The 144,179-nt window shown below is 43.7% G+C and overlaps 1 protein-coding gene across 3 annotated transcripts; it reads left to right on the forward strand.

The window, feature by feature from the left end:
• Positions 1–2,020: 2,020 nt before the first annotated feature.
• On the forward strand, positions 2,021–87,245 carry SH3GL2 (SH3 domain containing GRB2 like 2, endophilin A1). Of its 3 annotated transcripts, XM_083719598.1 has the most exons (10): positions 2,021–2,259; positions 60,635–60,703; positions 65,902–65,986; positions 66,434–66,506; positions 74,109–74,252; positions 77,273–77,406; positions 80,267–80,425; positions 81,696–81,799; positions 82,883–83,007; positions 85,542–87,245. In XM_083719598.1, exons 2-10 carry the CDS (start codon positions 60,678–60,680, stop codon positions 85,739–85,741), a joined length of 1,050 nt encoding a protein of 349 aa, XP_083575724.1. In that variant the 5' UTR covers positions 2,021–2,259; positions 60,635–60,677; the 3' UTR covers positions 85,742–87,245. The 3 variants fall into 3 exon arrangements, with proteins under 3 accessions (XP_083575724.1, XP_083575723.1, XP_083575722.1); XM_083719597.1 differs by lacking the exon at positions 65,902–65,986 and having other exon boundaries at positions 2,028–2,259; XM_083719596.1 differs by lacking the exons at positions 2,021–2,259; positions 60,635–60,703 and adding an exon at positions 65,694–65,749.
• The last annotated feature ends 56,934 nt before the right edge of the window (positions 87,246–144,179 follow it).

The raw sequence follows: 144,179 nt of genomic DNA on the forward strand, positions 1-144,179 counted from the left end.
CCCCATGGACCAGAGCACGCCAGGCACTCCTGTCTTCCACTGCCTCCCACAGTTTGGTCAAACTCCTGCTGGTAGCTTCAAGAACACTGTCCAACCATCTCGTCCTCTGTCGTCCCCTTCTCCTTGTGCCCTCCATCTTTCCCAACATCAGGGTCTTTTCCAGGGAGTCTTCTCTTCTCATGAGGTGGCCAAAGTATTGGAGCCTCAGCTTCAGGATCTGTCCTTCCAGTGAGCACTCAGGGCTGATTTCCTTCAGAATGGATAGGTTTGATCATCTTGCAGTCCATGGGACTCTGAAGAGTCTCCTCCAGCACCAGAATTCAAAAGCATCAATTCTTCAGCGATCAGCCTCCTTTATGGTCCAGCTCCCACTTCCATACATCACTACTGAGAAAACCATACCTTTAACTATATGGACCTTTGTCGGCAATGTGATGTTTCTGCTTTTTCAGATGCTGTCTAGGTTTTCCATCGCTTTTCTCCCAAGAAGCAGGAATCTTTTAATTTCATGACTACTGTCACCATCTGCAGTGATCATGGAGCCCAAGAAAGTGAAATCTCTCACTGCCTCCATTTCTTCCCCTTCTATTTGCCAGGAGGTGATAGGCCCAGTGGCCATGATCTTAGTTTTTTTGATGTTGAGCTTCAGACCATATTTTGTGCTCTCCTCTTTCACCCTCATTAAAAGGTTCTTTAATTCCTCCTCACTTTCTGCCATCAAGGTTGTGTCATCTGCATATCTGAGGTTGTTGACAAAGTTGCAAATCTGCAGTCTTGGAAGGGTAGTGGCTAATACAACAAAGGATGTGATAAAGGCTCTCCAAAAAGAGTTGCATAGCCTTAGGTAGGGTAGACTTAGGCAAGCTGGAATGCTGGAGAGCGAGTTATCTTTTATTTCTAGGATGCTGAGCCTGTGCCGGGCAGCACAAGACATTGTATGGATATTTTGGAAGTATCTTTGATGCTTATGTTTTGTTTGTAAAGAATTCTGCCAGTAAAATTTTGAATAATATTTTTATGGGCCTGGACAATGATTTCTTCCAAAAGGAGTCAGTTCTTATGCTTCAGTCACTTCAAACTGCACAATATTAATATCTGCAATCATTGCATCCCAAGGTGGGTTTCTCCTGAGCTGAGGTGAACCTGTGTCTTATGCACCTCAATGTTAGCAGGTAAGTTGGATGCAGTATATCCAAGCGAAAACGCACATGGTCAGACCCTCCAAGCGCCCCTATTTTCCAGGTACAGTCCCAGATTTACAGATGCCATCCCAGTTTCTAATTTGATTCCACAATGTCCCTGCTCTTCCATAGTACGTCCCAATTTTCACTGGAGAAATGTTGGAGGGTATGCAGTTATTCAACCCCTGAGATAAGGAGATAAGTAACTATACAACCTTTAGGTCAGGACATCTGAAGGGAATGTATAGGGAAGTTTTTAAAGGGTTTGTTATGTTGTTATATATGTTGGAAGCTGCCCAGAGTGGCTGAGGCAACACAGTCAGATGGGCAAGGTATAAATAATAAAATTATTGTTATTATCATTATTATTATGGAATAGGACATCCCTATTTTCATCAGAGAAATGTTGGAGGGTATGCTGTCACACATGCAACAAGCAAGGGGGAGGAGGACTGGAGGTCTCTCATATTATGTGGAGCCATTCATGAAGAAGCTGACATGTTTTATTATGTCTGTATATATGTTGGAACCTGCAAGACTGGCTGGGCCAATCCAGTTAGATGGGTGGGGTACAAATAATAAAATTGTTGTTGTTGTTGTTTTGTTGTTGCCATTGTTATGGAATAGGACATCCCTATTTTCACTGGCGAAATGGTATACAGCGTGGGGCTACGAGGCTCGTTGTCATCGGTGACCGGGGCTTAATTCGGAGCAAGCGGGCGCAGGCCAGGAGCGTCCACACGCTGGAGAGAACCGGAGCGCGCCGCTCCCTTCTCGAGAGAGCGCAAGGCGGAGAGGGAAGCGCAGAGCTTTCCCTTTAAGAGGCCGGCTTGCCTCCATTTGACGTCAGGCTGTTTCTGCACCATCGCCGGCACCCGCGAGCCCCCATTCGGGCAGGAGGGGCGAGAGAGGCAGCGAGCGCGGCCGGCCAGGGAGGGTGAAGGAAGCGAAGCCCAGCTCCCCCGGGAAGCGTCCCGCAGCCCCTCCGGCTCGTCCTCAGCATCCTCCCGCGGAAAGCGCGTCTCCTGCAGCCATGTCTGTGGCCGGTTTGAAGAAGCAGTTCCACAAAGCCACTCAGGTGAGGGGGCCGGGGGGCGCGCGCGGAGGAGGCCGAGGAGCCCCGGGCAAGGAGGGAGGCGCGCGGGGGCGGCGGAAAGCGCGGGTCTAACCCTCCGAGTTAGGAACCTCTGGGCGCGCGCGGGAGGGAGCGAGGCGCCGGCGGAGGCCTCCAGGGGGCGCTGCGTTGCGGAGGGGGCGCAGGACAATCGGGAGGACCGGGGGCAGCTGGGAAGCCAACCGGAGAGGGTGGGGGCAGGGGCGAAACTAGGCTTTATTTCACCCAGGTTAAAGACCCAGTTTGGCACCCTTCCCAAAGCGCATTTGCGTGCGCGCACACACACGGGCTGGGAGCCTCTCTGGCGCCCCTCTGGAGGCTTAACCCGGGGCAAAAAAAAAAGCGAGGAGGGGAGAGGGTGGGGTGGGGGGACACATCCGAGATCGACGAGGCTCCCAGCTTGGCCCTATGCCATTGCCAGGTCTTCCCAATTAAGTGGTGTTTTTGCACTAAATAGCGCACCTGCTCTGTGTGACTGCAGCAGAAGCTGGAAAGGGTCCCGGCGGAGGGGCGCTTGGCCGGACCAGGTCTGGCCAATGCAGGGGACGCGATGGGTACCGCATTGTGCTTTCCAGGGAGACGGGGGAGCAGACACCCGGTTTTTTCTCTCCCCCCCCCCGCTTTATTTCTCTGCCCGGCCTCGTTCCGTGCTGGGCGCCCACAACTGGCTCGCCGCAGACGCGGGATCTTGCGCTCCTCTCTCCTCCCGCCCTCCATCTCCGCGCTTCCCCCGCATTGGAGCAGCTCAGCCGCTGCAGAGCCCGGCGAGGATTTGTGGCTGCTTTTATCCGCCGCGCTGCTCCTGCAGCCTTTCTGGGACGCGGCTGGGAGGGGGGGAAGGAGGGGGCACCGGGCGCGGGAGGCTGGGGGAGCTTGCAACGTGTAAGCGGCTGCTGGTGGAGGAGGAGGGCTGGCCAGTTGTACTATTTCCATACCCTTCCAGTGGACTATCCGGCCGGGACTCGGATTATGTAAAAATCCTCCTCCAGTGACCTTGCAGTGATGTAGTTACTGAGCTTTGATTCCCCCACCCCCGCTGCTCCATCACACGGTGTCCCTAACCGTGCGCGCATCCCCTCCCTTCCCTCCGCGCCTTTCCCCGTCTCATCAACGGAAAACCATCCTTTACTTCTATCGGGTTTTCGACTTCATGAATGGAAGTAGATCTATATTAAACTTTAGTCTTTAAAATCCCAATGAATGAGGTGTTTGGGGTTTTTTCGTGTGGGGTATTTTGACGCTCGAGTTGGATATTGCCAAACTGGTTTGTGTTGGTATTTTGTTGGTTAAATCTGTTTGGTGGTAAAGAGCCTTGCCACCACGGCCACCCCTTCATTATAGGAGGGGAAGTTCCTCTAAAATATAATCTAGTATGTCCCTCTGTCAGGATGCAGTGTTTTTTTCAGTTTAATCTTGTGTTGTGACCAGTGGCAATGCGCTTGTGTGTGAGTAACTGATTTGGAGAGTGAAGTCTGATGGTTTAATGGCCTCATGCTGTATTTCTGTAACCAAGGATTAGATTCTGATTCAGTTCAATTCACGCTGGTGCAAACCTGGGACAGGAAGGGGAATCGAATCCCCAATATATGTCGGGTCACAGAAAACATTCTGTCTTCCTTTTTTGAAGGCCACGTGTTATATAATGCCGCCTATGAAGTATCTTCAAGATAACGTCAAGCTGTTTAAAAATATCACCCTAGTGAATCTCCTCTGCAGAATGCAGTGCAGCATCAGACCTTTCGGACCAGCTCTAGCACATTGTCTTATCCTCTAGGAAATGCGGACCTTCCAGAATTAGTAATTCACGATGGAGCAGTTCTACTGGCACATGCCTTCATTCTGATTCCTCCATCATCATTTACTTTAAATTACTTTAATGGCCAAAGTGAGCAATGCAAATACTTTATTAGAGGGAAGCAACACTGTGTTGCAACCGTTCTTCAGTAATTATTATTATTATGTATTATTTATATCCCGCCCATTTGTCTGGGTTTCCCCAGCCACTCTGGGTAGCCTCCAACAGAATATTAAAAACACGATCAAACATTCCAACATAAGATTAAAAACACATTAAAACATCAGTCATTAAAGACTTCCCTAAGTAGGGCTGCCTTCAGATGTCTTCTAAAAGCCAGATAGTTGTTTATTTCCTTGACATCTGGTGGGAGGGCGTTCCACAGGGCGGGTGCCACCACCAAGAAGGCCCTCTGCCTGGTTCCCTGTAACCTCACTTCTCACAGGGAGGGAACCACCAGAAAGCTCTTGGAGCTGGACCTCAGTGTCCGGGCTAAGTAATGAGGGTGGAGACGCTCCTTCAGGTATACTGGACCGAGTAGCTTTGATATGAACATGACATGGCTTATCATCACCATGTCATGGGATCAGTGGGCTTCAGATGTTGCCTTCATCGTCTCAATATTTTAGTTCCTTTCTGTCAGTCTTTGGTCCCATTGAGAATATGGTTGAATCTATTTGGGAGAGTAGCATATAAATGTTGGCATTCTTTTGCTAGTCAGGAACATTTAGGGTTAGAGTAAAATGATCTGGAGAAGATTATCCTATAACCAGCAATAAGAAATTTGAATTTTGTTAGTATTAACAGGAGTGGCAAAAGTCTTCAACTAAGCAGGATTTAAAAATGAGATATATTAGAAAGATGGCCCAACAATATGCACAACAGAGTAAGTCCCATTGAATTTGATTATTAAATAGATTTGGCAGACAGAGGATGACACTTTAGCTGATGTTGCATTTTAAACGCTGGTTTTGATCAATATTTTCAGCATTCTGACTCCCCTTGTAAAAGGTGGCAAAAAATCCTGTGAATGGTTCAACACCCCCCCTTACTATATTCTTATGGGGTTACACTTCTGAAACTTTCATGCCGGTTAAATAAAGTAGGTAGAAATTAAAACTGCATGTGTCATGATTTTAAGGCCTATTTCTGAGCAATAAACTGTGAAATATAGTTCTGAAGGCGAATCACATTTGATATAACTCCTTTTAAAATTTCAGTTTTTAATATTGTGTTGTTGTTATTGGTGTTGTTGTTTTAAAAAAGACTGAATAAGCAGGTAAAACTCAGTGCTGCAGAAATCTCAAAAACCGCTGCCGAAAACTGAATTAAACTTTCTGTTATTAATTGTAGTTTTCTCAGAGATTTGCATTTAAATTAGTTTGGTCTCCATGAATTGTGTATGGCTGGAGTTAAGGAAATGAATTTCGTGCCTCCTTGTCCTCTGCTCACCTTTTTAACCTATTCTGCCTTCCAGTTAGCGTAATACCTACAATTACTTAACACCTGCAAATCCCTTTTAGCCTCCTACTGCACACGGTAAAAATAGGCTGTGCACTCTTTCACATTCCATGTGAATTTTTATTTTATTTTATTAAACCTCTTGAGTCCTTTTCCAACATGGCACCTGTTTCTGGTTTAGCCTTGTGTGTACCTCTGCAAGTTGCTGCTCACTTATTGCACTTTTAGGTGTACATTTAAAGATTGGAATAGTATATTCAAAAATGGAGTGTTTGAGAAAAGAAGTTGGGAGGGGAGGCAAGTGAGGAATCTCAGGGAAGGCTGATAAATAATTGGAATCACTTTCCCTCCCCAGTAGCATTAGCACAAGATAGTTCAGTTGGTTAGAGTGTGGTGCCGATAATGCCAAGGTTGCAGGTTCGATCCCCGTATGGGGCAGCTGCATATTCCTTCATTGCAGGGGGTTGGAGTAGATGTTCATCTGGGTCCTTCCATCTCTATGCTTCTAAGTACAGTGGTACCTCGGGTTACATACACTTCAGGTTACATACACTTCAGGTTACAGACTCTGCTAACCCAGAAATAGTGCTTCAGGTTAAGAACTTTGCTTCAGGATGAGAACAGAAATCATGCTCTGGCGGCGCAGGAGGCCCCATTAGCTAAAATGGTGCTTCAGGTTAAGAACAGTTTCAGGTTAAGAATGGACCTCCAGAATGAATTAAGTACTTAACCCGAGGTACCACTGTATAGGGTAGGTTAGTGACTCAGGGCCCTGAATCCCAGCAGCCTGGCACTATTGCCTTATAGCTCTAGTTCCTGTGGTTTAGAGCTAGATGAACAAAAATCTACTCAGTGTTCCCAAAATCTGTGTTGCTCAGTCTGGAGACAGTGTATGTCTGTCTGTCTGTCTGTCTGTCTCTCTCTCTCTCACTCTCTCTCTCTCTCTCTTACACACACACACACAATATTCTGGGAAGAACTGGAGATGGGTTTTGTGCTAGCTGTGAATTCCAATATTTGTTAAGCTGTTGGATGCTCTGACCTCTTCTTAAAACAAGGATAAGGGACCTCTCCAGATGTTGAACTCCACCTTCCATTAACCACAGCAAATATGGCCAGTGGTTGGGGATAGTGGACTTCAACAATGTTTGGAGGGCCACAAACTTCCCACTTTTGCCTTAGATGAAAGAGTTGAGTGTGTGCAATGAGGACTGGAGGAAATGTTTTTCTTCCAACCTTAATAAATCACCCCCAGGGCTCTTTCAACAGTAAATGGGTTGGGTCTCCTAAAAGTAGATAGCATTCTGACTGTGGATGGGAGAAATTAGGGTCCAATGCACCTTCTCCCCTGACCCACTTCCCAAATGCTATAATAATCAGCTTAGGCTCTATTTGGCAAGTTTCCCCATCATCATCTTCTACCTTGGCACCATCACTACTGATATTTAGGTACCAGGCAAAAACATTTTGTTTGCACCAGGCCTTTGGCCCTTAATTATCTGTAGCCTCATTCAGAGGGTGGAATGTGCCTTTTTACAAATATGAATGTGTTTTTAGATTTTACTCCATTTTAGTTTTATGCTGGTTTTAATATATGCGTTTGGTTTTGTAAGTAGCTTTGAGTTTCATTTTGCATAAAACTAATCAATTAATAATACTAATTGACATTTAACTGTTGAGTATTCTTTATCTCTTTGAGGGCAAACAACTTCCACGGTCTAGCTACTGGGTGTATGGGCATGAATTCGTAAGAATCTATTGAAGCCAAATTGCGTAGTTTTGTGAACCTACTTCAATTTATTCTTTGTATTTATTTATTTATTGCGTAGTAGTGCAAACAAGCCATAGACTACTTCAGGTCAATCACGGGCAATTGTGTAGAGAGGCTTAAAATATCCCCACTGGGAACCCTCCTAATAGCATCCCTGCTGAGTAAAACTGAACGGGCATAAACCAATTTGGCAAGTGTGGAAGTTTACAGTTGGGAAGAAATAGGCATTTGAGCTTTAAAAGGCTTCCAAGTAAGTGCTGCTCTGGAATGGCTTCTGTCGTCTTATGGTGATCGCTGGAGAAAATGGATCAGTTCTGAAAAGAAATCCATGGGGCTAGAAGGCACTCCATAGACCAAGTCCAACCTCTTGTACAGGATTGATCACCTTTTCATCCTAGTAGACTGTATCGTGTAATCCAGACTATATGGTATATCACAAGCAGAGCAAGTAATGGGACACATGGCATGTGCAAGTGAGCCTGCAAAATGCCTGGTTCCAGGTGTTTTCAAGCAATTGGTTTGGCTTATAAGTTGCACCTGGAGAAGGATGGAGGAACTTTCAGAGCTTCAGCTAGACTGACCAGCTGCAACATATCTTCTTGCCCTCCACAAATGATCAGGGAGTCCTTTATAAAATAAAAATGGCAAAGAGACTTGCAGCAGGGTAAAGACCTGAACCTTTGTCAGCAGCTTTCATGGAGTGTCAGTCACTTGATGGGTCTAGAGTAGACTGTAGCCTACAGAAGCTTTTTCCATAATAAAATGCTTAGTTTTTATGGTGCCGCAATATTTGTTAATGTTTGTGCTGCAACAAGCTGACATGGCTGTGTCTCTGGGGATCCCTAAAAAGCTAAACCCAAGCACCTACCTCTGTCCAACCCAACTTCCAGCCTCTTCGAGAGGTGGTTTGGCAAATGCACACAAACGTGGCCTGACGAGTCTTCTGTTCTTTTGATGGGCTAGCCCATGTCATGGGCTAGGAGTCAGCTTTGCCAGCTGAACAGCAGCTTGAAGGGGGGGTGAGGGCAGAGTGACTCCACCTGCGGTAGGTCAGCTTCCACAGAGGAGAAGGCTCTGATGAGAGCCAGCTGGTTCTGGTCTTCTTAAACAGAGCTCTCAGCAGCAGTTAGATGCTGGAAATAACACCTGCAGTTCCTGGCCCTACCTTGCTGCTTCCATGGCACTGAGATGACCTGGATTCCCTGACTTCTGGACTGTCTGACTTCATATGTGGATTCTGCTCTCAGGCAAGGGTTCCTCAGAGACTCCTAGCCCCTGCTTGCTTGATGAAGGGACCTGGATGGGGCTACGGCAGTAAGATATTGCCAGAGCAGTAAACGACGCCCTACCCAGTCCAGTCAAGGACATTTTGGCACTTAAGGCAGGAAACCAAGCACACCTTCCTCCTTCCTAGCAGTAAAAATGCAATAATAATAATAAATGGCTGGTTAGCTATTTAATTTGCTGCCCTTTTACGACACCTTCAGTTTCCCGCCTGAGGCAGCCCTCTCATTCTGTCTAGGGTCACTCTTTTGGGCAGAAAGCAAACAGCAGTCTTCAACACTGCTATTCTAGGCATGTTTCTCCAGAAGCAAATACTGCTGAGCTATCTCCCCACAACTCAAGCTGGAACATCATTTTTTACTAGATTGCATTGTGTTTTCAATGCTTCCTGGCCCAGGAAGCACTGAACCGAAGGGCACAGAAAGCTACAAGTCCCATGAACCCCAGGAGGAAATAACACTCTGGGATTATGTCTTTCATCTATGTTTTGGTAACCTCTAGGTTAGATTACTGCAACGCTTTATATGCGGGGCTGCCTCTGAAGATGGTTCGTAGACTTCAGCTGGTGCATTATTTTATTTTATAATGTAATAATTTGATTTGAAGTTAATTTGTGAAACTTTGGAAAAGTTTAATGAAAATTAAGAAAGGAAGAAACTACACCTGGTGAGCTTCATGGGAGACTTTGGTGGCCAGTAACCACATATTTGTAAACTGAAGCAACCCTAATAAGTATTTTTTGCTGTAATTGCTGAAAGATAATTGTGCTGGTTTTCTTTAATGCTACATGAACCAAAATAAGAGTGAGATGTCAGGGAAGGTAATTGTGGAAATACAGTTATTTGGCTGGAGAGAAGGGAGTTAAATTTAGTATTTTGATCAGTTTAAAATGTTACACAAAGGCCATTAAGCCTAGGGGGAAATACGTCTCAATATTATTGCATTGATAATTAGTTTCCCCTGGCATACATCTAAAAGTCAGCACACAAAGAGGGGTTTCTTACAAAAGCTTTGCTAGAGGAGGAGGAGTCTGGACCTGCTGACACCAACCTAATGAGAGCTGGAGGGTTGGGCTCCATGTCAGAAGCTAATATAGCACCAGCCAAATTAGCTGATGCATAATTTCCTCTGGAGATAAAATTCACCTAATTAATGTGTTTCTGACAATGCAAGTAAATGGAATTCTGCACAGTGATTTCTTCCTATAACAACTGAGAAGCCTAGCAGACTAATGCTATAAATGCGCTTTGGTGAGCCACTCAGCAGAGAGGCAGGGGCTTGGTGCCTTTGCCCAATAACTCATTGGAGAAACTGATTTCCTTATGGGGTGAGCTGGAGCCAACTTGACCTCATCACTAAAATTGGTATGGAGCCAATGGCCAGAGACCTCTCTTTGTCTGTCTCTTTCTCTCTTTTCGTGTGGCCTTATAGTGTACTCTTTCGAGAAACCCCTGCTTAGCGTCTCCTAACTTGGAAGTTGGGATGTGATGGGATTCTGGCAGCAACCTCTCTTTGCAGCATGCCTGAGAGTAGCATTTGCCAAGATCCTGCTGAAGGCTTTGTGTCTAAGCCGGCCTATTCAAGCTAATACTCTTTGGATATTTTAGCCCCCAGTCCCAACCAGCTTGTGCTTTTTGGGACAGATGGGAGTTGTAGCTCAAAATATCTATAAGGCTGCCCCAAACCTCCTCAGATGAACCATTTCCATGCTAGTGTCCATCAGCTTTTGCATGATCCTCTTGTCTTGGAGAAACTTACCGTGTGTGTATCATTTATTATCACACGTACTGTGGTTACTTAACCTTTCTCCTGCTTGCTCAGTCCCAGAGTTAAACTCTGAATGTGAAGCCAATTTCCCTTTCCATTCTTGGGAAAGACAAGCGTCTCAGAAACCCAGCCAACTTCATGAAATTGTACGGGTTTGAGGGTGTTACGAACCACATTATGCTGTACAAAGCCAATGGAAAATGTAAGCATGGCAGAATCTTGCACACATTGACTGTGTCCATGGCTGACATTGATTTTGTATAGTTCTTGGTTACCAAACTGACCCTGCTAACCAGCCTCAATATAAGCTCCTTGTTTGCTCGTCCCCCACAGCTGCTGTATTGACTGCAATATTTACCATGGGGGGGGGGGGGATAATTGGTTCACATCAAAGGGCTGCCATCTCAGCATTCACACCGACCTAAAACTCCATGCTGTTATTTGCCACAGCAAAGCAGTGGGGCGTAACAGCTGGTGGGAAGTGACTGGGATAGACTACCAATTTTATTTTAATTGCCTCATATTATTTTATCCTCAGAAACGATTGCTTTGTTTTTTTAAAAAATATATCTTTATTAATTTAAAATAAATACATTTATGAGAAAACAGATGTACATACAAGTAAACAAACTTAAAATCAAACAAACAGCTAACAGAAAAATCAATCAAACCACCACACTATAAGATATAAGAAGATTAATATAATTATCATTATATACTCCTGATACTGAACACAATTATAAAACTTATAGAGAAGAAATTTAAAACTGACTTCCAACTAATCTCACTGTACTTTGTCTATCCATTACTTTATACTGCACAGTTACATATTTCTTATATACTTTCTTCTTACCTCCCTATGAACTTATATTTATACAATACAGGATCAGTCTAATTCTGCCTAGAAATGATTGTTGTGAGGAAAGATGATCACCGTAAGCCGATAGCTCTGCCATGCTTTCGATCTACAGTTGTGCTTTTAAGGTTTCGTGCAGGTATTATTGGGTTGCCATCTGGCCCCGATTCCAGGACAAAGTGATTCTAATGGAATTGAGACCCTCTGAAGGGTGTTGTAAAACTTCTAAGGTCTTGTTGCTTATGTGTACCTCTTTTGCATAGTGGGAATCCTCCATAATTCCCCTTGCCTGAGATCACATGGGCAGATATCCATCAGGGGAAGCGCTGAAGAGATTTCCCCCCAAAATTGTGAACCTCTATGTTAATAGTCATTGTCTGCCCAGGCTCGCATCATAGAAGGATTACCTGTGGGTGGCACTGTGGTCTAAACCACTGAGCCTCTTGGGCTTGCCAATCAGAAGGTCAGTGGTTTGAATCCCTGTGATGGAGTTAGCTCCCGTTGCTCAGTCCCAGCTCCTGCCAACCTAGCAGTTTGAAAGCCACCAGTGCAAGTAGATAAATAGGTACCACTTCAGCAGGAAGGTAAACGGCATTTCTGTGTGCTCTGGTTTCTGTCACGGTGTCCCGTTGTGCCAGAAGCGGTTTCGTCCTGCTGGCCACATGACCGGGAAAGCTGTCTGTCAACAAACGCTGGCTCCCTCAACTTGAAAGCGAGACGAGCGCCACAACTTCATAGTTGCCTTTGACTGGACTTAACCATCCAGGGATCCTTTACTTTTACCCTTTTTGTTTCATCAATGCTGATGCTTTGTGTAAACTATGTCTGGAACTATGTAAAATTTACTAATCCCCAGGAATGTCACAGCTTGACCTGCCTGAGCCACTGTAACTCCTCCTTATGTGTGATGTAAAGGGGATGTTCTTCCCCTTCATGCCAAAATGCTAACCCTCAAAAAGAGGTGTCTCTCTTTGTTCTGGGTCTCTCACTTCCTTGCAAGGGAACTCTGTTGCAACAGAAAAATAAAGATCTTCCTTGCTTTCCACTGGTTCCACCCATTCTTCTCTGACTGATTATGGACTTAGGGGACTCAGAGTCCCTTGGGGAGTTGGGCAGCAAAAGCCAACCCCAAATTTTCTACATTCATTCTGTTCTCTCTCTCTCTCTCTCTCTCTCTCTCTCTCTCTCTCTCTCTCATTCGTTCATTCATTCAGTATCCTATGTTGCTTCAGGTTTAATGATGACCAAATGGAATCGACAAAGTGAATTGCTAATCTGAAACTATTTTGGGCCTATAGCCCTCCCACTCAAAAACCGTAAGCTTCTGTTCTGCACACTTCACAAAATTTACTCATCTTGGCAATCAATATAATGAAACAAATTACTCTGCTGGATTTGCACGGAACTATTGTGAAGCCAGCTGCCTGCTCTGTGCCAGGTAAATATTTATGGGGAACCTTTTACAAGCTAAGATCCAAATGTAGTGTGCCTTGAATTGACAGACAATAAAAGAGAAGCTATGTGTATAGTCCAGAAGAAAGTTCTAATTAAAAGCTTCCACTGCCAATAAAGAATTAAGCTCATAATGAGGTAGCTCACAGAGCAACCCTATGCCTATTTATTTAAGAATCACATTCTGCTGTGTTCACTAGAGCTTACTCTTAGGTAAGTGTGCATAGGATTGCAGTTTCAGGCCTGGAAATGGTTTCTCACTTGGCGTCCTGTGACAAACATGACTGACCTCTCGGGAACTATTGCACATTGGAAAACCGTTGCTCCTTGGCTTGTGTGCATTAGATGTGCCAAAATTAACTAATACAGTGACTTGCTAGTTAATGACCCTTCTGTGGATTAGTTATTTTCCTGGATGATGATGATTGCAATCCTTTCTGATTTAAAATTTGATCTGGTTTGGGGATTGCAAGTGCCTTAGTTGTCCTGGTTGATTACTTTTGCCTAGAAGTAGGAAAGGAAAGTGAAGCCTTTTTAGTTCTCTTGGAACACTCAGTAGCTTTTGATAACATTGATCCTGGGATGCTTCCAGGGCTCTTAGCTGGGTGCAGTTATGAGTAACTGTTTTGCAATGGCTACAGTTCTGCCTATCGGGTAGGTCTCATGAAGTCATCCTGAGTTGCTCTGTGAGATCCCACAGCAGAAAGAAATGTCAGACACTCATACTCACTCACCTCGGTGCTCTGTTGGTCAAGCATTCTTATTAGAAACAATTAATTAATATTAAGAGGAGAGTCACTTTGTTTCTTGTCTGGACTTCCTCTAGAGCCAGTGTGGGGCATCTCTGACTCTCCAGATATTGCTGAACTACAACTCCCATTAGCCTCGGAAAGCATAGCCAATGATTATGAGAGTTGTAGTTCAGCAATACATAGAGGGTCAAAGGTTCCCACACCTGATTTAGAGACATGGTTAATTTAAAATTAAAAGTGATTGTGTGTTCAGTATTTTTAAAAAAGACTTTAGGTTTTTTTTTAAATGGCTAGTTGGGGCAGAGGGGAAAGACAGAATTCTGTAGGTAAGGAATACATAATTACCAGACACTTTCATCTGTAATAAATCATATCTCTCCCATACCAGTCTCTGCTGCCACACTAGGTGCTGTAATTCTCCAATGGTTTGGCTTAACCCTCGAAGGTGTACTCTCCCGTTGTCTCTCGAGACAGACAGATGCCAACACACATTCTGTAACTACCTGTTTCATTCCACGCTGACCCTTTGGGTATTGCTAGGTTCACGCAGGTGCTTTCCATAGATTCTCATCCATTCGCTGTTTACATATAATAATGTTAATCTTCCTGCTTACAGTAATTGAACAGAACAATGATGTAACACCAATAAGTTGGTAGGGAATTTCCTGTGTCGTTGTTTAGTCTGTAATGATTGTTTAGTTGTGCCCTTTGCCCAGGACTCAGTCATTGGCTGCAACACCTATCTAAGCAAATCAGACAGCTAAGCCAAGTTCTGCTGTTAACTCCCCGCCCCCCAACAAAAACCTCAAAGGGGGAAATTATAGAAAGACTGTGTCATTTTGTTCTATGTAATGTATCAAAGGAGATTTCCATTTTTATGGACACCTGAAGGGCCTCATAGCCACAGCTGGTGCATCTTCCTAACAAGCTAATCACAGTCTCTGTAATCTGTTTTGTCATGTGTTGTATCAGTTTATCTGTAGGTGTCCCAAACAACACAAGCATGTTCCTGGAAGTAGGATATTTGCATTCTCAGCTCCTGTATTTGCATCTTCCCACACCCACTCTTACCTGCCTGCGAAAATGAGTGACAGTTTTCTCTTACTTCATTGCGCTGTTGGCAGAAATCCAACTCTGTCATCACTATGTATAACTGCTGAGTGTGAAGTTGTCTTTTGGGTTATCCATGAAACTTCTTAGCCTGAGCTGACATTCCACGTGTACACGTGTGTGTGTTGATCGTGCCAGCTAGGCAACTTTGAGGCACCCAACTTCCATGTTGACTGTACAGTAGATAATGCATATAGACCATCATTGCATGACTCCCCCCCCATTTTTTTTTTGTGTGTGTATATATATTAAAGGTAAAGGGACCCCTGACCATTAGGTCCAGTCGCAGACGACTCGGGTTGCAGCGCTCATCTCACTTTATTGGCCGAGTGAGCCGGTGCACAGCTTCCGGGTCATGTGGCCAGCATGACTAAGCCACTTCTGGCGAACCAGAGCAGTGCACAGAAACACTGTTTACCTTCCCGCCAGAGTGGTACCTATTTATCTACTTGCACTTTGACGTGCTTCTGAACTGCTAGGTGGGCAGGAGCAGGGACCGAGCAACGGGAGCTCACCCTGTTGTGCGGATTCGAACTGCCAACCTTCTGATCAGCAAGTCCTCGGCTCTGTGGTCTAACCCACAGTGCCATCCACATCCCATGTATGTATATTAGGGCTAGGCAATATCTAGTTTTCAACATTGCAGTACATCACTACCTAAACATCCCAATATAACATGATGTCTGAAATAAAGATGGAGCTATGTAGAGGCACTGGCTGGCTTGACGGTTTTCCCCGTATTGTGGTTTTTGCGGGCACCTTCTCTTGTGATTCACTTTTCCCTACAGGAGACCTGGGAGAGCTGAGCCACAGGGTTACCAGGGGCTGCAGGAATTGAGAGAAGTGTTGGCTGGCTTCACGTTTTTCCCCACACTGTGATTTTTGCACAGCACACATACACATATGTCATGATTTGCGATATATTGCCAGTTCAAAACTTTTGCAGCCGATATCATGATATGGACTTCAAACTAGTTTTGGACCCTATATCAATATATTGGCCAGCCCTAATGCTGAATATTCAGCATGGCTGAAGCCTCTAGACATGGGCAGATGTGCACTCAAGATACAGAAATAGAAATTGGGACCTTCCACATGGAAAAGGTCCACTGCAATCAATACATATGTATATATCTTCCTTCAATTCCTCCAACACTTAGAATGAGCAGAAATGTCAGAATAACTTTACATTAAGCAAAAATGGGTGGCAACTCCTGTCTAAATATCTAATTTGCTTCATTTTATTGCATTTTTATTCTACCTTCTCCTCTAAGGAACTCATAGTGGCTGAGAAACAGTGACAGGCCCAAGGTCACCCAGTGATTTGAACCCTGATCTCCCAGATCCTGGTTGGACACTCTAACCCAGGCATAGGCAACCTCGGCCCTCCAGATGTTTAGGGACTGCAATTCCCATCACCCCCGACCACTGATAGCTAGGGATCATGGGAGTTGTAGTCCCAAAACATCTGGAGGGCTGAGGTTGCCTATTCTTGCTCTAACCACTACACCACACTGGCTTCCCATGTGGTCTAGGAGACCCCTACCATCTTGTGGGTCCTTGTAGCTTACAGCATGCAACTAACAGTCTCCCCTGTACCTTAACGCGGGCTGCGTAATGGTTACAAAATACAAGTACTAGCAGATATAATGCATACATACCAAGTCCCTTCTCTTCTTTGCCCCCATCCCCAATAGCCTGCCTGCATTTGGCCTTGGCTGGCTCAGTGCCATTCTTTGCAGGCACCTTTGATGGATGATGACAGCCCTATCGGAGGCAGGTTAAGCTGGTTACGAAGTCTCGTTTCCATGCCATTTGGAACCAAATAGCTGCTTTGCGGAATCTTTGTTGCCCAGAGGGTCTTTCTGCAGTCTCAGCAGCCTGCTTCTTTCAAAGCGGGTGCTGTGCATGGGAATTCCGGCTGCTTCTCCATCTTGGCAGATGCATAATTACTCCTGTTTGAGTTTTGCATTATAATGCCTCCTTGCAACCAGTGGTCAATTATCAACGCTTGCGCTTCTCTTGAATTAACTCGGTGCCTAAATGTTACGGCTCTGAGGGTTTCCGTCCCCCACGATACGCTTGTGTGTGTGTTTGTGTGTGTTTGCTCTTTCCTCTGCCACTCAGGGCGACTTTCCTTTTCCTCCCATGTGGGTGGAAACAGGCTTTGAATCCCGGAATCCAATTAAGACCTCCCTGCGGGCCGGCAGGCCTCTCGCCTTCTCTGTTTCTCTTTTGTTGCATGCCTGTAGTGTAACAAGCAGCAGAATGGCTGTTCCCACAGCTCAGAATATGATTATTTATTAAGTGCTTCCAGCCAGCAAGATGAATATATTACTCTCCGACAAAGAAGATCGGGTAATTGAAAATGTATATTTTGCCATGATACTGAGTTGCTTTTTTTAATAGCAGACTAACATGGCTGCAGTGGTCCCTCACCATAAACATCAGACCCTAGGAGATTTTATTGCAATGTTCTCAAAGTAAGAATTACCGAAGACGCTAGTATTTGATCAACATAATAGAATTTTAGATCAGTTGAGGCACACAGGGTGGGATTTGCCTAACGATCCTCATCTGAAAGGCTTGCACAGATGGGAAGATTGGAAGAGTGTCATGTTGAACTTCACCCATAGTGTTTTCTTGGCTCATGCAGACTTGTGTGGGTAGTGTTACTGTGCTTATCATATCAATATTCCTTGTAGGTGGGTATGTTGGAAATGTGGCTTATTAGCCCTGTGAATTCCTTACTAGATCCGTAAAGGTCTCTGGGATACCTTTTTCTTAAGAGGGTGATCACCCAACAAGCTAGGCCAGGGGTGGCTAACCTGGCACCTTCTTTCAGATTGTATTTCCCATCACCCTGTGACCATAGGCCATGCTGGCTAGGCCTGATGGGATTTGGAGTCCAACAGCCTTTGGGGGGTACCATGTTGCCTGTCCCTGGCCTAGGCAAAAAAATACTTGGGGGTTGTTCAATATGTGTGCTCATTTCTTGATTATCTCCTAAGATCATGAGTGTCCTGCATATGACAATGAGCCTTCACAAAGCACTGGGTCGCACACACATGTACATTACATGGTGTATGTTAAGGTGCATCAAAGATGACCAGACAGTTTCAGCTACAAGGCTTTTGGTGAAGGGCACCTGACATAATAGAAAGATGATGTCAACCAAATTCTCTTGGTAAAGCAAGTCACAGCAATGGAAAAATCATTATCCTTCCTCCTATTGCTTTTCAATATTTTCAATAAGTGGATATGCAACAAGCCCTCACCTGCTTACATCAAAGGCATCCAACACCTTTTCTCTCTGAAATTGTATGCCCTCTATTCCTTGATAGCATGGGGCTGGGTTCAGAACTCCATTTCTTCCAAAATTGCATGCCTCCACTTCAGGGGCTTTCAGCTCACGATCGCAAGGCAGACGCAATTCCGTTTGATAATTTGCTGGAAGCCCTAACGTCTGGTCGGTTTGCAAAAGACCAGCTCCCATTCTGATATATGGTGTCAAAATAATGGCTGCTATTTCCTGCTCTCGAGTCCCAGCACTTCAGAACTCTATAGAGAACCACGGGACTTGGCACAATTAGCGTTCCAGCTTGTTCCAAGCCGCTGCAGTTTAACTGAACTCCATGAAGCTGACAGCGCAGCCCAGAAGAGTGCATTATTTCTGAAATGTTGGGAAACAACTCTGTTCATAATGTAGGAAGCCGCAGCAGCTGCAGTTGCCAAGAGACTGAAACAAACAAACAAAAAAGAATTGTTTTTACATATGTCCAATTTAGTGTTGACTCTTATAACAAGCAGTAAGACGTCTGAGGAAAAGAGTCTCTAGAGTATCGGCTATTTTTGCAGAGGTGTTGTTTGCTGGTGGTCTCAATTTCTCCCTAAAAATAAAATAAAATTCTGGTACTGGGGCAATTATGTTACTCAGTAAATCCACATAGCTTGAAGCATGCTTAACCTAATGCATGCTTAGTAGTCCCCCCCTTCATTTTGGACAATTGTGTTCAATAGAAAGGGGTTTGGGGCCAGTGAAGCTTCCACATGCAGTAGACCCTCAGGGTCTTTTCCAACTCTACATTTCTCTGATTCTATGAGTGAAGCTAGTTGAATGTTGACTTATTTAATTTGATTATACAGACTGTGCATCCCATTTCTCTATGAGTTTGGGTGTTTCGGGGGGAGTCATTCTGTCTGGAGAAGTGTGTGCAAACTGAGCATGTTGAATTTCAAATTGTTGTGTTCTTGGTGTTGGTTCTCTTGTATTCTTTAAAGTGTTGTGCACATCGATGTTGCTATATAAATAACGAATAAAATAAGACAACAACCATTTCAACAGGAATATTTTGCCCGGTGCGCCACTCCCCAGTGGCAGCTGCTCTGTGCTGCCCAGTTTTGGAAGTGAAGTTGTGGTTGTTGATGATGCATATATGCTTCAGGGCACAGTGTAGACTCTAGAGAGTCAGCCTGGGTGGATCAGCACCATGGACAGTGCTCTCTGCTGTTGCTTCTTCCAGCTTTCCATTTTTGAACTGCAATCTAAAAATGGATTTTGGAAATGGCAATAGGAGCCCGTATCTTTCCCAGAGTGAATGAACTTCTTGGCTGTAATGAGTTAAGCAGTTGCCTAGGATGTTTCTTATTGCCAATGTTTGTGGCCACCCTCCCTTCTTGTGGCAACGGCCACTCGACGATATACAGCAATGCCTTTATACAAAAGTTCATGATGCCTGAATGAATCTTCTTCTTTGGCGATCCCTCGTAGCCGAGTACGATTGTTTTCTATAAACAGGGTTTTAACAATCAGTCCATAAGTGACTGTGGAGGCCAATTCTGGATCCAAACATCCTTCCATAGTGGGGACATTGGTTTCTGGGTGGGAGTTGATCACAGTGAGGGTTTGCCAAGCATGCCTTCCTCTTAGTGCATTTCTCCCTTTTGTCCTGAGTGTTGAGTGTCTTCAAAGTCTATGACACCTTTGGTTAAAGGCTGTTCTCTAATTGGCGCGTACAAGCAAGTGTTTCCCAATTGTTGGTGTTTATACTACATTTTTAAAGATTTGCCTTGAGACAGTCTTTAAACCTCTTTTGTTGACCACCAGCATTATGCTTTCCATTTTTAAGTTCGGAATAGAGTAGTTGCTTTGGAAGACAATCATCAGGCATCTGCACAGCATGATCAGTCCAGTGAAGTTGAGGTTGAAGAATCATTGCTTCGACAGTGGTGATCTTTGCTTCTTTCAGTACACTGATATTAGTTCGCCTGTCTTCCCAAGAGATGTGTAATTTTTTTTTTACACACTGTTGATGGAATCTTTTGAGGATTTGGAGATGACGTTTATAAGTGGTCCGTGTTTCACAAGCATATAGTAAGGTTGGTAGTACAATACCTTTGTAAGCAAGCATTTTGGTTTCCCTGCTAATGTCTCGGTCCTCAATAACTCTGCACTTCAGTCGGGAGAAAGCCGCACTTGCAGAGCTCAGGCGATGCTGGATTTCGGCATCAGTGTCAGCCCTTGTGGAAAGATAACTGCCCAGGTAGGAGAAGTGATTGACATTTTCCAACGTTACACCATTGAGTTGGATTTGTGGTGCTGCAGAGGGGTTATTTTATACTTGTTGGTGCAGCACTTGGGTTTTTTGGATGTTGAGCAATAGGCCAAGCTTTTCATAAGCTTCTCTGAATATATTTTGGATGGTTTGGAGGTCATCCTCTGAGCACTGGGTTGTCATTAGCATACTGAAGCTCTGTGACTGATGCACGAATGAATACACTATATCTGGAGGTGAATGGGAAGACTACATATTATGAATAGTAAAGGAGCTGCTATGGGACTCCTTGCCACAGGGAATTAGATAGCCATACCTAATTGCTCCTCCCATCCACCACCACTTTGTGATTGGCTTTGCTTCCCGTATGTTATGGCTGGTGAGATGTGTTGATTTTTAGCCCCCTCAAGAGGGTCTTATGGGTAGAAAGTTTGATGTAGCCCATTGTGAGCCAGATGGGTCAGTGGTATAAGGCAACATCTGATGTTCCTATGATAAACTTAATGGCAATTTATAAATGCTTTAAAAATGTCTGTGTGCTAGATAAAAGATGTAAATCCCTTACTATTTTTATGGCATCTGAAATACCAAACACTCTTACAATACTGCTGTTTCACAATCTAATTCTGAATGTCTCCATCAGGGGGCCTTTGAGCCTTGCCTCCTTTCCCCAGGCTGCCTGAACCCTAAAATGATACCCATGTCCCTGTGTGCTTGGCTCTGATGATGCTGTGTGTCCTCTGAACCTATTCCTCAGGCACTCAGTTTTCACTCATTGGAGGAGGAGCCCTAATGATTCACTGTGTAATAGCTTGATTTATTGTGACTTCATACGGCTGGGAAGGACATGCATGCAGAATTGCAATCTGTAGAAGAAAAGAAGTACTATTGATTACTTATTTATCATAGGTGTGCTTCTGTTCAGTTTAAGCAATGGTTTATTTTAGCTGTTTGGGTGACAAAAAGCCAGCTGTATGGATTTTTTCCCCTCCCAAGGACTCTGCGTTTGAGTTGCTGACAGCAATTGCATTTCTAGGAGCTGTTTTGCTCTTGATCTGTCTTCCATCTCTTTCTCCTTTGGGCCAGATCTGTGCTGTTTACAGAGAAATTTTAGGAGGAAAAACCCTCCAGCTTGGAATGAGGGGGTGGAACCACAGTATAAGCAAATTAGTACATGTGATAACCTTAAGATGTGTATCTTTGCAGTTGACTATAAGATTGAATGTGGCGCATCACAGCAATCTTTGCTCATTAATAAAGCAGTTATGAAATTAGAGGCAACAGTGATGAAGGATTTTACTTTGCTTTTCCTGTACCTCAACCCTGCAGGCACTGGATAGATAACGGGATTCTCCAAAATGTCACAGACATGGAAAATAGATTGGATGCACCGTCTTGCATAAATGATGCATGATACATGCTGTGACCTGCATGAAGTCCAGTTCTTTAGCTGTTGCAGAAACCATGCATTAACAACACAGGAATGACCCAACCAAAGCTAAGCACGTCACTGATTTCAGTGGAGTAGCTAAACACAAGTTCCAAGCATTCCATTTTGTATATGACTCAGATGCTAAAGTTTGGCTGCACTGAGCCTATTCCATATGGAATTACAAAGATTTGGCTAGGATTTCGTGCTTTGTACCCAAGGCCTTCTCGGTTGTAGTCTATTTACTTTCATCTAGCACAGTTGCTTGTTCCCCCTCCTCCAGTCCCTTCTGCTTAATACAAACAACTTGGTTATATAAATACTCATATAAACTTCATTGCTGTTCTTGAACTTCTTCTTCTTCTTCTTTTACAAATGCATGTACTGTACACTCAGATTCCTAGTCTTCATTTCCAACTTAATCGGCAACAGTGGGTGTGTGAGTTAGAGAACTGGAGAAAAAGAACCGTTTCCAAACAATGGAAGAATTTCGAATGTCTGTCACTTTGTCTGTGTTCCATATTCTATTTTGATAAAGTGCTTATATGGGAGGAACTTAACCGAGCTGGCATTCTCACATACTTTTAAGATATGCGGTGCTTTAATTTGCCCATAGACATGTAGGTGTGTGCATTATGCTATTGTGTGATTTAAAATAGAAGCTTACTTCATTTTCCCATACATGTTCAGTCTTAATACCTATAGACAATGTTACAATACAACACTGCAATAAATGTATTTAGCCAAGAATAGAAGTTCTCAAAAGGGCACTTCCTAGAAATCAAGGGTTTCCATAAACACACCATAAAAATTCTAGGAAGCGCAGGTAATTTTCAAAGTACATTAAGCCTGGATTTCTGTTAAAAATGCTCAAGGCAACTTACAACACAATTAAACATATATTTTAAAAATACCGATAAAACCTAATGCACAGAAAGATGGAGGAACCAAAACTTGCTGTGAGGTTGAAACTCAACAGCTCAACAGTGCAGTTGCCTGGTGATGGTGACAGAAGGTCTTCATATAGCAATAGTATGCCATCAAAGAACTTGTGTGGTTACTGCTATGAGACATGGAGTAAGTCTTTTGCGTTATCTTTGGGCAGAGATGGCCAGTGCCAGGGGTGTTGTTGGACTCCAGTGCCCATCAGCCCAGCCCAAATGGTCAAAGGCCAAGAATAATGGGCACTGTAGGAAGTTGGGAGGGTCATGTTGATGCATGCCCTTTGGAATAAATATTATTCAGTCCAGTTCCAGTAAGAATTCAGGCCTTGGATAGCTTTAGTTCTGATGTATAGCTTTTATTGAGAGAGGGAAAGAGTGAGTGTGAGCGTGTTGATTCTGTTTCGATACCATTGACCATGGCTTTCTCCTGGAGTGGATCAGTGGCATGGGAGTTGCAGGCCCCGTGTTGCTGTGGTTCTGCTCCTATCTGCAGGGAACCAGAGCATTTGGCAATGCTTGGTCAACCCCATGGCTTTTTGACTGTGAGATTCAGGAAGGTTCCAGTGCTGTTCAACAGCTACATTGAAGACATTGGGAGTGGCCATTTGGAGCAAGGCGTCATCAATATGCTGATGACATCTCTCTGTGCCAATTGAGTTACGTGCCGGTTCTGAGCCCAGTGCCTGGATGAAGTGGTGGGCTGAAAGGGAGGCAAAAATTGGAAGCTGAATCCTGGCACAATTGAGATCCTGTGGGTGGGAAGATCTCAAGTTTGTTTTCTGACACATACAAAGCTCGCTGGCAGTGAGAGAGGGTTCTCGGCTAAAAAGTGAGGTTTTTAAAGACAACTTCTTTTGTTTTAGTGGTGCCAGTTACCATCTTGCCGCAAACTTACTGTGAAACCCTTTGTTCAGATTATCCCAAGGCAGTGTTAATCTGAACATTAAAAAAACAGCTTGTGCACAATCTCTAACCTCTCCTTGCTTGACTGAACTGAGATAAATGGCATTGAAACATTGATGCCTCCTTCTTTCTGAGGTATTATCAGTAAAATGCCTGGCTTTTTTCTTCTTCTTCAAAAATAAATTCTATTCTGCATCAGCATTGCAAAACCATGTATACAGCACAAGATTGCTTCTATGTTTCTATACCCAATGGATAAATATTTTGTTTTTTTAAAAATGGGGCCATGGTGTAAGTCAGCTTGCTATCCTGGTTGGCTGAAAGCAGAATTTATTTTCCAAAATGAAGGCCGTCTATTATTTCTTTATCCCATTCTGTTTCTATGCCATTCTAAAGTAATGGCAGCAGGAACGACCATGAACAGCTCAATTGTATGAATTTAGAGAATCTGAAACATTCTAGTAAGACTGTCTGACTAATAAAAAGTTTGAAGAAAAACGAGCTAATAGTATTCCCGACATGTACACTAGAAATTGGGAGCATGCGCATGATCCATATTGGGAATAAATTATGCAGGTTCACCTTCTCCTGGTATTACATGAGACTTCCACATGCCTGAATGTTCAAAGGTGATAGGTTTATCATTTTCTCTTTGCCTATCCTGGGCCTAAAGTTTGCTCTTCTGGTCCAGTTGCATGAATAAGCCGCCTGGGACAGTATTTGAGCTGCAGATGAAAAATGCCGCTTTTGTGAACTTGCATGTGCTGCCTGAGATGAAGGAATAGCAGAGAGTCAGATGCGATGGAAAGAAGGGAGTGACAGCAGATGAATTCAGGAGCCTCTCTACATCTGGGAGGTGTGTGATGCATGTGCATCAGCTACACACAACTTGTGCACCTGTGTAGAGTCCCAAGATGCTACCAACATTATGCCTATGCCAATTCCGCAGCCGTGGCCATTTGTTGTTGCTCATAGAGCTATGCAAATACAGAGTGGTCAAAGCTACACAGGGAGCGTAAACTTGGAAGTTCCACATCACTCTTCCTTTCTTCTTGAATAGCCCTTAAACCTGCGGAACAGATTACAGCGAGAGCTTATCTGTCCCTGTTTTGCAGATCTAGAATCTCCTGAAGAACCAAGGGACCGTTTTCTTCTTTCTTGTGTGTATACATGCTGATGTACAGTGACACACTACATTGTCTTAAGGTTTGGAAACCAGAAATTTCAGCAAGGCAGTTGTGAGTCAAGGACCCTCCCACTGCTTAGGACAAATACGACACAAGACACATGTATTTTAGCTTAATGGGCTAAATAAGGCCACAACTTTATTGCTTACAGCATGTGAGAGGTATTGGCTTAGGCATTGGATCAATAATCAACATATGACCCCACCCCGTGCAGCGGGGAGTCCAGTGGGAGGAGCATGTTGATACAAATACAACTGGAAGCTTCCCCTGATGTCACCGGGGGTCTAGCCACCAGCAGGGCATCGGACAGGATCCACGACCTCCGGACTCCTTTAACGGAATACCCAACAAGGGGAGGGGTAGGGGATGTCTACGACCTGCCCTCCAACACACGACAGATATTACAATGCCTAACCACCAATACCCGAAAAGTTGTGGCGATTTGTTACGAGGTAGGCGAAAAACCAAGAGGCTTGTGCCAATTTGCCAAATGGATAAAAATTCCTACCAGGTCCCCTGGTCAACCAGGGCAACCCACCCTGTTCCATAGCAAGGTCAAAAGGCAAGAATTATGGCCTAGGGAAGGGCGGGTGATCTGAAGGTACCGGGCATCAGAGTGAAGACACAAGGCTGCAGCGTCTGCTTGAATGCAGCTCAACCCTGCCCTATTGGCTGGCCTGATGGGTGGGGTGCAGCAGCCAGGACAGTGATGCAGGGGGCCGACTATGCCCCACTGCTGACGTGGGACTGGTTCCCTCTCACAACACCTCCACTCTGTGAGGAGGAGAGGCCTTGCATACGACACAGTATCAGATTTCTTCTGCCAACACACTCCTCCTCCTCGGTCCTTGCACTCTCTGGGGTCTCTTTGCATATCTTCCATTCACCTGTAGCAGCAGTATCACATCAGCCCCAAAGATGGAACGCCCTCCCATCAGATGTCAAAGAGATAAACAACCAACTGACATGCAGAAAACATCTTAAGGCAGCCCTGTTCAGGGAAGTTTTTAATGTATGACATATTAGTGTATTTTTGGTCTTTGTGGAAGCCGCCCAGAGTGGTTGGGGAAACCCAGCCAGATGGGTGGGGTACAAATAATTTATTATTATTATTATTATTATTATTATTATTATTATTATTATTATTCTGATTGTCTGAGTTTATGTTAATGTGTTATACATTTGATGTTAGCCGCTCTGAGCCTGGCTTTGGCTGGGGAGGGTGCGATATAAATTATTATTATTATTATTATTATTATTATTATTATTATTATTATTATATAAAGGACTGCCTGTTCTTTCTGACTCTCTGGCTTTCCCCAGATTTATAGGGCTGTCAGGAGGATCTGGGTGGGAATTTTAACCCCATCTTTCTTGGCTGTTTGCAGCTACCTTACCTTTGCTGATTGTAAGAGGTGGGTGAGGGGGTTCGCTCCCATTTTGTGCCCTTGCTGGCTCAGCTATGCTATATTTCCTAGAACACACCCATGGAAATGGCACTACCTGGCACACTTTTCTGGGGACATGCCAGGAAGATGCTGTGGGATTGGGAAGAAACCACCTGGCTCTTTTTAAAAGTCCCCGTTGCCTTCATAATCACGACGATTTCAAAATGCCAGCAGGAAAGCTGTTCGAGGTAAATCGTGAGCTGACTCGTCTTGTTTATAAGGATGTCTAGGAAGAAAAATAAGGCATTGCTGTGTAAGAAGATATTGTCTGTCTTGAGTCGAGTTGCTGGGGAAAAGGAAAAGGCTTGAAGAGAGCGCATGAGCGGCTCGCTCAGTTCGCCCTTCTATAAATAATTAAGATACACCAACCTTCCAGAGGGTATAAATAAAACAGTGTCACTGTGTATGTGATCTATGAGACACCCAGGAAAATGGGTCACCAAATCAATGAAATATGACAGACTGTTCTCACTCAATTTGGAAAGCATTCTAGCAGCTCTGCAGCTAATTAGTTGCCGTTATTTTAGTTAATTTCAGTCGCATAAGGACTTCACATGATGCACACGTTCTATAAACGTTGGCCATAAGAGTCAGTCTGTGTACCTTTTAATATTTATAAAATCCAAGTCTGAAAACAGTCTATTCTTCAAGCCCTGCACTTACAAGGTGCACTGCGGCTGGATCTAGACACATCAAAAAAACGTTTCAGGAAAACATGTTGTAAACCTCATCATGGGAAATCATATTGCCCAAAGATGGAACTCCACAGTGCCGTCTGGTGTCACAGTTTTATAACACATTTAAATTGTGTTTTTGTCTTTGTTTTAAAAAACCAATGTAGCTGAGCCCCCAGGTTCAGTGTCTGATCCACCTGAGAAGAAATTTCTGAACTCTTGACGCATTACTGCATTCTGTCCTGCATTTCTGGCTCGCTCTGCTGTACTCTGTGGTTCTGGCTCCATGTTCTTGATTGCTGGCATTTCACGTCTCCTAGTTCCCGACTCCTGTGACCTGACGTGATAATCCAGGCAGGAGATTGATTAAGAGCTCCTAAAATATACATGTAGGTAAACCCTAGGGATTTGAGGGTCAATTTTAATTTCATTTTTTAAAATAAAAATAAAAATTATATTTACAACCTGCTTTTCTTAACTGGAGGTAGCCCCTAAGCAATAAATGCTGCAATGTCAAAAATAAAAGCAGACAATATGTAACAGGACATGATAACCAGGAAGCAATTTAGTGGGTTCACATGTTGCTCATGATGCTAATTTTCTTTCCATGTAGATTTTGCAAAACATTCTTCAGAAATGGAGTGTTCAAACGTGCATTTCTTTTTTCAGTGAGGGAAGAGGAGTCCTGGTAGAAACTTGAAAGAGTCAGTCAGATTCTGTTTCCCTTTTAAAACAATTTCCACCGCTAGGAAGCTTGCAAGCCAAACATATTTTCCTGAAAATATGACAGTGGGTATAGGTTTATTTTGTTTCTGTTTGCACAAGCTGGTTTCCAACTGTGTGCGTTGTCTGTTCCTAAATGCAGTATTATGACCTCTTGATACATAGTGAACTGGTAGCTCAGTGTAAAGATCTAAAGGTCAGAAACAGGTCAGAGTTTTCAAGCTCCTCAACCTCAATCGCATCCGTTTAAGTCCGTGGCTGCCTCTTAAACGCTTGCAGCCATCTCTTCCTGTGCTTAATCTTAGTAGCATGAAATGATTAGAAAGCTATTGTCATTCATTGGAATGCTGCATATACATTGCCATATTGTCCAATATATTAAACTTAGAAAATGTATACTGCACGCAGACATTCAATAGGATTTTGTCCACATTCATATCATTTATGAAGAAAGCTTAATAGCAAAAGACAAACCTTTAAAATGAGGAAGGAGAGGAGCCAGAAAGTTGTGGTTTGAATTTCTCCATCTTAATGTTTGACCATTCACTTTTTAAACAGGTGATGTTTTAGGTAATGTGTTTGACTTGTGGAACAATGCAAGTTTGCTTTTTCTCTCCCTCGCTGATAATGTATGGAGTAAATTCCATTGTCGAGAGCAGCTGTATATTTTGCAGCATAATTTGTGGGCCTGCCCAATTCTCCAAGGCTTCTTTATTTCAGGCTCCCAGACTCAAGTAGATGAGGTTAAGCTGCCCCATGGCACGAGATGGAAATTGGGTTTGCATATTCTCTGAAGCTGCTTTTAGCAATGAAAAGAATTCCCTATTGGGTGCAATGGGGGATTTCCCCTTATTGCACATAGCAACTTTAGATGAAGGGTTTTCCTCAGGATCCATGTTATGGTTAAAGTAACTCACTCACCGCACCACAACCATCAATTCCCACCCTTACCAGATGCTATTTGCATTGTTTAAAACCTGCATGACAAAAGGGAAGGAGCGTTTTAATCTTATATCTTGCTTGTTCTATATACTTTCTGGTTCAGGACTGTAAACCTCCCTTTTGATCCACAATCTCCACATATAAAAGGCTACCAATGAGAATCGTATAGAATTGTTTACAAAATTGCACTTAACTATGGGCGCAGATGACTGAAAGTTCATGTTTTCCTTTCTGGTTCTGTGAGTTACAGTGGAATTAACTCTCCAATAGTGCAAATGATTAACTGGATACAGAAGATACTGCCAGAGAAGTGTGCAAAGCACACTTTATGATTATTTAATTCAACTGAGACACAGATGGTTAGATTTGTTGTGCTGTATACAAAGCACACATAGCTCTTAAAAGGGCTAGCTCATCATCTTCACCATCTCATTTATTCATCATGTAACCACGATCAGAATCACACTCTGCTTCAAAGGACAGCATTCTAGACCTATATCGTCTTCAGCCTTCAGCTGCGTTTATCAGTTGTAATGTCAAGTGCAATAGACTCGAAAGGGTGAGTGTATTTTTAATCAAGCAAAGGCCGCTGATACAGACTTGAAGGAACTGATGCAGATGCTTTAAAAGGACAACAGGGTAGACTACAAAGCAACTTCCCAAGTATAGAAGTACTTGGATATGATTGAAGCCAACCTCTTAACATGCCACAGATCCTTTGATCATTTGTTGTATGGACATTTCCTCCAGTCGAAGTGAGAATAGGACTGTTTGCCTATGTGAATAACCCCAAGGTGAAATTGCTGACCTGCATCACACCAAATTAGCAGTCTCTGAAACCACCTTAGGAGCCCAAGTTATGTATACACAACCTGAGAGGTCTATGACTGATCCACCTGCAGAACAGAAGGAGCCCATCACGTGTGCAGGAGATTTCCCTCAGGACCACTGCAGAAGAGGAAATGGTTGAACTTCCCCTCCAGGCCTTCTGCAGTTGCATGTCTTCTCCCCTCCCCTCTCTGTTTAAAAGCAAAGATGCATGTTAAATGCAGAGAAGCATTTTAATGTTATATCTTGTTTGGCCCTATATATTTATTGTTTCAGGATTTCATGCATCCCTTTTCTAAATTATTAAGCATGTTACCTCCCACAAGAATGCAAACTGTTTTATATTTTGGAAAGTTGTTTGGCCATTCACCTGTTCTCTTTGCATTCAGACATCTCTTAAGATACTGACACAAAATTTGGCACAGAAGTTCCAAAGATTGAGGAGCACGTATGTTTGGGTGCCATTGAATCCCATTAGAATTACAATTTCACACCAGACATTTTTCAAAACTACACTGTTTTGGACACATCTGAAGATATTGCAACTGCTATGCCCCCTCTGGAGGAATCCTCTTCAGTACCTGCTGCTCCACACAGTAAGTGTTATGAAGGAGTGAGTTGCACATGGAGATGGAGAAGGGGATCTGGGATCTCCAGGGATTATGACACCCCTGAAAGAGCACCACCTAACTTCCACTTCTTAATTCCTGTGCATGCTCAGATATAATTTATCACATTGCGGTATTTTGGGATTCGACAAATGGTAGGTTTCTGGGTCCAGCCTTGGTGCAAGTCAATGTAGTATTGCATTTTATGATGAAGAATTTTAGAAGTTCTTACAGCTGGAGTTTGGCATTGGAGAGCACTTGCTAAATGGAACTAAGAATCTTGAAGCTCCTAGAACTAGAATGTGTTTGCATTGCAGTGCCGTCTATTATTCCATAATGAACCATAATGGCAGTGGTCCATGTTCCCATTATATGTTCCTGAGAGCCTCTGAGTTTAGAGTGGTTTGCCAGAGTTCTTTGAAGCTGAGCTTTCAAACTGTTGCAAACAGTTCCAAGAAATGATGGCTTGCTCCTGTCTCCCCTATAGAGCAGTTTCATTAAGTTCTCGCCATTTGACTGTCAGCCATATAAGGAGCATTTTAGGAGCTGTGCTATTCTCATTGCTGCTCAAGATACCCAACCTTTAATCTGTGTCGTTGCTGCTACTCTCTGAGCCACAAATTATTTAGAAGGAATCATTCTGCTGCCAGCCTTTGCTACATCAAGCAGGACTCAGCTCTTTTTAGCATTTTCCACTAGTAAAAATAATAATCCCTGAAGCTTTGGTGATTCACTGTAACTCACTGTTACCTTTAAGATCCAACTGATAATTAGTCTAATAGAAGTGTTCAGACGTGGAGGGATCAGGGATGGGGTCACAAGTGGAATTGCTTGGTAAAGCCTGTGCAGAATGTCAAACCGCCATTGACAATATGAGGAGCAGCTAAAAAAATTAATGAGCAAGAAATGTGTACTAGTGTGATTTATGTTTAGCTAGTGTTGGTCTCCACTTCTCAAATGGTGTCCAGTGAGATGTTCCATAACAACTACCTGTTCATTAGTGAGCTACATGAATTCAGAAAGAGTTGCATGGTCATTTTCCTCTTTTCCAGCCGGTTGCACAGCAGTGATAGCAATGTTTGTTTTGGAATGTAGCATGGGTAGAATAGTTAGTCATGAAGAGAACTATACGCTGCTGCTGCTATGGTGCTTGATTAGATCAGCACCAGCTGCTAATGGACAGCATCCAACATTCGCTTGGGGGATCAGAGCCTGCTATTCTTCTGCAAATGAAGCTCTTTTATTTTTATTGTTTTCTGCTAATGTGTCCTATTGGGAGGGGGAAATGATGTTCCTTCAATATTTAAAGGCTTAGTCCTTTCTCAGAGGCATCAGCCTGGTATATGAAATGGAAATGGGGGATCGCTACAGCTGTTGGCCTCCAACTTTTAGCAGCCCCAGCCTTTTGGCCAGGTTTGCTGATGGCTCTGGATGAGTCTCACTTTTGGCTGTTAGGTGTAAAAGTAGGCAAGAGCTTTACTAAATACAATTAACACAGAGAAAAAGAATAGAGGGTGTGCATACTCCAAAGTGGAATTGCACAGGAAAACCAGCCTGGCTCACTAGCCACAAAGCCCCCTCTCCAATTTCAAGACAGATAATAATTTTATTATTTATACCCTGTTGTTTCCCCAGCCACGCTGGGTGGCCTGCAGCACCTATAAAAACACAGACAGGCTTACCTATAACTCCTCAGCAGCTGGTAGATGAGCAGCAGTGCTGCTATGTGATGCCTGCACAGCAACCTCCCATCAGCCGTGTGACTCCTTGCCCTCTATCTATGTAGGGTTGGAATTCCCAGGTGTTTTCCCAAGCTCCCATGGGAACTTTTCATGCACACCAGCTCTACTCTGTCCCTTCTGTTCCCTTGCAAAGCGCCAGCTTAGCAAGGGGAAAGGATCAAATATATTTCACAACCTGAATCCAACATACCTCCTCCACTAAGAAAATAGGCTGCAGCATTAGCTGAGTGGTGATGGTCCCAAGCCACCAACCTTTAAACCTAATTGAAATTATTATAGGTGTTCCTGGCCCTCTCCTATGCACATTTGGTTTTCAACTCAAGCCGCATGCACCTGGAAGAATCCCACAGTGCTTCAAAAATTGTAATATACCTGCAACCAGCTGAGAACAGTGGCCCAATGTAAAGCCTGGAAAGGAAGCAGATTCCTGCCTCCACAACCAAGGCTGTGCCCCACCTTTACTTCCCTACAGTGGCTTCCATCGCTCCACCTACCCTTCCCAGTCAAGGTAAAGAGACCCCTGACCGATGGGTCCAGTTGCGGATAACTCTGGGGTTGCAGTGCTCATCTTGCTTTATTGGCCGAGGGAGCTGGTGTACAGCTTCCGGGTCATGTGGCCAGCATGACTGAGCCACTTCTGGCAAACCAGAGCAGTGCACGGAAACACCGTTTACCTTCCCACCAGAGTGGTACCTATTTATCTACTTGCACTTTGACGTGCTTTCGAACTGCTACATGGGCAGGAGCTGGGACTGAGCAACGGGAGCTCACCCCATCGCAGGGATTTGAACCGCCGACCTTCTGATCTGTGGTTTAGACCACAGCGCCACCCCAACCCCAAGTCAACCCTGTACAGACCATATAGAGGCTGATTTCTTGCTTGAAATCTTACAGTGCCTACTAAGTTACACTTGCAGTCATGAGAGCCTCAAGCCAGCCTAGCCCTGAGCCCAGAAATGAAGCACCGGAAAGTGCCACCTCCTTCCATCTCCCCCAGTTGCTGCCCAACCTGCAGGCTGGTCAGCAAGGGAGAGGTGTTCCTCTTAGCCAGTGGTTTCTGTGCTTAAACTAGAATTTGCACAATGCTTCTTGCATTGTGCATCATTATCCCATTGACACTCATTTTGGCACCCTATAAATCTGGACTGCTTTGCAATACTGGTGCCAATAGAAAGTACAAGCTCTGGTTGTGCTTTGCTCCCTGTTGAGTTTCCCACATGCTATTCCGGTGGGGGTGATGCTATCTTGATTGTGTGTGGGGACTGCAATAATAATAATAATAATAATAATAATAATAATAATAATAATAATTTATTAATTATACCCTGCCCATCAGGCTGAATTTTCCCCAGCCACTCTTGGCAGCTCCCAATCGAGTGTTAAAAACAATACAGCATTAAATATTAAAAACTTCCCTAAACGGGGCTGCCTTCCCTTCAGATGTCTTTTAAAAATAGTATAGCTGTTTATTTCCTTGATATCTGGTGGGAGGGCGTTCCATAGAGCGGGCGCCACTACTGAGAAGGCCCTCTGTCTGGTTCCCTGTAACCTCACTTCTCGCAATGAGGGAACCACCAGAAGGCCCTCAGAGGAGGACCTCAGTGTCCGGGTAGAACGATGGGGGTGGAGACGATCCTTCAGGAATACTGGGCCGAGGCAGTTCAGGGGCCCTCGCCTGTTTTAATGTTTGCCGGCAATTCTCTTGTGATAGAAATAAATTTTAAACAAGGAAATGCAAGCAACAACTTACATACAAATTCGAATACATTTTTGCATTTGCTCCTACAAAGTAGCTTTTACAGAATCATAGCTCTACTTTGTGGCTTGCATTTTTTTTTTCCAAAAGAAAGAAATAAAGGATTGACTTATCCCGTGTTCAGCTATCTGATTTCCAGTAGCCACTATACTTTTTGTCCAAATATATGTCCCTCCCCCAAGTAGTTAATTACACAGTGGTGCTTTTATGCTTTATAATTTTCTAATGCTGTATAATTGAATTCCCACTGAAGCTTTGCAGAAAGCCAAATTAATTGTTGGCATAATGAAAAATGTGTTAAATATAAAGGAAGGTGCAGTGTACCAAAACATGTTTATTAAATGCCTCTGTTTTGAGCGCTGTGGAAATGCTAAAGGATGATGTGAATCACATGAAAAAAAAGAACAGTAAGAGGGGAATATGTGCAGGTCGAACAATGTATCTCCCCCTGTGTGTTCCTATGTATGGAATCCTGGTATTGCTTGAGCAAGTAATCGATGAATGGAGACAAATATGATTACTACTGCCATATCATAGTGTTGACTTTGTCTTTACTCGTGACTTCCCAGAAAACCTGAAGTTTATTTAACATAAAATAGAAGGGGAAGAAATGGAGGCAGTGAGAGATTTTGCTTTCTTGGGCTCCATGATCACTGCAGATAGTGACAGCAGCCACGAAATTAAAAGACGCCTGCTTCTTGGGAGAAAAGCGATGACAAACCTAGACAGCATCTTAAAAAGCAGACACATCACCTTGCTAACAAAGGTCCATATAGTTCAAGCTATGGTTTCCCCAGTAGTGATGTATGGAAGTGAGAGCTGGACCGTAAAGAAGGCTGATCGCCAAAGAATTGATGCTTTTGAATTCTGGTGCTGGAGGAGACTCTTGAGAGTGCAAGAAGATCAAACCTATCCATTCTTAAGGAAATCAGCCCTGAGTGCTCACTGGAAGGGCAGATCCTGAAGCTGAGGCTCCAATACTTTGGCCACGTCATGAGAAGAGAAAAGTCCCTGGAAAAGACCCTGATGTTGGGAAGGATTGAGGACACAAGGAGAAGGGGACAACAGAGGATGAGATGGTTGGACAGTGTTCTCAAAGCTACCAGCATGAGGTTGAGTTGACCAAACCTCAGGAGGCAGTGGAAGACAGGAGTGCCTGGCGTGCTCTGGTCCATGGGGTCACGAAGAGTCGGACACAACTAAACGACTAAACAACAACAACCTGTACTTCTGCTCTGGTGTCGCAGACCCTGCATGATGACTGCCCTGTAGCTAGCTATCAGAGTGGGACACCCATGTAGGACATCACAGAATTGTGGACTTGGAAGAGACCGTTGAGGAAGGGGGAGCAACAAAGTTGAACCATGATTGACAAAGCTGAAGCATCAGTGGGGACAGGATCTGGGCACCCACCCACGGTATCACTGCTGGTTCAGACAGTCTGGTAGTCCCAAATCAGCATCCTCATTCATTAAATTCCCATTCCTGCAGGTACAAAGAAAAGGGCTAAAACCAGTTCTGCTTATCATGAAATTCCCATGCTAAAACACAGCATGGCAGCTGTGTTTTATGTATTATGGTCACAACGTGCTTAAGTTAAGCCTCCTTCCTTTGGGGCTTAGCTATTGCTTGTTTAGGGATTGTATGATGCTGACAGCCATTTTGTCCTGCAAATGGTGTCAATATATAGGAATTGGTTTTGATTCAAAAGCTGAACAGGCTCGATTGGCCTTGTAAACTGCCTAGAGAGGGGAGTGACGGACAGAGCAACATTTTAGCTGTTGTGTGTGCCCTTTGTAGGAATGAAGTATGACTGTTAAAATAAATAAATACATGACCTATTCAGGTTGAGTTCAAAGGTCAGCCGAGATCAAAACGATCACAGTCACACATAACAGGCCTAGATTTCCTGCATGAAGTAGATTTGTAGGCAGAGAACTAACTTCCATGAAATGAAATCTTACAGATGAATGCTGCCACATAGAACTGACAATCAAAATGAAAAAGGGAGCTTGACCTGCATCACAGTTAACATTTACAACAAATCCAGCATGTTGTTATACAACAGAAGGTTGTATCTGCCAAGCAAATAAAACTGCATATTAACACAACCAGAAAAGAGGTGAGGAGAGGGGAGAGATATCTCTGTTCATGAATTTAATGCAACGGGTTTCTACTATACGAGCTTGGTGGCTAACTGCAATTTGATTTGTTCTCCAATTAAAGATGCACATTCATTAAATATATACAAATAAAACAGTTTATTTGTTTTAATAGATGATGCATGTGACGAGCCTCTTGTGTGTCAATGAGACCAAAGACAGAAGCTTCTTCTAAGATGGTACTAGCAAGGATTTGTATTTTACAACAGAGGCAATATTTTTTTAATTGATCAAAAGGTTTCAAATTAATTTTAATTGACTAAATTTTGCAGCTCTAGTAAAAAAACAAACATTAAAACCCTTTGGTGTTTTCTACTGAAGTGAACCAAGTTACACACCACACTTATGGGATTACTCTGGAATGAATTGGAGTAAAGTGGTTTAAAGATGCAATTATAGAGACAATTAATGATAGGGGCTATCAGGGAGATGGTAGGATATATAAGGCACAGGATGCATTACATAGGGAAACAAGAGTTATATCCTGTTGGGTCCTATACCCAAATTCTTAGGCTGGTGCCGGGCAGCCTGTCTGGCAAACCTTAAAAAGATTATGTCCAAAGTATGGCTGCTTTTAGTGCACACACTACTGCATACATATGGCAGTTTGTCTGTGTTGCAGAGCATTGGACTAGGTGTCCCTTCTAATTCTACAATTCTATGGAAAATGTAGGGTAAGATCTGTTGTCTGTACAGAGCAGGGTAGAAGGCTCTGTTTTTAGGTGGCGGAAGTGAAGCGAACTCCATTTCTGCAACAACTGGATGGTTTCTGCATTGCATGGCAGTTGAGGGGCAGGGTTTGCTGTACAATAATAATAATTTATTATTTATACCACGCCCATCTGGCTGGGGTTCTCCAGACACTCTGGGCGGCTTCCAACAACATATTAAAATACAATAGTGTGTCAAACATTAAAAGCTTCCCTAAACAGGGCTGCCTTCAGATGTCTTCTAAAAGTCTGGTAGTTGCTTTTCTCTTTGACATCTGTTGGGAGGGCAGTCCACAGGGCTGGTGCCACTACCGAGAAGGCCCTCTGCCTGGTTCCCTGTAAACAAATTATTATTATTATTATTATTATTATTATTATTATTATTATTATTATTGAAAATAGGGACATCCTAAGGAAAAACGGGGCATTCTGGGATCAAATCAGAAACCGGGACGGCTTCTGTAAATCCAGGACTGTCCCTGCAAAATAGGGACACTTGGAGGGTCTGGGACACCATGTTGACTGCCCTTGCTCTAAAGGATGTCATCCTGAGCTTCCATCTTTGTAGCATGAATATCTGTACGCCAAATGGCGATTTTTATTTTGGTGTATTGCCTCATTAGGAACAGTTCAGACACAAACACCCAAGGACATTGGACCCTGGATCTCCTGCTTCCTGCTAAAAACAACAACCCCAAAACCTTTCGAAACTGGCTTTCAGGGTTGGTGAGAGATCCCTTGTGATCTATTTTTTTTTAATAAATATTTATTAAGAATTTTTATAAGAAAAAAGCATAAATAACAAACAACATTGCTTATGTCATACACAAAATTTCATAACTCGTTTGGACTTCCTCACGTCTCCCGCTCCCACTTACATTGTTAAAAAGTTTTTCCAAGCAAATTATCATCTTGTTTACAATCTCCTTGTGATCTAGTGGTCACCATGTTGGACTAGAAGCTGGGAGACCAGGACTGAAATCCCCACTGAGCCATGATACTCACGGGGTGCCCTTGGACCTCTTCTCAGGCCAGCCTCCCTCACAGGGTTGTTGTAGGGATATTATGCAGAAAGGAGAAGCCAGTATGACTCCTTGAGCTTCTTGGAGAAAAGATGGCATATACAAGCAGTAATAATAAAACAATACAGTGCTGTGGTGGCAGTAGCAGAAGATGCCTTGCATAACGAATCTCCATATTTATTGCTGCTGCTCCAGGGAGGCTAGCAGGATCTGTGTGGGCGGCACAGCAGTTGTTATGGCAAAACAGCAGCCGTAGCTCCAAACCCCAGTTTGATAAAGGCCTAGAGGCCACATGCCCACATAATGTAAGGCAGCCGAGAGTTTCAAACTGCAGACTCTAGGACCCAGACCTGGGCATCTTGCTCTTTGCAACACTGTCCTCCTAATTGGACCATCTTCGCTTGGTGAATAAGCAATTCCTCACATCTCCAGACTCTCTCAAAGGCAAGCATGGAAAGCAAATTAGCCTACATATCCTCAACGTGTAAAAATACAGTGTTTGTGCAGGGGCGGGGGAGAACGAGGCTGAAAGTGTAGGCTTTGAGAGATGGTTTGTCTTTTTCTGAAAAATCTCTCATGCTTGTGCAGGTGACAGATGCTTTCACAGCATACAGTTTTGCTTGTAAGCAGGGCTTCAGAAATTGTGCACAATTTGTATGGCATGTGAAAGATAAGAGCGAAAGAGATTTATTTTTTCCAAATATATTGTCAGTCAGGTTTATTTAGAGTTCTGAGTGCTGGTTAGCAGGCACGAGAGAACCTTTCCGGCAGCAGTTTGGAAATTTCTTCCTGTGTGTGCTATATAAGTGTTTAACTGGCTATAAGGCTTTTAAAACTTTTCAGGTCATTTGTTATGCTGGCTTGATTAGCATACTTCCAGGGGCATCTTATCCAAGTCTGCATCTGTATTGAACTATATTTATTATTATATTTAATAGTATCATATATTTATTATAATATTTAATAATATATCTTCTATTCTATTTCTACTACTACTACCACTACTACTATATATAACTGTTTTATAGATGGAATTCTTTTTAAATGCTTATATTGTTTTTATATATGGAATTGTTTTCTATATGGAACTTTTTTTAAAAAAAGAAATAGTTTTTACACTTGTTTTATAGTGTCACTATTTCATCAGTTTGAGAATTGTGTGTTTTGCTGTTGCAACTCACACTGGGACTTTCTGGCAAAGGGAGGTTCAGAAATCTAATATAAATAAATGGTTTCAGGGGAAATCTGGCTGCCCCACAAACATGGCAGACTATTAAAAACTTAAGTCCTGTCTCATTTATCCCCCTCCCCAATGGAGGGGGATTGAAAGATTTCACCAGTCCTCCAAGGACTATGGTTTCCTTTTCCTTCTGATCTACTCCCAACCCCGACACAATGTGCCCCCAAGGTTCTGTCGGGAATTTCAGCCCATCCCAGCTTGTGAGCACCCTCTGATTCACTGGGAAGTATAATGCTGGTTCACCAAGTTTCATTCATTCATTCATTGTTGCATTTATATACCACTATCTTCCTCCCATGAATTCAAGGTGGTATACTTGACTCTCCTCACTTAATCCCCACAACAACCCCAAGATGTAGAGACTGGCTCAAGGCCATTCACTAAACTTGAACTTTGCCTAGGGTCAAGTGGGGATATCAACCTGGGTCTCCCAGGTCCTGGCTCTTAATGGCTGTGTATGCCACCTTATTTTCTAGCTCTAACCAACACTGGACAAAACTGAATAGTAACTGGACTTCCAGGAAGAGATTCCTCAGTTTAATTTTTAGACTGCTCACACCTCACTTTTCTTCTGTTTTGTTGCTAGGCAACCTTGACTTTCCTGGTTGTGACAGTGAATACCAACTGCTGTTTTGCTTGATTCTTCCTCTCTTTCTCTCTCTCTCTCTCTCTTCCCTTTTTTAACTGAGGAAGCTGTCTGAGGCATAATGTCAGATGCTCTTTTCCACATATCAAGATTTACAAAGCCAAACCACGCTCAGGAGTTTTGTTCCCCCCAGTTTTTAACAATTGAAATATGCGCTCGTGTGTTTTTTTTTAATAAAGTGTTTGCATTCTTAGTATGTAAAACAGAAATTTCCAGACAGATATTTCAAGATTGGATGACAGGCAATGTGAAAACGATTTTGCGCCTTGGACGCATTCACATTTTGCATTTTTTTTTATGTGTGCACAGGAATATCATGTGGCAGATTACACCCATTGTATGTTGCTGTCAACCTCCTTTCAAAGAAATCCTCTGACAGCAATTCTTTCCCTCATAAATATTGTGTGGCTATTGCCTAATTCTGAATATTTTTGATTTAGTAAAATGTCAAGCCACTGGGTGGAATCCAATGTAGTGCTAAGGCAATTGGCCCATCAATGCCAGGATGTTTGCTTGCACAATGTAACGCTCTCCTCGTGCAACTCTCCTCAACTCTGGGTGACGCCCAGTGTTGGATGAACAGACTATCCCTTCCACTCCTCTGCCTCTCCCTGTATGCCTCCAAAATCTTGTCTGGAGCACATTTTGGGGGGTATGAAGAGGAATGAAAGGAAGGAGAAGTTCAGCTTTGCAAGCAGAAATGGGTCATACAACCCTTTGGGGTAAAAAAGGTTAAAGCAAAGTGTTATGTACTGAAGTTATCACCCTGGGCCAGCAGGGGGATACTGTAGATAGTTATGCAAATGAAGGATTGAAAGTGACGTTCAGTGATTGGATAGTTTGTATGCAAATGAAGGATCGAAAGTGACGTTCAGTGATTGGCTAGTTACAGAAAATGGTTACTGTTGCATTCTAGTGGAGCTCTATATAAGCAAGCTGACTGAGCTCCTCAGTTCAGTTCTGTTCCAGCTTACAAATAAAGAGCTGCTTTGGAAGAATTGCTGTGTCGTCTGATATGTTCGCCCACAACTTAACACAAAGGACCCCTGGATGGTTAAGTTCAGTCAAAGGCGACTATGTGGGTGCAGCGCTCATCTTGCTTTCAGGCCGAGGGAGCCGGTGTTTGTCCACAGACAGCTTTCTGGGTCATGTGACCAGCAAGACTAAACCGCTTCTGGTGCAACAGGATACCGTGACGGAAACCAGAGCGTACGGAAACTGTTGAGAATTCCTTTCCACCTTAAGGAACAGACGTGTGGAATTGTTGCATGTCACATGTCTGTTTACATTCATTCCAGCACAGTATGCTGCGAACTTCTGTTTGTCTATAGCTTTTACTTTTGCTGTTCTCTCCGAGACGACATGAAAGAGAGAGATGACATGTTTCTTTGTTCTGATTTATGTTTAATAAATCTGTAGCTGTAGCATGACTTACACCTCACGCCTACTTCTGTGTGCAAACCACACTCTGCTAATTGCATGCCCTGGCTTTTGAAGTTCGGGTCGCTGATTTATGTTGGCGCACGGTCCAATGGAAGGAGACGTCTGAGCTGGGCTTGCCAGCTGGTCTCCCAGCCCCTCTGCATGTCAATAGAAACACCATTTACCTTCCTGCCACAGCGGTACCTATTTATCTACTTGCAGTTGCGTGCTTTTGAAGTGCTAGGTTGGCAGGAGCTGGGACAGAGCAATTGGAGCTCACTCCGTCACGGGGATTTGAACTGCCAGTGTTCTTAATGGCATGCCCAAGGTGGTTTAGACCACAGAGCCACCCGCATCCCTGTGGGTATTACTGGATAAAGGTAAAGGGTAAAGGGATCTCTGACCATTAGGTCCAGTTGTGACCGACTCTGGGGTTGCGGCGCTCATCTCACTTTATTGGCTGAGGGAGCCAGCATTTGTCCGCAGACAGCTTCCGGGTCATGTGGCCAGCATGACTAAGCCACTTCTGGCAAACCAGAGCAGTGCACGGAAATGCCGTTTACCTTCCCGCCGGAGCGGTACCTATTTATCTACTTGCACTTTGACATGCTTTTGAATTGCTAGGTTGGCAGGAGCAGGGACCGAGCAACGGGAGCTCACCCCGTCGCGGGGATTTGAACCTCCGACCTTCTGATTGGCAAGTCCTAGGCTCTGTGGTTTAACCCACAGCACCACCCGCGTCTCCTTATCACTGGATGACACCCTCTAAATTGCCAAAGAGTGTGCTGTTCCATAAGGGATGCTATGCTTGGTGCGGATGTATAGCATGGCTTTCTTTTGAAGTACTCCAACATCAAAATAGATTGCCTGCATTTTGATGGTGTCCTACATGTTCAGTGGGTCAGTGCGTCTGGCTGCTAACCAGAAGGTTGGTGGTCTAAGGCCATGCAGGGATGGCGAAGGGCAGGGTTCCTGCATTGCAGGAGGTTGGAGTAGATGACCCTTTGGGTCCTTTCCAGTTCTATGATCTGTGATTTTAGGTTGATTAGATAGAGTTTCATGCACCTGGTGGAACCATCTGAAGAAGCCAGGCTGACATCTGATGCTTTGTGACTGCAAGAATTATGCCTGGCTCACTGGGAGAGAGATCATGGCCAAGCCTATTAGAACACATTGTGAGTAAATCTGTCAAGTAATTTGCATTGCATTATCTGGCTTGTAAATAGTTTCCATCTTCTTGACTGTTAGGCTTATATTGAATGAAGAGGACTGGGAGCAAATCCTGATGATGGGCAAGGTATTATGGCATGGATGTTTGTGCAAATATCTTCTGTGTATTTATACAGACTGATTTTTGGCAGACGCCATTCCATTGGGCCCCAATTTACTAAACACTCCGGTGTATAATGATTAATAAGGCAAACAATTATTCACACCATTACTAGCAGCACATGCTAGTACTATGCCGGATTTTTGTGAGGGCCAAAACGTTGCTGCAAAAATTGCTATATTCATGAATCCTTGCTCCTACCTTCCACATTATAATGCATTCTCTTCTCTTTAACCTCTTTACTGCCATTGTTGTCCCACTTTTAGGGAGCAATATTAAAATGCCAATACAATTCAATATTTTCCCCCATTAAGTAAATATTCCTTGGTCAGAGAAGCATTGACTGTTGCCCCCATGAGAACAGTTAAAGATAACCTAAAAATGTGTTTGTGTGGAGTCAGCCTAGAATAACTGAAATCACATTTAAGGATTAATTAATGGCCATGAGCACTACCAGACAACACATTTATAAATCAAGGAATCAATATATCTGTAGACCATGTCTCCTGCATTTTCTGCCCTGGCTGGATTTTCCTTTAGTTCCTAGATTGTATAATCATGACACTGAAAATGTCATAGCAGCCACATTCAAACAGAGTTCTGCACTTCAACACCTGCCCGATCCAGCCCATCTAACTGGATTGAATTGTCTAACTTGAGTTGCAGGATTGTACAGGTGCAAAAGACTCAATTCTCTATTCCTTCCCCACTTTAAGAAGTTCAAATTAATAATTGCACCAGGCCCTTTCGCACAGTGTGCAGAGGCAATCAACAGGCAGTGACAGCCAGTCATGAGATCCTGCTGAGTGTTACAATATGGAACTTTTGTGTTAGTCACACTGTGGGGAGGAAAACCATGGGTGCGCAAAAATTGTCTGTAGGTTAATTAAGTCTTTTCATTTGGTTCAAGAACACTCATGATCAGCCCAGAATAGCTGTAACCACAGAACTGGGTATTATTCTCTCAGATCAGAGCCCCTAGAGTTAGACCCCAAAAAAGGTATGTATCACCTTTCTTTAATCACTGTATGTGCATTGGGACATAATTGGGCTGGAGGTTATTAAAAGTTCCCACTTTTCAATTCTTAGCTCTCAGTGGTGAAAGAACAAGAAGAAAAACCTTACCCATCCAGCGCTTAGTTTCTGTCAGAGGAGTTTGCTTAACAGAGGCTGGTGGCCTTGAGCTCTCTCCGGAGATCTCATAACCGTAACAAGTAACCAGCACATGTTTCAGGAGAGGCAGTTTGCCACGAGAGCTTATTTGTTAGCTTGGGACGTCTGTTTATCAAAATAAAATATATTGTGCTTTGCGGAAAGAGCCGTAGAATTACTACAATTTCATTCTCCCTGACATGTTTTGTGATTACTTTAATATCAAGCAGCAAGCCTATATTTGGAAGGATTAATCCAGAAGAAGCACAAGCAGAACTCGCTTCACTTTGGATCCTGAATTACCTACAGTCTATTTTAATTTTTCTAAGCCTTTGAGAGTGCTTGACAGAAAATCTCTGTTAGGAAATGCAGATTCTGGCCCAGGACACTTTTCTGTCCAGACCAAAAGTGTTGCTTGCTGCTATTCTTAGTGTTGTTATGCCCTAATTAAATATTATGTTGCAAAAATAATAGGGATGGGTGGGTGGAAAGCAGGTGGAGAATGAGAAGAGATAGGAGCTAAAAAGCTCTGGGGGAGGAGAACATTGACATATCCAGAGAAGCTCTAATTTGGCAGTGGCCAGGTAATGCACTCTAGGGCAGCCTTCCTCAACCTGGTGCCCGCCCATGATTCGGACTACAACTCCCATCATTCCTGGCTATTTGCCATCTTGCTTGCGGCTGATGGGAGTTGTAGTCCGAAACATCTGGCAGGTTGGCTACAGCTGCAATGGGGCACAGCTTCTCCCAACAGCTGATAAGTAATTCCCCTATCACACTTGTGTTTCTGCAAGTCTCTTTACTTTTGGAAAGCGGCATTTAAAATTAGCACTAAAATTGCCTGGACATGACTTTGCTATCCTTCCTTGCCTTCCTCTCCCCCCCACCCTAGTATCCTTATGTTTGAGTTGAGAAGGTTGGGATTACTTTGCCATTTTGCTTATCCTTAGAAAAAACATCACACAACCCAACTAATCCTGGATTTTGCTGTGAAGTGATTTCCACCACTGCTTCTTCCTGCACCTTGAAATAGTTACAGCTTCATCTCCATTGAGGCTCAGTGCAGTGGAACTTACATAATGCTCTGACAATATGGCATGCTTTGAGAATTTCAAGTCCACAGGAGCTCAGAGATGTCTCCGCTGCATTTGGCTTTAATTGGACACCAAACCGAAAAGACTCTGAGCTCTCCAGATGTGTGCAGGTTGAAGTTGTCTCGCATGTAAGTCATTTTAAGGAAATGGCACCAACATGTTGTTGGCACTTGTGAGGGCTCCCCTACCCCATGGAGATGGCAACATCGACCCTTAGAGTGAAATGTAACTCCTTGAGTTTGCAAGCTTCACAGAATAACACGCTTTCCAGAACGCAAGTCAGAGAATTGGAGACAATTAACCAAAACAATAATAAATAATAATTTATTATTTATACCCCACTCTTCCCGGTTCAGAAACCGAGCTCAGGGTGGCTAACAACAAATTTAAACAAGCAGCATAAAATACAGTATAAAAACATGAATAACAATAAAATTCAAAGTTCAGAAATCAATTTGGGGAAAATCCATCTAATAAGCACTAGATAGTCACCAGGGCTAGCTGGCTGAATTGGTCCTACTTGGGCCGGTGAGGAGGCCAGGGGAGAATTAGCTGTGGGGTCTCAGAACGGGTGATCTTCATAAAAGGGGAGGGGGAGGGAAGAGAAGGGAAGGGAAATAAAGGTCAGGCTGAATTCAGATTGAAGGCCAGGCAGAATAGCTCTGTCTTACAGGCCTGACGGAAGGAGGTTAAATCCTGAAGGGCCCTGGTCTCATGGGACAGAGCATTCCACCCAGTCGGAGCCATCACTGAGAAGGTCCTGGCCCTGGTGGAGGATAGTCTGACTTCCTTAGGGCCCGGGACCTCTAAACTATGGTTATTCGTGGACCTTAAGCAAGCATTGTGTTTATGTGTTTATTTGTTTTTTTGAAGAAATGCTATGTAATGGTTTAAATGCAAAGCATAGTTATGTTGTTAATTGCAACACACTCCAGCTAGATGACATTAACATGGTAAGCTGATCTCACTCTGGCAAATGTGGACAGCCACTGCATGTGCTACTCTTGAGCTGGGAAGCACAAACTGCTTGCATGTTGTTAGCTTGGTGGCATGCAGTGCCGACCATGAAAAGGAGTAAAGGTATTAGTTTTAAAAAATCACAAAAGAAACATAGGAGGGAATGATCTTCTATATGTGTACGTAAGGCCTAACTTCTTATATGTATTAAATAAAAAATATTGAATGTGTATGGGAAGAGTGAGCAGAAAAAGAACCCACGGTTATCACTGGTCTCTGGTGGGTTGGTTTGCTATCTAGTCCCAGGTATGCAGACAGCTACACATTGTCACAAGAATAATGCTGTAATCCTCCTAGCTAAGTGAGATAATGGCCCACAATGTCCCTGACAGTACAATTCTTTGCATGTTTGCTCTGAAGCAAGCCATCCATGTTCAGTGTAGTAAGTTTGGTTAAAATTAGAAGCAAATCTTATAATTTGTCATTTAAATGTAGCAAGACATTTGTTTTGTTTGTCATTTAAACAAGTGATTTAAAAGCTGCAGCAGATGGCCATGCAAACCACTTGAGACTGACCACACATAAAGATCCATTGGATTCCTGATGGGAGGAGTGCCACTAGCGTCTTAATTCTGCCCTGAATCCAGCAGGCTTCTTTTATTCAAAACTAGCCCCTTCTTCCCACATTTCCAATTTGCTCTCTTTTTTTTTATGGTAATGCCCAGCAGAGCTTTGGTATGATGTCATACTTCCTTAATAGCTTCTGTTCTTTGCATATTTAATCTGGGCTAATTTTAGGAGCTACTTCTCAGCGAAATTCCAGTTTAGAATTGGCTTAATGCAGGAAGTCAGATTAATGAGCCTGAAGTTAGCATATAGCTCTGCCTTCACAGAGAGCTAGTAGAAGCTGTAAGGGTGGATTCATACATAATTTGAAGCCATCAAGGAATGAAATGAACTTTAAGTAGCTTTGTTGGCAAGGTGAACATAATTGCAAACCACATGGCATTATGCAGATTTCTATGTGGTTCTGTGCCCAGGGAGTTCTGCTAGTGGCGTGGTTGCCATAGAAAAGAAAACGTCTGAAGGACTGTTCAGATGGTCTAAACTGGAGGGAGTAGGGCAGGGGATATGGTACAAAACCGCTGTGTCTGATTAACGACACACATCTGTTCTGCATGTAATTTATGGGCACATAGGCTCTGTACATGCTGTTGGGGATGGATTCCCCCACCCTCAATCTTCTGACTGTGCATATGTAATAGCAGGGAAAAGGTAAAGGACACCTGGACGGTTAAGTCCAGTCAAAGGTGACTATGGGGTTGCGGCGCTCATCTCACTTTCAGGCTGAGGGAGCCGGCGTTGGTCTGCAGTCAGTTTTCATGGTCATGTGGCCAGCAGGACTAAACCGCTTCTGGCGCAATGGGACACTGTGACAGAAACCAGAGCACACGGAAACGCTGTTTACCTTCCTGCCCCAGCGGTACCTATTTATCTACTTGGACTTTATATGACCTCCCCCCCCCATAACAGCAAGTTTGTTGTTCGTTCGCTTCTGTTTAGATGATAGCACTGCAGACTACAAATGCCTGGCAGTGATCAGTAACAATGCTGGAGATTCTGTGAGTCACAGTACATCATAAGCCTCCAGTCATCTCTGCAAAGAGTGCCAGAGTTCTGTGAGTAGCAGTGACCTTTACTCCCTGTTATTTGGGGGACCAAAAATTCAGATCAGAAGCAAGAATATAAGAGTGCTTGTGATATGTCTGATCCTAGCCGAGGATATTGAACTGCTGGCAGAAGCTTCAGCTGCATCACTTACTGTCACTGTAACATCTCTCTGGATAAAATATGGAGGAAAGGGAGAAGCACGTATGCCAACTTATAGTATTTGTTGGACAGGTGGGATACACTCTTTTTTCATTTAAGGTACGACTGTACTGCTTAATTATGTTGATCTCTTAGCAGTGTAGAAAAAATATAACTACAATTAAAATAAAAGTCAGAGGGACGCGGGTGGCACTGTGGGTAAAACCTCAGCGCCTAGGACTTGCCGATCGCACGGTCGGCGGTTCGAATCCCCACGGCAGGGTGCGCTCCCGTCGTTTGGTCCCAGCGCCTGCCAACCTAGCAGTTCGAAAGCATCCCCGGGTGCAAGTAGATAAATAGGGACCGCTTACCAGCAGGAAGGTAAACGGCGTTCCGTGCGCTGTGCTGGCTCGCCAGATGCAGCTTGTCACGCTGGCCACGTGACCCGGAAGTGTCTGCGGACAGCGCTGGCTCCCGGCCTATAGAGTGAGATGAGTGCACAACCCTAGAGTCTGGCAAGACTGGCCCGAACGGGCAGGGGTACCTTTACCTTTACCTAAAATAAAAGTCAGGTAAAATTATAAAATCAGAATCCAGTTAAAATTCCTATTTTTTTTTTTTTTAAGGATTCAGTAGGCAATGGAAGTTCAATGGAGAGAGGGCTTGTCTGACCTCAGCTACAAGGGAGTTTCATAAAATTAGGCCCACATTTCTGGTGGTGGGAAAACAGGAAAGACTGGGATGAGGGACGTGTTATAAACAAACCTCAGCAAGAGCCCTGCTGCCCCAAGGGTTGTTGTTGGGGTGAGTTTCCGCTTGGGAGCAAAAGGAGTTCTCCATTTGCTTGCATAGGTAAAGGCACAGATCTAAATGCAAAACAAACCATTTCAATGTCGGTAAGAACATAAGAGTCTTAATCTCAGGGTTCTTGGTTCAAGCCCCACATTGGGCAAAAGGATTCCTCCTCTCCAGAGTTTTCCCCAAGCAATCAGAGACTATGCCTGTGTGAAACTAACATCTCCTCCTCCCTTTTCACACCTCTTCTGGTTCTGGGAGACCAGGGGAGAGGGGAACTAGTCATAGCAGGAGGGCAAGAGATACCCGTGCCACTTCACCAGCCTGACTCAATTCTGTCTCTTGGCCTCCCTCCTCCCCTGCTTCAGCTTCTGCCTCTGATTCTGGATTCTGCCACAGACTCTCCCAGCTCACTAAGCCCTGTTACTTCTTTCCTGGTCTTCTCCCTCTGACCCCTTATTGTTGTCCCACCACCAATCCCTGGGCTCTGAGCCTCCTTCCTTTGGTGGTTCCCCAGCTGGTCCCTGCCACCATTCCTCTGAATCCAGCCAGCCCATGACATCTGGCAATCCATCTCAAAACATAAACAAGGGTATCTAGAGGTCAGCTTTCACAATGCAGAGTCAGTGTGAAAGGAGACATTGGGCACACAATTCTGAACTTTGGGTTAATGCATCTTGTGTTGTGTTTCACACTGCATTGCATATTTTGGCTGAAATGGAATCACAACTGTGCATTAGGCTACTCCAAACACAATATATGCCATCGTTGGCATCGTTTACCAAATTAATTTGCCTTAGAAGCATCAGCCAAATGAATAATGGTCACAGATCAAACATAGCACCAGACATACTGTTTTCCCAGCTGTAATGTTCCAGCTGTAGATATAACTGTTCTAGTCAAGGGTACTGAATTAAGCACGATGCCATTGAGACAGCTAGCTTGCTTAAGAAAAATGAAACCTTTAATTTGTAGAGCTGTGGCTTATTAGGAAAGAAGCATCACACAGAGTTAGTATTAGAAGAAAATTAAATGAACTGTGGGATGCAAACTAGTTTTAATCTATCTTGCAATTTAAAGGATCTCCCAAATGTGGTCATGAAAAAAATTCTCAATCACAGAAGCAATTCTGCAAAGAGTTATCTAACTCCTCGGCTCAGTAGAGCTTTATTCCTTTATAATAGGAATAAAATAAAGATGCTGATTTGTTGATATTAGCAAACAGTATTTAGTTCCCATCTATGTCAGATAAACATGAAATTTCAGAACTGCGGCTGAGAACTGCAGATAAAGAGAACACAGGTTGCGACTCAAGAAATTCATGTGGGATCTCTTTCAGTTGCAGCTGATTGGTTTTTAACCCTGTTGTAGCCAAGCTGTGGAACTCCACATGGGGCTGAACTATAACTCCCACCATTCCTGACCATTGGCCATGCTGGCTGAGACTGATGGGAATTATAGGAAGGCCATAGGATGACAATCTCCATTTTTATGTCTTTATATATTACATCTATATATTACCTTCCTCCCAAGGTATCCAGGGTGGTTTACAATTTTAAATATTTGAAGAAAGGCTATAAAATACTCCCAGACCAATTTCAGGAGCTAATAGCATGAGCTCCCTAGTTTGGGCTTCTCTTAACCAAACAGGTCTAATCAGTGACTTTGGAACAGGAAATACTTGTGGGATTGGCTACTCAGAATATTGTTAGTATCTGGTTAAGAGCATAGCAACATTCATCAAGAAGAAGGGATAAACCAAAATCACAGTGATAATATCACTTAGAGAATATGATGTTTATTTGCACAAACCTTCTCCAACATTGTGCCTATATATTGGGGTTGTTTTCCCCCCTGATGATGATATATGATATTCAGCTAGGTTTTATTTAGAGTAGACCCATTGAAATCAGTGAACATGACCTGCCTGTCATAATGATAGGCATTTCGCTAGCAAATAAATATTGGCCAGAGCACGATGCGTCTTTTCTACTCATGATGGGTAGTGTACTGGTTTGTCAGCAATCCTTCTGGATAGGCTGAGATGTCACATTACAAAAACAAAAAACAAAACCACCCAACATTATGCACATGGAGATGGAATGACTCATGATTTGAGGCGAAGCTGGAATGCTGTGTGTGCTCGGCATAATTCTGATAGCTTAGGGATATTTGAAGGAAGGTGTTTATTGGCTTCCCGTGGTTTGTTGATTGATTGGGATTTAGTGTGTGCAAATAAATAACATTAAACGGCAAGATAAATGAATAAAAATGCATATATTCCATTGGTCTGTCTCCTTGCATTAACTGTTGTAACTTTGAATCTTCTCAGCTGCCTTTGATAGAGACAAACCAAACTTCGTTTAGAATACTGTACTGTGCTGAAATTATTCATATTAATGAGAAGTTCATGCTAGCGATCTCTGCAGCAATACAACAAAGGCACATCACAGTATTGGGGTTGGTGGCGAGGGATTCCTGTGTATTTGTGGTTCGAGGACCCGACCCCCGCAATGTGGAAAGAATACACACGGACACGTGATATAAGGTTAATGGGCAAGGAAAGGCCACAACTTTATTGATTACAGCAGTGAAAAGGTATTGGCTTAGGCATTGGATTTGAACAAGTGGGTTTATTCACCAGGAGGTGGAGCCAGTTGATGCCGATCCAACTATAGGCTCACCCCTAATGTCACCGAGGGTCGTGCCATGGCCTCCCGCCAAGCAGGCATCGGACAGAATACACGACCGCCAGATTCCTTTAACGGAATACCCCTAAAAATTGAAGGCATAGGCGATGGCCACACCTAGCTCTTCGACACAGCACAACACATTATTCCAATGCCTAATCTACCCACCAATACCACAAAAAGTTGTGACGATTGCTACGAGGTAGGCGAAAAAACCAAAAAGGCCTAATGCCAAATGGAAAAACTCCTACCAGGCCCCCTAGACAACCAGGGCGACCAACCTAAGGTCCATAGCAAGGCCAGTGACCAAGCCCTAACTAAAAGGGAGTGGAGGGTGGGTGACTCGTGGTGAGAGGACGAAGAATGAGGCCGGGCGAAGGCTGCCGCCGCAGCAAAAGGCTGCTGAACATGCCCCCCCCTCAGGCACCTGGTTGGATGCCTGCTGAGGGGCGTGGGCGCCAGCCAGGTGAGGTGAAGGCAGGGGGCTAACGCCCCCTGCTAGGGGCGGAGCTCGGGCTCCTGCCCACAACCACTCCCCTCTCTTGCAGGGAGGAGAGTCTTTGCTGCTTATAAACGGTCCATGTGTGTTGATTCTGCAGCTACGTAGGATCTGACAATGGACTTTAAGACTGGAATAAAATCTGTCATTTACCTTAAAGATGTGAAGGCTAGGATCCTAGGACTGGGCTGTTGCAGTAGCTTTAAATATACTAGGAATGGGGGGGGGGGGGATGAGCATCTCTATATTAAGGTAAATGCCAAAGGATTCCTTAGATCCATACCAGGATAGAATAGTCGACTGCAACTACTAACTAAAACAAACAAACAAACAAACAAACAAACAAACAAACAGGCTATTCTTGAACACCTTATGCAATCTGCAATGGCTTCAAGTGCTCTCCTGTTCAGTTCTGCCCTTGAGCCACTTAATCTATTGTATTTCCTAGACATGCTCTCTCCCTGAAGATGCTTGGAGATAATGCACAACCTAATTTTATGTGCCTGTTTTAAAATAAAATACAGCCTCCTTTTTAAACATGTGTACACTCCATGCATTTAAAGCATTTTCCACCTTCCCAGGAATCCAGCTCATCACAGAACTACAATTTCTAGCACCCTTAACAAACTACCATTCCCAAGATTCGGCGCGGGGTGGATAATGATGCTTAAATTCATGATGTGTATGCAACCTAGGTGAGAGCCTAAATGCAGGTGGTAGATCTCAGATATTTAAAAAAGGACAGAGAGAGACAACATTGATGCCACACGTGTATTACTGTGACTGCTTGACTAAATATGTGCATTTTTGTAGCCATCAGTGTCGCATCAAAGCAGAGAGCGTGACAACATTTGAAACTTCAGAAGTGGCTGTGTCTGCTCTTCCTCCTTCCCCTGGAAGCCTGTACAGTGGTACCTCGGGTTAAGAACTTAATTCGTTCTGGAGGTCTGTTCTTAACCTGAAACTGTTCTTAACCTGAAGCACCACTTTAGTTAATGGGGTCTCCCGCTGCTGTGCCGCCGCCGCCACGCGATTTCTGTTCTCATCCTGAAGCAAAGTTCTTAACCCGAGGTAATATTTCTGGGTTAGTGGAATCTGAAACCTGACGTGTCTGTAACCTGAAGCGTCTGTAACCCGAGGTACCACTGTATGTAGAAACCTTCACCTACCTAAATTGCAAACAGCAGCAACAAGAAAGTTCTACATGTTCAGAATGATCTCACCAAGCCTTGTAGCCCTGAAATATAGGTGGAGACGGAGGCTGAGAAACTGCTCATAATTTTCTGTTAGCTTTACCACCTAAGATGACTTGACCAGCCTCCACAGCAGTTCATACCCAGGGAGAGCGTGTTTGCATGCGTGGAATGGTGAGTTCTGGTTAAGTTCAGCTATCAGGATTTCTGCTACCAGCTGGTGAGAGCAAGTGATAACTTGTCAGCCAGATGATCAGGGAAGCTAAAGCCGGCTTTCTGAGCAGAAATTTGGCAGCGGGGGGGGGGGGGGGAGGGACACACACACAAAAACAAAAGCTGCTCCTAAGGTCCGCATAAAACAATTGCACGAATACTTCCATAATGAAAACGAAGCAGCCTTGTTATTCCAAATGTTCCCTTTCTGCGTTATCACTTGAACTGTTGCTGACTTGGCATTATGCTACACTATGCAAATCTCTTCCCCCTGAAATTAGCAACATTGATTTACTTTTAGGATGTGCCGTGTGTCCCTGGCTGACATCATTTGTCCTGCGGCGTTGCTGACCTTGTGCTCTTTCTGTCCTCCCACGCAGACGTTGCCTTTTGGTCCCCGGTGGATGTGTAGCTTTTAGGTGGAATGCAATAGTACTGCAGCAGAGGCTCTGCAGCGAGGGGCTGGAAGAATACGCAGCAGGGCCGTTGCTGCCAAACTAAGTACCAGCTATGGCTCAAATCCTTTGCTCTTGTTCTTTGCTGCCTGAGTCACAGGAATGTACTAGATCCTGCAGCCTTAAACTGCTGAGCAAGGCTAGAAGGAATCTTATTTTAAAAGTTTTTTTTTTAAAAAAAAGAAATCACCACCAGATAAACTAAAATCAAATGCTATTTTCAAACAAGGGGAACTTGGGTCTTCCAAATCAATCAATCAATCAATCAATCAATCAATCAATCAATCAATCTTTATTATGGTTCAGAGACCCAACAAATCGTTACAAAGCAATGCACGATTCATACAGCCTACCTCCAGGTTAAACAAGCCTTTGTTCAGACTTAAAGATAGGGATCATTGGTTCTTGCAACCACCGATAAAAACTTTGCCACTGCTAATGTTCTAGCGTTTGTCCGGTCTTCCAATAGGAACCTGGCAGAGTGAGCCTCTGCTTTTCCTGGGAAAGGTACCAGCAAGGGTAATATCAGTTCAGCCCTGGCTTGCTCATATTTCACACAGTGCAGCAAAGTATGTTTTATAGAATCAATGTCTTGAGCACACGAGCAAAATCTGTCCTGGTAGGGAACTCCTCTCAACCTGCCATCCAACACTGCAGAAGGAAAGATGTGTAATCTGGCTTTGGTGAATAACCTTCGATAATTTGGTACTATCAGGTTTTTAATGTAAGGTGTTAACTTAAAGACATACCCATATTATACTCCTACTGCAAGCGGACTACAGACTGCATGTGATCGAGATCAAGTCACTGTGTGTATTATCCCATAATCTTTGCTTTAACGTCTTTAGGGCACCTTCATAACCCAGGTAATACAGTTGGGGGGGGGGGTGACAGACCAATAGAGGTGGCTTTTCTAGCCATGGTTTTCTGCCATTTGCTGACAAACTCCTCAGTGGTCGGTGTTGGTACAAACCCTTCCCTAGATCAAATACTGAGATCCTGAGCCAATGTTTCAGGGCAGCCCACCATGCTTTAGTTGAAATTGGGCATTCACCAGCTTCTTACAGAAGTATGGAGTTGGGGACACAGTTAGGTACCTTGGGGTCTTCCTGATGTCGCTGAATTACATCAGCCCAGAAGCATGACCACTGGCCAGTGATGGTTAGAGTTGTAATTTGGCAACATCCCGAAGACCAAAAGTTCCCTTCCTACGTGCTGCTTTATCAGACTTGCCCTCTACGTGGTCTAAAAGTGGAAACCTTCACAAGTTAAACAATGGATGTTCTTTATTGCTGGGTGTCCATTGAGACAAACCTTGAATTCCTTGGGGCCAGCGTTAACTTCAGGGGGTCCTGAACCAGAGAAACTTAATGTGTGAGAGTATGGGCAGATCTATACCACATCTTTGAAGCACATCTAAGGCACAGTTTAAAACACGACTTCCTCCTTAGAATCCTGGGAGCTGTAGTTTGTAAAGAATGCTGATAATGATAGAATCACAGATTGTAGAGTTAGAAGGGACCCTGAGGGTCATCTAGTCCAACCCCCGGCAATGCAGGAATCTCAACAAAAGCATCCCTGGCAGATGGCCAAGGAAGGAAGAGTCCACAACTTCCCAAGGGAGACCGTTCCACTGTCTCTTACTGTCAGAAAGTTCTTCCTGAAGTGAAGTTTAGTCGGAATCTCTTTTCTTGTAACTTCAAGCCATTGGTTTGAATCCTGCCCTCCAGAGCAGCTCTGTGAGGGTAGTTCCATGAGAGTGAAACTACAGGATTCTTTGTGGAAAGTGATGTCTTTTTAATTTGCATTGGATCTGCTTTCCATGTTTGGTGTGGATCTGTGCTGGCTGTGGTGGAGGAAAATCACAAGCTCCTCCAGATCTAGAGCAGATAAGAAGTTTTCCATTTCTTTAGTTATTGGTGGTGGTGGGGTACTCAAGTAAGACATTGCGCGGGGGCCTGTTTCCTACATTACTTGATAGCAGTCTTGGAAATGTCGTGGCACTGGGAGCCATAGTCCATCTTGGTTTTCTTTTTTGTTTTTGTTTTTGCGGGTGTACCTGCATGGTGTATGCAGATATTATTGCTGCATTAAAATGTACAAACTATTGTTAGAATGGCATACTAAAGATGAAGAAGTTAAGATGGTTATGATTAAATGGGCTAAAGATTGTGGTTATAATATTCAATTAGAAGTGTGGGAAAGATTATGTACAAAAACTATTAATTTTACTGCATGTATGGCACTTTAAATTTAATGAAGATGATCTATAGGTGGTATTTGACACCGACCAAACTTGCTAAAATGTATAGGACTCAAGATAAGGTTTGCTGGAAATGTAAGGAAAAGGAAGGGAATTTCTATCACATGTGGTGGACTTGTACTAAGATCAAAGTCTACTGGGATATGATATATAATGAATTGAAAATGGTATTTAAAAACACTTTTAGTTAAAAAAAAAACAACAGAGGCTTTTCTATTGGGTATAATAGGAGATGAAATTCCCTCAAAGGACTTAAATATATTTATGTATGCTACCACTGTGGCGAGGACACTTTTAGCCCAGAAATGGCAGCAGCAGGAACTTCCAACTTCGGAAGAATGGCAGACCAAGATGATTGAATATGCAGAATTGGCGAAGCTGACAGGGAAAATCCGAAAGCAGTGTGACGAACTGTTTGAAAAGGACTGGAGTAAATTCTTACAATATAGGAAGGAACATTGTAAACATTTGAAAACGTTTGCAGGATTGATTTAAAATATTTTGTAAGCTAAATAGGCTAATAGAGAAATGCTAAGATGAATGTTAGCATTTATGGAAGCCGGGGAATGGGAGGAGGGAGAGTCGATGCTCTGCTTGAGCAAAGATGTATGTGATGGTAAAATTTTATTTTGATTGTACTTAAAAAGAGAGAAAATTTAATAAATATTATTTAAAAATTACATTTTCAAGGTGCACAGGCAAAAAATTCTGGAATGACAACTTAAAAAAAACGACAGCATTTGAAATGGCTTCAAAAAAGAAGACAGCAAATAAATGTGAGAACCCTGGATTGTTTAAAAGAGAAGATGTGCAGTTAAGAGCTTTACAAAACACAAGGCAGATTTCTGTATTTATTTATTTTTAAAAAGCAACTTGCAATTACGCACTATCCTGGAATTATTAAAAGAAGAAGCATGAAAATGTTCACTTAAACTGCTCTTTGAGGACAGGTACTCACTAGGGTGAGAGGATGATACTGAAACCACGTTATATTTGATCCCCTCTTTTGTCATAGGAGTAGCGATAGATTAGTTACGGTCACCTTCATGTGTTAAAAGTCCTTGGAATGCCATTCCCTTCATCGGTCTCCTCTTTAGTTGCCGAGGTACTTAGACCAACACTGTGTTTTAAAATAAGTAAATAAATGATAAACCACTGAAGTTGTCAAGGATGTTGCTTCAAGCGTTGGTTACTCTGGCTGTGCTCCACGTTTAATAAAGAACATTTAGTTTTCAGGTTATTCTCCTGTATGATACTGCAGGACTCTTCTCTCTCCCTGCCCTCCGATTCTCCCTTCAGTAGATTGCCAACCATTACAATTCTTGCCTGGTTTGTTCTTGGTTAGCATGGGAAAGAGAAGGAACAAGATGCTGGTCAGCTGGGGGTGGCCTGCAGTGGGGCTGGACAGCTATTTTTCTGCCAGTTGGGATGCAAAGATGCTAGGTAGACAACCTCTACACTGTTCTGCCCACAAGAAGCTGCCCTTTCTTCCTCCTGCAGTACTACAGATGACCGTGAGGTTTATAGATTCAGGTAGGTAGCCGCGTTGGCCTGACACAGTCAAAATAAATAAATAAATTGTTCAGTAGCACCTTAGAGACCAACTAAGTTTGCTCTGGGCATAAGCTTTCGTGTGCATGCACACCTCTTCAGATAGACTGAAACAGAAGTCACCAGACCGTTATATGTAGTGGGAGGGTGGGGTGGGGTCTCTAAGTTGGTCTCTAAGGTGTTACTGGACAATTATTTTTATTTTCTTATTTATTTCGTGAGGTTTATGTTTATTCAGACATGGGGCACTCCAGATCCAAACAGCCTTAAATTCATCCCAGGGAAACTGGTGCTGGTATCTAGAACTTCGGAATTCTCCTCTCCATCTGCCACATATTGCTCACCCTTAGCAAGACAGCTCTTCAGGGCTGAAGGAATTGAAAGCACCTTCTTCTTTGCGACAGGCCTTGCCACAGTTGCAGAGAAAAGCGAAGATGTGGATTGGCATTTAATAAAGCCATATTGTAAGAATATCAGGGGGTTACTCGAGAGCAATCAGGCAAATGCCTCCCTGGTCAGCTGTAAAGCCTCGTTATTCTTGCCAAAAACCCTTCACCATGCAGAGTACCACTATTCCGTGGCTGGCTCATTCACTGGCAGAATCTGTGAGTGGGTGGTCCTTAAAGCTTCCCCAGCAGTTTCTTGACGCCTAATCTGCGCCTCCCCTCTCGGCATGGAAGCCTACTGCGCAGGGAGGGCGTGGGGAACGGAGGACCTCTCTCCTCCCCGCTTTGCCCAGGCAAGGTGTCCTGGCACCGCCTCGCCTCCTCCGAGCCCTGAAGCTCCTCTCCACTGGAGGCGTGGTTACTCTCCTCCGCTGAGGAGGTGCTGCTTCCCACGATCTTTGGGGGTTCTCTGTAATCCACCCGGCTTTTCCCCTCTCGCCCCTGAGCCGATGGCAGTTCCCTGACACATATATTTATGCAACTATTATGCTTCACATCAAGCAGCAGCAAGCCAACCCTGACTGTCATAACCCATTCTCACGGCGTCTTAATTCCTCACACTCCGATTTCAAGCAGACCTTTTGTCACCTGGCGGTGGTCTCATTTAGCTTTTCAATTTCAATATGAGAGATAAAGCCCGAGCAATAAGAAATCATTTGTATTCCTTCTAGGTAATTGCGTGGCAAATGTCACCCATTAGCGTAGAGGATTAACACCGTTCTCTCTGTGTGTATTTCTATTTGCAAGAGTGAGAAAAAAACATGATGGGTGCATATGGATATGGGGATGGTACAGGGATGGGAAAACCTTTTGTAGTCAGAAAGACCACAAAGGTGAGTGGAACAATAGAGGAACTCTTACCTTTATACAGTAGGGGTTACACGAACTGTGCAAAAATCAGATGTTTCTACAACAGAGATCTCTCCATCCTCCATTCAGGCCTGTTTCCAGGCACAATTCAAAGCACTGGTTATGACTTATAAAGCCCTTTACAGGTTCAGGTCCAAGCTATCTGAAAGACCATATTCCCCCTTATGAACCTGCCCAGGTTCTGAGATCTTTGTGGGAGACACTTCTCTCACTTCACTACCTTCACAGATACGCTTGGTAGGGATGCAGGACAAGGCCTTCTTGGTAGCTGCTCCCAGACCTTGGAACTCTCTCCCTGGAGAAGCCAGACCGGCTCCCTCCTTGCTGTCCTTCCACTGGCAGGTGAAGACCTTCTTATTCCAACAGACTTTGGGGAACTGGCTGCTTTCCGTGAAAGGGCTGGTGCCATGCTGGTTTTTATTATAATTATTTGTTTGTTTTTGAGGGGGAGAGAGAGAGAGAGATGAGGAGGAGGAGGAGGCAGAGATTTAATAGAATCATTTTTTAAAATCATTGCATTTTTTCTACATTTTTAGCTGTTATTATTTTATCTGTAACCTGCACTGAGTCCATGTCAGGGGACAAGGCTGAGTAGTAGTAGTAGTGATGATGATGATGATGATGATGATAATAGACATCAGGGGAAGGTGTTATGTATATTGTTAAATATAATCCATTTCATTGGCAAAAGGAATAGATTACATGGGAAAGTAGCTGGAATTGACACCCACAGGATTAATTTTTCATTTCTAGCTATTGCAAATAGTTGTTTTGACTGAGATGCATTATAATGATGCTAAATCCTGCTCTTAACCTTGACTTTCAGTTTCCATGTGCAAAACATTCTGCAAACTAAACCGGTAGCAGGAAAGAAAACGTGGGAATAGCCATCATTTTAAGCACTGCAATCTTTCTTAACCAAGAAAAGTTTTAACATTCTCCAATTTTGAATATCCTGTTTTATTGGGGGGGGGTGTCAAAGTTTTGCCTCTTAAGCTGTTTCAAATCATAATAATCAGTTCTAAACATTTTTAGCTGCAATTTAAGGCTTCATAATTCCTGTTGTTCTCTCTGTGTTTTAAGAGAGATGCTTAGGCACAATGTTTCTGACTTGGCAAATAAATCTCTAAGCCAGTAGCCAATTCAGTATGTTTCTGGCAGGACACCTCTCAGATTACTGAAGGAAGTAGCATACCAACTCCAACAAGATTTACCATTGACTGTAACACATCTCACTTTCAGATTAGTACGCCCTGATTCTGCAAATGTTTCTATAACTATTCTGGAAAGAAGAGCTGATAGTGAACACCCTTGATTTATTCCCCTGTGCAGGCAGACTTGAGGTGAATATAGCTGGGCAATAACTGCTAAAAAAACCAAAACTGTCTCCAAAGTAATCTTAGAAGGAAGTTCCATTCAAACTGCTCAAAAGCTTGAAGGTGTCTATTTGGATTAGAAGCATTTAGGATTTAGTTTGGGGGCACCATGGTAGACCACATTCAGTGCCCTCCTGACTGAATTGCTGAATGGGCATAAAGACCATTATTTACGCATTTCAGAATGAACTGATTAAATCTTGTTAGTCATCTGTAATGGTTATATGGGGTTGCTCGTGCGTAAGTTGCCGCCACTCCTGGCTAGGTTGCCTGGTTAAACCTTTTCCTGGCTGGACAGCCCTTCACTTCGTGGCTGTTTCAGTCGCTAGCTGAATCCGTCAGTGGGCGTTTCTTGAACTTCTTCGCTAAATGTCCATAAACTCTTAAGTTAGACCATCATTACTCAGTATTTACCATTTTAAGGTGTGTGGGGGTTGTTGTTTTTTGGAAAAATTCAGCATCAACTTCTTCAGCTAAAATGGTCTGATTCAGATCACCTTGATGCTCTGCTTTTAGAGCCATTCTGGTCCAGCTCCATGTGATCAAGTGATATAATTAGATTGTCTAAAGAAGCCCAGTATACACTATCTCCCTCTTTGGAAGTCTTCCTTGAAATCCATTGTGAGTGTGGATTTCATGCATAGAATGCCTTTTGAAACCTCATGCTTTTTTCCTTGCCTTGCATAAATCCTTTACAGGAAGATATCCTGACTCTGTTGATTATTAAGCCTGATGGTGACAAAAGTGTGTTTCTGGCTTGCAAACAAAGTCACGATGCTTAAGAACAGTCACCGTCACCAATCCTGGCACAACTGAACTGGCTGCCAATTAGTTTCCAGGTGCAATTCAAAGTGCTGGTGTGGACCTATAAAGCCTTACATGGCTCAGGACCTCAATACCTTAAAGTTTGCCTCTCCTCATATGAACTGACCTGGACCTGAACTGACTTGTCACCTGAGGTCCTTCTCTATGTCCCTCCCTCCCAGAGAGCTTTGGAGGGTGGCAACAAGAGAATGGGGCCTTTTCTGCAGTGGCTCTCCAGCTGTGGAATGCTCACCCCAGAGAGGCTCGCCTGGCACCATCATTACATGTCTTTAGGCACCAGGCAAAAACATTCCACTTTACCCAGGCCTATGGCTATTAAATAACCTACAGTCTGTAAAAGTGGGGGTGGGGGGAGGACTGCTGTTATAATAATTACTTTATTATTAGGCTGGCTGTCAGTATGCTTTTTATTATGTTTCTATCATGTTCTGTAATGTGTTTTTAAAGTTGTACACCACCCTTGGACCTTTTGATAAATGGTGGCATATAAATAATAATTTAAAACATCACTCCATCCTTGCTTCCTTCAAGGAAAGGCATTCTACACTGGGAATTAAAGTCTCATATCAAAGCTCCTTCTGGCTTACCAGTTTCACCTGGATTTATCTTGTTTTGCTTTTCTTTGTCTGCAGAAAGTGAGTGAGAAGGTTGGAGGAGCAGAAGGAACCAAGCTAGATGAGGATTTCAAGGAAATGGAAAGGGTAAGTCTGAAAGACTGCTATTACATCTTTCCTATTATTTCAGCAATGCCTGATTTACTTCTCTGTATTTTCAGCCAAGAAATAAAAATAACAGGTGGGCAGATCCTAATTCAATTAATGTAGGATTCTTCATGTATGGCTGGGCAGCGTTTACACATTTGGAGATTTCCCACGACATCTTTTTCTGCCAAGTGTTCTTACTTAACACAAAACAAAAAATGCTGCTAGACAGGCTACTGCTTACAAGACAAGTGTTTGGCCCACCAAGACCATGTGGTTTTGATGCTCTCTTTATAAGTAAGGAGTAATACAGTCATCAAGTAGGACAAACTGCCATTGCAAATCTGTACATGCATTGTGTGAGCTTGAGCATGTGCAAGGAGAAATTAAAATCATTTGGAGAGAGGAAAGGAAATCTGGTTTATGCTTCACCATAAAAGGAATCAAAAGAATTCTCTTGACACGAAAACCAGGAGAGTAAGCTTGCATGGCGATGCTGCAATTCAAAGCTTATCCCGGTTCATGTCTGTTTGAAGTGATGTTTAGGAAGCTCTCTTTATCAACAGGCCTGTGGTTGTAGATCTAACGTAGCCCAAACCATATGCACAGACACTGACATGTTTTACTTGGGGAAAAAATTATTAAAGCACCATTGCAATTAGGGCCAAAATGTATAGTTAATTAATCATTTGGAACAATTGGTTAAAAACCTTTTGAATGTTATTTTAAATATGTGCCTCTGATTAATTGATTGCACGGGCAGCAGATTTCAAGGGGCAGATTTAATTTTTTGAAAAGTTTGTTTTAAGTACAAGCTTTTACAAAGCCACAAATGACAGGCACCATTTTAGCAGGGGAGGGTATCTCTTTTAAGATGGTGCTTGTTGTGATTTGTGCGTGCTCCATCTGGAAACCAACTCTGCTTTGTAATAACAACAACAACAATAACAATAGTAATAATAATATATTATTTGTACCCTGTCCATCTGGCTGGGTTTCCCTAGCCACTTTGGGTGGCTTCCAACAAAGATTAAAAATACATTAAAATGTCACGCATAAAAAACTTCCCTGAAGCCTTCAGATGTCTTATGAATGTTAGGTAGTTATTTATCTCTTTGACATCTGGTGGGAAGGCGTTCCCCAGGATGGGCGCCACTACCGAGAAGGCCCTCTGCCTGGTTCCCTGTAGCTTTGCTTCTTGTAGTGAGGGAACCACCAGAGGCCCTCGGCACTGGACCTCAGTGTCCGGGCAGAACAATGGGGGTAGAGATGCTCCTTCAGGTCTACTGGGCCGAGGCCGTTTAGGGCTTTAAAGGTCAACACCAACACTTTGAATTGTGCTTGGAAACATACTGGGAACCAATGATAGTTGACTTCATTTTTTTTGTTATTAACATTTATGCACCCCCTCCCCATGTTCTGCCCACCTCCTCACAACAAACCTGTGAGGGAGGTCAGACTGAGAGACTGTGCTTAGTCCAGTGAGCTGCATCGCCGAGTGTGGATTCCAACCATTGCAAGGAGGAAAACCAAGACCTACTTAACCTGGGATTTAACCCCATTGAATTCAAAAAGGACTTAACCTCGGAACAGGCATGCATAGGACTGCATTGCTAGTAATTCAGGCGGCAATCTCGTCGTACCTACCTAGGGATAAGCCCCATTGAAATGAATGGGACATATATAGAGGTTTTAAACCCCTACTACTAATTGACGTTGATGGCTTTAATCAAATGTTGGACCTAGTTATGATAAAACAATTAGCACACTGTGTAGGAAATCAGGTATTCAAATGATACCCAGTTTCTTATTACCGCTGAATTCGGAAGAGACTATTACTTTTATCTTGTCATATGCCGCCATATCACAGGTGAATAAAAGGATTAAGAGAGAAAGCTCCAGTGTCCCAATCTGGCAGGAGAGATTGAATATTTCGCATGGCCTCTGGTCTTTCTTCCATACCCATGGCAGTTGCCAGTATAAATGTGCTTCTAGGTACACATTCCCATTGACAACATGATGCTGATCTGAGCCCCGTTGAAAGGGCTGGATGCTACTTTTGATGTGAACGGACAACGTCTGGATTGGAGCCCAATTTTCAGCAGCTTCAACAACATCCACTTATTTTGCCTTCCAATGAAATTTGTGTTGATCTGCTTTTGCTTTGTGCTTTAAGCCCATGACTCATTAGGGAAAATGGATAAAGGCAGAGAATTGAATGATAACCTAAACGCGGAAGATGGGCAGCCAGACGAAAGCTAGATCCTTGCATACGCTTGTTCTATTTTCTTTGGACATCTACATGCCGTTTTAATGATTGGTGGGCTGTTGAGTGTTCACTGCAGTGAAGGAAGATTACTAGGTCTGTGTTTGCTCTGATGAACACCTGTGCCAGAAACTTGGAAGGGAGGAGGAGTGGCAAAGGCAACAAGACATCTATAAATGCTTCCTCCTGCAAAGGAACAAGCAGGCCAGGTGCGCTCGGGCTGTACCAGTGGGTTGTCCCAATATTCTAGCAGAATGGCACCAACTGTTCCTAATAAAAGGGTTGCTTGTTCATGATCACTAGGAGGCAGGTTTTGCCTGTGTCTTGCAGTGGTGATTTTGGAGACCTGCTTCCAGGGCCTGTCATTAGCCCCATCCAGTCATTCAAAGCATTGTGAGAGGGTGGCATCACAGCAGCAGTGAGGAAATTCTGGTGCAGAAGGCAAGGAAAATATTCCGGGGAGAGGGGTGGAAGAGGAATAATTTCATGTCCCTTGGTGTGATACTGGATCTCCCCATCTAGGTCCCACTTTAAAAAAGAATGAAAATATTCAATAGTTTGTTAAATATATATATATACCTATTTCCTTAAAACTATATAACAGATTAGGGATGTGGGTGGTACTGTGGGTTAAACCACAGAGCCTAGGGCTTGCTGATCAGAAGGTCGGCAGTTCGAATCCCCGCCACGGGGTGAGCTCCCGTTGCTTGGTCCCTGCTCCTGCCAACCTAGCAGTTTGAAAGCAGATCAAAGTGCAAATAGATAAATAGGCACCACTCCGGCGGGAAGGTAAATGGCGTTTCCGTGCGCTGCTCTTGTTTGCCAGAAGTGGCTTAGTCATGCTGGCCACATGACCCAGAAGCTGTACGCCGGCTCTCTCGGCCAGTAAAGCGAGATGAGCGCCACAACCCCAGAGTCGGCCATGACTGGACCTATGGTCAGGGGTCCCTTTACCTTTACCTTTACATAACAGATTTGCATGTATGATAGAGGAGAACAGAGGAGGCTCTGAAAACCCTAAGTTTAACTGCTACTCCAGGCCCAAAGATGTGATGTTAAATGTATGCTTGCATCTCATATGCACGTTTTCAGAATGCAAATAGCAGCTTCAGGTTGGGAGGGACAAATGACTGATAATTGGCAGAATTTCAGCAGGCAGGGAAGAGGAGTTTAACCCTTTCCACCCCTGCTGTGCTCCTGTTGGAAATTGCTCCTTGAATTGGGAGGAAAGGCCCCATTGGGAAGCTTCATATTCATGTTGAAAATGTTGAACTTATTAAATTAAGGGCAGTTCTTGTCCTGATTGAAACGGGTAAGTGGCCAAGAATATGCAGCAAGCCAAAGATTTCTTCCTTGCTCCCATTCATTCTTTGTAGAGCCAATGTGGTGTGGTAGTTAAGAGTATGAGACTGTGAAGACCTTGATTCAATTCTCCACTCAGCCATGAACCTGGGATCAGTTATTGTCTCTCAGCCTAACCCACCTCACCAAATTGTTGTAAGGATAAAATGGGTGAGACAGAACCACATGCAGACCACTCTGAGCTGTGCGGAGGAAGGATAGGATATAATTGCAATAAAGCGATGGAAAGGCGATGGCATTCACGAATCTGCATTTCAGACCTGGTGTTATTAGACCTGCTACTTCCTAGGCTTCCTTCACTGCCTTTATTATTCCAGCCTTTTGATTTTATGTTGCTCTGAGACCTCAATTAGGCCAGTACTTCACTGTGCTAAGCATTGTAATGACACATAATAAACTTTAATTATTCCCCGGCCCTCAAAGTGCTTACTGTCGTATAAACAACAAAGCAGGTGGGTGAACAAATGAAACGAGGGCATGGAAAGGAGATTAACAATATAAGCAGGTATCTGTGTACATAACAATGCAGATGTACGTGAAAAGAATGGGGTAGATATTTGGTCAATGATGGTAGCTGAGCAAGTACAAGAGGACTATTTTCAGGTTTCTGCATAAGCCATTGAAAGTTTGCAGTGTTCTGCTGGGTTTGGGAGCACGGCCGGCCCTACTGTTCTGCAGAGTGATGTGGCCACCTCAGGCAATAGTTAGGCAGAGGTGCTGCAAGACAGAGCTTTGTGTGTGCCACACAACCTGCTCTGCAGCCTCTAAGCCAGCCTGCTACTTTTGGGTGCAGTGGAGGCACTGTCTCATTGCTCGTGCTTCCAGTTAAGATTCCACTGCATGTCTGATGAGCTTCCATTTGTGGAATGGGGAAGGGATGCCATTTTGGCCTCAAGGTGCCACATCTCTTCAATGTATTCACACTTAACCTTATCAGGTATTTTAATACCAGTGAATGGGGCTGAATAATCTCCAGAACTCTCCCCCTGCTTCAAAATGTGACTCAGTTTTCCTGCTATAGCATTGTTTACCATAATGGTTCCATTTTAGGAGATACGCTGTAGAATATTCAGAGTAGAATATTGAGAATATCTAGAGCCCAGAAGACTGGTAATAGCTTATTGCAATGCTTCCCAACCTTGGATCTCCAGCTGTTTTTGGACTACAGTTCCCATCATCCCTCACCACTGGTCTTGCCAGCTAGGGATGATGGGAGTTGTAGTCCAAAAACAGCTGGAGACCCAAGGTTGGGAAACACTGGCTTATTGAGCCTTAGCTTCTCTGAAAGGAAGGCTTGAGTCATATGTTCACCTCTCAATGAGGCATACATAGAAGCCTCCCAGAGCCTGTAGATGACTCTCTGTCTTGACATCTTTGATGCCTGACACTCAAAGTCGGAGATCCCCCTTGTGGTCTTGGTGAGTAAAGGGCTTCAGCTGCTGACTAACCAACTAATAGGTGCCTTGCTTTTATTTTTAAGGATGGAAGTAGACAATTGCTCCCCAGTTTTCCTTTCTTGTCCTGTCTGACAATGGTTGCTTTTCCCTACTCTTCTCCTTCCCAACTGCAGGCAGGAGATGTCAACAAAAGAGAGAACAAGGAAGGAAAACAGTCAGGGAGTGACTTCCTTGATCTTCTCTGCAAGAAAAAGCAAGGTACTGCCAGAGGATGATGAGTAGCAGCTCTCGCCCTCCCAGAAACTGGGACCAGGTGAAATCTGGAAGCGGGCTCACCTGTGCCAGGTGTCTGTAGTGGCTATTGGAACCAGTGGTTTCTATAGGCTCTTGAAGGTTTCTGTCCCTGTTCTGGCTCATTAAGGAGGTTGTTGCATGAGGCAGAGTCTGCAGCATTATAGATTTTCTATCATGGCAGGCATAGGATTTTGCCACATACCCAGTAACATATTAAGGGAGAACAGCAGTGTGTTGGGTCTGTTAATCTGTAGTTGCTATTGACACAACTAGCACATTTGTGTCATCTACCACATATAATGAAGAATGATGGAAGAATAAGTACAGAAAACAAAAAGTATTGGATTATCCATCCTCATTGGGTGTTTCCTCTCTCCCTTTTATATCTTCTTCTTTGTCTTCTAATTGCAGAAAGTAGATGTCACCAGCAGAGCTGTGATGGAAATAATGGCCAGGACAACAGAATACCTTCAACCTAACCCAGGTAATTGTCCTTCTTTGGGAATCAGAGTGTATGTTGATTAAGAGCTCACTCACTTTATTCCAATGCTGCTTCAGATGGGCTGTTAATCGAAAAACAACAGCAGAGTAGGAAATGATGTGTAGGAGAGATATTCTCTGTGCAAAGTATGACGTATATAGATGGTTTTAAGAGCTTTGTCATTACTGATGCATGGACACTGAATCTAAGGTGAGGAATTCACTAGCCTTTGTTGCCATACTTCTTGAATGTACATCAGTGCAAGGAACATCCTAATCTACATAAAAGGCTGTTCTGCTTTCCCCTTTTCAGCAAAGTCTCACTTCCTCATGTTTACCAGAATCTCAACATTCAGGGCTCCTTTGTACAGTGAAAAGAAAAGACACCTGACACTGTCATATCCTGAACCCCCTTTGCCTTAGTTCTTAAAATGCTCTTGTATGAGTGGAAGGTGCTTTAGCTAGGACAAGAGGAGCCTGGTATTTGTCCGTTCTCTCTTCCTCCTTAAGTGGCCTTGTGCCCAGTGCCTTCCTGTTTCCCAAGACTTGGGAATGGATTTTGAGGGCTACAGAGGAGGCGGTAGAGCCCTGCCATTTCAGCAAAATTCTGTTCCATAAAGAGAGTGGATGTTAGGAACCAAGCCATTGCCTTCTCCACCAGGGCCAGGGCCTTCTCAGTGATGGCTCCAACCTGGTGGAATGCTCTGTCCAGGGCCCTGCAGACCAGGGCCCTGCAGAATTGAACTTCCTTCCACAGGGCCCATAAGACAGAGCTATTCCACCTGGCTTTCAATTTGAACTTAGCCTGATCTTTTATTCCCCTTCCTCCCCCCCCCCTTCCCTTTTTATGAAGATTACCTGCTCTGGGATCCCACAGCTAATTCTCTCCTGATCTCCTCACTGGCCCAAATAGGACTAATTTAGCCAGCCAGCCCTGGTAATCATCTAATGTTTATTGGATGGATTTCCCCCCATATTGTTTTTTGAATTCGGAAATTATTGTTATTCACATTTTATACTGTATTTTAAGCTAGTTTTTGTTGCATCAATTAAGTGTTTTAAATTTGTTGAAAGCCACCCTGAGCCCGGTTTTCTGAAGCGGGAAGGGTGGGGTATAAATAAAAAATCATTATTATTTATTATTATTACTCTGATATTATTATTATTATTATTATTTTATTATTATTATTCTAATAATTTATTATTATTATTATTATTACTATTATTACTCTGTCGATCCCTGTCCACCTTCTCAGCATGCCATAAAGACAAAAGAAGAGTCTGCTGGGTCAGGCCAATGTCCAGTCTAGTCCAGCCTCCTGTTCCCACAATGGCAGACGAAATGCATGCAAGCTGGTCATGAGCTCAACAGCACTCTGCCCACCTGCGATTCCCAGAAAATGGGTATTTGGGGCTGCCCTTGAGACTGACACAGAAACTCCAGTGGGTGCAGAATGCCACGGCGAGACTCCTTAAGGGGTCCTCGCTGCAGGATCACATTCACCCGGTGCTATACCAGCTGTACTGGCTCCCGGTGGAGTACAGGATCAGGTTTAAGCTGCTGGTTTTAACCTTTAAAGCACTATACGGCCTAGGACCCTCATACCTACGGGACCGTCCCACGGAGGACCTTACGGTCTTCAAACAAAAACATCTTGGAGATCCTGGGCCACAGGGAGGCTAGGCTGGCTCAACCAGAGCCAGGGCTTTTTTGGCCGTGGCCCTGATCTGGTGGAATGCTCTGTCACAAGAGACTAGGGCCCTGCGGGACTTGACATCTTTCTGCAGGGCCTGCAAGACAGAGCTGTTCCACCAGGCCTTTGGCCAAGGCACAGCCTTGGTAATTCTCTAGCCCAATGGTTGCCATCAATTTGATTTGAACTGATTTTATAATGAATTGGTTTTAGAATGCTGTGTTATTTTACTGTTGTTAGCCGCTCTGAGCCCGGCTTCGGCTGGGGAGGGCGGGATATAAATAAAAGTTTGTTTGTTTGTTTGTTTGTTTGTTTGTTGTTTATTATTATTATTATTATTATTATTATTATTATTATTATTATTATGCATCTGACAGCATCGGTAGAGCATAGCCACTGTGACTAGTAGCCATGGATAAAATGTCAGGGATGGAATCTGGGGTCTTGTGTGTGCTGTTGGTCTGCCTGTATCTCTCACTGCATGTTTATCACTATGTGCAGATGTGCTAGGGAGACAATGCCAAGTCTGGTTTCTTGGTGTGTTTGTGGATTGTACGCTGTGTTCGTACACATGCATTTAGAAGATGGGAAATGCTTCTCATAAATAGGTAATGGTTTTTGTCCTTCATGGTGGAAGAAGTCTGAGAAGGTATGGTCTCACAAGTTATAGTCTGCAGAGTCATTCTGTGCGTAATAGCTGTGCTTACAGGTGAAGCCTAACTCCATCGTGTCCCTAGGCTACTGAATACACCCACTTCTGTTCCAGTCCGTGCTCTTGAATTGTGCCAGCTGCTAAATGAGGCAAGAAGCTCTGACGTCCTGTTGAAAACACTTCAGATTCAAAGGGCAAACCACAGGTTGAAAATCTTAAGCAGCATAGTCTCCTCACATCCTGGTATCGACCCAGAACTCTGATGTGTATTGAATTAAAACATTGCTTATTTGCAAGGTGTTGACATCTGGTTCCATATCAGAGCGTTTGGTAAAAATAGAATGGATGGAAATCAAACTTTGAAATATTTCTTGGCTATGCAAGTGATGTTGGTTCTTTTCATTGTTGTTGTTGTTGTTGAGTCGTTTAGTCGTGTCCGACTCTTCGTGACCCCATGGACCAGAGCACGCCAGGCACTTCTGTCTTCCACTGCCTCCCGCAGTTTGGTCAGACTCATATTTGTAGCTTCGAAGACACTATCCAACCATCGTCCCCTTCTCCTTGTGCCCTCCATCTTTCCCAACATCAGGGTCTTTTCCAGGGAGTCTTCTCTTCTCATGAGGCGGCCAAAGTCTTGGAGCCTCAGCTTCACGATCTGTCCTTCCAGTGAGCACTCATAACAAGTGAGCACTTGTTACTAACATGCATTGAGTTTCAGACAGTGGGGTGTCCGAAAAGGGGATCCTGGGCACATACAGTGTATGCATATAGGCACTTTGTGTATACTGGATCTCTCATGGTGCAGACTTCCAGTCAGATTAAGCACCTGAGGAATGGGGCAGGGGCAATGTCTGGTTTTGGACAAACCTCTTTATGAAAATAGGCACCATTTCCAATCCTGCCTTCATCTGAAGACTGCAAGGGGGTTGTGCAACAGTTTCACTGTTTCGTTGTTCCTCGGCTCAAGGTTTCAAGAGGACTGGAAAGGATTTAGTGAGCCCGGAAAGGATTTGCAGCGGCACAAACAGAATGCAATGGCGCAAACCATTACTTGCCATCCTGCACTCCACCGGTATCATTATAGTGTTCTGTTTCCCACTCTGAGCAACAAAATTCTGATGATTTCCTCTGCCATCTCGTGGGTTTGGTTGTGATATATACGTTATGTGTTATTGAGCAATTTGTGCTGCAGAGGCACCACAGCCAAAACACATTTTCATAGATGAGTCACCGAGATAATAAGGTTTGCTTCCTATGATAGGTTTTGTACTCTGAGACAGCTACAAAATGTATGCGTCATGCATCCACAACGGAGGAATTGTGTGCATGCATAAATTACTCCAGGTCCCTTTACAGTCCATGTGAGTGTGGCTTCATATCTTTCCCGGTTGCAGCTGGTATATATTTTAAGGCGGGGAAACATATATCCATGCACCTCTCATTACTGATGTGATATGAGGATCTTTTGTGCACTCAGAAAGTCTCTTGAGCCACAGTTTCCTTGGAACCATGTAGAAAGAGTGAGTGGGTTAAGCTTATTACGACTGTCTGCTGTCCAGTGTGCTGATAGTTGTAGCGCCAGGCATTGGGGGTGGGAAAGCAAGCAGTCTGCTCACTTGATACAGAGCTTTAGAGGAAAGAAGGAAGCAAACAGTGCTGTCTCTCTTCCCTTCTGCCCAAGGCACCCATGTAGGCAGAAGAATCATAGAAAGAGAACCTTTCTATGATATGAGTTTTTGCTGTTGTTACTGATATTACAATGGTACCTCGGGTTACAGACGCTTCAGGTTACAAACTTTGCTATCCCAGAAATAGTACCTGAGGTTAAGAACTTTGCTTCAGGATGAGAACAGAAATTGTGTGGCGGCAGCAGGAGGCCCCATTAGCTAAAGTGGTACCTCAGCTTAAGAACAGTTTCAGGTTAAGAACGGACCTCCAGAATGAATTAAGTTCTTAACCTGAGGTACCACTGTACTGATAATAACTTTTTGTATCTTTAGTTTTGTGTGGAAGTTGTTCAGTTTGGTTGTGTCGTTCTTAATGTGTTTTATTTGTTTTTATGACTACTTTGGGATGCGGGTGGTGCTGTGGGTTAAAACCACAGAGATTAGGACTTGCTGATCAGAAGGTTGGCGGTTTGAATCCCCACGACGGGGTGAGCTCCCGTTGCTTGGTCCCTGCTCCTGCCAACCTAGCAGTTCGAAAGCACGTCAAAGTGCAAGTAGATAAATAGGTCAAAGGTAAACGGAAGGTAAACGGCGGGAAGGTAAACGGCGTTTCTGTGCGCTGTTCTGGTTCACCAGAAGAGGCTTAGTTATGCTGGCCACATGACCCGGAAGCTGTACGCCGGCTCCCTTGGCCAATAAAGCGAGATGAGCGCCGCAACCCCAGAGTCGGCCACGACTGGACCTAATGGTCAGGGGTCCCTTTACCTTTACCTTATGACTACTTTGCTATGTTTGTGATCATGTAAATCTTTTCATATTGTAAGCCGCCTTGAGCATTGCTTTAACTGTGGAAAGGTGGCATACAAATAAAAAATGATGATCGTGATCATGAACCTACTCAAGTGACGCTGACATAAAACCCCCACATATGCACTAAGTAAAATAACATAAGCTTCACCGTCCCACCACCCCTCTCTCTCCCGCCCCTCCTCTTTTCTTACCAACCCTATACTGCATATGACACCAATGTCTCACAAGAAATGTAACTGATCTGTAGAAAACGCAACCTGAAGAAAGAGACAACGCATGTGCTTTTGTAAATAATAATAATAATAATAATAATTAAAAACATTCTATTTATATCCCGCCCCTGCCCCCCAGCCGAAGCCGGGCTCAGAGCAGCTAACAACAGTAAAAGTAACACAGTTTACATAAAATCACAATCAATTAATTGAAATACATTCTGAAATCAATTCATTCTAAAATCAATTCAGAATCAAATTAATGGCAACCATTGGGCTAGAGTTCAGTGAGGATTACAAAAGGAGGGGGTCAGACTATGCCTTGGCCAAAGGCCAGGTGGAACAGCTCTGTCTTGCAGGCCCTGTGGAAAGATGTCATGTCCCGCAGGGCCCTAGTTTCTTGTGACAGAGCATTCCACCAGATCGGGGCCACAGCCGAAAAAGCCCTGGTTCTGGTTGAGGCCAGCCTAACCTCCCTTGGATCTCCAAGATGTTTTTTGTTTGAAGACCTTAAGGTCCTCCATGGGACATACCAGCAAAGGCGGTCCCGTAGGTACGAGGAAAATCTTTAATAGAAATTTTAAAAAAGAAGAATAATAGAATTGTAGAGTTGGAAGGGACCCCCAGGGTCATCTAGTCTAACTCCATGTAATGCAGGAATCTCCACTGAAGCATCCATGACAGATGACCATCCAACCTCTGCATAAAAACATCCCAGGAAGGAGAGTCCGCCACCTTCTAAAGAAGATTGTTCCATTGTCGAACAGCTCTTACTTTCTTGTAGCTTGAAGTCAATTGGTTCAGGTCCTACCCTCCAGGGCAGGAGAAAACAAGCTTGCTCCATCTTCCATGTGATAAACCTTGAGATATTTGAAGATGGCCATCATATCTCCTCTCACTCTCCTCTTTTCTAGTAGCAACACATGTGGTAGAGCAGAGCTGCCCTCCTGACATTGGCATCACTCCTGTTTACCTGGACAAGGGAGGGGTAGGGTGGGGTGGCAGCGAGGATGAGCCTTTGTGGTGCACCAGCCAATCCAGTCTGTCTGTGGTGCACCCACACTTTCCCACTGCATAAGAACACAAAAAAAGCCATGATGCATCAGCCAGTGGCCCATCAAATTCAACATTCTGCTCTCAAAGTAGCCGGCCAGATCCCTATGGGAAGCTTACAAGCTAGAACTGAGTTCAAGAGCAACTCTCCCCACTTGGAGTGTGGAGATAACACTCTGCATTGCAAAGACAAACCTTGCTCCAGACATGCAACAGTATGTCAAGGAGCATTGCGCCTGCGTTCCCTTCTTGGCTAGAAAACAGGGGTTTCCCCCTGGCCTTTTGTCCTCTCACAATTTGTTTGTTAGACATATCGCTTGGCTGGAGCATGACCAGGGACACAGACATAATCAAGTATCGGGGGGAACATCTGAGGGAAACACCTGCTGACACATGTATTTGCTAATGCTGGAAATGTGCTTAGATGGAAATACGATAAGTTCAGGGTGGTTTCACTACTGTTTCGAATGGTTGACTTCTGCTAATAAAAGGAGCCTTGGCAGAGCTAGCCAGCAGCTTGCTTAGAGCATGCTTGCCAGCGTGCTTCTGCACAGCTCACCTGCATCCAACCTCCTGTCGTCTCCATTATTCCTACATTGGAGTTCCTTGCAACTGCTCTTCAGAGGTATGCTGCCTCAAACAGTGGAGAAAGAACATAACCATTGTGGTTAGTAGCCATTGCTAGCTACCTCACCCGAAAGATGAGGAAATTTACTTAATGGGGCTTTGATTGGCTGCTATGTGTGGGAATGTTCAGGGAGGCAGGAGAAGATATATTCATTCCTAACTTGCGCTAGCAAGTTTCTTTGCTTAGCAGAGTTTACATTCCCCTTTTTACATGCACAGCAGAGAGCTGGTTGCAGGCTTGTGTAGGCCTCTCACTATCATACAATTCAGTATTGAATTGTATGTTCCTGGTAAGTTCCCTTTTATCCCTCTTAAAAGAACAAAGACACGACAATCTCACTTAAAGTCTATAAAAGAAGTTTACTCACATCAGTTCACAGTTGGATCCCTAAAGGCAGACTTAGTTACAAATATGTACATGTGGACCTACCCCATAATGGGGGAATAATCCCAGTGCTTCTGCTAGCTGAGAAGCTAGCAGAGCATTTCCAGCTAAGAAGCTGGTCCAACGAAGAAGGAAGTGAAAAAGAGAGAGTGTGGCAGCATGCCTTGTCCTTTTGTTACCTGGGCAGGTAAGGTCACGCCCACCTCTAGTCACATGCAAAAGGAAGGATGTTCCAGCCCAGGAGGAAACAGAAAGTTTTGACTGGCTGGACCAAACATCCCACTGCATGTCCAACTCTAGGAAAACAAGGAATGTTGTGTTTGACTGTTCCCAGTGGATTACGTCCCACACTATGCATGCTTTTTCAATGGCAAATCTTGGAGGAAATGGAGTTTCACCATGGCTGAAGAACTCACTGGGAGAACTCTTTTTAAAATTATTATTCTGTCTTTGGTCCTGTGTTGTCACCTTCTCTTGGGCTAATTAGCTTGTTTGCTTGCTTGCAGCTTCCAGAGCTAGACTCAACATGCTCAACACTATGTCCAAAATCAGAGGCCAGGAGAAAGGACCAGGTTACCAACAGGCAGAGGCCCTGTTAGCAGATGCGATGCTGAAGTTTGGAAAAGAACTTGGAGACGACTGCAACTTTGGTAATGTGATTTTTTTTTTTGGTCCTCACTGTAAGATACCTCTGGTTGGACCTTCTCGGGGTTAGGCGTCCCAAGGTGACACAAAAATGGCAAAACCTGATTATGCCATATTTTATTTATTTAAACAAATTTATGTCCTGATTTTTGAGAGAGGTTCCCCACAAAGTGGCTTACAACAAGATTTAAAATCACAACATGCCTGTGGTATGATAAGGTCAAAGCGCATAAAGCATTTAAAAACCATATTGTTAGGAAAGCATTGTTTAATGTTTGGATAAGGTACAAGGATTTACTGGAAAATAAAACCCCAAGGTGGCTGTCACTGATGGAAGCGAAAGCTCAGAAAAAGCTCAATATGGAGGCTAAATGGCCGAAATATTGGGAAATTTTGGAACAATATGGAGATAGACTAAAACTGCAGAGTTTTGAGAAACTAAAGAACAAAGTGCGAGATTGGCTCCATTATTATCAGATAATGGAGGCATACAATTTGGACAAGAAAATTGGCTTCCAGGTGGAAAAATCAAAATTAGAAACAGAACTGTTAGAACCTAAAACTAAGAATTTGTCAAGGATGTATAACTTGCTGTTGAAATGGAATACTCAGGATGAAACGGTTAAATCTGCTATGATAAAATGGGCACAAGATGTTGGACATAATATTATGTTCGCTGACTGGGAACAGTTGTGGAACACCGGTATGAAATTCACGGCATGTAATGCCTTAAGAGAGAATATTATGAAAATGATCTACAGGTGGTACATGACCCCAGTCAAGCTTGCAAAAATTTATCATTTGCCCGATAATAAATGTTGGAAATGTAAAGAAAATGAAGGCACATTCTTTCACCTTTGGTGGACGTGCCCAAGGATTAAGGCTTTCTGGGAGACGATATATAATGAATTGAAAAAGGTATTTAAATATACCTTCTTGAAGAAACCAGAGGACTTTCTTCTGGGCATAGTCGACCAATCGGTGTTAAGGAAGGATAGAACTTTCTTTATGTATGCCACAACAGCAGCAAGAATACTTATCGCAAAATATTGGAAGACACAAGATCTACCCACTCTGGAAGAATGGTAGATGAAGGTGATGAACTACATGGAATTGGTGGAAATGACTGGCAGGATCAGAGATCAGGGAGAAGAGTCAGTGGAAGAAGACTGGAAGAAATTTAAAGACTATTTACAGAGACACTGTAAAATTAATGAATTTTAGAATAATGTTGGATTGAAATTAAGTGGTTTCTAGCTGTAATGGGTTAAAGGAATATGAAAAAATGGGTTTATATAAGTAAAAATTTAAGAGTGTAATAAATTTAAGAATAAAGATTTGGGTAGAATAAAGAGGGAAAGAATCTGCTGAGTTAATAAATCGAATTGGAACACAAAAAAGGGAGGTATGAGGAGGTCCGAGAAACAAGTAAATGAAAAATAATGTGATGGAAAGATTGATTGTTTTTAACAATTTTTATTTTGTATTTTGTATTTTTTCTTTTCTTTTCTTTTTTGTAATGCAAAAACCTTAATAAAAATTTTATTTTAAATAAATAAATAAAATCACAACATGCCACACATTTATTCAGGCAGATTTTTCCCATGTGGGAGGGCAAGGACTAAGCACATGCAGAGAACCCTCGTTCAAAATGTGTAGCTGCAGCCACAATTTGCTTTGAATCTCTGCATCTGTTTTGCCAAATTGTTCTTTTATGAATTAAATGTTCATAACTAGACCTTTGTAGAATAGTTTGTATCAGACACAAGCTCCCAGTACAAAAATTCAACAACACACCATATGTAGGATTGCCATTTTTCAAAAAGAAAAAACCAGGACACCCCGTAAGTTTTTGAGCTTTATAAAAGAAAACCCTAAAGTTGTTGAGCCAAAACATGAAATTTTTCAATTGACTTGCCTAAGATCCAGGACAAAGTGGATATTCCTCCCGGATGTCAATTCCGCTTATTTTCTGACAGTTAAACATTTGGGGCTGTTGCACACAAAGGCTAACTATTCAGAATATACACACTGTTGGGCATAGTAGCATCCCTTGGGCTCATGTAATTTTCTCCAGCATGCACAGATAACCTTCAGTCTGAACCAGGGCTTACAGGCATGAGTGCTTTTAGTATCTACTTTTTAATCTACTATCTTGCTTTCATGAGATGTCCACTGAAAAGGGATGCCCTGATCCTATCTACCCACCTAAGCATAGATAGATAGATGTAGACAGACAGACAGACAGACAGACAGATAATAGATAGATAGATAGATAGATAGATAGATAGATAGATAGATAGATAGATAGATGATAGATATAGATGATAGATAGATAGATATAGATGATAGATAGATAGATATAGATGATAGATGATAGATAGATAGATAGATGATAGATAGATAGATAGATGATAGATAGATAGATAGATAGATGATAGATAGATAGATAGATAGATAGATAGATAGATAGATAGATAGATAGATATAGATAGATGATAGATGATAGATATAGGCTTTCTCATATCCTGCCATGCTTATAAGCTTGTGTTTCTAATCTTCTTAGCTGCACTAGAGCCTGATTTCCACACTAGAAGTGTGGGAAACTATTGGTTTTTCACAAATAAACAAATTAATGGCTGGTATTCCCCAGGCTGGGTCTGAATGAGGCCAACATAGCAGACAACCAAAGGTCATCTGGGAGGGAGTTGCATGATTATGTGCCATGATACAGAAGTTCTGTTGCCTAGAATGCCTTTAGTGATATTCAACATTAGTTGTACATTAGAATGATTGAAATCAGTTAATTAAATCCAGCAGTTTCAGTGGGTCTATTTGTGTATGATTAATGTTGGTTTTCACCCCTGTGTTTTTGATTCCTGAGAAATTACTGAGCTTAGGTACCGAGCTTAGAATTTTATTTCTGTAATGAACTTCTCAATACTTGCCCTGCTCTATGCTGATGTGGAAGCACAGTCTTTGTTTCTTCGTCAAGATTAAGTAGACTCTTCTTCCATTTCTTCAGGCCCAGCTCTCGGTGACGTTGGGGAAGCAATGAGGGAACTTTCTGAGGTGAAAGATTCTTTGGACATTGATGTGAAACAGAATTTTATTGACCCCCTTCAAAACCTTCATGACAAAGATCTGAGGGAAATACAGGTAATTTGCTGAGAAATTAACTGGCCGTTGCAAGATACACAGCAGAACCATTGCTCTATAGCTCCTCCTTTCTCTTTCACATAATACAGGGTGCCAGGATAGAGAAGCCGAGGGGTGAGGTCAGTGCGGTGCACATGTACTGGCGGGAGCACCTGATGGGATCTCTTGGTGTACTTGCACTGTATCCACCTTGTCTCTGCCTTGCTCCATATCTGTAATTTAATTGTGTGTATGTGTACGTACGTACACACACACACAATATTTTCTATCTATCCTATGTATCTATCTATCATCTATCATGTATCATCTACGGCCTAGGACCCTCGTACCTACGGGACCGCCTCTCCTGGTATGCCCCACGGAGAGCCTCAAGGTCCATAAATAGCAACACCCTAGTGGTCCCGGGCCCTAAGGAAGTTAGATTAGCCTCAACCAGAGCCAGGGCCTTTTCAACACTGTTGGAACGCTCTGCCTCATGGGACCAGGACCCTGCAGGATCTGATTTCTTTCTGCAGGGCCTGTAAGACAGAGTTGTTCCGCCTGGCCTTTGGCTTGGAGTCAATTTGATTCCCTCCTCCTCTTTCTTTTTTCTTTCTCCTCCTGTGATGAGGCTGCATTTTAATATTTTAATGTTTCTATATTTTAATGTTGTATTTTAATCTTGTTTTTAAGTTGTATTCATTCAACTTGTTTTTATTATTGCTTGTAGCCGCCCTGAGCCCGGCCTTGGCTGGGGAGGGCGGGGTATAAATAAAAATTATTATTATTATTATTATTATTATTATTATTATTATTATTATTATTATTATTTCTATCTATCATCTATCTATCATCTATCTATCTATCTATCTATCTATCTATCTATCTATCTATCATCTATCTATCATCTATCATCTATCTATCATCACCTATCTCTATCTTAGAAGGAGTAGTTAAATGGTGGTCATACCAATACATAACATTGCTCAGCTTATTTTAACACTGCAATCCTATGTATGTTTATTCAGAAGTGAATCTTCAACGGGATGACCCCCAGGTAAGTGCATAGCACTGGATCCAACCCTTTATGCAGTGCAGCACAGGGAGAATGTACTTAAAAGTGGAAACAAGGATTCCAAGAATAGAAATCACTCCCAGCGGCAAGTTCCTACTCCAAAGTCAAAACTAAGAGAACATTCCCTGGTGGCTGGTGTTGTGGTCCTCATCAACACAATAGCATCTTCCCCAGCAGCCTGAGAATTGTAGTTCTGTTCAGACACTGGTGTTTGGATACAGGCTCACTCAGAGCTCTAATGGCTTACTGGAGAGCACTTGAAAAAATGTTTTATTTGTAAAATTATTATTTTTATGTAAAATATTCCTAAACTGTCCTTTAATTTAGTGGGCTGTAAGTACACCTTAGGCAAATGAAAGGTTGTTTATATCACAGCTTTCTAAAAACAAAACAAAACAAAAAAACACCAGAACCCCATGCACAGATTAAAAACAAATAAACCCAAAGAGCAATAGGAAAGCAACAGCAGCAGAAGACATCTGTCATGTTACCATCTCTTAACTTTCTGCCAATTTTTTTTTTTTGTAAGGCTAATAAGCTCCCTAGAACTGGGCAGTGAAGTAGCTTGGCACGACTGCCTCCATAATTGTGGCCCATATCCACCATTTTTGCTAGCAGATGGCAGGGTTTAAAGGTTGCGCAGCAAAGAAATTCAATGCAGCAGTTGCGCTAGTGGAAGTTTGTTGTGCAACAGCCAATGTTTATTGTGCAATTTGTTTCACAGCAATGCTTGGTAAAGTACTTATGTTTTCCCTTGTCCAACAATGTTTCGCCAGCGCAACAAGAACATCACTAATCAACTTTAACTTTGTGCTACCTTGGATGCACTCTCAGCTCCCTCTGCAGTGAAGTCTTGTGCAGTACTGCTTTCTTCAAGGACTGCAAATTTGATGGAGTTTCCTGTCAGTATAAACGCCTACTTATTGTTTTAATTGTGGTAGGAGGGTAGCCACTGAAATGCTGTACAATCAACAAAATAAAACAAGGGCGATCTCGGAGTACCACTTTTCCTGATGATCTCTAGAGCCTGGAAAGGCCACATTCTTGTGATAAACATAGTTTCTGATGTAGTTGGTAGTTGTCAAAATTCAAGGAAGCAGTGTGTGGTCCTTGAATAAATAAGGATGTAATTAAGATGCACAGCTGGTCTTGAATTCACTGTGAAGCTTTCCTATCCACTACAGTGTTATGTCTGGAGTTGGGATTCTAGAATAATAGGCAGGGAGGATTCTAGAAGGCAGCATCTGATTGGCAGTGAAGCCGTCCAATCCGGCTCCAGAAGGGAAATTTGAACTAACCTATCAGGTGTGACCTAGGGAGTGGTTACATGATATATAGCCTGGGTCTGGCAGGGACTACAAGCCAGGCTACACCCTGACTGTTTTTATCCGACGACCCTGAAATAAACTGAAGCCTTTCTCTGAGTATATTTCATACAGTGGGACAAAAATCAGGTTGCAAGCTAAAATTGCTTGTTTGGTTTTTTTTTTAAAAAAAAATAAGTTGCATATTTAGGCAAATAATGTTATATTTAAAATATGACTGTGTGGTTCTCCTATTCTGTGTATTTTGGCCTTCACTCGCTCCGATAGGGTAGTTTCACATTTAAACAGCTACCAACTATGACTTCTGCCCTTTATCTGCAATATGAGCAGCATACGGACTTGATTCTACAGCAGAATTTGTGGGTGCTTAGTCAACTCATTCCATATAAGTTTGAATGTATAGTCTTTATTTAGTCCACTGTGTTTGTAAGGCAGAGGCGAGGACTTGCAGAATCTCTCTCCACCCTTTCCCCCTCTTCAGCATCACCTTAAAAAATTGGAGGGCAGACGCCTGGATTTCGATTACAAGAAGAAAAGGCAAGGCAAAATCCCAGATGAAGAACTCCGTGCAGCTCTGGAGAAGTTTGATGAGTCAAAGGAAGTTGCTGAGTTGAGCATGTTTAATCTGCTAGAAATGGATGTGAGCAAATCTCTTATCTCCTTGGAATGTGTTGTATTATTGACATGATTGTTGGCAGTTTAATGACTTTTTAAATGAGTAGAAAAACAAAACAAAACTGAGTTTTGTGTTCATGTTTTCTAGACTCTCTTCCATGAATATGCATCATCGTACAGTGGTGCCTCGCAAGACGAAATTAATTCGTTCCGCAAGTCTTTTCGTCTTGCGAGTTTTTCGTCTTGCGAAGCACGTTTTCCCATAGGAATGCATTGAAAATCAATCAATGCGTTCCTATGGAAACCGCCTTCAGACCAGGTCCGGGGACAGTCTGTCCCCCGACCTCTTCTGAAGGCCGGCGGGGGGCGAAAGTCTTTGCTCCCCCCCGCCTGCCTTCAAAAGCCGTCCGGGAGAGCGGAGAATCGCAGCGCGTTTCTCCGCTCTCCCGGGAAGGCAGGCAGGGGGGAGCAAAGACTTTCGCCCCCCCGCCGGCCTTCAGAAGAGGTTGGGGGACAGACTGTCCCCGGACCTGGTCTGAAGGCGGTTTTTGCTCCCCCCCGTCTGCCTTCAAAAGCCGTCCGGGATAGCGGGAAGTGCTTCCCTGCTATCCCGGACCGCTTTTAAAATGCTGGCGGTGGGGAGCAAAGCCTTTCGGCCCCCGCCGGCCTTCCTGGACCTCTTCTGAAGGCCGGAGGGGGGGGGAAAGGCTTTGCTCCCCACCGCCAGCATTTAAAAGAGGTCCCCGGAGATTTCCCTATGGGCTTTCTTCTTGCGAAGCAAGCCCACAGGGAACATCGTCTAGCGAAGTGACGCAAAAACCGAAAAACCCTTTCGTCTTGCGGGTTTTTCGTCTTGCGAGGCATTCGTCTTGCGGGGCACCACTGTATTTCTTAAAACAACAGAGCAAGCATGCACAATAATAATGTTTTATTTGTGTGCAAGCTAGTCTGTGTATGGACTCTTAACATAAGAAGCACCTTGCTGCCCCAGGCCAATGTCTATCTAGCCCCCATTCCAGAACCCAGCTGGAATCAAATGATTCTTTCTCAGAAAATGCCCAGTACTGATCAACCAGTCTGCCACTGGTATACCAATGGTTCTGCCCATTTCCTGCGGAAGTGAGCTCCTAACACAAGTCTACGTACATTTATGTTCACTTTGGCTCTCCAGTCCAATACAGCTAGTACTTTATTCACTGTTTCTTGCATGTTGGAGTGTTAGTGCCTTTACGAAAGCTCTTTGAATAAGCTGCACGACAATAATCAACACATGTTTTCAATACCTCCCTTTTCAGATTGAGCAAGTGAGCCAGCTATCTGCCCTTGTTCAAGCCCAGCTGGAGTACCACAGGCAAGCCACACAGATCCTCCAGCAAGTTAGTTCCAAGTTGGAAGAGAGGTAGCTAAATATTTCTGATGTTCTTTAAAAAAAGGGGGGGAATCTGAGGCTTAATATATATTTCAATTTGTGTATATTGTCTGTGCAGACTTGTCAGTAGTGCTGAACCAGGCATGAAATTGTATTGTTAATCTGTTCAGTCTTTTAACACATAACTTAAATCCCATTGGTTGCAGCCACCAGGAAGTAAGATACATAAGTGTAACTTAGGGCTGGAGCATGTTATATTATGCAGCAGACACTCAACCAAAAACAACCTCATTGGAATGAGGTCTCTACTACTACCACTACCACCCCCACTACCACCCCTAGCCTTACTAGTATTCGCACAGTTGCTCCCATGCCAGTAAAAGAACAAATACAGATGGATTGAAATGTTACTTCTAAAGACTAGTGGTGGCATTTGCTCCCTTTTTTTCACTCTGAAGTCATGGATACCTATTTCGGGTGTTGCAAAACTTGGAGCTGGCGTCTTTGCTTGTTTTAAATTCTGTATGTTGTGGACAGGAAGATTTTGGAGCTACCTAATGCAGTATGCCTTTACACTTTTACTCAACTATATATAGTCTTTCTACTGTTGACTTTAAGCACCTTGGACAAATCCAGTCTGTTGCATTCTATCAACGGAGAGTTCAATATATTCAGTGAACCGGGGAATCTGTATAGCTTCAGTTCCACTGCAAATGTGACCTCAAACTGCAGAACATGACAGCTTTGCAGAAACACAGCTTTCCTGAGGTCTTTTGCAATCAGACCTTCCAGTAAAAAGTACAAAAGGATCTACTATGAAGAAGGGTTATAATTAGTGCTATTTTTCTAGAAAAAGAGGTACCAGAACTCACAATGAACTTCTCCCTTGTTATCTTAGAATGACAATGGTGCTCACCTGAGAGGTGCCGGAGCTGAGCTCTGGTGAGCTCTGGCTGAAAAAAGCCCTGGTTATAAATATACCAAAACAAAACAAAATATCTAAGAGACTCCAGTTTATTCAGAATGCAAGGAAAACTTTTTGTCTTTCATTAGTCTTGGTGCTTATGATTTGCTGATGAATTGCTTGCTCAGAATTTGCTTATCTTCTGGCAGGATAAAAGATGCCTCAGTTCAGCCCAGAAGAGAGTATCAGCCAAAGCCCCGCATGAGTTTGGACTTCTCTGAAAACAACCAGCACAATGGAGGGCTCTCTAATGCCAGCACTCCCAAGCCCTCAAGTAAGAGAAGGTGGAAAGGAGGGGTGGGGAACATATGATAGTACAGTCTCTCTAGGGGTTGCGCTGAAAATTATACTAAACAAGGACAAATGCTGGCATGAGCGACTCCTGCAATAGCATTTTCAATTTCTGGCTAGGAATGCCCAAAGCTTGAATTCTGTAGAAAGATGCACGGGCAGTATCAGATGTGGGAGCACCTCACATAATTCACCATGGAAGACATGCCCAGACATGCCCTTGGATATGAGACAAGGAGCATTTTAAAGCAGGGGCATCTGTCAGCGTAATTCATTGGTTGATCTGTCATACATTTATATTTTCCCTACTGTTCCTCCAAAAAGACAAAGCTGGCACACATGACATTATCTCCTTTTATTCTCACAGTACGAATGAATGAATGAATGAATGAATGAATGAATGAATGAATATTTATTTGCGCCAGCCATCGGCCATAGCAATAAAACAACAATACAATATACAAAGAATTTAAAAAGTCAATTTTATAAAATACATTTTAGGGTTTTTAATCAAAAGTCAAATAGTGGATCTTATTCCAATTGTCCCAGCTAAAAACCTTGCAGCCTTTGCTGTCACCTGCTCATCTTGATCTGCCAAGGGAAAGGACATTGGGGCAGTGGCTGGGTGACCCGGAATGGACAATAAAAGAGGGGTGATAATCTCATTCCTCAAGTCTTTATAAAGGGTGCAAGCCAGAAGGGCATGTGCCACCGATTCAGTGCTGCCATCTCCACAGGGACATAAGTGTTTTTCATGTGGAATCTGTTGGAATCGTCCTTCAAGTACAGCCAAGGTCAATACATTCAGTCTTGCGAGAGTAAAAGCATGTTTATATTTTAGAATTGCTAGGTTATTTAGATTGTTTAGAGTGCCAGAGAGTCAAGACGGGAAGGTGGGAAATAGTTATACCATGGGCAAAATTTCCTTATTGTGGCCAAGTTGTTCTGATGCTCGATACCATTTAGGCTAAAGCATTCCTCCATGTGTTGCCGATCCAATGCCATTTGTAGATTTACCAACCCAACTGGCAGCAAAGACAGAAAAGGGTGGTGGCTCCTGAAAGAGGGAGGGGCCAATGCTCACCTTCATAATCTGTGTTGACCGAAGACCTCCTGACACCACCCCAGCTCTTTCAGTATAAAATGTGGTCCTGGTACTGGGTGCAAACCGTTGAATATCTCTAGGCTGAAGTATGCAATTCTTGGTCTGAGGACATGATCTAGACCACAGGCCAGTTTCCCATGCTCTTTTTAAATAAATTTTTAAAAATCAAGTGTTCCCATGAAGCAAAAATTAAAGACTCAGTTGACACAGTGTTGGGGTGCATTTGTGCATGCTCCTTGTGAGGTGTGGGTCTCTGTGTGGGTTGCCCCACTTGATTTTGCCTACACCCATTTCTGGTATGGGACCCTCAGAGGGCCACCAAATAAAGTTAGCTACTCCTGGCACAAAGGACGTGGGTGGCGCTGTGGTCTAAACCACAGAGTCTAGGGCTTGCCGATCAGAAGGTTGGCAGTTCAAATCCCTGTGACGGGGTGAGCTCCTGTTGTTCGGTCCCTGCTCCTGCCAACCTAGCAGTTCAAAAGTATGTCAAAGTGCAAGTAGATAAATAGGTACCGCTCTGGCAGAAAGGTAAACGGTGTTTCCATGCGCTGTACTGGTTTGCCAGAAGCGGCTTAGTCATGCTGGCCACATGACCTGGAAGCTGTACGCCGGCTCCCTCGGCCAATAAAGTGAGATGCTACCCCAGAGTCGTCCGCGACTGGACCTATGGTCAGGGGTCCCTTTACCTTTACCTTACTCCTGGCACAAATGCTTCCACACACTGGGAACCCTGCGCTCTCAGGTTTCCTGGTTGTGCTTAGAGAACCTACATGTGTCCACCCCACTGAATGTAGGGGAGTCAAGCGTGTTGCTAGCAGCCACGATGTCCTTGCCATGTGTTCCATCAATGAAAGTTTTGATGGTGAGCAGAAGTCTCCGATTGTATTGTGGACGCCTGTCCTTTTAGTGAGGTTTGTTGAACCCTCCGTGGACTTCTGAGCATCACTCCTGGGCTGCATTCAGCTTAGTGAGTCGAAAGTTGCACAAGGTCCATACTCGAGAATAAAAAAAATGTTGTGCAAATTGTGTATGTGCATGTAAATAGCAGCCAAATTGGGATGGCAGCACAGGGATATGGAGGTTAATATGTCCTCCCATGTCCCAAACATGTGCTATAACCAGACATTTATCGGCTAGTATGGCTACTCTCCTCAGCCAGTCCAAGGGCCCATCTGGTCCAGCATTTTTTTTTTTATGCTGGACCAGATTTATTTATTTTGCCATGTGTAGGGTACCTGGTTCCCTCCAGCTGTCGCTGCCTACAGTGCCCACCATCCCTTGCCATGCTGGCTGGGGCTGATGAGGGCTGGAGGGCACCACGTTGCCTACCCCTGACTTCTGCCAGTATTGAATTCTCTCTCTCTAAGCACCTTTGTTTCTGTTCCCATCTCTTCCCCACTCTTCCTCTGCAGATGTTCCCATGGACCAGCCGTGCTGTCGAGCTCTGTATGACTTCGATCCCGAAAACGAAGGAGAGCTGGGCTTTAAAGAGGGTGATATCATCACCCTCACTAACCAGATTGACGAAAACTGGTATGAAGGGATGCTTCATGGCCAGTCGGGCTTTTTCCCTATTAATTACGTGGATATTCTCGTCGCTTTGCCTCATTAGGAGGGCCGAGTCACCGTGTCTTAATCTCCCCTCCTCCCTCGAGAAATAAATAAAACAGGTCATGTGTCGACACCACTGCTTTTTAAAAACAAAGCAATGAATACATAATATGGCTGCTTACTCCACATCACAAATACAAGCTGCAGTGGTGTTTTTTTCTTAAAACAAAAACAAAAAAACCAGTCATCGGGCCCCCACAGACAATCCTTGGTTTTCGTGTTGTCATGCTACATCGTGGTGATGCGTGTTATCTTCTCCAGGCTGTGTGCCCCGGCACGTGGGATGTTCACGTTCACACACGCATGGTTGCCACAGAGAATGATGGGGGGAGAAAGTGGCGGTAGGCGATTTGAGTCAGTCAAAGTGTTGGGAATGGGGGATGCAGTTGAGTTAGCTGGGAAGAAAAGCCTGTCGCCAGTCTACTGCCATTTTAGTTCTCCCATCGAAAGCGGGGAGCTGGGTAGCGCCCCTGATTGTTCCATCTTTCCCTTCCCAAATGTTGCGGTTTATGCGGGCCTAATATCGCTAACCAGCTTCTCATGTCATTCTTCTCTTTAAAAGGAAAAAATAAAGGGGGAGGGGAAAGACAGAGTCCTGTCCTTGGAGAAACAGCATAGCGTATATTTCAGTTTCTCCGCAGATGAATCGCCACTATTCTATACCCGCTGTTGGCGTAGAACCAGCTTTTATATACGCAATAGTTAAATAGAGGCCTGTGCAGTATCCAGGTTACCTTTTGAAAACATCCAAAGGCCAGGCCAGGAAAGTAAAGTGCCACAAGCCAATGTGGCTTTCCTCAGAAATGTTGGACACAACAACAACAACAACAACAACAACCTAATGCCAGCAGCAAATAGATGATGCTAGAAGAAAAACCTAAAGAAACAAACAAACACAACTCTTTTCACTTTGTGTAAAGTCTAGGCACAGAAAAACAACAACCCCAATATTATTCTACATCTTCACTGAAAAATAATAATGAAAAGCAACTCACGTTATGTAATTTTTATTTTCATCTACCTTGTGTTCTTCGAACATCATTTGTGTATATTCTGCCCTCAGTGAGGACTAAACAAAACAAAACAGAAGAATCTTTGTGCTGAGCAATTAAAGCGACGTGTGGCTATATATGCAAAAACACTCAAGTTGATTTTTCCTCTCCAGAGTCATTCATATATATATATATATATATATATATATATATATATATCCCGTTCCGCGTCCTACATTTTGTGTGTGCATAGTGATGTCTCTAGCTGATTCACTGTTCCTATTTTTGGTAACTGCTGTAAGAGTTTGTTTTAATTTGAGTTGCCCAGAGTTCTATTTATCTATCTACGTACATATATATTTCTATATGTACAGACTCTTCCTGCACTGCTTTGGACGTGCCGCTTCAGTATTGGACCATGTGAAACGACGGCAATCCTCCTGCTTTTAATGTATAAACTTATACCATGGAGAGCATTGTTATTTCAAATAAAAATGCGGATTGACTAGTGAATGAGTGTGTGTGCGCTTTCCCCCACGTATCATTGATTTGCTGTCTCTCTTGTTGTGCCAGCACAATCGCATTCTGTAGGTCAGGGCAGGGGGGCTTGGAGAGGGGGCTTGGGAGAACTCCTAGTAAAAATCTGGGGGATTTGCATGAGATCAACACCTGTTTCTGACTTCCAGTTGTCTAGCTATAGCAACAACTAACAACCCACTCACCCCAGTTTCCTTACCCTCCCAGAATCTTTATTTTATTCGTTTGTTCAAAATACTTATATGCCACCCTTTGCCAAAATTGGCTCCGATGTGGTTTTCACCGTTAAAAATGCCACGGCAATAAGAACACAGAATAAAACAACCACTACATAAAACAGAACCGTTGGCAAATGCCTAACATGGGATAACACAAAATGGTTTTGCCTGGTGCCTGAAAAAAACCAAAACAAAACAAGTGCTGGTCATTTGAGGGCTTTCTATAAATGGGGTGCCACCACCAAAAAAGCCCTGTCTCTGATTGTTGCCTGCTTCACCTTTGACAAGGAAGTAACAGAGGGAGAAGGTCTTTGGCTAACCCAAGATGCAGGCATCAATATGCTATGGGAGGTAAAGGAGCTCAGTCCCAAGCTGTTAAGTCTTCACAAGTCAATATCAGCAGCTTCATCCAATTCTGTTTTATTAAGTTTCAATATTTTTAGCATATGCAGTCAAAACACAATTTCATCTTTTCTCTTATTTTTGTCGACTTCCCTTTTTTCCATGGAGTTGTTGTTTCTCCCCTTCTGATGCTAACTATCTCTCAAATCATAATCATAATACGGTGGTACCTCTAGTTACGAACTTACTTTATTCCGGAGGTCTGTTCTTAACCTGAAACTATTCTTAACTAGAGACGTGCTTTCGCTAATGGGGCCTCTTGCTGCTGCTGCTCCGCCAGCACACAATTTCCGTTCTCATCCTGGGGCAAAGTTCTCAACTCGAGGTAACACTTCCAGGTTTGTGGAGTTTGTAACCTGAAACATTTGTAACCTAAAGCATTTGTAACCTGAAGCGTTTGTAACCTGAGGGGTTTGTAACTCGAGGTACCACTGTAGTATAGTCTAATTACTTCTGTTGCTCATAGCTCAAAACCTGCTTGCAAGTTCATCATACTACAATATTTCTTTAAATAGTCTGAAAAAGGGCAACCTTTCTTGCATAAAACATTCATCATTAGATTCTCTTAATTTTGCCAGTTCTGCAGATTCCATTATCTTACCATTCTTCTTTGGTTGGAGCTTCTTCTTCCTTCTGTTTCCGTGCATATAGAATCCTAGCTGCTGCTGTTACATACATAAAAAACTTTGACATTTTAGAGGGAGGAATTTCTACCCCTATAATCCCTAACAGAAATGCTTAGGGCATACACACACACACACACACACACACACAGAGAGAGAGAGAGAGAGAGAGAGAGAGAGAGAGAGAGAGTCATACCTTAGTTTTTGAACAGCTTAGTTCTCAAACATTTTGGCTCCCGAACGCCGCAAACCCGGAAGAGACTGCTCCAGTTTGCGAACTATTGGGCTGATTGTATGCGTCTCTCGCACCTCATCATTAAAATCTGTCTCATTAGGGCAATGTTCATGTGAGGAAGAGATGCAATGTACTTTTCACATATATACTGTAGTGATGTGAGGTGGAAGCGTGGAGAAATGGCTCTTGTGCAATTGTGTAATTGTGTGAAGGGCACTAATTGTGTCCTTAAAACGAGGCTGCATTTAATCCTGTGGTTGCAGGAATGACCAAGGAAGTATCTTGCAATTACTTCCTTTGCAATTAGTTTGTTAGTTTGTGTGCTTTGAATATATTCCACATAATGATGATTAAAACAAGACAGAAATGTTTACATGAAATTTCACAACTGAACTGAGTTCTAGGCGTGCGCGCGCGCGCACCCCCCCCCAAAATGTGCCCCAGTTTTAAGTTATAATAATAGAAATTTATTATTTATATGCCTCCCATCTGACTGGGTTACCCAAACCCCTCTGGGCGGCTTCTAACAAATTAGGTTTGCTAGCAAGTATCAAATCCCAGGCACTTTGAAACTGCTGTGCCTGTGGGACTACGGCACTGTTAGCTAAGCAAGCCATATATTATCCTTTCTGAAGGGAGGCGATGTTGTGCTGTCATCGACAGGTTATGCTGCCTTCAATCATTTTCGACTCCTCTAAGTTTTTATGCAGCCTTCCAGAACATTTTTAAAATGCAAAACTCTTGCTTAACTGCTATACCACTCAGAAGTAGTTTGATTTATGAATGTTTTCAATCAAGATAAACGAAGTGGGGATGGGGAATCTTAATACTGAAATGTCGACTGGAGACAGATTGCAAACTATTTAATGCTGTTTTCTAACCAAGAGGTACATCAACCCAAAGTGACTTGGCAATCTAAGTGATGCTATTTGGGGCTGACTTTGCATTCTGTATGGAGAATCTTGGAGCAAGCTATGAAAGTGTTTAGAAAAGGGTTTGTGTAGCGCCTTGGTAGAGCACACCTTCGTGCGAATAAGGTACTGCAAAGGATCTCAGGTAACTGGAATGGGGAAAGATCTGAGCAAATTGCTGTCAGCTGCAGACAATCCTGGGAAACATAACGAATGGTTTGATACAATTGAAGACAGTTTCATACAGGTTCCCTCACTGCGAGAAGCCAGGAATCAGGCAGAGGGCCTTCTTGGTGGTGGCGCCTGCCCTGTGGAATGCCCTTCCATCAGATGGCAAGGAAATAAACAACTATCAGACTTTTAGAAGACATCTGATGGCAGCCCTGTTTAGGGAAACTTTTAATATTTGATGAATTATTGTATTTTAATATTTTGCTGGAAGCTGCCCAGAGTGGCTGGGGAAACCCAGCCAGATGGGCAGGGTATAAATATTATTATTATTCATTCCTATGTTACCCTTTAAAATCCTCTTAAGCCTGATGTGGCCTGCTGATTAATGCAGAGCCTTCCAAGTGTGTTTTGTTGCATTTCTTATTTCTAAAAGTTCTCTGTGTAATTTATATTGGGATAAAACAAAACGCTTTAACAATCTTACATTTTTAAAGGGGGAGGAATAGCTGCTTGTAGCTGTATTACTTTTTCTCCAGCAGTCCCCAGGATGGGGCCCCTTGTCATTTGAGCACTGACTTTGTTTTCCTTCTGACTCCACCACACCTGAGTCTCCTCTGGTGGCAGCAGGCAGTATTTCAAGAGGTATGTTGCGTCTGGGTTCACTGTGGCGTCTTTGACAAAAAAGTCCAACTAAATACATTTTGAATTGGTGCAAATCAAGATCGCCTTGATATTTTACATTGCATAATTTTTGTTGCAAATCTGTTGGGGGGGGGAGATTTTTTTTTGTATGATTATTCCTTTTCCACTTCGCCCTCAAGGAGGGAATTTCTCCATAAACTCAATACTTAAATTAAATATTCAGACAGAATGGCTAGGGCCATAAGTTTCTGTAGCTCCTTCTGGCAGTTCCCTCACTGTGAGAAGCCAAGTTACAGGGAACCAGGCAGAGGGCCTTCTCAGTAGTGGCACCTGCCCTGTGGAACACCCTCCTGTCAGATGTCAAAGAGAAAAACAACTACCAGACTTTTAGAAGACATCTGAAGGCAGCCCTGTTTAGGGAAGCTTTTAATGTTTAATAGGTTATGGTATTTTTGTGTTCTGTTGGAAGCCGCCCAGAGTGGCTGGGGAAATAATAATAATAATAATAATAATAATAATAATAATAATAATAATAATAACTCACAGCGGATGCTTTTGCTCAGGCTCTCTAAAGCCTCTATAATAACTGTTCTGGCATTTCCCCCTTATTCCCTCAGAAAAGATAAGACACAACACAGTCTTCTATAAAAGTATAAAAAGAGTTTACTCACTCACATTCTGTTCCCAATCGGATCCCAGAAGGCAGACGTATCACCTGGAAACTATCTCATAATGAGACAGTCCCTTTGTCCTTTCTTGGCTGGAAGCCAAGAGAGCATCTGTGGCTAAGCAGATGTTGCTTCTTCAACGAAAGTAGTCATAGAGAGATGGCTGCCCTGCCCTGTGCTTTTGTCATTACCTGCACAGGTGAGGCCACACCCACCTCTAGTCACATGCAGAGGATGGTTGTCCCAGCCCAGAAGGAAACAAGAAGTTTACCTGCTGACCAGACAAACATTCCTCCTCATGTGTAAACATGTTCACTCTAGGAATGTTGTACTTGACTGCTCTTGTGTTTCCCATACCACAGATGCTACCACCTGAGGAGGTCCTCTCACTTTGCCTCATGGGTGGACCAGTCCCATGCTATCCATTTGGAAGTTGCAAGAGATGTTTAGGAAGAAAAACCAAAGGAGGCAGCCCCTGCGGTGGCTTGTCTTTAAATAACAGAACCTCTGCAGCTTTGTTACGGTGGCAATGAATGGATCGTAGGATTTGGGGAAGGCAGGAGCTCAGTGACAGAGAATCTTCCTTGCATGCCCCAGGTTCAGTCCCCAGTGTCTCCCTGCAAAACGTTCTCGCTGCCAGCACAGAGCTGAATGATCACTGCCTATGGCAAACAGCATGGCAAGCTAGCTGTCCGATGCAAACTACAAGGGACTTATCCTTCTGCCTATTGAGTTCATGAATGGCTGTGGCTTGTAAGATCCTTTCTTTGCACACCCATCTGTTCCTTGTTTGCAGAGGTGGGCAAGCCAGCTGCGCTCCGGTCCAGAGTCTGACTGACAGGAGTCTGGCAGTGCATGTGCCTATGCAAGGGAAAGTCTAGGAGATTATTTCAGTGTTATTGTCTGGCATTTGCAGAAATGTCTCAAAACCTCCACGCGTTAATAATAAAGCAGCATTTAGGTGGCTTGTTGGTTTGCTGCCTGGGTTTCCTTTGGCTCTGCCATGCGCTGAAGAAATTATGGTTTGCCCAGTTTCATTTTTTAGCTTCCTGGGTTTTGTGTTGCTGTGGGAAGCATGTTCGTTCCATTGAGGAAATTAAAATAAGGGAGAGGCTTTTGGAGGGGGAAAAAGGATGCTTATAACCTGAGGCTTCAAGAACTAAAATTTCATCCTGGCCACAATTCCAAAAAGTCAGTGGGAGCTGAAGGATCAGTTACAGGATGATGCTTTTATTTTATGCTTTTATTTTATTTTATTTATGCATATGAAGAGCCTTCTATTCTGTCTTTCTGGTGCATGCACACCAGAAACTTCCTTATTTATTCATTAAAACATTTCCATTCCACTCTTTTGGTGCAAAGGAGCTGCCTGGGGCAGCTATCATTTGAAAACTATAATGGCATAAAAGCAATAAATACCAAGCAATGAACCCATGAGGCAGGATCAGCAATAAAATACATGCATAAGAACATTACCTGCTGCATATAACGAAAGTCTTGCAGAATAAAAAGGTCTTTAGCAACCAGCAAGGGATGGAGTTACATACGTCATGGAACAGCCTAGATGCAGCCAATGAGAAATTTGCTGAATTTTCTTCAAAGTTCATTGCAATTTTAGCAAAGGACTTGCATGCAGTCGTCTGGTTCACACAACCCTGTGACAGTGCTGCCATACAGTTCTTTCGTGCCATTTTCATGAGAGAACTATGGGAGAACAGAACCATGACACCACATCCAAATATGTCCACTGTAGTAAAAAAAAAAAAAAAAAAAAAGGTAAAGGAGGTGCTCATCTCGCTTTCAGGCCAAGGGAGCCAGCGTTTGTCCACAGACAGCTTTCCGGGTCATGTGGCCAGCAGGACTAAACCGCTTCTGGCGCAACGGGACACTGTGACGGAAACCAGAGCACACAGAAACATTGTTTACCTTCCCGCGGGAGTGGTACCTGTTTATCTATTTGGGCCAGCGTTATAACCAGGAAAACTAATACAATAAACCCCGTGTCTGAAAGCATCCTGAGCGTTACATGTGAATGGGGCTAATGCGTAAGCATAAATGCTCCTCTTTAATTAAACCCAACCCTTCACCACCACAATTCCCCTTCTTTCCATTCTTAATCAAAACAATCTTTAATAATAATAATAATAATAATAATAATAATAATAATAATAATAATCTGTATGTGGATGGTGAATCAAGGATTCAATTTTTATGTAACTCATGACAGTGAAGCAAATGTTTTTTGAATGTTTGATCTAATAAGTCAGCTTTGCATCTGTTAGCAGCAGCTGTGGAAATAGTAACATGAAAAAAAGTTGCAAAATTTATCTTTTTAGAAGAATATATAAAAAGCTCTGAGCGGTGTGTATAAAGTAAGTATCAATAATTTGCAAACAAAACCAGCATTTTTGTTTTTTTAAAAAACCAGAATACACATCTGGATAGTGGATTGATTCTTTCTTTCTTTCTTTCTTTCTTTCTTTCTTTCTTTCTTTCTTTCTTTCTCTGATTTCGCAGTGGTTAAAGCACACTGCCTTTTAAGATCAGCTATACTGTAGTTGGAGTCCAGCAACATCCCCATTAAAGAAAACCAGGGCACTTGTGAATGGGGGATGTATCTGTGCAGGAAGCCTGTGAGATATTATTCTGTATTAGCACTTCCGCCCAAAGGGCTTTGTTTCTCTAACGGCTCTATGATGACAGGGGTAAAACCCAAGAAAGGATTCATTCCCCTGCATGGAGACAGTGAGAGCTTTTGCATCTTGAATTTCTGTCTGCTGCATAAAAGCATGCCTAACAAACAAAGGTGGTAGTCATTCTGTGGCAGGGACAGGGCTGTGCTCACTGTACTCTTAGGCCATTAAAAATAAATAAATTCTGGCAATGTTCCTTAACATTTCCAAGTGCAGCTAATGATTGCAGATGAGGTTGCACATGTGTACATCCTTACATGGAAATGGATTTAAATTCATCCAGAGCCTACATTCCAATGACTCAGGGAAATCCTATTTTACGGAGGAAAATAGGTTGCCCTCTAGCGGTGAAACACTTTTTTCCCACTCCAAAAACCATACACAGAGATAATTTATGAGATTGTATAGTTTCCTGATCAAACCCGTTTGCAGGCTTTTTCGAGTGTCACAGGAATCTGCGCCAAGCAAAACTGTGTTCAGAGTGTAGATTTAAAATTTTGGAGGAAGCTTGCCTAAAAAAAAATCCCCCTGCCCCATCCATGTCATTTAAAGAACTCCTATACAACTTTGATTTTGATTTCCCAGTAGTGATGCATGGAAGTGAGAGCTGGACCATAAAGAAGGCAGATCGCCGAAGAATTGATGCTTTTGAATTATGGTGCTGGAGGAGACTCTTGAGAGTCCCATGGACTGCAATAAGATCAAACCTATCCATTCTGAAGGAAATCAGCCCTGAGTGCTCACTGGAAGGACAGATCCTGAAGCTGAGGCTCCAAGACTTTGGCCACCTCATGAGAAGAGAAGACTCCCTGGAAAAGACCCTGATGTTGGGAAAGATTGAGGGCACAAGGAGAAGGGGATGACAGAGGACAAGATGGTTGGACAGTGTTCTCGAAGCTACCAGCATGAGTTTGACCAAGCTGCAGGAGGCAGTGGAAGGCAGGAGTGCCTGGCGTGCTCTGGTCCATGGGGTCACGAAGAATTGGACACGACTAAACAACTAAACAACAACATACAACTTTCAACAGTCATGGCTGTTAAAGGTGCTGAGATTTATTAGGAGATGTTTCGGAGAGCTCCATTTCTCAGCACCCTTGCCAAACTACAATTCCCAGGATTCCTTGGGATAAGTCCTAACTGTTGAGATGGCAAAAGAGTGCTTTAAAGAGCGTTTGAAAGGCTATCGATATACAGAACAAATGTCAGAATCCAGCTGCAGTGCAGAAAGGTGTGTGTTGTCCGGGTGAGCTTGACAGCTATCAGTCTGAAAACAGGCTTCAGGTGGTGTTGATATCTGTCAATCTGAACACACCTATCTCTTTAAAAAACCTGAAAGACTATGCAGTGGCCTATCCTTCTGTGCAGCAGGCAAGATTTTAATTCTGCCCTGCAGTGGGTATATTAAATGGAGATGGCAGGCTTGGGGGGGGGGCAGCTGAGCAGCTGCATCCAATCTGAATAAATGATAATTTGCAAAGCGATAGGCACCACCTGAGGTTAGCAGCAGGCAGGCAGCCTTTCTCCCAAGCTCTGAAGCCCACCGAGCCACACTACAGAGAAGAGAAGGCCTTCTTTCCAGGATGGCAAGGTAAGGAGTTGTTCGGGGTCTTATCTGAATATTTATGTTCATGGGCCGGTTGCGATATTTGGGGACAAAAAGCAAGTCTTTCTTTAATTGTAGCTTGTGGCAAATATTGTGTATATCCTTGAAACATAAGGGAATAGTGCATTGTGCCACAGAAAAGGATGGGAACAAGGGCAAGAAAGTCCAGCAGACTGGTAGGTATTTTATTTATTTATCATGCCCCCACTTAGGAGGAAAAGTAGGATCCGCGTGAAAGCAATGGCTGCTACTTTTTGTGGGAAATTAGCATGTGGTGTTTGGTTAGTGCTTATCCCAATTTATAAATTGGATTGGGATTAATGACAAGATGTCATAGATATTGGGTACAAGATAGTGGTGATGATCATAATAAGTAACAATCTTACATGAGATTGGTGAAGGCACAGAAAGCTCTTTAATTAGCGGCCAGAACACAACACAGAGTTAACTGTGTTGAAGAAATCAAGGCCATTATTTCCAAGTCAATGTAAAATGGTTGGCATGTTTTTTTCACTCATTAGCTGTCATTTAAAAATGACTGTAGTCATCAAAGTTTTAAAAATAAAAGTTGAAATCCTGGGGCACTAGTATGTGTCTGCGTTTAACTACATCCATTGTGCATTATAAGATTTAAATCTGATATTAAACTTTTAAGTCAAGCAGAGCTGTGACCTAGTAGTGTTTGATATTTGGGTTCCTTTGCAGATTCCTTGATGTAAACAATATTGTTAGGATGAGTGGATGCTAATAGCCAGTAGAGGGCACTCAGGCATTTTAAGATAGCTAACAGACTCCAAAGAGGATGCAATTTCTTTTTGGCAAGTTTACCCAATAGATTGCTTACAAAAAGAACAGGTTTGTGCTGACATTTGTGCTCCAGTTTGCAGTACAATACCAAATGCGGGCTAACTGAATCTGTTGCATTTTGTCATCTGGAAATTAAGAACCTAAGTCACAGGGGAGACTGGGAAATGCTAAATACGTAATGCGATGTTGCTCATTAGAGTTGTGGTGCATAAACTGCCTTGGACTCGATGTTTATGGATGTAAATGCCTTATGCAAGTAAATGTCAACATGCTAAAATGTTAACAGACCCATAACAGGGTGCCCACCAGTACTGCTGCGAATGAAGCAGACGTTTCCAAAGATGTTGGGGTTTATTTGCAATGGCATGGATCCTAGGCTTGACTGCTGTATTTCAAAAAGTGAAAATCTGGACAGAAAAGTTGAGCCGGGGGGGGGGGGGGGCAAAGTTGTTGAGCTTTTTTTAGTTTTGCCCTAAGTTGATGAGCTTGTGTGTGTGTGTGTGTGTGTGTGTGTGTGTGTGTGTGGCAAAATCTCAAAAAATACTAAAGTTTTTGGCTCGTCATACATCTGGATTTCCCCGGACACTGTTTCCTACAGTCGATTCCTGGCTATGTCTGGGAAATTCCAGATAAGTGAGTTTGCATAAGGAAAGTCTCCCGTCTTTTCCTTCCCTTGCTTAGGGCAGCCAGATACAGGACAGGCCTCTTGCACCTTTAGGTGTTGGGTAAAAGCTGGGTTTTCAGCAGGTGTAGCTTCTCCTGCAATCTACAAATGCTGAAAATCCTTCACATTTGTCAAGAGTGCGTGCAGGAGCCAGGCCCTGTGACCAGTAGGACTTTGCAGGACCGGGGCCTTCCTAAATTTGTTCTGAGGAGGCAAGGCGCGGCCACACAGGTGAGGCCGATTGGTAATTCGCTGCACCTGGCGGCAAGAGCAGAGAAGGGATATTTTCTCTTTGGCTCTTTGCCACAGCAACACGCTCCCTGCCTTGCTGCGTTTGGCTTCTTGACTCCTTGCTTCCTGACCCTCGGACCCTTGACTTCATGACTCCTTGCTTCTTGATCCTCAGATCCCTGACTTTGTGACTCCTTGCTTCTTGATCCTCGGACCCTTGGCTTCTTGACTTCTGGCTCTCTGACCCTCGGACTCTCGGTTTCCTGACTCCTGGTTTATGGACCCCCGTTCCTGCCCCCACCCTCCCATCTTGCCCCCGGTCCCCACGTCCCCAGCCGGGACTTTGATTGCCCGTGAACCGGACCATGACAAGGTTGGCACCACAGGGCATAGATGAAAGTCAAGAATTGCTGGCAGAATAATGCAGCTTTGAAGTGTTGGCTGTAGTGAAGGAGTGGAGAAGCTGTTGCCTTCCAGGTATAGTTAGACTACAGCTCTCAAAGGATGTGTTCTACTAATGAGTGAGCTGCAGTTCAGTACAAAGTTAAAGGGACCCCTGAACATTAGGTCCAGTCGTGGCTGACTCTGGGGCTGCAGTGCTCATCTCGCTTTATTGGCTGAGGAAGCTGCCGTACAGCTTCCGGGTCATGTGGCCAGCATGACTAAGCCGCTTCTGGCGAACCAGAGCAGCACACAGAAACGCTGTTTACCTTCCCACCAGAGTGGTACCTATTTATCTACTTGCACTTTGACGTGCTTTCGAACTGCTAGGTTGGCAGGAGCAGGGACCGAGCAACGGGAGCTCACCCCGTCGCGGGGATTCGAACTACCAACCTTCTGATCGGCAAGTTTAACCCACAGCACCACCTGCATCCCAGTTCAGTACAAAATTTGTTCAAAATTACCCTGCAGCAAAGGTACCTGCTTGGACCATGCCTTCCTTCTTGTTCTATAGCAGTTTTAGCATAGTAGTCAATCCAGAAAATTGATAATGTTCAGTGTGGCTTTATGATTACATGCAGGAATGCTGCACACGTTTAGACTTCTTTCCCCCTTCTTACAATCATTGATGTGCAGATGCTCATCTTTTTTTTTTAAAAAGGAATGTATTCTGAAACTGTTCAATGAAGCTCAAACAATTAATCATCTTTTAAAAAAACAAACCTGCTTCCCCTAGCCGTAAGAAGACTTGTGGTTTCCCCCCCTTCCCTATAAAAACCTGCAGATAAAGTGGTCTAACAATATTTGGCATACTTACAGCTTGCTTTTCATCACAGGTCAAGCCAATTTTACATACCTTTAATATGAGGGCCTTCCAAGATTAACAAACATTAGCTCTAGCTCTTTGAGGCGACTGTCTTTATTCTGTGCGCATGGTTAAGTGAGTCACAGGAAGGTGAAGATTTAAGCAGAATGTAAGCATTTTCAAAGCAATTAAGAAGGTTGTGTGCGTGTGTTTTAAGTTGATTTCCAAAATAGGGGTTTCTCTCCAGCTTTTCTGGAGTGAGTGAGTGAGCCAGTGCTCTGCAGATTTGCAGTTTTAGTATTTCTCACCAATTTTCTCATTTCTGACAATGTTCATTCAGAAAAGGACTGCTGAATGTCAGGCTAAAGGACTCCTAAGGCTGCTTCACTCCATATAGTTAATGCACTGTGATACAACGGCTTCCTCTGAAGAATTTTGGGAACTGTAGTACATTAAGGGTGCTGGGACTTGCTAGAATACTCCTGTTTCCCTCGCAGAACTACAGTTCCCAGAGCCCCTCTTCACATGAAACTCTGGGACTCATAGCTTTGGGAACGGAATAGGAGTTTCCGAACAATTCTCAGCACCTTCACAAACTACAGCTCCCAGGCTCCTTTGGGGAAAGCCATGATATGGATTTAAATGTTTAGTGCAAACGGAGCCTTTGTGTTCTAACAGTGCAATCCTACAATGTTTACTCATAAGTAAGCCCCACTGTATGAAATATGTCCTACACCCAGGTAAGTGCCATGAGTTGAGAGCAATGTCATTGTATTTCCTTATTTCCATCAATCTGCTGTTCAGCAAGGAAGCTGCTTTCTCGCAAGTACACCGTTGCAAAACCCCAACACAAAAGCTGCTGTAATAGACAGGTTCCTGCTTTTTCTATGAGCTCTCTCCCAAATTGTTCGGCGGAAACTTGATGTGCTTGATTTTCATTAACCGGAGCGCGATGATCTCAGATGCCCTCTGGGGAACATTTTTGTAATTTTGAAGAGCACAAGGAAGGAATTGAGCCTTCCTTCAGTCAAGCTCAAAGGTGCTCGCTGATGGGAAAGAATGTCCCGAGAGCACGGCAGAGCCGGTTAGTGATAGCTGAATGGCAAACGTTTTCCATTCAGAACTGTGCTAATTCTTTACTAGCATTGCTCATATGTCATAGGCCACATTCACACCACCCGTTTAAAGCACTATGATACCACTTTAAACAGGCACCCCTCCCCCCAAGGCGTTGTATTTTGTTAAGGGTGGTGGGAATTGTTAGGAGACCCCTATTCCCCTCACAGAGCTACAATTCACGGTGTGGTTTAACAACCAATCCCTCTCTGCAGGGAACTCTGCAAATTGTAATTCTGGCAGGGGAATAGTAAAGGTAAAGGTCAAGGGACCCCTGACCATTAGGTCCAGTCGTGATCGACTCTGGGGTTGCAGTGCTCATCTCGCTTTACTGGCCGAGGGAGCCGGGATACAGCTTCCGGGTCATGTGGCCAACATGACTAAACTGCTTCTGGCGTACCAAAGCAGTGCACGGAAACGCCGTTTACCTTCCCGCTGGAGCGCTACCTATTTATCTACTTGCACTTTGACGTGCTTTCGAACTGCTAGGTTGGCAGGAGCAGGGAACGAGCAATGGGAGCTCACCCTGTTGTGGGGATTCGAACCGCCGACCTTCTGATCGGCATGTCCTAGGCTCTGTGGTTTAACCCACAGTGCCACCCTTGGCAGGGGAATAGGGATCTCCTAATGGTTTTCAGCACCCTTAACAAACTACAGTTCCCATAATTCTTTGGGAATTCACAAGTGTACAAAACCATGGCTCTTTGTGGTGGCATAGCACTTTAAGTGTATTGTGTGAATGTGACCACCAGAATGGCCACAGAACGTTTCTTTTGGCACTGATATGGAAACCAAGAGGCAGGAGAACCATATAAGATCTCCACAAGGAAAGCCATTCCATGTGCAGAACACATTTATAGGCTAGAGATGTGGGAACTCCAGAGTGAGATGAATGGTACGTGAGGATGAAGAGAATGAGGGAAAGTGGTGAGAGAAGGGAGGGGACCATAGGAGCTACTACCAACTTTACTGTACGCTTGTGAAACATGGACCACTTATAAACACAGTCTCCAACTCCTCGAACGATTCCATCAATGGTATCTCCTAAAAAATTTGTACATCACTTGGGAAGACAGGTGAACTAATACCAATGTACTGGAAGAAGCAAAGATCACCAATGTCAAAGAAATAATTCTTCAACATCAACTTTGTTGGACAGGTCATGCTGTGTGGATGCCTGATTATTGTCTTCCAAAGCAACTACTCTATTCCGAACTTTAAAATGGAAAGCATAATTCTGATGGTCAGCAAAAGAGGTTTAAAGACTTTCTCAAGGCAAATCTAAAAAAAAAGTAGTATAAACATCAACAACTGGGAAACACTGGCTTGTGAGCGCTCCAATTGGAGAACAGCCTTTACCAAAGATGTTGTGGGCTTTGAAGACACACAAACCCAGGACACAAGGGAGAAACGTGCTAGGAGGAAGGCACGCTTGGCAAACCCTCACCGTGATCAACTCCCACCCAGAAACCTAGGTCCCCACTGTGGAAGGACGTGTGGATCCAGAATTGGTCTCCACAGTCACTTACAGACCCACTGTTAAAACCGTGTTCAAGGAAGACAGTCTTACTCAGCTATTAGGGATCACCAAAGAAGAAGAAGAAGAAGATGTGAGGTTTAATAATAATAATAATAATAATTTATTATTTATACCCCGCCCATCTGGTTGGGCTTCCCCAGCCACTCTGTGCAGCTTCCAACAAAATATTAAAATACAGTAATGCATCAAACATTAAAAGCCTCCCTAAACAGGACTGCCTTCAGATGTCTTCTAAAAGTCTGGTAGTTGTTTTTCTCTTTGACATCTGGTGGGAGGGCATTCCACAGGGTGGGTGCCACTACTGAGAAGGCCCTCTGCCTGGTTCCCTGTAACTTCTCTTCTTACAGTGAGGGAACCGCCAGAAGGCCCTCTAAAGAGGACCTCAGTGTCCAGGCAGAACGATGGGGGTGAAGACGCTTCTTCAGGTATACTGGGCCGAGGCTGTCTCGGGCTTTAAAGGTCAGAACCAACACTTTGAATTGTACTCGGAAACGTACTGGGAGCCAATGTAGGTCTTTCAAGACCGGTGTTATGTGGTCTCAGCAGCCACTCCCAGTCACTAGTCTAGCTACCACATTCTGGATTAGTTGTAGAGAGAAAGAGACAAAGTAGTGAGAGCAGAGGGAGGACCACAGGAGCCTGGGTCCCCCCAATATTTTATTCAACTTGGCAGCCCTGGAGGGGACTGTTGGCTCATGAGAGATAAGTTGTTCATGAGAGATTTGCATTGTGTTGTACAGTGTCTTCAGATATTTGGTTCCATTGTGAAACCATATTTTATTAGTAGCAGTAGCACCATCACCATCATAAACAAAGTAAGTTTCTGGAGTTGGATGTATACATACCAATATAACAATTAAAACAAATAAATTATATATAAATTTAAACAATTTTAAAAAACAGTTAAGTGGGTAATTATCCTTCTAATTCCTGAATCCAACAAGGATTTAAATGCTGGAATAGTCAGGCATGTTTCTTGGTAACGGCCTAAGTATGGGGTTTTAAGGTGACAAAGGAAGTGTCTCTGTGCCAGAGGACAAATGGACAGGTCCCCTTCCTTCAACTTACTGTTTGTTGGAAAGACAAAAGATAAAGTTGTGTGTAGGAGCTAGAAGCAGGCTGGGCAGCTGAGTGATAGAGCCATGCCTGATCTCTGCTGGGAGCCAGGAGTGTGGCTATGGGAGAAGCAAGAGTTTATTGGGGTGTTAATGCCATAAGCCCCTCCCTCATAGGTTCAGGCTGTATATATGTGAAGATAAACTATATATCCTTAAGACGTCGCTGTCCTTCATTCTGAGGAAACTGAACCCTGGGTAAGAGTCTGAAATCCCTGGAATCCTGCAATGCTCAGATATTGGGGTGGTGTGCACACACACAACAACAACAACAATAACAACAATACAAACAAACACACACTTCATCTTACATTCCCTTAGCAGATATAGTGCACCCTCTATTCTTCCTTTGAAATTAAATTAAAAGAGCTAGTGCAGTGTTTTGTGAGGTGCATTTCAATGATTTTCTTTTATGCTTTAAATCAAGTAGTAGACTGGTTTAAGAAATATTCCTTTCTGGAAAACTTTTTTCTTCCAGAAATGTCAAGGCTTAGGAAAGGAAAAAGAGTCTGTATGTTTGAGCTGGGGGGGGGGGGGACAACTCTGAATTAAAAGGCACTGACACAGTTAATAATGTTGGCTGACTGATATGTCCTGGCACGAAAACAGACAGCTCCCCAAAGGTGTGGCTCGTTCATAGGGGATGGACCTGAAAGCTCAGGAAGTGACTCTGGCAGGAAGTTAGGGTGTGTCTTCCTGCCTCGGGGAGAAAAGAAAGCTTTTCTGCGATGTTTGCCAGCATCAGCCTGGGAGTTGTCTCTGTGCAGGCTGTTCTTTGACAAATTTTTAACTCCCAATTCCCAAAATGTCACAGTACACCTGAGCCTTAAAGGCAGCATGCAACTGCTTACACAGAGAGAAAAAATATTCTGTATTCTTTGAGCACGTTGTTCGTCTTTTACATTCCTTTTGAAGTTTCTAATCTACAAATGTAAATCTCTCTCTTCCCCCTTCCCCTCTTTTAAACGGAATGACTCTGTTATAGAGGTTACTTAGCTTTCGCGTGTTCAGACCCAGAAACCTTCCCCCTAAATAAATTCACACTTGACTAAAATTTTGGTTTGGTTTTTGGCAGAATTTAGGCCACAAATTTATTGATTACAGAAAGTGACTGGTTGCATAGGCTCTGGTTTGACTAGCTCCCTGCCCTGCAGGTAGCACTGACCTAGGGTTCCAGCATAGGTCAGTCAAGGGTGAACAGCTGGATAAGCGGAAAGCCAGGAACGGGCTAACTCCGCCACCAGCACTACCCCCTCCCAGGGGATGACCAAACCATCCTTTAACGGAATACCCTTCACATAGGGATGGCGAGAGCGTTCTCCCATCCCTATCACCTGAACCAGAGTCTATCTGCAACCTTACAAGTTGTGGCGATTTGCTACGCAGCAGGCGAAACCCAAATGGCAACAGCAAATCAGCCAAGTGGGGAAAATTCCTGCCGTGCCCCACGACAGACGACACAACGGCATAGCAAAGTCAAGCACAAAGCCCTAAAAGTAGGGAGAGGTAGGCGGGTTTTCCAATTGCACGTGCCGAAAGAGGAAGCTCTGGGTCACATGCTTGGGTAAAAATAGGTCTCTCAAACCATTTGGACTGTGTCCCGTTGGCCAGATTGCACCCAGCTTTGAGGGACCTACCAATCTGGTGTTGTGGCTGACCAATCGTACCCACCCACAAGACAGGGTGTCGGTTTTCCAGGTCTCACCGCGATATGTGCCCTCTTTAAGGACCCGATTTGGCTAAGCCCCACCCCATAACCCACTAAATGCATAGAAACTTTCCCACAGTGTAATGGCGAAGTTTTCTGCCACAAGATATGACGATGGCCATCAGATTAGATTGTATATGCTATAAGCTCCCCTTAGTTTTCAGGTGAAAATGCTCCAATAAAACAATAAGTACGATCCAATACAATAAAAGTAAACTTTAGAGGGGGCTTAGACAAACTTATGGAGGATAAAGCTACCTGGGGCCACTAGTCTAGCATCAGAGGCAGCAAAATCAGTTGCTGGCAAACAGCAGAGAGAGATGCCTTTAGGCTTGGACACAGGGTGAGAAAGAAAACATCAGACTAAATTGGCCTTTCACATCTGTCAGATGTGTTCTTCTGTTCTTACTTAGGCAAGAGACTTTCAATTTGTGCCTTTCTGCAGCCCCGTGTGACCACCTTTCTGACTCCGACTGCTGCTTGTGTTGGAGCATTGGCAGAATCTGATCCAGGCCAGCTATGATGCTTGTTTTGCATAATGTGCCACAATAAGAGTTCAGAAGTCCGTATCAGAGCCAGGCTAAAGGGAAAGCTGGTGACGCTGTAGGAGGCTCAGGCCTGCCAATATTACATCCCGATGCTCTGCATCCAGAAATACACTTGGGTCTTAGGTTTTGGGTGAAAACTTAGGATATAAGCAGGATGCAAGGTCATGTAGTAGGAAGCAGGTTCAGTGAGAGATGGAGATCTCCCCAGACAAGTGACAGTGGGCTTCAGCAGCTCAGTGGAAGAGCCTTGCAAGCCTACCTAATGGCAAAAATGTAAGATTTAGACAAGTGGTGTAGGAAGCAAAAAGGCGGTGTTTTATCCTAGCCAAGGCTGTAAGTTAACAGCTCTGCTGAAATGAATTTATAGACCCCACCTCAAAAGGAACAACACTGGTGTTCTCACCTTTCACATTTCATGTGAGCTTGTGTGCATGCACTCAGCCTAATTTTCTTGTACAGAAAGCATTTGTAGCTCAAGGAGCAAAAGCAAACTTTCCAAATTCTTCACATACTTTTCTTTTCTTTTTTTACAAAAGAAGCTCCTTTGTCCTGGCTCTACTGTTGTGGCGAGGGTGGGGAGCCCCTCTCCCGCATCGACCGAGAGAGAGAGAAAGAGAAGAGGAAGTACATGCTTAAGGAACACCTTGCATTTTCAAGGTGACTGTAAGCAGGGTAACAATAATAATAAAAAATTACACATATGTCCAGTAATGTCTGCTCTGATCAAAAATAAGAAAAAGCAAGATAAGGACAAGGAACAGTGAATAGGTGGGTTCTTGAGGGGGGTTTAGCCTATTAGTATACTAAACTAGATTTCTTGACAGCCATGATATCCTGGCGCCAGATCGGGGGGGGGGGGGGCTGTGGCAGGAAGGGGGAGAGAAAGCAGGTACTTGCAGATGCCATTTGGACAGACTGTCTCTGAAGAATCTCAGTTATTAAAAGGGAAGCCTGGAAAAGCTAAAGAAGCATTGTTACCTTTTTTCCCTACCTTTGTTGCCTGGGCACACCTTTTGCAATTGATGCAACCAAGGCCTTTAAAAAAATAAACATTTAGAGATTTGCAGAGAACGCTGCTCTTGTTCTGAGTGGCACCTCCCACATTGACCGGGCCCCCGATTACTTTAGCTGTACAGACATAATAAATAACACTTGTCTGTTCAAAGCATCTTGTTTGTGACTGGCAATGTCATAGATCTATAGATTCTGGAGAAGAGGAGGTTAAGGGGTGATATGATAGCCATGTTCAAATATATAAAAGGATGTCACATAGAGGAGGGAGAAAGGATGTTTTCTGCTGCTCCAGAGAAGCGGACACGGAGCAATGGATCCAAACTACAAGAAAGAAGATTCCACCTAAACATTAGGAAGAACTTCCTGACAGTAAGAGCTGTTTGACAGTGGAATTTGCTGCCAAGGAGTGTGGTGGAGTCTCCTTCTTTGGAGGTCTTGAAGCAGAGGCTTGACAACCATATGTCAGGAGTGCTCTGATGGTGTTTCCTGCTTGGCAGGGGGTTGGACTCGATGGCCCTTGTGGTCTCTTCCAACTCTATGATTCTATGATTCTATGAAATGCGCCTTCAGATCTTGCGATCCTGGAGCTGCGTTCATGATTACTTAAAAACAGTCAACGTGTGGGAATGCCAATTATGTAGCGGTTGGGAGGCTGAAACTGCTTTTGGAATGAGCAGGCGGGTATTTGAAGGTAATGGTGCGTCTTGTAAGATGGTTCTCACCAGCACTGTCTGTAGCACATGCGCCACCAGGGTGCAAAGATCCGCCCAGCACCCCCAAATTTAGTTTAGCCTCCAAATTAACTTTTATTATGCTTATGTCAGACACCTCATTTACGCCTTATCTCTTGTTTACGAAAGAAGGGAGGAAAAAGAAACTCTTTTATTTGCTCATTTATTTACAATACACTTATACTTAAGTATACAACACCACCACACTTAAACGTATAAGTATTGTTTAGGCACCTGCTTAGGAGAAAAATCAGTCGTGTCAAAGGTGCCACTGACCCCACTGCCTCAGCGCAACTCAATATAATACATAATGTAATATTTTGATGTAAGTGAATTTCGTGTGCACAGCGCTGTTGTAAATGACAAGTGCCGCCACAAATGAGTGCACAAAGTCGAAAGTCCTTTAGTGAAACAATAGGTAAACATTTCGGTAATACTTAGGTATATATGTATTTTGTTTTTCTAGCTTGATCAAAATTATTTATTATTACATAACAGGTAGATAGTTAAGAGCTTAGGCAGCTTCAGTGGTGGGTGCCTGGCGCCCCCCAGAATTCAGCGCCCAGGTGCCCTGCACCCTTTGCACCCCTGGGTAAAGGTGGACCTGGTTCTCATGCTTAGTCTAAATACATTGTAATGGGGATGAAGCAGTCTGTACCACTTCAGGCTCCAAGTTGGTGATGTCAGGTTTTAGAGTGCTGCTGTGTCCAAAAAACCCCCAAAACAAAATGCTTTCCTGCAAATGATCTAAGACCACATCTGCACCCAAATTTAAAGCAGTACCATATCACGTTAACAGTCATGGCTGCCCCCAAAGAATTCCGGGTTCTCCTTTAGGGTGCTGAGAGATGTTAGGACACCCCTATCCCTCTCAGAGTTCCATTGGAAGAGGGACTTGACTGTTTAACCACTCAGAGAACTGTAGCTCCATTTAGCAAATAGGGATCTCTGGTCACTCTTCTTGCTTCCACAATAAATTGTACCAGTGAACAGAAGAGATTGAAATGCATGTGGTGGACCTGCAGAGGGATCTACAGAGAAAATAGGATTCTGAAATATACCACTTCCGACTGCCTTGCCCTTTCCTTTCTACACATGCTCCAAGTGAATAATAATAATAATAATAATAATAATAATAATAATAATAATAATAATTTATTTATACCCCGCCCATCTGGCTGGGCCTCCCCAGCCACTCTGGGCAGAACCAAAAATACAGTAAAATATCACACGTTAAAAACTTCCTGAACAGGAATGGAAAAGGAGGTGGTGATTGCGATATTGGCACAGTGGTATCTTAGTTTACGAAGAGTCCTGTTCACGAACTCCGCAAAACTGGAAGTAGTGTTCCGTTTGCGAACTTTACCTCAGTCTAAAAACGGAAGCCGAACGGTGGAAGGGCACTGGCAGCGGGAGGCCTCATTAGGGAAAGCGCGCCTTGGTTTAAGAATGGTTTCGGTTTAAGAATGGACTTCCAGAACGGATTAAGTTCGTAAACCAAGTACCATTGTATATGCCCAACCACAATGCTATTGGTCAGGTGTGGATATACTCGCCCATTTTTTGGGATCACCTATATCAGTTTTCATCTGTTTTCAAATAGGCACACTGCGGTGTAATGTAGACTCAGTCTACAATGAAATGTAGATTGAAACCAGTTCCTAAAGAAGCATTTTTCAAGGACAAATGCTGAAGGCAGCCCTGTTTAGGGAAGTTTTTAATGACTGATGTTTTAATGTATTTTTAATCTTATGTTGGAAGCCACCCAGAGCGGCTGGGGAAACCCAGCTAGATGGGTGGAGTACAAATAATTAAATTATTGTTGTTTTATTATTATTATTGTTATTACTACTACAAAAAATATGCAACAAACCTAAATTGTGGATAAACTATATGGGGGGGGGGACGGACCAAGTACTCCTTCTCCATCGATTCTAGAATAAAATATTGTATGTGTAACACCTAAGTAAACACCAAACCCTTTTGCATTTACTGCAAATTTCGCATCCTGTGTAAGTTCAAGTTAGGAGATAAGAGGTGAATACTCCTTTGTCTCATTGTTTCTCTCGAACAAAGAGGGACAGCTAGCCAGGAAAATGGGGGAAAGGGGCTTCAGAATAGAATTACTGTAGTTATTTTAGTTAATGTATTGTAATTATTGATCCTAATACATTATTAACTGGGGGCTTTGCCATGATTCTGCCATTGTATGAGAGCTTATCTTTGCATTATGCTGATAAATACTTCCTGCCTGCAAAGATCTTGTGAGACTTTCTCTAAAACGCACTTGCAAGCAGCGTACAATAAGGGCATGCACCAGCAGTGCTAAATCATCATGGGAAAATCAGGTCTTAATTCAATAAACTTTTAATCAATTGTCCTTTATAGCTATGCTAAAGTCTTCCCTGAGCCCTTGTGATAGCATCAGGGCCAGATTCAGGTTTTATGAGGCCCTCAGCTGCTGAAGGTAATGGGGCCCTTTCTATGTCCAGCTGTCCTTTGTCAAAAACAAATTGTTGCTGTTTTTTGGGTTGAACGTATGCTATATGGTCATTTATGGACCTAATAGATATCTAAAGCCATTTGCACATGCAGAATGTAGGCACCCTATATATAGAAAGGAGCAAACCCGTGATATTTTAGGGAGCAGGCTAGCAGGTGGGGCCCATGACTTACATCACAGGAGCCTACACAACACAAAACACTGTTTTATTTTATTTGTTTTTTATCTTACATTTTGGAAATGTACATCCAGTTCTTTTCTCCCCTTTAAATTTTTTGGGGGCCCCCAAGATAGTGGGGCCCTATGCTATAGCTTGTTTAGCTTATATGTAAATCCGGCACTGGATAGGATATATCACAACTTGTAACTGCATTGGAACATTCAGAGCGTGTGGAAGTGGGTGGATAACGAAGTTGCAATTATTTCATTCATATCAATATTAGGTAAAGGTACCCCTACCCATACGGGCCAGTCGTGTCCGACTCTAGGGTTGTGCGCCCATCTCACTTAAGAGGCCGGGGGCCAGCGCTGTCCGGAGACACTTCCGGGTCATGTGGCCAGCATGACGAAGCTGCTCTGGTGAGCCAGCACCAGCGCAGCACACGGAAACGCCGTTTACCTTCCCGCTATAAAGCGGTACCTATTTATCTACTTGCTTTCGAACTGCTAGGTGGGCAGGAGCTGGGACCGAAAGATGGGAGCTCACCCCGCCGCGGGGATTCAAAGCACCGACTATACGATCGGCAAGTCCTAGGCACTGAGGTTTTACCCACAGCGCCACCCGCGTCCTGGTTAATCAATATTAACAAAGATCAAATTTCTAAATGTCCCTAAGAAGGATCTCTACAAGTATGCCCACCTTTCAACAAATGGCTATCAGGCAACCACACCCACCCTTTGTGGACAGAAGGATGTAGAATCCATCAATACTGAAAGCAACATGTTGAGAATCCTCCTGCTCCTGCAGCTGAAGTGAAATAGTAATAATAATAATAATAATTAATTTATTATTTGTACCCTGCCACTTTGTGCGGCTTCCAACAAAGATTAAAAATACATCAAATTGTCACAAAGAAAAAACCTTCCTGAACAGGGTTGCCTTCAGATGTTTTCTAAATGTCAGGTAGTTCTTTATCTCTTTCACATCTGATGGGAGGGCATTCCACAGGGTGGGCGCCACTACAGAGAAGGCCCTCTGCCTGATTCCCTGTAACCTCACATCTCGCAGTGAGGGGACCGCCAGAAGGCCCTCGGCACTGGACCTCAGCATCCGGGCAGAATGATGGGGTGGAGACGCTCCTTCATGTATATTCATGTATACTGGACCGAGGTTCTGGCATGTGCCCCCCCCCCTTGTCACCCCTGCCGAAGCCTCACTCACCGGGATCGTGCAGCTGTGGCTTCCAGGTTCTGGTGAGATCTCACGAGAGCCCTGTGACAGCATACAAGAGTTCTGCAAGAAGAAGAAGAGTTTGGATTTGATATCCCACTTTACCACTGCCCTAAGGAGTCTCAAAGCAGCTAACACTCTCCTTTCCCTTCCTCCCCCACAACAAACACTCTGTGAGGTGAGTGGGGCTGAGAGACTTCAGAGAAGTGTGACTGGCCGAAGGTCACCCAGCAGCTGCATGTGGAGGAGTGGAGTCGCAAACCCGGTTCCCCAGATTGTAAGACTACTGCTCTTAACCACTACACCACACTGGCTCTCGCATGGAGTGCATGGAGCCTTCCAGAACTCTTGCATGACCCTCCCAAGACCCCGGTAAGCAATGTGCTCTCACAAGATTTTGTGGGGTTCTTGGGAAATCTCACAGGAATACAGCCACCAATCCTTGCTTCTCTGGTGGTGGTATATCTGTGGAGCACCCACCCCCGTCACTGTCTCATGGAAGCGCTGGTCCTGTGAGACTGAGCACCAATGACTGAGGGAAAGTATGTTTTTGCACTACAAAATGCCTTAGTTGAACTAGCCTCTGGGTGCTAATATGGATGAACCGTAGACTGACTTTTAGCTTGGCTTTCCCCACACTTATTTAAATGTGATTTTTATTACTGCAGAATAGGAAAAAAAAATATGTGATACATTTGTAATGTTTAAGGAGCAATACAGGTGTTGTTTTCAAAATTATAATCAAGGCAACAGCGCTTTAAGGCCTCTGGCTGAAAATGAAACATACTTTTCTCCCAGGACTCTATCCTGTGCTTACAGAAGGAGATGATGGCACTTGGAAGTTCAACAGAGCTATTCCTTGTTTTAAAAGCATTACCCATCATCAAAATACTTTCCCGGCACACCCAGCGTTGTGTATGTGGGAAAATCTGAAGCCTGTTTCAATCGGCTTATAGCTGTTCTTACTGACTGCATATGACCACAATGCACGAAGCAACATGTAGCTATCGTGAAACCTCCCCTTTTAGTGGAATGGTGAGCATTTTACATGCTCCCATTAATGTAGTGGGCATGAGAAAAAAATAATTGGGTGTAATTTTGAGTCAGTCAGAGTGCCCATTAGAGAGCCCTTTGTTCAGCAGCCTCTTTTGCCAACTTCCTGTCTTGTCCATATAATTCACTCCTATATTCCAGATGTGGTGCATCTAAAAGAGATTTCAGGGCAGAAAATGTATGTGAAAGAGGCAAAGCTGTTACTGTTTATATTTGCACGTGCCCACCCCTACCTCAAAAGTTCTCTAAAGAAGGATGTAGACAAACTGGAATGAGTCTACAGGAGAGCAATAATGATGGTCCGCTGTTTTGGAAAATGAAGAAAGGTTGACGGGAGTGAGCATGCTTTATGTGGAGAAGAGAAGACTTCAAAGGGCCAGGATAACACTCTTCAAATACCTTAAGGGCTGTCTTAAAGAAGTGTGGGGAGGGCGAGAGTGAAGACATGTTCTCTGTTGCCTCTGGAACAGAACTAGACCTAATGGGCTTAAGTTACAGGATTGTAGAATTTGGTTGAATGCACTGTGATGGGCCCACAACCCCTGCCCTGGAAAAGACCAAGCCACCTTTTCCAAGATGAGGGGCATGAGGAAAAACTGGTCCCTGCTAATGGACCAGTGGCAGGAAGACCACTTTCTTTTTCTGTTATTATTGTGTGGGAGAATGTCAGGGAACTGCCATCAGTGCCGGAGGGGGAGAGCAAAATCCAGAGAGATTCCAGAGAGCATCCCGGGATTGGGAGAGGCAGCCCAACTTCTGGGGAAGAGAATCAGCATAGCACCAGTGGAGAAGGGGGGCAGATGGGGGAAGCGGCGAGGCGGTCCCATGACTCCTTGCCGGGGACCAGCGGGGAGAGTAGGGGTCCTCCGCTGCCTACGCCCTCCTTGCGCAGAAGGCTTTTGCACAGAGAGAGTAGGAGGAGACTAGGCGTCTAAGAGCTTCTTTGCTGGAAGAAGTTTAAGAAATGCCCACTGATGGATTCTGCCAGCGACTGAGGCAGCCACGGGTGAGTGGCTGTCCAGACAGAAAAGGTTCACTCAGGCAACCCAGCCAGGTGTTTGCACCTGCTTACGCACGAGCAACCCCTAGAACCATTACAGAGAACATTCATACATGCAGTCACACACCTGCATTCTGAAGGCATTCAGTCCCAGCAGAGCTATGCTGTGACCTCCACTGCCGGAGGCCCTATGCCTCTCAATGCCACCTGCTAGAAATCACCATTGGGCTGAGCTCTGTTGCATACCCTCCAACATTTTTCCAATGAAAATAGGGACATCCTATTCAAGAAGAAGAAGAAGAAGAAGAAGAAGAAGAAGAAGAAGAAGCAACAGCAACAGCAACAGCAACAGCAGCAGCAACAACAACAACAACATTATTTATACCCCGCCCATATGACTGGGTTGCCCACTCTGGGTGGTTTCCAACATACCATATTTTTCGCTCCATAAAACACACTTTTTTCCTCCTAAAAAGTATGGGGAAATGTCTGTGCATTTTATGGAGCGAATGCGTGGTTTCTGGAGCGGGAATTGCCCAGTGGCAAAAAGCGGATCGTGCTTTTTTTTAGAAACAGGGAAGGGGGTATTGAAACGAAGATCGGCAAGCGATTGGGAGGGAGATAAGGGACTCTAGAGATAAAGGAGGCTGCCTGGGAGGGGGGAGGTAAAAGCACATGGATCCTCAGGATTTTTGCATTGGGTCACCCCAAATTCACCATCAGATCACATAGCATGTCCATGGCTACAGTCTGCACCAAAAAAAAATCACACATCCATTGTTTCGTGGGGCTGCAATGGCGCAAAAACGTGGTTACAAAGCATGGATCCACATGGATTCTCAAGATTTTTGCATTGGGCTACCCCAAATGCACCGTCAAATCACATATCATGTCTGGGGCCACAGCATGAACCACAAAAATCATACATCCACTATTTTGTTCAGAATATTTGTTTTCGTGTTTTCCTCTTCTAAAAACTAGGTGCGTCTTTTGGTCAGGTGCGTCTTATGGAGTGAAAAATATGGCATATAAAACATTAAAATGTTACTATGCAGGGCTGCCTTCATATGTCTTCTAAAGGTCGTATAGTTACATATTTCCTTGGCTTGGGGGTCACATAACTCCACACCCTCCAACATTTCTCCAATGAAAATAGGGATGTCCTAAGGAAAAGCGGGACATTCCAGGGTCAAATCAGAAACCGGAACAGCTTCTGTAAATCCAGGACTGTCCCTGGGGAAAAGCGATACTTGGAGGGTCTGCTGTTGCTCTCGGGTCCTGTTTTGCTACTTCCCATAAGCATCTGATTGGCTACTGTGAGAAGAGACGAGCTTGTCTTATGTTTTGTTCTTTTTAAGAAACTGTTCATATAAAGCATGTAACATCATTCTTAGTTGGCTTTTGTTCTGTACACGCTTCTTCTGAATATATTGTATGACCATTATTATTCCATGCGTGCTTCAGCAAACAAGTCTCTCCCTTTTTTTTTTACTTTTTTCTTTAAATATTGCCTTGAATTGATAGCTGAAAATGCATTATGTTTCTGTATATAATGACACAAATTAACTTTTTGACAGCGACAAGGAACAGAGGCGTGCGGGTGTATCAGATAGATCTGCCATCGCAGAGGCACTACACACTAGGCCAATCTTTCTTTCGTCTTCTGGTTCTTCAGAACTTTCCAAAGCAGGCTTGAAGTATGAATGCAGAATTCATAATATAAAAATCAGCAGCTGGTGGCCCCAGGGCAAAAACTGGTCTTCTGAGGGATGTAAACAAAAGCATTCTATTTAGTATTTCAGCCAAAGGGGGAAAAAATCTACTAAAAGTGCCTGAACCTGTCCTTTTTTTCTACTGTATTTAGTGCTCTCGCTAACTGCTGATGATATTTGAGTTTTCAATGGCCTCCCGCCCCTCTCCCCATACGCTTTTGAGCCCATGGCTTCTTCCAACCACAGTCAAGTTGCAATAATGCTGGTTTTTTCCCTGATACTATGTTCATTTCTATGGCAACAAAACGGACTGTCACAAATACTGGATTATAGCTGTCAGGCAGTAAGTTATTATCCAAGCAAAAATATGTCAGATAATAAATAGCAAGGGGAATATAGAATATGATGGGCCAAGTGAAGTGGTTGGGTTGTTGTTGTTTTTTGCATATAAATACAAAGAAACCAGTCTCAAGTGGCTACCCAGGAGACCAGCAAAGAAATGGTGTTGCCTAGCACTGGATGCCTTCATCCAAGGGTCAAACAGAGCAGCATTTAAAAAGCAGGGCTGTTAAAGCAGTTGGCTCAGAGAAAGGGGTGGGTGTCGTGGAGAGATAGCATCTTCTTTCAGAGTTTTGTTTTCTTCCTTGCTGTAGCCACTTAGTAGAAAAGGTACTCCTTGGACGAAAGCTTCCCTTCAGAAGGAAACCACCGATGAACACCTTTCTTTGGTCAAAGAGGCCAATGTTCTGATTGCATGATGGGAGGTCATGGACCAAAAGTATGAAGGTACCAAAAGATCTGGGCTCTGGGTGTGAGGGGGAGAGTATTTTCTTCAGGACACACCCAACTGCTGATGCATTTTTCAAGTACGGATGGACATTTTAACATGCCAGCACACATTACGAGTGATGCAATGAAATGTTCGGCCACATCCAAAAAATGATGTAAGGTATGTTTTAATATTCTAGCTGTTATTTTAGTGAGCTGCTATAGCATACATGTAAGCTTTTGGCAGGGGACGTGGGTGGCGCTGTGGGTTAAACCACAGAGCCTAGGACTTGCCGATCAGAAGGTCGGTGGTTTGAATCCCTGCGACGGGGTGAGCTCCCGTTGCTCGGTCCCTGCTCATGCCAACCTAGCAGTTCAAAAGCATGTCAAAGTGCAAGTAGATAAATAGGTACTGCTCTGGTGGGAAGGGAAACAGCATTCCTGTGCGCTGCTCTGGTTCGCCAGAAGCGGCTTAGTCATGCTGGCCACATGACCCGGAAGCTGTATGCCAGCTCCCTCGGCCAATAAAGCGAGATGAGTGCTGCAACCCCAGAGTCGGTAATGACTGGACCTAATGGTCAGGGGTCCCTTTACCTTTATTTTTAAGCTTTTGGCAGGGAAGTCGTAGGATAAAATCTTACCTCAGTCATTATTCACTAGGTGGCCTTAGGCAAACTACTGCATGATACATGCTGCAGATGTTTTGGGACTATAACTCCCATCATCCCTAGCTAGCAGGACCAGTGGTCAGGGATGATGGGAATTGTAGTCCCAAAACATCTGGAGTGCCGAGTTTGTCTATGCCTATGTAGTCTCTTTGCCTGTTCCCATTTGCAACATGGATAAACTAGCACTCGCCTACCTTGCAGGGATCCCTTGTACCCGGATTATATGCACTGCACAGCTCATAATTTCCAAACTCCCTTCTCTTCTTCCAATATGGCCAGAAGGGCTGCTTGCTTCCAGGCAGTCACAGTTGCTTCTTGTGTCCAGAAAGCAGGCAAAGGTTAATTTTAACTGTGGCTTAGGGAGCAAGGCAGGATCATTCATCACAGTTTGAAGCTGGCTTATTTTCCTAGGCGATCGTTAACACCACTGTTTGTCTGCTTTCAAACACAGCAAGTAACTGCTAATAGAAAAAGCTTCCAGTCTCCTCCTCATGGCCATGCCAGAGGAGGGGAGCAAGTGAGCCCACTGCTCATTTAGACTTGTTTATGTAGTAAACATAGGTGGGTAAAAAACGTGGGTGTAGTAAAAAAGGGACATGGGTGGTGCTGTGGGATAAACCACAGAGCCTAGGACTTGCTGATCAGAAGGTTGGCGGTTCGAATCCCCGCGATGGGGTGAGCTCCCATTGCTCAGTCCCAGCTCCTGCCCACCTAGCAGTTCGAAAGGACGTCAAAGTGCAAGTAGATAAATAGGTACTGCTCCGGCGGGAAGGTAAACGGTGTTTCCATGCACTGCTCTGGTTCGCCAGAAGTGACTTAGTCTTGCTGGCCACATGATCCGGAAGCTGTCTGAGAACAAACGTCGGCTCCCTCGGCCAATAAAGCGAGATGAGCGCCGCAACCCCAGAGTCGGTCACGACTGTACCTAATGGTCAGGGATCCCTTTACCTTTACCTCTGTAGTGCTGAAGTATGGTTAAGTGTGACGTCTGAATGCAGCCGTCTACAGAGGCAGATTTAGGGAAGAGTGAGTAGTTCAATCACATCAGTGCCGCCGCAACTGTTATTTAGAATGGAGTGCAAGAGGCAGGGGGTGCCGAATTTTGGTGCCACTAAAATTTGAGACCCTGAGATCCACCACAGTTGTCTTGTAAGGATAACTGAGGCAATGTATAAGAATGTCCTTTTAACATTTGAAGTGTGTTTCATAAGGGTCTAGTATGGTGTTTCTCAACTGAGGAAGGTATGTATGAAGTTGTGTGTGTGTGTGTGTGTGTGTGAGAGAGAGAGAGAGAGAGAGATTCCAAAAATAGACATGAAGTGTTATGTTTGGGAGGTGAGAAGATTGTACCCTGTTTATCATGTGATCTGTCTTTCATCATGGGCATTATTAGTTTGGCATTATCTTGTGAATGTATGACAGTCCACAGCACAGCAGTTCATTGAGCATGGTTTCACCTGTTGCATGTTCACTTGCACTGTTCATTTCTGTTAATGTTGAAAACTTCGTACAAGCCACATGCTATTGCCTATGAAATTACATATCTGTTTGGCCACAACATATTGTACTTCATCTTTGGACAGATTATGCTTCATCACATGCTTGTAAATTCCCTTAAAATATTCCTGGTCCCCCCCCCAAAAAAACTGAGATATCTAACTTTTGGTAGCTGACCCAATAGCTATATGTGCACACATCACAATTGACTGTGTTTCGCACAGAGGGAAATTCCATTGAGTTCAGTCTTAATATAGGAAATATTTTATGTGTAATATAAGTTGTGTGCCCAGGTGTCCCCGCCCAACGGACCGCCTTCAACAGTGAATAATGAGAGATGACAACTTATGTTGTTGTTGTTTAGTCGTTTAGTTGTGTCCGACTCTTCGCAACCCCATGGACCAGAGCACGCCAGGCACTCCTGTCTTCCACTGCCTCCCGCAGTTTAGTCAAACTCAGGCTGGTAGCTTCGAGAACACTGTCCCACCATCTCGTCCTCTGTCGTCCCCTTCTCCTTGTGCCCTCCATCTTTCCCAACATCAGGGTCTTTTCCAGGGAGTCTTCTCTTCTCATGAGGTAGCCAAAGTATTGGAGTTTCAGCTTCAGGATCTGTCCTTCCAGTGAGCACTCAGGGCTGATTTCCTTCAGAATGACAACTTATATTTGGGGTCAAATCAGGCCACGACTTTATTGCCTGCAGATGTAAGAGGTTTGGCACAGGCTCTGGGTAGAAGCAAGCACTTCCGGCCTGCCTGTCAGAAGGACTTAAATTTGGGGTCTTAAATGAGGGGGTTCTTGAATTACATCAAGGAGCAACTCCCCTGCGGGATTGCAACTGGGGGATTCTGTGGCCCTAGACCCCACCTGGGTCAGAAGTGGCTCATTTTTATTCTCCCTCCCAAAGTGCTGGCTCCACCCCCTCTTGGTAGCCAATCAGAGAGAGGCTCCAGCCCTCTGGTGGGAGTCCAAGACACTGCATCACCAGACTCTGGTCTAGATCATCTGTCCGTCACAGAAGCCTTTACATAGGATCGGTGCACAGCAGTATTTCAGTGACAGCTCCTCTGGCAATTCAAGTACAGTGGTACCTCGCAAGACGAGTGCCTCGTAAGACGAAAAACTCGCAAGACGAAAGAGTTTTTCATTTTTTGAGTTGCTTCGCAAGACGAATTTCCCTATGGGCTTGCTTCGCAAGACGATTTCAATTTCATTAATTGATTTTCAATGCATTCCTATGGGAATCCGTGCTTCGCAAGACGAAAAATTCGCAAGACGAAAAAACTCGCAGAACAAATTAATTTCGTCTTGCGAGGTACCACTGTACTTTACTGTGAAGTGACGTGCTGCACAGAGCGCCCAATCTTTTACCAGCTTCTATCAGGAGCTGCAGGCTGCCTTCTCAGGTGGAAACTGTAACCTGGTCTGGAATCTTCTACAGAAAACTTCCATGTGCATCAATAAGTGTTCAGATTTGCTGCAATAATTTTTATGCCATCGATCCTTTCCACCGGTAGCTGGGCTAAGATTCCTTTGTCTGACCCATACCAATGCATCTTATTTTACAACCAGCCTAATGAACTGAAGTGCCAAACTTTTCAGCTTTATGTTTGCCATTCTGGTAAGTGGCGCCTCTATTAAGCACTGCAAATTAGGACGCTATTGAAAACCAGGAGATGGTGAAATGGACAGAGAAGGAGGGCAGTGTATTCCAAGTGAGTCCAAACTGGATGCAGCAAAACACTCACAGTTGGTGGCGGGGAGCCAATTGACAGGAAAACCATTTTGAGTTGGGGAGAAACGGTCCTCTCCTCACTTTCCTTTGCTTAAGCTTACAGTGTCCCAAGGCTGCTGGTTATATAGAATCTGTGATGGTTGTGTCCAGTTTGGGTCTGAGCCATTTATTTTTGCCTGCAGTTCCCACATTATTCATAGAGCATCACTGATCTGAGGGAAAAAATACATATAAACCCGAGGCAATTTAATGTGTAGAACAATAACTCTTGTGTCTTGCTTAGGGTTTTCAGTAGGCACAAGGAAGGAGGCAGCGAAATGCATTGTGGCAGTTTTTGGTGGGAAGAGATGCATCTTATTCTGCTGCATTCATCATAATCGCTGACTAAATTTCACTCCTTTTTTTACTGCTTGCTGTGGAAGAATGTCTTGCCTCTAGCAAGCTTATAGTTTCTTTGTCTGTTCATGTCATCCAACTCTCCAATACAGTTCTTGCTGTCAATGTTGTGGTGGACAATGTAGGGAGGCCCAGGGTTTTCTTCTTCTTCTTCTTCTTCTTCTTCTTCTTCTTCTTCTTCTTCTTCTTCTTCTTCTTCCTCTTCCTCTTCCTCTTCCTCTTCCTCTTCCTCTTCCTCTTCTTCCTCTTCATTTTAAAGGAAGATCTGCTTTTCTGCTCTTTGCTATACAATTTGATTGCTACTTGAAGTCTATTTGTTGTTGTTTCAAACAGCAGACTGCTTGCTGACTGCCCTGAATACATGTTTGAGGAGGCTTTGTGGCCCTGCAGATGTTGTTGGACTACAACTCCCATCAGCCCCAGCCAGCATGGCCAGTGGAGTCCAACAACATCTGCAGGGCCACAAGACAGCTCAGTAACAATCCTCAAAAGAGAGTCAAGTTTTTAAAGCCCTCAGACTCTTTTTCCTCTTGGCAGGAAAATGACAGAGTCAGGGCAGAGCTAATCCCCTCTCCCCAAGTACGAATTTCCTGTGTACGTGTTTGTGCATGGTGACATTCTGTAGGGTGTCATCTATCATCAAACCCTTAACTTCCATTGGTGCAGCACACCTCAGTGGGGTGCTTTGGGGCCAGACACATCATGCATGGCTTTTTTTTTTTAACCTGCTGTTTTCTGCCAGTCTGGCATTTGGAAAACCTGGGTCTAAAAAAGAAAGAAAAAAGTCCATAAACAAAAATCCCTGTGCAGATTCCCACAGGTGTCTGAAATTCAAGGAGGGCAGGAAAATATTATTTTGGGGAGTGGGAACAACACCACACAGTGAAAATACATCCCATCAAACATGGCTCCTTAGTGTGTGTGGGAAGCTGGAAGGGAAAGTTCAGCTGAAAATTCTCATGTGTGGAGTGTGTTCAAAAGCAGAAATGGAAAAAATGGACCTGAGTGACCCACTTGTGGATTAACAGCCTGGTGTTTACACAGCCATGGTCACAACAACAGGAGAGGTGAATAATTTAGGCACCATTTTATACATACAACAATAGGAAAATGGATTTTGGATCATGCCCATTGGGAAAATATTTCAAGTAGTAAAATGTAAGGCAGCTTAGCCAAACATCTGTGTCCCCCAATAATCTACAGTTAGTTTTTATGTGTGATTTCTCTATGGCCAAAACTCAGAAGTTGTCAATTCTTTTTCACTCTCTCTCTCTCCATCAGTTATTTGATACTCAACAATATTATACGCCCACACTTGGGTCTTTTTAAAAAAACTTGCTTTACTCCTTCAGATTTATTCTAGATGACTGAAGCTGTATGAGAATAAACAAGGAAATAAATAAGCGTCCCATCATAGAATCATAGCTGGCAGCTTTGTTTAAACCGAAAAGCATCTTAATGAATACAGTTGAAAAATATTTTGGCAGAAATACCACAGATGTCCTAGATCTCAAGATGACTTGGGGGGGGGGGGAAACGTTAAGAATTCTGCTTGGTATGTCTGAAACCGCAAGGTAAATAGGTGGTGTTCAATAGGTGCTGCTTTCTGCTGTTGTTTTACTCAGAGTAACAGTGTATTGAGGAAGAGCATTGAATGTATTAGGCCTATTAATTCTCAGAAATGAGCATATGCTCTTAGGCCATAAAATATGGTACTACATTTTTCCAACTCCACCTCTTTGTATATATGTATACGAATCCTATGGAATACATAGTAGTGCTATTAACTTTGGATAAAAAGTGCTTACCTGCTGTTCAGTGGTAAGCCTGGCGATGTATCAGTACCTCTCCCAGGAATGGTAGGAGGGCCAGACCGCAATGGTTGCTTCACACGGCAGTCTTTCTTTTTCTTCTTCTTTGGCGATCACTCATAGCTGAGTAAGATTGTCTTCCATTAACATGGTTTTAACAGTGAGTTTGTAAGTGACTGTGGAGGCCAATTCTGGATCCACATGTCCTTCTACAGTGGGGACATTGGTTTCCGGATGGGAATTGATCATGGTGAGGGTTTGCGAAGCGTGCCTTCCTCTTAGCACATTTCTCCCTTTCGTCCTGAGTTCGAGTGTCTTCAAAGCTCATGACACCTTTGGTAAAGGCTGTTCTCCAATTGGAGCACCCGCATGCAAGTGTTTCCCAGTTGTCAGTGTTTATATTACATTTTTAAAAAGATTTGCCTTGAGACGGTCTTTAAACCTCTTTTGTTGACCATCAGCATTACGCTTTCCATTTTTAAGTTCAGAATAGAGTAGTTGCTTTGGAAGACGATAATCAGGCATCCGCACAACATGACCAGTCCAACAAAGTTGATGTTGAAGAATCATTGCTTAAACGCTGGTGATCTTTGCTTCTTCCAATCTACTGGTATTTGTTTGCCTGTCTTCCCAAGTGATGTGTAAAATTTTTCAGACACACCATTGATGGAATCTTCCGAGGAGTTAGAGATGGCGTTTGGAAGTTCACCCAGTGGTATATCACAAGTTAAGCAGCAGCTGCGCAAACAGAGCACTTGCGCTGTGGCCTCAGTCCCCGCCACCTTCTCATGGCAGGCCACCGTTCCCCCCTCCTCTGGGAGAAAGAGGTAGCCCACTCATGTGAAGGTGCAGGCACCCTGTGTACAGAGCCTGATAGGCTCTGTGCTCTTGGCTACCACCGCTTGTGTGCCTTCACCCAGAAGGTTGGGTTGTGTCTTTCCTCCCGGGGTGGTTGGTCACCCTGGGAGTAAAGAAGCAGTGCATGAAGGCAGGCAGATGCCTTTGAGGGAGCCTCCCCTCCAGCTTGCCTCAGTAGCTCATTACCTCCATGCACTGGGTGCTGGGGTTGGAGGGAGTCCCTCTGTCTCCAAAACCCAGCAGGAGGAACAAGCTGTATCTGAAACCACCTTAGCTCCCTTGACGAGAGAGGAAGCAATTCCAGCCAAGCGCCTTGTAGAGCCAAGACCAATGCAGCTTGTTCTTCCTTTCATTTCAAATCGTGGTGTATCACCAGATGACGATGTTTGGCTGGTGATACATCATAGTGTTGGAAAGTTGACATCACCCAGCTCTATTCAGTGGCCTCCTCCCTACAGAGGTTCATGCCACAACACATTTGTTAGTGATATTTTTTTCTAATATTGGTGGCTAGGAGGTCAGCATAGTGAAAATGCACCAACAGGAGCACCAGGTTGGCTCTGCTGGTATGTTTGCACTGCACCAATCTCCCTGCCACATCCCTACTCCTCCTCTCACTCCCACTAAGCAACAGCTGCTCAGGTGTTGGGATGTCAGGTAAGCACCACCCACCATGCTGTCTGCTACTGCAGCTCACTTTAAGCCACTAAAGTAATAATAATAATAATAATAATAATAATAAATTTTATTTATATCCCGCCCTCCCCAGCTGAAGCTGGGCTCAGGGTGGCTAACAACGATAAAACAGTACAAAAGTACCGCACAAACAACACTCTAAAATCATTCATTATAAAATTAATTCAAATTAAGCCACTGGCAACCATTGGGCCAGAGCTCCGTGAAGATTGCCGAGGGAGGGAGTCAGGCTGTGCCCTGGCCAAAGGCCTGGTGGAACAGCTCTGTCCTGCAGGCCCTGCGGAAAGATGACAAGTCCCGCAGGGCCCTGGTCTCTTGTGACAGAGTGTTCCACCAGATCGGAGCCACAGCCGAAAAAGCCCTGGTTCTAGTTGAGGCCAGCCTAACATCTCTGTGGCCTGAGACCTTCAAGATGTTTTTATTTGAAGACCGTAAGTTTCTCTGTGGGGCATACCAGGAGAGGCGGTCCCGTAGGTACGAGGGTCCTAGGCCGTATAGGGTTTTAAAGGTTAAAACCAACACCTTAAACCTGATCCTGTACTCCACCGGGAGCCAGTGCAGCTGGTATAGCACCGGGTGAATGTGATCTCGCAGCGAAGACCCCGTAAGGAGTCTTGCTGCAGCATTCTGCACCCACTGGAGTTTCTGGGTCAGTGTCAAGGGCAGCCCCACGTAGAGCGAGTTACAATAATCCAGTCTGGAAGTGACCATTGCGTGGATCACAGTGCTTAGCTTGGCAGAGATGGAAAAATGCCGCCTTTGTTATAGCTGCAATCTGCGCCTCCATGGAAAGGGAGGTGTCGAAGATTGCACCCAAACTCTTAATGGACGGTGCTGGCACTAATTGCACCCCCGCAAGAGATGGGAGTTGCCCCCCCAATCCCATATTGTCCCGTCCCAGCCACAGGACCTCTGTCTTCGAAGGATTTAGCTTCAACCAGCTCCCACGTAACCATCCAGCCACAGCTTCCAAACATCTGGTCAGCGTGTCCTGGGCCGAGTCAGGATGGCCATCCATCAACAGATAGAGTTGGGTGTCATCAGCATACTGATGGCAACCCAGCCCAAAACTCCGGACAAGCTGGGCGAGGGGGCGCATAAAGATGTTGAAAAGCAACAGGGAGAGTATCGCACCCTGAGGTACTCCACACACCAAGGAGTGGCGCGATGACAAATCCCCCCCCAAGCGCCACCCTCTGTCCCCGACCAGAGAGAAACGAGCGCAGCCATTGAAGGACTGTGCCCTGGATCCCCACGTCGGCAAGGCAGTGGTCCAGGAGTTCGTGATCGACCATGTCGAAAGCTGCTGACAGATCTAGAAGAATCAGCAGCCCTGACCCGCCTTGATCCAGCTGTCTACGAAGATCATCTGTTCGGGCAACCAGAGCCATCTCGGTCCCATGACCAGCACGGAAGCCGGACTGGAATGGATCCAGAGCCGATGTTTCATCCAGAAACCCACCAAGTTGTTCAGCAACCACTCTCTCAATCACCTTACCCAGGAACGGAAGATTCGAAACCGGGTGGTAATTGGATAGATCTAAAGGCTCTAATGATGTTTTCTTTAAGAGTGGGCACACCACTGCCTCCTTCAGTTCCCCTGGGAATGTCCACAAATCACTGCAGAAATGTGGAGAACTGAATTTAAGACTGGAAGAATGAGAAACTGGGAGGAACTGAAATTGACTGATCTGGCCCTCCCTCATAGTAGCATGCATTGAAAAATAGCCCAACATTATGCATCCCTATTAAGGCAATGCAGGAGACCTAACAAAATGTGTTCTCCATCTTTATCACTGCCAATGGCATGTGAATGGGAAACTGAAACCAGTGGCTATGCTATCACTCTCTAGCTTGGCCTGCCTGTGTTTTTCTGAGTGAGTTAATCCATAACAATTCCGTAGAGAGAGTCCTTTTGTTTCCCAAGTCAGAAAATCCAAATGATGCTCCCCTGCTGTGATTAAAAAGTATAGTAATAGACTAAGTAATTGACAGTCTTCTGCCATTTTAATAATAGGATTGCCCCTGTTTCAATAAACAACTGTCAAAACAAGTTATGTAGGGTCCCATACTCCAATGGGCCGAAAACAAAGGCTGCAAAACTGTGGTATTGTGCGTGGGCCATAAGAATGGGGATCTGTAAGTTGTCTAGTGAATAGCTCATAATCCTTGTTCCAGATTTCTAACAGTGGAATCCTGCACTCTGTATTCAGTGAAAGATCAAGCATTTCACCATCCTGGTTATTGGTGTAGCAGGGTGGTGAAGGCCATTGAGAAATTTTCCGTATTTTTGCTCTATAAGACGCACCCGACCATAAGACGCACCTAGTTTTTAGAGGAGGAAAACAAGAAAAAAATATTCTGAATCAAATGTTGTTGAAGAGGCTTTGCGTGGCTATCCCTGAAGGTGTGTCTTATAGAGCGAAAAATATGGTACTCGTCTACTTTGAGTGATCTTGAATACGCACTGAAGATGTGATGAAAAAGCTAAACTGCATCCTAGCTGTGAAAGGGAATTCAGCCTCCCCTGCTCTTCAAAATACCCTCTAAAACTGTCTCGCTCCCATTTTAAAAGAAGGCACATCTTGCTAGCTAAGAAGTTTGGGCTCACATTCAAATCTGAATGGCTACGTCGTGACATTATGAAGCCGAATCAGGATTGTGGCAATATTTTCGCCTGCTTGTTTTCACACCCCTTCTCCCCGTAATCACTGAGACATGAAGGAATGTTTCACGGGGGGTGATTTGTGTGTGCGAGAGAGACAGCGAGCGAGTCAGTGAGAGTGAAATCTGCTCCCCATTTAAGCTCAGCTACATGTTCGCACAATGAATCAGATGCTTTTACAATCTTCACACATAGTGATCTGCATGCAATTTTCATGCCTCTTTCTGGATGGACGTGCTTTTTGGATAGGAAGAGAGAAATGTTTCTGTCTACTTTGGGGGTGCACAAGAGCTGTTAAACTCCCATCCAACATCTTAAATACTTGCAATAGTAACTGCAGCTTCACTGGTTGCATTTGATTAACAGATATCTGCAACGAATATATTTTGTCAATATAAGTTATGTCGGGGTGGGAAGTTAGGGAAAAGACATCCCCTCTAAAGAAACATTTGGGGTTCTTTTTTGTTTTTAGATAAAACTAAACCCTCAAAGAACAGCCTGGAAGCCAAAAGAGATGGGTGTGTGTTTCTGTGTCAACATATTGCATTTAAACAATAAATACAGTTGTGTTACAATAGCTAATAAATGGGTACGTAATTGTTCTGGAATTAGGAAGCAGTGCGGTGTGGAATTCCTTCCTTTCAGGACAAGAGTGATTGCGAGCTGGAAAAACTGCTCCTTTTGTGGGAGAAGCTGCTGTTGCTCTCTGACCTCTCAGCCATGTTCCTTTCCAGCAGAATACAGAACAGGTGGCTGGCAGTAATTGAGAGCCAAAAGTGAGACTCAAGTACTTGGAGCAAACTGCTCCAAGTAGATCCTCCGTTCTCCCTTTTTAGAAAGGCAACTACCATCAACAAATGGCCGTTTTTGCTGTGTGTGCATGGGTGGGTGAGCCATTCTGCATTTGTTCTCATGGACGTGACTTCATTAACATGTGTCACTTGCCATATGTGAAGATGGACCTGGGAAGACCTGGAGGAGGAGCTTCAGCATCCTAGAGAAGGGATGTTGACAAAGCAGAGCTCTGTCCGCACACTGTCTCTGTGCAGCTTAATGTTTGGCACCAGAATCACACTCCAGCTCCAGCTGCAGAACTGCTGAAATCTGGTGGGGCTCTTTAGCCAAACCACAGCATTCTGACTTCTCCCTTTTTATAGGGAGCTTAGGCTGATCTACTCCTTGAGCATTAATAATAACTGCTTTCATTTTGCCTCTACTTAACCAAAGGTATCGATCTCCTGAGAACAAATATTTATGAAAGGAATGTAAGAAACACCATGTTGAAACTCCTGGTTGTTTCAGGGCTAGTTTTCAAAAACTGTGCTAGGAGTCCAACTTTTGTAAATGATAGGTTAGTGCAGGGTTTCCTGGGTCTCCAGCTGTTTTTGGACTACAACTCCTATCATGCCTAGCTAGCAGGACCACTAATCAGGGATGATCAGAATTGCAGACCAAAAACAGCTGGAGACTCAAGTTTGGGATATCCTGGGTTAGTGAGTTCAGAACACTGATCAGGGTATTTGCACCATTGTGTGATCAGAGTAGAGCCTTCAAGGTGGTCAGAATAACTGCTTATCATGAAACCGGTGGTGCAGTTACATAATTTTAGACTCTGGTCAACAGAGTTACAAGGTAGGGGGTGCTCCTCTTTAGATGGCAAACCATTTTACTTTGCTTACTTCAAAGTATTGAAAGCCAACCTCACTGAAACTTGGGGTCATCCTGCCCATTCTGTAGAGTGGTGCCCTGAACCTTTACCCCAGAGTCCTGCCATGATGGTACTACTGCATGAAGTTGACTTGGTGATCTTGGACCAGACATCATCATATTGTGGGATAACCAGCTTCATATAACCAACATGCTTAAATCTAATTAATGCATGTAGGGGTTAATACCACAGAGTAAGCTGTCCTGCTAGGCTTAGCTAGGTCACTCCCTCTCATAATGGGATGAAGGGCTATTAAGCATTTGTTCTCCCATTTTCCACCAAGTGAATCCTACCAGTAAGGAGGTCTAAGCTGGATGTTCCAAGCTCTTAAGCAAGCCGTCTTTGGGTTTCTATACAAATAATTTTAAAACATTCACCACTTTGGAACCTACATTTTACTGCTTATGTTTTCTAACTGCTGCATGGGAAAGCACATGAATCTGACCTTTGAAGAGTTTGTAAGTAGACCATTTTAACTTTCCAAATGTGTGATCTCTTTCTATGCTAAGGGAAGAGGGGAACTTTGGAAGAAACGTAGAAGAGGATATTTTAAAGGTCTAATAGCCTATATTCCCATGCTTTACTTTGCTGCATATTTTGTGATTTTAAATCTCTGCTGGGGTTCTCTCACCACAGAGTACTTGATCCAGGCCCTGGATATTAGGCAACTAGGGAATTCTTGTTTTCATATGCCTATATTTTATCTTTAAGCAAAATACAAAAACCAACACTTCTAAGTGTATCCTACTTTGTGAGGAGGATAACAATGTACCTAATGCATGAATCTGTAACTCTTTCCTGGAAGAATAAGATATGTATGTAAGAAATACAAAGATGAATCTTAACTAAAGAGGAAATTAGAAGGTCTTCCTAATATACTATGTTGTTTATTAATCAAACAAGTTATAAGCCACCTTGTTTTTTCACCATGGATCCCGAAAGTGCCTTACAACATGCAAATGCAACAATTAAAAGCATAATGTGCAACAATAATGACCGCTCCCCGCTTAAAACGGGGGGGGGGGGCGCCCTTTGCATGGATGCGTTCAGCCCCTAGATTTGGAGCGGCTCCAACAGCATAGGCTTGGCTTTGCCTTCCCTCAGGTGGGATACCTGGAGGTCTCCGCCTACCTCAGTCAGTTGTCCAATCCCACCTGGGGGAAGCGTTGCCAAGGAGACCAGGCCAGGTAGGGGAGGGATTACCTGCCCACACAATAGAGGGAGGATCTTACCTGGGAATCCTCACTTGGTTCCAGAGCTTCTCCCACCCTACCCACCCTCAGTTAATGTCTTATTTTGCAGGTTAACTTTTCTTCACAGGTTTTGCAGGTTAACTTTTCTTCACAGGTATGCGGGCGCTGCTACGTTAAGGTCGCTGTTAAAGGGCTGGAAAGGAATTTCCCTGCATTGGCAGGTTTCGCCTTTCCCGTAGCAAAACGTCACAACTTTGGCGGTATGAGGCCTTGGGCGGAATCCTTTTGTCCATCTTCCTCTTTGTGGCGGTGATACCAGGGTTCCCCGTTAAAGGGGTTTTCTGAAGGGAGGCTTTGACCGTATGCCGAAAGGTCGTCATTGCTCTCCCCTGCGGCGGCGGCGTTACAGGGGCGGCTATCTCTGCTTGAACATATGTTCTCCAGAGCCGGCCCATCCCCCCCCCACTGGATAACCCTGATGCTCCCTAGGTCCCCGTCTGGGGACTAGGGAGGGAGAACGCCCAATGCCTGAGCCAAGGTCTACCCACATTTGAAATTTAATAAAGTTGTGGCCAATTTAATCCCATAGCATGTTGTCTTGAGTCGTTATTCCACATGACCGGGGGGGGGGGGACCACTCAGGATCTGGGGACTCCGCCTGTCCACGCAAATCAAAACCAGCTTCATGAAAAATGATGTAGAGAATGTCACTCAAAAGCATACTAAGTATGCTTCAGAATTTTCTTTCTGCCTGAAATGCGCAAAGCAATAAAGAGCCTAACAGCACAATCCTATGCATGCTTTGGGGGAAGTATGGTTCACCGAGTTTCAAATGAGTTCGTTTGCTTTAGGATTACAGCAGGAGATTGTTTTGATAGGTCTTTAGTATAGTTTAATGTTGACTGCGATTGGAACTGATACTTCTGGCTTCATCTTGTACTGTGGCTCCCGCTCTGTTCAGGGTCAACTCAGTACCATTCCAGTTGTGCCGATCAGAAGAGACAACTTTCTTGGTCTTCCCTTTGCCCAAACCAACCTCATTCTCGCTTCACTGTGGGGACAAGGAATCTGTGGTGCTCCAGACAGGGATAGCAAACTATTAGTAAGAACTGCTGCTAGTGGACCTATATTAACTCAAGCCTTGGCTACCTCACAGATCTGTAACTAAGATTAAAAAAGGGAGTCGAGGGTAATGTGCACAGCCATTAACTCCTGAGAGGAAAAGCAAGATAGAAATATATAATGAATTAGAATACTAATACTAATTCCAGGTTTCTCCTTGCACACAAACAGACATGGGGTTTGGGGCAGCCTCATGCCTCTAGAAAAGGTGTGAAAGGGTTTGTGCATGGGTGAGTAATCACCAAATCCTTTCGTTAAACAAGGGATGGGGAGACCCAGATTCATCGCCAACATCAGGGATATGATACGTCTGGAGGAGGAATAAACCATGTGAGTCTTGCTTGTGTTGGTTCAGCTCTAAAGCCAGTTTACCACGTTTGTGAGAACTGTACTGACAAGGCTTGTGCCAAGTCTCTATCACCCTGATCTACTTCACGGGGTTGTTCCATGGATAAAATAGGACGATGCCATTATACTGCACTGAGCTCCTTAGAGGGAATAGAAAGTTGCAAATGTGACAAATGAATAATGATGTGGGATATCATTATCATATGATGTAACCTGCTTACATCACTGATGGTGGGGCCATGGTGTATTGCTTATGTTGAGTGTACGTTCAGATTTTCCAGTTCAAAATAAAAAGGGACACAAGAGTTTTGGAAAACAGGAGTTTAGTATGAATAAAAGGATTTTCAGCATGTGTTTAAAACGTATTCCAGACAGCATAAATTATGCTATCTCAGTTGTGCATTTCTTGGAATCCAGTACCAACGCTGTAGTGGAATTTGCCAGATACACATGTAGAACTAACAGGGGATGACATACCTGACCCAAATAAGCAAAACCTCTTTCCTTTCAGTTCTGAAAAACTGGGTGCATAACTTGAAACCGCCCCCAGGCAGCTTGAACTTGAAGAATTGGCACTTAACATAACTGATCATAGTAGGACTTACTAAACTTGGCAGCCAGAGAGCGGTCATATTTTTCACATGGATGAACTGTTCTTGAACAATTTCTCCAATGTATTAAGCACAAACAGGCTTTTCTTCCACAGCAGAGATGCAGGTCTTTCCTCTCTGCCTTTTTCACAACAACAGACAGATATAGTTATGCTGGTGCCTGGGGCAGAGTGGATTCTATTTTACCCCAGTCCCTGTGCAGATTGATTCTTACTGAGAATAAGGGATCGAAAAATGATATAATAACTCTGGGTTGCACTCTGGCTGTGCCTTGTACAATGGTGAAAAATTGGGGAATAAATAAAAGAATGGAAAGGTGGGGTTGGAGTGAGCAATATAGATTGCTGGGGGTGTTACAGGAGACCCCCCCAAACCTGACTCATCTCTCTCTCTCCCAGTGAGGTTGCACACATGATTCGGTGCTGAGCCAATCTCTTAAGATGAGGACAGATAAGGTTTTCCCAATGCACTGGCTTCATTAAAAATTTGCTTGAGTGTCCGCATGTACTTTTCACAAGCTGTGGGATTATTATTATTATTATTGCCTTGCATGGCTTCCTTCATACCCAGAATGCAACAGGACATGATGGTTCCAGGCTCTGAGCCATTTTAGAGACACCTTTACACAAATAGATTGATTATAGCCTTGTGAGACACGTTGTGCTGAGAGGTACTATATTGGCCAGTTGTTTGGTGAGCTTTATTTGAATTTGGATTTTGTGGGGTAGTATGAAATTCTGAGGTGGCCTTCATGACAACCACACCCTTTCTAAGACTATATGACAAAAATGAATTTTCAACTAATGTAGACATTGTTCCATTACCCTTACCGCCATTGGCCATATTTGTACATATTTGTTATGGATGCTTAATTTAATGTTTTGATGAAATTGTTTTATTGTGCATTTTAATGACATGTGGCTGCTATCTTCTTGCAATTTATTTTTATACTTGCAAACCACTTAGAAACCATTTTCACAAGTATATTGGCCTGTAAAGCTATTTCTCAAAAAACACACCCACCTGCCAATCAGCTAGCATCAAGCACTCAGTTGGAAGGTGACATGAGCTCATCAGGGGGCGCCATCCTGCCAAAGCAGCAGGATTTGAGTAGGGATTAAATCCTGCTCAGTTTGACTGAGTGTACCACTTCCCCTGCTGGGAACAGAATGGCTGGGGAAAACCAGCCAGATGGGTAGGGTATAAATAATAAAAAAAGTTGTTGCTGTTGTTATACACATAGTCAAAGCAGCTGGGGTCAAATCCAGCTGCTTTTGCAGTGCATATCACTTTCCCTGTTTTTGGTGTTTCAAAGGGCTGTTTGAAAGCCCTTTTGCAAGCAGCCCAGATTTTGGGGCTCTAAAGAGCAGGGCAAGACTGCTTGCCAAAGGGGCTTGCAAATTGCTCATGATGCATTTTGAAACACCCACTTGGAAGCTAAATTAAATAATAAGAAAGAACCATATATTCAGACTGCAGTTGGCTATAAATCTTACTGAAACCACATTTATCTAATTGGATAATAGTTGTTTGGGACCAGTGTACAACTATGAAAAAAAAGAGAGAGATTTGGGGCTGATAGTTTAACATACGAGACGGAACTTGCCCCATCGGAATTGACTTGACACCCGGTCTTTGTGCGCACACCCAACCACACCAGCAATATGTGTCTGCTACAGGAAGAGGCTGTAATGGGAGTAAACAGCCTCCCTGCCCCCCAGCATGTGTGGGGGGACTGCCTGCTGTGCCCTATACCACCCCCGAATTTGTGGGGGTGGGGGCACTAGGCAGAAAGCCCTTGTGCGGATCTCAGCGCTCCTGGACGCTGTCTCTGATTCGTGCCTCTAGCTGCAGCAACTTCAAAAGAAACAATTAGGAGGAAGCTAATGCACATATTTCAAGGAAGAAGGGGGAGTAAAGACTGCTAACTGAAGAGATCTCTGATAAACAAGACGGGTCGGAGGAACAGGAATAAATCATGAGAAAACACACCAAGGCTCGGTATGTTCGGCAACGGGACTGGATGGGGGAGGGGAAAAAACTTTTTTTCCTCTATGTGATTAACCAAGAATCCCCCCCCCCCACAAGTCACAAGTCAGAAATGCCGTTTAAATGACTTAAGCTGTGGATTTAAGACTGTGTGGAGATAATTTTCTAACCAAAGCATGTTTCAAGAAGATCGTGGAAAGCATAAGAGCTTTGGAATGATGCAGCAAAAAATACCGTCGCCATTTTGGCAAGTTCTGTCGGAAGACTTAGGTCTGGGAGGAGGAACATATCTGTTTTTATATTGTGGGTTAGCCTCCTCAGAGGGACTAAAGAGCAACAGATTTGCGAGATTAATGATGGAAAGAGTGCTGTTATTTATTAAAGTGATGATATATGGAAACCATCTTGATATGATGATTGGAGGAATGGAAAAATTCACACAGGATTATAATTGGTGTTTACCTGCTTAAGGAGATTATCAGAAGAGATCATAAAGAAAAAAAGAAAAATATATGAACAAGATGAGATGTGGAAACAGCAAGATAAGACTGGATAGAATTATGAACATTATTTGGACTGATTTGGACATTAACGCAGTAGCAAGATGATCGGAATCCCCCTTTGGAACTTGAAATATGGATCCCCTCAACAAAAATTTAAAATTCGGCTTTGTAATTCCGAACTGATGTGATGTGATTTGATTTGATTGGTCGGTTAATAAAAATTATTTTAAAAAAGAGAGAGATTTGGGGCTGATAGTTTAACATATGAGACGGAACTTGCCCCATCGGAATTGACTTGACACCCGGTCTTTGTGCGCACACCTAACCACACCAGCAATATGTGTCTGCTACAGGAAGGGAGGAGAAAGTCTTGTGTTGAGTTTTCAGCTGCACATGTGAAATGTAAGCTCTAGTTCTGCTCTTCTTACACAGTGAGCTTAATTGATATTTATTTATGTTATTCTCATCGTACACTGTGGCCTACTATAATGTTTCTCCTGCAGGCACTCACTTGTTGTACAGTACCGTCTCATTTGCTCCCCCCCCCCCGCCATTGTACAAGGTGTTATGCCAAGTCAGATGGTTCATCTGTTGAGCCTGTCCTTGCCTATTCTAGCAGTTGTTGTCCCGAGTCTCAGGCAGAGAGGTCTCTCTGTTTACCCAACACACGCTCTTTTCAATTGAAGATGACAAGGACTGAACCTTGGATATTCTGCTTGTTCTCTGCCATTGAGCTATGATCCTCCACACCGTTTTGAGTGGGAAATGGAATGGAAGAGGTGGAATGTAACTTAAGTGAATGGAATGTATTCAGCTTTCATCTTCCACAGCCTGGATTAATTTCACCTGATTCCTATTGTAACAGGGATATCTGCTCCTGGTGTAATTAAATTAACCCAGTGTTGTGCTCTTTCAGATCTTATGGTAGCAGCAAGTAAGCTGTATTTCCTTGCCTTAAGGTCTGGTCTACAGCTGCTTCGTTTGGTATCCCTGAGAAGGCAGAGCTGCTCAAGTCCTCTTGTGTATTGCTTCTATTGGACAGAGAATCTCCATTGGTTCATGTTCGGCTTGAGTACCAAGTGACTAGAGTAAGCAGACAGTATTTCATATCTGATATTTTTGTAGTTCCTCAGTTCATACATCAAGGATGTTCTACACATGTGCGCTGATTTTAACTGCTTCGCCACAATGTTTAGTAATGCAGTCATTCGAGATGCGTTCCAAAATATATGCAATGGGTGTGAATTTTGGGCTGCATTGCTTCCCTTGAAAAAGAAATTTACAGGAAAGAAGCCAAATAGTTCTCACAGGCAAGATAATTTTTTGCTGCAGACAGGTTGTACAATAACATCTGCTGTTGCAGGATTTGTGTATGACAATGAGGGACAGCAGAAAACTATAAAGTATTGGAGTTAAATGAATGAAGATAATATATTGGGTAAAGGCCGTCTCTTCCTATATCGGTTCCAGTGTCAAGCTTAATGGGGAACACATCATGATGTTTAAGCACCTGTTGAAGACATTTTTATTCAATAGGGCTTTCCCTAAGGGGTGACCCAATCACTTATAGAATATTAATTCCATATTTGCAAATACGGCTTTATTGTATTTCTAGATTTTGTAAAGTAATGGCTTTATCGCTTCTAGAGTTTGAGGAAACTATTTTATTACTTTTAGAAATTGGGTTTTGTGTTTTATCCTTTTTTTATCTTGTGTACATGCCGTGTGTGACTTCCTGCATTCTGTTGACAAGAATTAGGATTGCCTGCTATCCTTGCAGGTCATCATTTTGAATATTAACATACGCATTTTGTGTTATTTTCAGAAATTTGTGCATTTTTGTGCACACTATACCCTGGAATATACATTTTTGCACACATTAACGTGGTTGGAGAAATGTATTGCAAAATTCGGAGAAGAATAATTTTAGAAAGACGGCTTGCACACTGTTTTGGATAGTGCAGATTTGATAAGTTTGCCTTTAAATGCAAACTGAAACAAATTTCTCTCACATTCCTGTTTACTAATCTGCTCTGAACTTTACAGCATTGCCTATACTGCCTCAATCTGTTGGTTAGCGGTGCAATACATTTTTTGCGTAAAGCAGCAACTATTTCTCAGTGGCCTAGTGGTTTTGACTTTCAGATGTGCAGAACAATCCCCATTTCCACTGTAATCAGTGAGAGAAAATGCCTTTGATCCTTTCAACACCTTCCTATGAAATGGACTGTAGAGCAACCTTCTCCTCCTCCGGTCAGCTGCTTGTGTCTACCCACAAATCAAATGCAAGGCGAAAGCTCCCTAAGAAATCATAGTTTTTCTTAAATAAAGCTGTTCCTTGCTAAACAGCACAGGCTATTCCCTTTGGTGCATTCTAGCTAGATGATGTAAAGTTCTTCGGGTGTGGGAGGCCATACCATGAAGCACAGGAAATAGCTTAAATCTTCTCAAATGTTTATAAAGTTAAATAAATGGGAAACGGCTACAGCTGACATGGCCAACCACTTCAGAGCTGTTTTAGTGAGATATTATTATTATTATTATTATTATTATTATTATTATTATCACGATGTGTCTGTAGTTGATGTTGAATTCAATGGTAGAGGGGAGTAAGGCTAATCCATAATAATAATAATAATAATAATAATAATAATAATAATAATTAGCCCCAGACACTCTAGGCCAGCGGTTCTCAACCTGTGGGTCCCCAGATGTTGTTGGACTACAACTCCCATAATCCCTGAGCTCTGGTCTTGCTAGCTGGGGGGGTTGGGAGTAGTAGTTCAACAACATCTGGGGACCCACAGGTTGAGAAAGGTTGGTCTAGGCTGCTCCCAACAAAACATTAAAAATAGGGCTGCCTTTCATAGGAGCCAGCTGCTAGGGGCTGAGGTCCCCTTGCCCCCCATAAAATATTTGAGGTGGCTGCCCCCCAAGTTGAGAGGAATTTCCATTGAAATGGTTGTGTGTACCTAGTCACGTGCCAATATTTTATTCAAGTTGGCACCCCTGCTGACTTGAGATGTCTTATAACAGTCAAGTGGTTGTTTATCTGTTTGACATCTAACAGGAGAGTGTTCCACAAGGCAGGCACCACCACCGAGAAGGCCCTCTGCCTGGTTCCTTGTAACTTCACTTCTTGCCATGAGGGAACCACCGGAAGGCTCTCGGAGCTGGACCTCAGTGTCCTGGCTGGACAATAGAGGTGGAGGCGCTCCTTCAGATATAAAGCACACATAGTAAGGACCCAGCACTCTTCGGGCACATTGAAAAGATCTTTGTATAATTCAAGCATCCCTGGTTCTGTACTTGAAACTCGCAAACATACTCTGAAGAACATGTTGGCTGTAGTACTGTATTCTTTTTACTGGGATGTAGTCCCTAACCCTAACCCTAACCCAAATCCTTTCTAAAGCCAAATTTTAACTACGTCTGTGTCTATAAAAGCCTGCCCATTCTCGGATGTCAACAGTGGAGGTCCTACTCCAATACCTCCATATGCAGAAGTAAAATGGGTGATAACTGGGAAGAGGGAAATCCTTTCACCAGGGACATTGTGCCAAGCAAAAACCATTTTATTTTGATGGGTGTTGCTTATCTGAGTTCAATCCTCCTCCTTTATTTTGTTGTCATGATATTAATATAGCATGTCTATATATATATAGACCCCCATAATGTTTTATGCTGGGAGTTGTTGTTTTGCAATATTGTGTGCTTAACTGGAGGAGGAGGAAAGGACAGAACTAGAGAAAAAACTGTGAGTGGAGTGGTGCCCTTTCCCCATCCCTGGGTCCTGCTGGGAAATCCACCAAACCTGTTGTACCTGGAATTGAGTGTGAGAGAGTGCAGTTGACTGTTGAATGGGCAGCCAGAGGCTTCATCGTCCTCTTAAAAAGACAGGACTAACATGATGTCAGCTGTTTTAAGGAACCTTCTTTTGTGATATTTTTGTGTGTGAGTTCTGAACTAATGGCACCAGATATGAGCCAGGAGTTACATGATGCTCATCTGAGTTGAGGGACAAAGCCAGTATAGTCAGGACTAAAGGGTACTAAACCACAGAGCCTAGGGCTTGCTGATCAGAATGTTGGCGGTTCGAATCCCCGCGACGGGGTGAGCTCCCGTTGCTTGGTCCCTGCTCCTGCCAACCTAGCAGTTTGAAAGCATGTCAAAGTGCAAGTAGATAAATAGGTACCGCTCCGGCGGGAAGGTAAACGGTGTTTCTGTGCGCTGCTCTGGTTCGCCAGAAGTGGCTTAGTCATTCTGGCCACATGACCCCTGAAGCTGTACGCCGGCTCCCTCGGTCAGTAAAGTGAGATGAACACCGCAACCCCAGAGTTGGTCATGACTGGACCTAATGGTCAGGGGTCCCTTTACCTTTAAGGTAGTCTCTATGGGAGTATGTTGTATTTAATTATGGGGTATCAGAGTTTTTAGGGGGCTAACCAGGCTGGGATAGCTGGGATAGCAGGCTTGTTGGTTTTTGAATGTGTAGGTTTTTTCAATTTCATTGTTCTGTATGGGACAACGACAATTATCGTATTGTATCCTACTCACGCATGCACGGCTCTACTCGATGCACGCGCTGCCCCTACGAACTCTGTGCCTGCCATAGGTTTGTCACCGCTGGCCTAGGTGGATGCTGTGAGCCGCAGTTCAGTTTGCCATATAGGGTGGCTACACATAACTTCCCATTTGAATCCCACACTGTGCTACTGTGTGTCTGCTTCAGGTGTGAGGGGAGCACCCAGCCCCTCCTAATACGATAAAATGAGAAACCCACCCTAAATCATAGCTCTCAGCATGCTGGCTCTCAGTCCTAAGCCTACACCCATTTAAGAGACTGCGTGGAAATGGAAATAAATGAGAATGACTTCCCAGCAGATCTAATTTAAATGGGCTGTAGGGTCTTATGTATGAAGTCAACTTCTGGGTGCGGGAGAAACAACAAGAAAGAGAAAGCAAAAACTAGGTGCTTTTAATTGTGCTGTAAAAGGCAGAGTATCAAATCAATAATGCTGAATTTCTGCCACAAGAAGAGCTAAGCATGAAAATATTTATTGTTTACTAAAAAACACCTTTTATTCCTTGCAGAGACAATGTAGTTCATGGGAGATTTATTACCCCATCGCATAAAATGTCATTTATAAAACACCATGGATTTGTCACAGTGCTCCAAAATGGCTATAAATTTGTCAGTAATGCGCATCAGTTCATTACGGAGCTCGCTTGATCTTTCTGCCTGCACTCAGCTCCAGTCTCAGCGGATTGCCTGATATGCTTGCATTTTATATCTCACATAAACGTTTCTCTCGTATAAAGTTATCAACACCATATATTGCCAAGATCCATCTGGCATCCCCCGAATGCGCATTTCCATTTCAGCTTCCCTTGCTCTTTTAATGAGATGCCAGGCGTGTCAGAAAAATGTGTCCATGTGGTGCGCCACACAGCCAGATTCTCATTTAAGCTGGGTTGCCTTGCCTACGTGCGCAACGCTCGTAGGGGTCCACGAAAAAAGCTGGTACCCCACTGCCATGCGAACAAAACACGGGGAGCAGCCGAGGCCCAAGCTTAAACATGGGGAAAGCTGCACGGACAACTTTTTCTGATACATCTCATTAGAACCGGCTCTTAGATCAGTATAATCAAAGGCTGAATTTGGGCTAGCACTAATGAAAGCATTTGGGCGGCTGAAGAGATCCAGAATCTTTGTAAACAGGGAACTAGTGTAGTATAATGGTTTGCAGGTCCGGTCCCAAAATGAGACAGAATGAGAAAATTGTCTCAGGCAGCGGGTATGGAATTTGTGTGTGAATTAGTGCTCCCAGGTCTCCTGTTTAGGGAAGGTTTTCATGCTTGATGTTTAATCCTGTTTTTAATAATCTGTTGGGAGCCACCCAGAGTGGCTGAGCAAGGTATGAATAAATTATCATTATCATTATCATTATCTTCATTATTAGCTTGACCAGCCACCTCCCCTTCCCATGAGCCAAGATGGTGGGGTATGAAAATTTATTATTATTATTATTATTATTATTATTATTATTATTATTATTATTATTATTTATTATTAGCTTCATTATTAACTTGGCCAGCCACCCCCCCATGAGTCAAAGCTCTACCTTCTCCTCCCTGTCTCACCTTATTCAGAGATTGGGTTAAGGAGGTCCTTCTTCAGAAAAGTTCTATGAGTTGCTGCAGCAGTTTGCCATGGCAGCTAGTAAAGGTAAAGGTACCCCTGCCCATATGGGCCAGTCTTGACAGACTCTGGGGTTGTGCGCCCATCTCACTCAAGAGGCCAGGGGCCAGCGCTGTCCGGAGACACTTCCGGGTCACGTGGCCAGCGTGACATCGCTGCTCTGGCGAGCCAGAGCCGCACACGGAAACGCCATTTACCTTCCCGCTGGTAAGCGGTCCCTATTTATCTACTTGCACCCGGAGGTGCTTTCGAACTGCTAGGTTGGCAGGCGCTGGGACCGAGCAGCGGGAGCGCACCCCGTCGCAGGGATTCGAACCGCCGACCTTTCGATCGGCAAGTCCTAGGCGCTGAGGCTTTACAGATACTTAAAAAAAATTGTTTGGGGGTGGAATGCGGTTACTAGAAACTTGCCTAAGTTTAAAACAGCCTGTTTAGCTACTATGGCAACAACTCAGGCACTGTCTTGGGCATCTCATCTTAAAGGCCTTGCTCTAAAGAAAGGTAACAAATGGAGTTGTTATCATCATCAACAACATCATATGATAGCCATGTTCAAATATATAAAAGGATGTCACATAGAGGAGGGAGAAAGGTTGTTTTCTGCTGCTCCAGATAAGCGGACATGGAGCAATGGATCCAAACAACAAGAAAGAAGATTCCACCTAAACATTAAGAAGAACTTCCTGACAGTAAGAGCTGTTCGACAGTGGAATTTGCTGCCAAGGAGTGTGGTGGAATCTCCTTCTTTGGAGGTCTTTAAGCAGAGGCTTGACAACCATATGTCAGGAGTGCTCTGATGGTGTTTCCTGCTTGGCAGGGGGTTGGACTCGATGGCCCTTGTGGTCTCTTCCAACTCTAGGATTCTATGATCATATCGAGGTGAGAAAGAAAGAAGATGCAAGTGCAGAAAATGCTAGTGCTCTCACTGCAAATGTGGAGGCAGAGGGAGGGAGGAGTTTATAAAATGCAAAGGTGCAGGAGGCTCGTTGATGGCTAGAATACTGGACAGCAAAGATCAGCCATAAAACTCTGCTAGTGTTCCTGAAATGTCATTGTCTTCAGTTTAACCATAGGGTTGTTTGTTCTCCAGAGAGAGAGAGAGAGAGAGAGAGAGAGAGAGAGAGAGAGAGAGAGACTTTCTTTTGTTGTACGGTAAGTATGCAACTTACACACATTTAACTTGTACGCACTTGGCTTTAAACACGTTGGCAAATAGATATCTCTCTCGTATCCCTGAGCTCTTTTGATGAAAGGTGGGACAACTTTACAACAAACAAACAAACAAACAAACAAAAACAAACAAACATGTGAAGTGTTAAGATTACTGTAATGTATACTTCCAGTCACTTGAAATCCCTTTTCTTTTTTTCTTTCTTCCCAGTCTATTACCTATCCTAATATATCCATAATGGCTATTATGCCAGTTTACACTTCAATGCAAGCCAGAATTAGAGACATGGTAATAATTCAAAATCTGGAATCGGAATCATTCCCCAGCCTCCCAGCAGTCTGCCTTCAACTTCCAAGACAATGGTTTACCCTGACTGCAATATGCTGGAGACAATGATTTTGAAGAGAGTAGAAGTAATATACAATAAATGTTTCCTCTGCTCCCTGATCATTAAAAAATATATCAGAGTGGGAGGGGTATGCACACCGTAGGCAGCAACACTCTGGTAGGCAGCAATACTCCAGAGATTCAATATGACCCTCCATGTGGAGCCAGCAAGCCTGTTCCTACTTTCATCTCATGGGTGTGGACAGCGCTGTCTTTAGCATATACACTGCCGGGTTGCAAAGATCTGCCCTGCACCCCCAAATTTAGTTTAGCCTCCAAATTTGCCCCCAATACATAACATAATATTTTGATGTAAGAGTTAATTTTGCGTGCATGCCACCATTGTGAATGACAAGTGTCATCAGTCTGAAAAGTGCTGCTGTTGTGAATGACAAGCTGGTGCGACGCATCTTTAGTAAATGAGTGCACAAAGTCGAAAGTCCTTTAGTGAAACAGTAGGTATACATTTCAGTAATACCTAGGTATATATGTATTTTGTTTTTCCAGCTTGATCAAAATCATTTATTCTTTCATAACAGGTAGATAGTGAAGAGCTTAGGTGGCTTCAGCAGTGGGCGCCTGGCGCCCCCAGAATTTAGTACCCGGGTGCCCCGCACCCCTTGCACCCCTGGGTAAAGGCAGCCCTGGGTGTGGAAGGTCTGACAGAATGGCTCCAGGTCAAGATCACATAATCAATTTCCCTGATAAAATCTGGGAACTGGCTGCATGGATTTGGCCTATGTATAAAAGGGAAGCATATCTGCAAGTTCCATTTGAATGGGGATCCCTGAGGAATGGCAAAGCTGGGATGGCGTTTCAGTTCCCACCATGTAGAGTCAGACTGGAGTATCATATCCCATTAAGATTAACAACAGTTACCTCAAGGTTATTGCACTGTAAGATGTTGCTGATAGCAGCTCTTTAATAGGCGGAGAGGGGAATCTTTCTGGAGTCCCCCCTCACTTCTTAAATTGGCCTTTTAGAAGTTAGGTGGTAAAAACCACTTAATTTTGATAAAGCAGCATACACAGGGGGACGCGGGTGGTCCTGTGGGTTAAACCACAGAGCCTAGGACTTGCTGATCAGAAGGTCAGCGGTTCAAATCCCCACGACTGGATGAGCTCCCGTTGTTTGGTCCCAGCTCCTTCCAACCTAGCAGTTCGAAAGCACAAAGTGCAAGTAGATAAATAGGTACCACTCCAGCGGGAAGGTAAACGGCATGTCTGTGTGCTGCTCTGGCCACATGACCTGGAAGCTGTATGCCGGCTCCCTCGGCCAATAAAGCGAGATGAGCCCCGCAACCCCAAAGTCAGCCACGACGGGACCTAATGTTCAGGGGTCCCTTTACCTATATGCTAGCTTTCTTCCAAGGAGCTCAAGGTCGTGTACATGGCCCTCCACCCTTTTATGTTCACAACAGCCCTGAAAGGTATGCTGAGAAGTAGTAATTGGCTCAACATCACCCAGTGAGCTTGCATGACTAAAGAGGGATTTCAACCTGGGTCTTCTCAACTCTCCTCCTGGCATTCTAACCGCTGTACCACACTGGCTCTCAGTGTGTCAGCAGCAACCTACTTACCCACGAGATGAGCACCGCAACCCCAGAGTCGGTCACAACTGGACCTAATGGTCAGGGGTCCCTTTACCTTTAGCATACACAGACAGAAGAATGTTTAGAGCAACAACCAGCATACCTGCAAGTGTTCTCGTATTTGAAACCATTGAAGGTTTGTTGAGTGGAAAGTCTTTTTTGTGCCATTGGCCTAACAACGTAATTGTTTCTGGCATGCACAGGATTATGCTGTAAGTGGTTAATGCTATGAAGAAAGGGGCAATGGAGCCTTATTCCAGTTGCCTTTGTTGAGACTCATGGGCTGCAGTCATTTTAATATATTTTGAAATTAATATTGCTTGGCATTATAATTAAATATGTCTTTCGCTATTCATTCAGTCTTGAATATAGATTTGGACTTAGCCCTCGAGGGGTTGCTTCAGAAGGGCATTTTGCTGTACCTTTTCCATCGCTTGTAGTAGGCTTTTTACGCAGGGAGTGGGGTGCTGCACAAATAAGCACAAATACCTTCTTTCTACCTAAGTTAACTAGACTTGTGTACAACACACAGAGAGAAACACTTAAGAGGACTGGTAGAACCATTTGTGGTGAAGTTTTTGATAAGCACATTATTAAAGCTTTAGAAAACAATCCAAGAGTGATCTCATTAAGAAACCCAGGAGGAAGAAAAATCACTTCACAGAAATCGCCAGCTCTGCCCTTCTCTCCCCCAAGGCTTCACAGGACCCCCAGTCCTGGGACTCCCACTGGCCCAGTCCAGATATTTACTGGGCCTTCTCGGTAGTGGTGCCCTCCCTGTGGAACGCCCTCCCACCAGATGTCAAAGAGAACAACAACTACCAGACTTTTAGAAGACATCTGAAGGCAACCCTGTTTAGGGAGGCTTTTAATGTTTGATGTATTACAATATTTTAATATTTTTTTTGGAAGCCTCCCAGAGTGGCTGAGGAAGTGGGGTATAAATATATTATTATTATTATTATTATTATTATTATTATTATTATTATTAGTTCAAATCATGGATGAGCACCAAGTCAGCAGCAGCCGTCCACCATGCTGCTTGCTCAATATCTGATGTAGTTGTCCTTTGCAAAGACCATTATACATGATTGTCTGATTCTTTCCTCTTTAAAAAAAAGGGGGGGGGGAGTTCATTATGAAATGGGTGGCCGTCTCTAAGGCCTTTTATAAATAGCACCAAAATTGCACATTATTTTAGGTCTGTGGTATTTTAGGTCTTTTGCCCTTCCACCTTGTGAAATGTGTTGCTAGCTAGCAACATGGGGGACCTGATAACAGATACAATGCAGGAGGTCTATGATTAGCTCTCTCAACATTTCCTCCCCATTTTGAAGCAGCTGTGTAGTGCTCTGTTTTTGATAAGGATAGCAGAACTGGAGGAACTGGAAGAACAGGTCGTTTATCTCTTTCCCTATGCTGTTTTCTCAATTAAAATCTTTGTTGTGAATCTGACTCTGATTTAATGAATTGGCCTGCTAACAAACTGTGGTTTCGACAAACCACCATTTTACCATATTGACTTTTAAAGCCCTAAACAACGTTCGCCCGGTCTACTTGAAGGAGCGTCTCCATCTGCATCATTCATCCAAGACATTGAGGTTGGGCTCTGAGGGTTTTCTGGTGGTTCCCCCATTGTGAATTTAGCGCTATCTGCTTCATATAAATGCATTTAGTACCTGGTGCCAATTACATACAAGTCACTGAGATAGAAAATGTTGTGTAAAGGATAATCACAATATATCGCCTGGACTGAGTTTTTTCTTTTTCTTTAAATCTGTCATTATAATGTAATTCTTAGTCTTATTTAACTGAGCACCTCAAAGAGAATACTGAGCAAATTATAAAACTGAGGTGGGAATGTGGGTTTTCCTTAGCTATCAAACAATTAAAGTGCTATTATTTTTTTAAAAATAATAGATAATTCTTTTGCATATGCAGAAAAGCCTATGAAGGTTTGCCTAGCATGGGCAAGGAGGTCCATAGCTGGAGAAAATAATGTTGTGGTTCGAGGACCCGACCCCTGCAATGTGAAATGAATACACAAGGACACGAGATATAAGGTTAATGGGCAAGAAAAAGCCACAACTTTATTGATTACAGCAGTGAAAAGGTATTGGCTTAGGCACTGGATGTAAAAACAAAGGGGGGTTTATTCACCAGTGGTTCATCACCTGTTGATGCTCATCCAACTATAGGCTCTCCCCTGATGTCACCGAGGGTCGTGCCATGGCCTCCCGCCAAGCAGGCATCGGACAGAATACACGACCGCCAGATTCCTTTAACAGAATACCCAAAATATTGAAGGCATAGGCGATGGCCACACCTAGCTCTTCGACACCACAGCACATTTTATCCAATGCCTAACCTACCCACCAATACCACAAAAGTTGTGCCGATTGCTACGAGGTAGGCGCAAAAACCAAAAAGCCTAATGCCAAATGGAAAAA

The sequence above is a fragment of the Podarcis gaigeae genome (genome assembly GCF_964106915.1).
Source record: "Podarcis gaigeae genome assembly, chromosome: 17".
Taxonomy (NCBI): Eukaryota; Metazoa; Chordata; class Lepidosauria; order Squamata; family Lacertidae; genus Podarcis; species Podarcis gaigeae.

What these genes read in the sequence shown, in the direction of transcription:
- SH3GL2 (XM_083719596.1), top strand. Translation starts at nt 65,709, where the DNA reads ATGCCTGACACTCAAAGTCGGAGATCCCCCTTGTGGTCTTG. An exon ending in AGATCCCCCTTGTGGTCTTG is followed by an intron (nt 65,750 to 65,901) that starts GTGAGTAAAGGG and finishes TCCCAACTGCAG; the next exon opens with GCAGGAGATGTCAACAAAAG. An exon ending in AAGATCTGAGGGAAATACAG is followed by an intron (nt 77,407 to 80,266) that starts GTAATTTGCTGA and finishes CCCCCTCTTCAG; the next exon opens with CATCACCTTAAAAAATTGGA.